Source organism: Hippoglossus stenolepis, chromosome 16 (assembly GCF_022539355.2).
Source record: "Hippoglossus stenolepis isolate QCI-W04-F060 chromosome 16, HSTE1.2, whole genome shotgun sequence".
NCBI classification, from domain to species: Eukaryota; Metazoa; Chordata; class Actinopteri; order Pleuronectiformes; family Pleuronectidae; genus Hippoglossus; species Hippoglossus stenolepis.
Genome location: NC_061498.1, coordinates 16,701,050 through 16,839,629, shown reverse-complemented (window position 1 = coordinate 16,839,629; position 138,580 = coordinate 16,701,050). Strand labels below are relative to the sequence as shown.

The window sequence follows — 138,580 nt, the reverse complement described above, 5'->3', positions numbered from 1 at the left end:
TTTACAGTATAGCGTCCAGGAGACGGGAGGAGGAAGAGGAGGAGAAGAAGAGGACGTGCTGGATGTCGGGCAGTGGAGAGATGGAACGGAGGGGCCAATTTTGTTTGGAGCTCATCCAAAAAAGGACATGGATCTTGGCCTGTTTGTATGTGTGTGTGTGTGTGTGTGCGTGTGTGTGTGTGTGTGTGTGTGTGTGTGTGTGTGTGTGTGTGTGTGTGTGTGTGTGTGCGTGTGCGTGTGTGCGTGTTTGTGTGTGTGTGTGTGTGCACCATGGAAACCTGGATGAGAAATGCAGTAGAGGTATACAGAGGCCATGATCTAGTTAGAATGAGACAGTCTTATTGGAGTCATGATTAGATTATGATATTCCTGCAGGCCTCATATAAGTAGAGAGGAGGCACATAAAAATGTTTCTCTAGTTTATGGTAACATCACCAGTGGGAGAACGATGACCCTCCGTGGTCGGTCTGGAATAGATTTGGGTATTGTGTCAAAGTGCTTTTCTTTTAAGGTAATATAGTCAATACTGTTTTCACAAATATGAGATCAAAAATGTTTTTGTAGGACGACCCTCCCCTCGACGTTTGGGCTCCCTTCAAGGTGTCACCTATGAAGTCCCCTTCAACCAGAACCTTAACTGAATAAAGCTACCCTGTATATGGTAGACCCATCAAAAGGACAATCCAGCTAGCTAACTATAGACTGTATCTGAAGATGGACGACACCTCTCCACTTCCTCCCATTGTACAAAAATGGAGCCAAAATATCTAAGATACGGGCGCCGCCATCTGAGCCAGAGTCTGCAGAGTAGTGATCGTGATGTGGTGCCATAGTATCAAAGTCCCGTCAATATCCTGTCAATCATGACATTTCACCTAGTTTTGACATAATCTAGTTCTAATTACAACCAGACTTATAAGAAACTTGATCGAACATCGATGTGATAACCAGAACCTAAAATGATAGAAACCATTTTTGAGAAAGAAATTATTTGATGTGTACTTTGACTTTTTATTTTGGTCCACGTCCCTTCTGCTAACATGGAGGAGGCAGGGTTTAGGACCTACACTGCAGCCAGCCATCAGGAAGTGATCAAGAGGGTCTAGCTTCACTTTTGGAGAGCTGTTTTCCATCTGAATAGACAGTCTATGATAACATTGTTAGCCAAGCCCTGCCATGCTGTGTCTAGCCCAAAGACTGTAATAAAATAAGGTCTAGTTGCAGTATTTCTGGTTTTACAGTTTTATCCCATCGCATAAAAATTAGCGAGTCCACAGATTAAAGCCATTTTGCTTTGTAAACTTTGAAAGGGCCAATGGTCACAGGGATGTTTGGATCACAACACACACAGAGGGAATGTAAATCGATTCTTTGCTCAGGACCATTACCCCACCATATCTTTACATAGGAATTAGCCACTAGTAGCCATATTCATATTTAAAATATGGTGTCCCTTAGGGCTCCCTTTGGTGTCATTGTCCAAAAAAATGAGAAGAACTCAAATTCAGCCGCAGTTGAATTTGTACAGTAGATTGGGCAGTGAGAGGAGGTAATATGAATGTAGCTTTAATTTCCATATGTCAAATTAGGAATCACATCACAATCATCATCAAAAGAAAAAAAAAAAACATTAAATTTATCAGCCAAGAGAACCAGATGGTCTGTGGCCTAATGGGGGGTAATCCTTCGGGTTAATGAGTTAAAAACATATGTGAACCCTCAAATTAGTGTTTCTACTCTGCTTGGTGAGACAGTGCCAGCCTTAGCACGTATTTAAGGCAAGTGATCCCTCTGCCCCTGGAGATTCTCTGTTGCCATTATAAATTTACATAGTGAATAGTGTATGCTTTTGATTCTTGTTTTCCATGTGATGTATAGCTGATGTTTCCAGGATCACCAATCATTGTCGGCATTCCCTCATTTGTTACCGCGCTGCAGTTATTTCTCCTTGAAGCTAGTCCAGGTCCCGTTGTTTCGCTGCACAGAAAAATAAGTCGTTGGCCGTGTTTGTGGTAAGAACAGAAAGCTCGCGCATTATTCATTTTTAGCCAAACTGAAAAGTCCTCCAACTGTGAGTTTTGTTGTCAAGATAGAGGCATGCACTTTCATATTTAAAGACAGCTTACTGATGAATTAATCATTCCTCCAGACTGTGCCCAAAAAACCTAATGGGGCACACAACACAGAGAACATCCAGGCCTTATTAAAAATGCTGCTATGGTAATTTGACATGCATTTGGCTCAAAAACTATAATATAATCACATTAAAAAAAAATAGCTCTCAAACTGGGTTTTATTCATATAAATACATGCAACAGAATAAGGCACACTTTTTTGAATTAGCTTAAATATATCTAAATTAAAAGGAGAGAAATGAACATGAGAAAGATTTAGAAAAATGTTTGGAAACCATTGATGACATATCGGGAGAATTCAAGATCTTCCTACTTAGCTTTTATAGCGATCTACAGTAAAGTCTTTATCAGGCTGACAAAATAATAACAGGGCTCGCTTCTGATATCTAACAATTACCAAATGGACAATATTATATCTTGAGAATCCCTTAGTGAGATAATTTATTACATTGACCACATAATAATATATTCTCTGCCCCACTTTTCACACTGACAAAGATGATAATATCTTGTCCATCGCTGCATATTTCCCCCAAAGAATTAAGCAGGAATGGGTTGTGGCAGGATATTATTGTAAAATTGAAAAAAAAAAAAGGAAATGTACAAGTCCTTCGTAGCTCGATGAAGTAACGTCTCATAATTATGTGTCACCCTTTTTTGCCGTCAATGTGAAAACAGTGATGGCAAGGATGGAAAAAAGCTGTGTTTGGAACCCTGCAGCGAGCGATGATTGACTGATGAATGAGAGTAAACAGAGACCTCTGTTAGCTGTCACAGCAGGGCATAGAGGGAGGATGAGACGCACAACAGAGGTGGACAGGGGTGCGTGGAGAGGAGAGGGAGAGGAGAGGAGAGGAGAGGAGAGGAAAGGAAGGAAGGAAAATTAACCAGATGCGACCGAGAGAGGAGAAAGTAAAAGCTCGGCCGGGGGCAGCAGCTACTGTCAGCCCAGAAACCTTGTTTCCTCTAAAACAAGCTCCAGCATGACAATATCTCGCTTATATGGGGCAAACTATTTCCTCTGACAAGTGCACACAAAAGACACTTAGGCACTTGTTTTACACACACACACACACACACAGCAAAACACTGAGGGGAGATGCATCTAAACATCACAACACATGTGCCGATATATTAGAGGTAGTAGACCAAGCGATGCTGCAGGGGAGAAGAGCCCACAGAGAAAGATTAAGAGCTACTTAGACTTTTGTTGTTAACAGCAGAAGGCACAATGTTATTTTAATGTTGAAGTTGCAAAATGTATCAAAAGGTTATTTGCGCAACCCATTAAGGGGTTTCCAATGTCCCCCAATTATTTTTCACACTGACTACACATTATAATTTTATGAGATAACAAGAACCGCCAAACTGTTGTATGCCTCCACCAACCAACGCAGTATCAGTCTACATACATTTAATTTCCAGACCCATATGTGGTCACTGTGACCTTTGACCTGTGAAAGTGAATAAATTAATCTTTGAGTTCAAAGTGACTGGGTGTAATTCAAAGGAATTCCCTGAAGGCAGACTTGAGACATCAAGCTCAAGAGGCCGAAAACATGTTTCGTGAGGCCACCATGACCTTGACCTTTGACCTCAGTCAGTTTATCTGTGAGTCTTAGTGGACATTTGTGGAAAATGTTATCAGAATTTCTCGAAGCATTCTTAAGGTAACCTATTTACAAGGCAAAAAGGGTTTGTAAGGTTACTGTGACCTTGACCTTTGACCTCCAGATTCTAATCAGGTCATCCTAGAGTCCAAGGTTGTGTTCAAATAGTCCATTTTGATAGGGACCTTCCTAACCGAGTGAAATGACCTGGAGATATTTCAGCAGCCGCCATTTTAAGAGCTGTTTGAATTTATAGTTCACAACATCATCATCACAATACAAATATTAAAGTTATTTCAACCCCTTGACTGTGGAATGGACACAATCTTTTTTTTCTGCACTTATATAAGGTTTTCTCCTCACATTATTATATTATTTCAACATTTCAGTCCTTTTTGTTTAATTTTTAATTAAATCTCTTTTTTTGATATTTACCTGTGAGTAAGTGATGAATAAATGTTCCCTTTGTCTAAACTGAACTGCCATTCTATTTTGGACAGGAAACTTTATTATTACTGTCGGCACACAGCCTACAGCACAGAGTACTGCACATTTTGTGCATATCTTCTGATGTAAATAATAGTTGTTATTTTTAATTGCTTACAGCTTCTACTTCATATCTTTCCTTGACCCTGTGAGATATTCCATCGAGGTCATGGAATAGTAGTTAGGAATAGAGATTATTTTGACTTTTTGAACACACCCCAATTGAATTTTGAACATGAGGTCACCCTGACCTCTCAACTAGTTTGTTTATGGATGCTCATAACAAATTTAAATAAATTCCCTCAAGGTGTTTGAACTGTTATGTTCCCAAGACCAAAAATGTTTTTTATAAGGTCACAGCGACCTTAACCTTTGATCACCAAGTTCTTATCAATTCATCTTTGAGAAGGTCCCCCAGGTGTTCTTGTGTTCACAAGACACAAAATGTGTTTAGCAATAGCAAATGTGACCTTTGAACACCAAAATCTAATCAGTTCATAGGTTTAACAATCTCTGGTGAGAAATTATTTTAAATATTTAGCTGTACCTTAAATCCCAGTGAAGTGAGACATGAGGAGGACGCAGGGTCTCACTGGGCCTCATGTGTCCTGAACTTTACACTCCTTTAGCACAGAGCTGCAGGGGACCAAAACACACCAGGTTGCATATTAAGGTTAATGGTGGTACCAACATTTGTAAAACCCCAGCAGTTTGCTGTACTAAAGTTTTTTAAAGAGATGCCTCAGGAGAAATGTCATGAGAGGGGACTTCTCTTCCCTTCGTTTATCCTCAAGGCAGCACTTCTCCACAGGCCTGGTCTTCTTTAGGGTAATATTTCCTTCGGGGAGACAGACAGATCCTTTACTGCTCAATTTGACACCTGTTGTTACCTAAAGCAGTAAAAGTCAAATGAATAATGCATCCTCCCTGACAAAGGTTGAGATTAGCTTCCTCTGTGACACCAGCCCACAGACTCATTCCTGGTTATTGCCACATTACCTCACCTCAGCAGCTCAGTGGGGACAAGGCTCTGTCAGATGGCACTGCCAGCTTTTTTTCCTACGCAGCTCTTAGGACTTCTTTCTACTCGTCTTCTTCTCTTCCTAATTGCATTTGTATGATGGCACCTCAAAATATTAAAGCAGTTAAAGGGTAAAAGAAGAGAACTACTCGCACTGTAACAGATAACACGTTAGATTCTGCACAAGGATCCAGAATAACCAAATGTATAACCGTGGAATAAAAACAGAGAGGGATTTATTTCATATGAGCTCCAGGGGTCTAGATATAGGTACTTCATGATTTCTCCATGATCTTCTTATTTTAAAGGTTGAGCACAAGCATGATTCAGGATCTGTGCTTTTATACTTAATAGTTAAAGGAGACATATTATTCTCATTCAGGTTGATAATTAGCCCCTGTCTCTTTAAGGCCCCCTTAACTTGAGGAACTTTACACAAAACACCTATACAGCACAATAGAGGAAAGAAACACAGAAAAATAATCATATGTCTGCTATAATACAAACTTCCTGCAGTTTGATTTCTGACTTTTACAGTCAACTAGCAACACCTTCATACTCTTCTTTGAGTGTGGTGAGATTGAAGGCCCCAGAATTGTCATCTGTGGTAATCCTCTAGAGCTGCTAAAGTTTACCACCATAGACGTATTGAGGCTGACTGCAGGACAATCATCCCACACAACCAGTACTTTTTCTGCGGTGTTTGTTCTTACCTTTATCAGCCGTGTTCCCTAACTTGATACTATGACTGTCACCAGAAGAAGGGGGCGGGGGGTGTCCCTCTTGGCAAAGCAAGAAAAAGGAGAGAGACACAGACACCTCTTTCAGATCAGTGTGTATGCTCTGTCTTGTCTCGCCAAAGGGGACAGACAGTCGAGTTACCCATAGCTCACCAAGTTTTACTCTCTCAGCAGCACCAAAAAAACAAAACATCGGTTGCATTTAACTTCTGTCAGACCGATTCCTGTGGTCAAACAATAGAACCGGCTGCTGTTCCTCAAATAGTAATTATAAGACTTAGAAACATCTCAAAATTAGGTCCAAAATAATGTTTTGAATATAACAGGATGAAAACTTGAGACTTGGCTGGTAAGAATTAACAGTGAATTTAATAATATATAATAAAAGAAAGCTTACAGGCATTGTTGGAGGCAGACGGGCCGGGAAACAGATAGGCTGTGGTTTCAACACTACTCAGGTAAACAGGCCAAACTCAGGAACCACAGAGAGAATAGGGAACATCAGGGAACTGAGCAGACAAACCGAAAAGAGAGAACAAGGAGCACCGGACTAAATACACAGGGGAGGTAGAGATGACTGAACACAGGAGAAACACGTCAGGATGGAGCAGACAATCACAGAGGAGGGAAACAAGGGACACGTTCAATCTCAAAACATTTTGCTCCGTTTTTCCACAGTTTGTGGGTCTAACAACAGGTTCTCTTGAACCAATGTTCAACAGGCTTCAAGGTACATTTTCTACCGTTTGGTGGGTGTGTCAAATAATTCCTAGATCTGCCCCCTGATCCGGAACCACAGCCAAATTTGAATGGGTTGTTTCCTGAGCCATACCCTATCCTTTCACCTTCCAAGTGTCATGGTAATCTGTCCAATCGTTATTGCGTAATCCTGCAAACAAACAGTCAAAAATGAAACAAGACGAAAACATGACCTCCTTGACAGAGATACAAATCCAAATCAAAGACCAAATACAAGGAAGAAACAATTCCAACGCCCAAAGTTCTGAAAAGCAAATGTCTCTACTGTTCCCAGCGACTCCCTCTCCTTTCTCGGGTTCATGTGTTTGCTCATTAAGTATAACTAGTTATAACAAGTTAAGTGGGGATTAGGCAGTTATTGGTGGTGTCCAAATTGCAGTTGCATAGGGAATTAAAAAAAGGCTAGTTTAATGAGTCAAGATTTACGTTTGCCAAATATGGACAAATTGCACTGCAACAATTTGAAGTCAAGTGAGTGGACTGGGCCTCTAAGATCAGGCGTGACACTGCTCACACTGTAGACACTGTATGCTGCATGATATATCTGACTGCTAATGCAGCCACACACATCAGCAATAAATGAGCACAAACAAGCCACTTAATTTGAGAGTTTATTCGATTTACTCCAGCTTAATCCGATAAATTAAGTGCTTGTTTGTTTCATATAAAGTTTGAAACTTAAGTGCAAAATTAAAACGAGATTCTGTCACACGCAGCCCACTCTGACCTATCGCAGTGTTACGCTGTATTGGCATTTCCTGTCTCGTGTGATTACATGTCGTCTGTATGTATTTGCACTTTCTTTTCCAAAAGTCTTCTCTGATCATCCTCAAGCTCATCATGATGACTTGTTACCATGACAACTCTCTCATAGGAGCAATCGCCCACCTCTCTCTCTTCCTCTCTCTCTCTCTCTCTCTCTCTCCCTCACGCTCTCCTTCTTTCTCGTCATCACTCACCATCCCTCTCTCTTTCCTCTATTGCTCTCCATTGTCTCTGTCGTGACACCCCCTCACCCATGAGCCGCTGCCATCCCCCACTTTAATTTCTCATCAGAGGATTCAGTGCTTTCAAGATTATATTCTTTCTTTCTTTCTCTCTTTCTTTCTTTCTTTCTTTCTTTCTTTCTTTCTTTCTTTCTTTCTTTCTTTCTTTCTTTCACAGCCGCTGGCAAAGAACCCTCCAGCAGTCTCAGTGAGTCCAGCCTCTCAGCCGGGCTCTTCGAGGAGTGGGGGATTCTTAGCCTGCAGCAGTGTGGACAGGCCCTGCACGTGGTGTGTTTGAGGGTCAACCTCAAAGTCCTCTGGTGAACCCCAGTGGCCAGAGCCAGTGGTTGACGTCTTAAGTAGAGTCTCACAGAAGCTGCTCATGCTGAGGTCAAGAGTACACAGGGCTGTAGAGTGTGAAGAAGGCGACATGGAGCTTATACCACCTGGCATGGCTGCCACTGGGGCGGCATGCTGTTTCTGTTGCCAGTGTATTTTCATGATGTGAGTTTTGAGCGCTGTATGTCCTGAGTGTTGTAGAGTGTGCAGAGGTAGGCTTGCATCGTAGAATTTTGAATCCAAATTTGCCCTTCACAAGAAGAACATTTGGTGAGACAGCACTGAGTTTCAGATAGCATACAGATGTGGGCCACTAAAGGCAATGATGTGGCACTTCTGGCCTTCTTGTAGCCCCGACAAAATGGATGTGAACCCAAAGCGGCCCACTTGTAAAATAACAAATGTGGACCTGATATCCCAAAACAAATGTAAAATATTGTCTCCTTCAGGGCCTTTCTTGGCAAACATGCAAGTGTAATTGTGATGTGAACATTAAGTGGCCCATGTCAGAAATGGGGACTACGGCCCAAATATAATCAAAAATAACTCGGGCTCTCTGGCACTTTTGGTTGACATGCGCCTAAGTGTCATAATTCCGCAAGGTTACTTGGCTGGATGACAGTGTGGGCCAAATCTGGGCCAAATCATTTTGTCATGTGGGTTGGAAGTAGCTTTTTTTCAACAAGATTACACAAACATGACGGAACGGATTTCCACAAAACTTGGCGGAAAGATGGGACATGGACCAAGGGGTTGATCCAGGAAATGTTTTATTACAATCGTAACAAACATTGAGAGATACGCCATTTTTCAACATTCATGGATCTTGACAACAAAAAAAAATCTTAATCATCACATTAAGAGAACTGATATCTATGGGTGTGAGCACGTTGGTTGCAGCAGGACTGAGTGCCGTTGTAGTTTGTTGATTTGTTTACAATATAACTCGTATTTTGTTTCCATTTGTTCAGAATTTCCATATCTCATAGTAATTTACTTTTAGCAGCTACAGTCAATACATGCATTTGTATGAAAAAGGGATAGTATTAGTTAGTAATAGGCAGTAACTAGCATTGACAACCTCATAAAGAATCATCATCAACTTTACAGTTCCCCTCACCTGGAGATTTATAGTAACTTTCAGATCATTATCAAAGGACTGAAAAGCTACTAGCTGGTGCATTTAGCATCGTAAGAGCCAGATGTTTCCCTCAGGATTTAGGGACCGGAAACAGAGCTAACCGCTGTTTGGTGCTGAACAGGTCCAGTTGGATTTTTATGAGCTTTTTACCTTCAAAACGGTGGAAAACGGCAGCATGAATGGGGTGAGTTTGATTTAAAACAGTAAAGTTTATGGGCCAGGCGACTATAAAACTCCTCAACACTGAGGGTAGCAGCAGATTCAGGTGATAACTCTGCAGGGTCATTACTATGGCGACCCCTTTTACATTGTCGAATCATTTTCACATTGTCATTCAACACATTGTTATTATTATCAGTTTTAAAAATATCTGTGCCATCGAGTTTACTTATTTGTTGAACTCGCATTTACTTGTAAGTCACTTGAACTGTCCTGAATTTAACAAACATCCTCTCGTACTTCATTTGATTGATGATAGTTGAGTGGCGCTGCAGATCTCCGCGCCCTCTGACTGGACGATGTATATTTTGTGTCAGTCAATGATTTGAGCTCTTTTATGAATATTTTGAAGGCTGCAAACATTAGTTTATAAGGTGGGAGAAAAAGTTCGGACTCACTGAAGCCTACGTTGGGTTGATTTTACAGCTATTTTGATATGTACAGTGTTTCATTTCTTATCGTTTCACTGTTCTTTCATTTCTTGTGTTGTCTCTCCAACATTATTAATGTCTCATCCCGTCCTGTCCCTTTGCGCTACAGAAGCCACAGAGCCAAGAGACTAATCTAATCATTTAGGGCTGGCTCTTGAGTAGTAAATAATTTTCTTGGCATATCACAACGTTTGCCGGTGTGTGTCTGTGTATGTGTACTATTGTGAGTATTGTGTATTCCTCCTCACTCTTTCTCGTTTCTCACCACAGCGCTCCACACACCCCGAGGACAGCAGCAGCCCCAGACCAATTTTTTTAACTTTTTGTCCTCCCTTGTTCGACGGTGACACTCTATAGTCTATATTTCATGTCACTCCGACTAAACTGCCCTGCTGTTGAGATGTCCACTTTAAAGCTTGATGCACTCCTTGTGTATGGATTTGACTGCCATGCCAGCAAAGCACTTTGCCTTGAGAGAGGAATTAAACCCCCAAGGTTTTTCTATGATGGATTAAATAGGGAGGGGAGCCTAGAGGGCCAGGCTCCTGGGAGGGGCATTACCCAAATATAGAGAACCTGCCAAATGCCAACAGGGTGTGGGCGAGGAGGCTGGCCTCTCTGATGTGTGTCTGTACATGTGGGTGGGTGCTTGCATGCAGCATGAGGATTTCTACAATGTGTGTGAAGGAATACATATGCCTGGTCTTGTGTCCGTGTGCATTAGCTTGTGTGCATATTATCTACAGTATGTGCAGAATCAGGGGGTAAAAAGGAAGTAAATGTGATTAAAAAGTAAAAAGCTACAATAAAATAATAAAAAATAATAATAGTACTAGATTTGCAGAAAATGAATTGAAAAATGTAACAAAGCAAATGTGCAATAATGAATGTCAAAGGTAGAATCGCAGGAGCTTAACAGTTATTTAACAGTGAATCATTATCATTAATCATTATATTCTATAGTGAACTAAATGATGTGTAAATTTGGTCAGTAGTAAATAACAGTAGTTTAACAGCAGTGTAATGATGGAGCTGTGCATGAGTAAAATGATTTACATTTACTAACTCTGATGTAACTGGATCCAATGAATTTGAATGTGGTTTCATAAGGAGACTGTTAGGCCTTGGCAGAGGTACGCACATTCTAGTTTAATCATGAGTGTTAGCAAACAGCCCAAAATGGATGATTTGTTAAGTTTCAAATTCACAATATTACAATTGTGCATCAAACTTACTCATCTGTGTCTTTCAGATGTTCAGTTCAGGGTGAGTGAAGCGACAAACAGCAGGTATTGCGCTCACTGCCGCTATGAGGCAGGGACGGGGAATGACACCGGAATGGGAATTCCAAAGACTCAGAGCAGAGCCGAGCGAGAGCCAGAGGAAGGTTTTTGTTTGCTACGTCTCACATGTTTTGTTACTCAGGCTAATGAGCAGCAATTAGACAGCAGCCAATTAACTGTGGCCACCAGACTGAGACCGAGGGAAATGAAAAGAGGAGGAAGGAGGAAGTGAGCGAAGAGAGATAGAGAGATAGAGAGAGCGGGGAGCTGAGGAAAGAAAGGAGGGTGATATATGGGTAAATGACCTAGGAATCACGAGCGCTGATATCTGTCAGAGATGTGTGTGTTTGTATGCAATTGAGAAATGAGTGTGTGTGTGTGTGTGTGTGTGTGTGTGTGTGTGTGTGTGTGTGTGTGTGTGTGTGTGTGTGTGTGTGTGTGTGTGTGTGTGTGTGTGTGTGTGTGTGTGTGAAAGAACCATCTGAGGTCCTAAGAGTCAAATTGGAATAAAACGTAATACATCCAATATAAAACTGATTTCTACTCGCTAAATCTTTTTTAGCGAATTTTTTTCTAATGTTGAGAGAAAAATGTGGATTTGGCTCTTTTGGTTCTTGTTTTACTCACAGGTCACCAGAGGTTGCCCTGGGCCGCCCTGGGCCTCCCTGTCTCAGAGGCCATCGATATGTGGGGTCTTGGCTGTGTACTACTTTTCCTCTACCTTGCCAAACACCCTTTTTCGGTCAACTGCGAGTACCAGGAAGTAAGTATTCAAATATGTTTTCGATTTAAATGCAAAGACTATTACATTCTGCCACAAAAACATGTCCAAATCCAATAGGAGACTTGATGTTGGATGTTGTCTGATGTGATTCTTTATATTCTCTCTCCAGATGAGAAATATTGTAGACATGCTGGGTCAGCCAGCTGACCACCTCCTCAAGGCTGGAATATACACCCCCCACTTCTTTACGGAGGACGAGCACTGGTGCGAACCAGGGTTGTGGATGAAGGTATATTAACTAGTTTTTAAATGTTTTTCTCCCACTAAGACTGTAGCTCTTTTTAAAATGTTGAACACATTATAAAGTATCTGCCAACATCCTGTAGACCCCAAGTGAGTACAAAAGTTGGACTGGCAACGAGGCCGAGGAATGGACGAGTGATATTAGAAGCCTGGATGACCTGATCACAGTAAGTCGTCCGTATCATTACTAAAGAAAGAAGTTTCTCTGTTGTTGAGAGACAGGAAGAAGTTGAACTGTTACCTACTTTGTTTTAAATCCAGCTTTACCCAGTGCTGAATGGGTCCAGTGGGCTCCAGGACAGGAGAGCATTCGCCAGTCTCTTCAAAGGCCTCCTACAGACTGACCCAAAGAGGAGGCTCCCACCAGAGAGGGGTCTCTCACACCCCTTTCTTACAATGGTCCACCTGATGGATAACATGGAAAGCCCATAGTAAGTAACTGGTTTCAGTCATAGTTGTATTAATGGAATGAGTTGTTGATTGATTGTTCAGCTGATTTCAGTTTTTTTCAGTTTAATGGATTGTCTGGACAAAATAGAGGTCTTAGATTTGGACGACGACAATGATGAGAACTTTTGCTCCGATAGTGTGGCTGAGGAAGAGCCCAGGGTGGAGGAGGCTTCAGCTCTACCACATTCAGATGACACAGGCTCAGCCGCTCTTCACTCCTGTGACAGTGTTGAAGACCTGGATCACCCATGTGATGGGACTGCAGCTGCTGACATTGATGACACAGGCTCAGCTGCAGAGGAATCAGCTGAGAGCCACCACGAACCAGATTCAGCTCAGGAGACACAGCTCTGTGAAGAGACTCGTCCTGTCAAAGTCAGCAGTCTGAAGAAGATGAGGATGTTTTTGGGCAGGGTTGTAAAGAGTGTAAAGAGAGTGTTCAGACACAAATGAACCTAGATGACGGACAAGTGTAAATAGTGTAAATAGTGCAAATGAAGTGTGAAGTAACATTGTCATGTTGTTTTGTTTAACCAATTATTTTGAAAACCTTTAGATACACATTTTATAATATTGAAAAAAGAGGACAACTAAAATATCTTAATACAGTTACCTTCCGATGTGATTATTTCTAAGTAAATGTCTATTTGAAGAAAGGAAAAAGGATACATTTAAATATTTTCTATCTTGATTCCAGTCACCCCAACATTTAATCTGTTATCACAGCTACAACAACAGGTATAAAACAAGTTCATACAGTCAAAGAAAATCAGTGAAACAATCATGGCTCTCTGTTAAGTTTCTGAACAATCCATTAATTCCATACCACTGATGAACAGAATAATGAGGGGTAGACAGGGGCATCCTAACATAAGAGCAAATGTCGTCAAAGCAAAATGGCTTTAAATTAAAGAAACATCTGAGGTCCTAAAGGTCAAAATGGAATAAAATGGAATAATTACAGTAAAAACCTAATTTCTACTCCCTAAATATTTTTATCTAATGTTGAGAGAAAAAGCCTAAGAACACACCCTCTCCCCACTTAAATGTGGCCACATGAAAAAGGAACAAACTTCAATAATCTATGTGGTCCATTCAAATCGTCACATAACAAAGAACCTGGTGGGATGGCTGGCTGTAATCCTTGATGCACCCCCAACCTGCTCCAAAGTCTGGTTAACTGAGTTCTCCTTGGTCCCACCTTCTTACTGGCTGCGTTCTTTTTTCTATTTTGAACAATGTTCATTGTTTCACAGTTTCTTTATGTAGAAATTCCAAAGAGTTGTGTCGCCCTGCCTTCATAAACACATGCCGCTGCAAACACATAGATTCACTTGGGGAGCTGTGTAGGCTCATGTCACATAAGTGCTCTACATGACCATCTGGCTCTCACTGTCAGACTGGATGCTGAACTTACGGTTAACTCTCTCGCTGCCAGCATCCCCCCTCACATCCTCACAACACACACATGGATACATGCCACACTGCTGTCACTGTGGACAGCTGAAGACAAAGGCATCCTTGGCCAGTGCAAACTGAATAAATGTACACTTCAGGCCACAGAATCAGAAATATAAATGATTAATGATGCATTGACGGAGACGCTGTGTGATTCTGTATCTCCTCTGGCAGACACTTCGCTGACCAGATTGTGTATCTGCTCCAGGCTGCTGATAAGAGAGCAAATGGTTAATTTCTCATTCTGACTGCTGATGCTGTGTTCCAGCTGAACCCCTTGGAGAGTCGCTCTCTCTCTCTCTCTCACACACACACGCACCTATAAAAATACACTGCATTGTAGTGCTTGCCGAGTAGTCCGCTGCCCTCTCTTTAATTAGGCTAATTGAAATGCGAGAATAACCATTTTCTTGATTGCTCATTATTTTGGGGCAGTTTGAGATGAGAAGCATCCTACACATGCAGACGCCAAGAGAGGCGGACTCTCCTCTCTCCTCAGATTACCCCGCGGTCTCCTGCAGATGAATGTGGCCAATGCAGGCCAGGGCCTAAAGTCTCCTTGCTCGCCCTGCCCTGCTCTGCTCTGCTCTTGTGACTCCCTGCACCTTTGGCCTTCTAGCTGCAGCTATACCTCTGTGTGTCCCCACCCACACACACACACACACACACACCTCTGGCCTTAGTGTTGTTTAAGCAAGAGATTCAAGTAGGATTTCCAGATGTCCTCGAGACAAGTGGTAAGAGACCGTTTGTGCTTAAGTGCTCTTGGCAGGTCTACAGGTGGTTGGGTGGCTTCGCCTATGGTCCTGCTTACTCTCTAAACCCCCGAGCAGGCCCACTGGTGGCCCTTGGCCGTGGCAAGAGCTTCCCTCGGGTACCTTATGGGGAGCAAGGGGGAACCAGAGAGAAATAAAGAGAAATGGCGAGAGAGTATTTAAAGGAGAAAGTAGGAAACATTAAAGCACATCTGGAGCAAGGAGCTGGGGGAGTGTTTGTGTGTGTGACTGTGTATGACAGCCTGAGAAAATGTTCATATGTTTTGTGTCTCCCTGACAAGGAGGTGAGTCATCCCCAGAACACACTCAGACACACACACACACACACACACACACACACACACACAGTATATAGTCTCATATACACTCACGCATCCACATCCAGTTCTCGACCAGTCTGCACGGGGGCAGATCACATGCTCATCATTAGCTCTGCAGAAGCGGGTGCAGCAGTGTGCAGTAATATTCGCCTCATGATGTTACTTCAAACATTCATCACATGTACACATTATACACACACGGAGTCATTTGCCTTCGAGGAGCTATGTGATTTCCTCATTAACTTCTCCAAACGTAATGAGTCATTGAACCGAGTTCTGTGGCTCTGTTAATTATGGCCCCGCTCAGCAGCACTCTCCATGGCAACCTAAAGTTCTGCCTGTCACTGCATGAGAGATGAGGGAATAAAGACGTTTTCCCATTACGCTGTCACCCCAGTGCGCACAAATGTATTTCTCCTCCACAGGCCCGCCGAGGGCTGCGCTGCTGATCTTTTAGCTCCATCTGCTGGAGGAGAATAACACGGAGCTGGTCGTCCTCAGCATCGGGATGCAGAACATGTCAACATGACCTCAGCAGCACGGCGACTGATGATGGAGCCACATCAGCATAAACAGCAACATGTTTCTGGCTTCATGAACAGTAGGAAAGTGATTAAAGCTGAGTATGAGGGTGGGAGTGAGTTTCCACATGTTGAGGTCAGAGGTCAGTGGCATCGAAGTGACTATCGTGAGATCATTAACATGCAAATTAGCTGTGTACAGTCATATATATATATATATGTGTGTGTGTGTGTGTGAGTGTGTGTGAGTGTGTGTGTGTGTGAGTGTGTGTGAGTGTATATTTTGCAACGACAGTAAAAAGTGAAGTTTCGTGAGGGACAGCCAATGACAGTAAATAAAGATGGTCCCAAAAGGGAAGCCAAAGCAACTTGATTGCCCCCTGGTGGTTGGCTGCAGTGTAGGTTTGGATCACCATCTCCATGTTAGCAAATGGGATATGGACCACACAAACAAAAAAATCGTGCAAGTTCAAGTTAAATCGATTTTTCTCAAAGATGGTTGCCGTCCTTTTAGGTTGCTCTTATCTCATTGATGTTTGTTTAGTTCATGTTTCTGATTAGTTTGGTTATTTGTCATTTGTCATTTGATGGTATCAGATTCAGGTGAAGGTTCGATTGGTTGACAGCTGGGATCTCATTATTCCATCCCGATCCCTACTGCACAGGCTCTGGCTCCAAATGAGCAAGATGGCTGCGTTTGTACTTGGGACATCGTAGCTTCTTTTCTGTATAGTGAAAGGAAGTGGAGACGTCAATGTTTATATCCAGACTATGCTTCAAATTTTTATTAAGTTATTTGATGCAATAAAAATGTCATTGACAGCTGAGACTGACTCACGATTGGTTGAGCGTGCATATCAGCAAAACACTAGAAATTATTTGTTCCTTATCTTGCATTATTTTTAATTGTTTTTTATATTTGTAGATTAAAAACAAGGGTCAGTTTTGTTCTGCAAGGCTCCACTTCCAAACACTAAGTGTGATGGCTCTGGGTGGCAGCGTACTTCCTGGTAATAATCTTTTCCTTTAAAGGGTTCTGTGGACCAGAGCCAAGACATAATACAGTCTACACCTTAACAAACCTGGCAGAACACTTCATTGCGGGAAACAAGCACTCAGGTCGTGGACTCGGTTTGTCATTCCCCATAAATGTACTCGTCTGCTTGTTGAAAACAAGATGAAGGATGACTCTTGACAAAGTGACTTTTTTCCCCACTTGCCAGTCGGCCGCCGCCTGTGGCCTTTGTGCCACTTCTCCCGCTAAAGTGCAGTTTAAGGTGTCACGAGGGCTTTATTCATCGGTGAGAGTCGGTTTGATGGATTGTCGTGGGTGAATCTGCCTCTGCGTTTCTCACAGTGTGCAACTATCACTGAGTGTAGCCGGTGAATGTAAAAGTCAAATGATCCTGAGGGGACGTGGTGTCTGTTCTTCTCTTATAGTTGATAAACTGACAAAAGGTTGACAGCAACTGAAATATTGTCAATTTCCCCAACATTTTTTAGCAACTTTTATTTCATTTGACAAATTAAAGTCTGTTGACAGTATATCAGGTTGTTTTGCTCATTATATTGACTTGTGCAAATCAAAAGGCAGCTCATTTATTCCTTCAATTCCATTTTCTCTTTTCTTTACCTTCACCACACTCAAACACAGTGTGTAGAAAAGTATTGATGTGGTCACACTTTCCCTTGACAAACTACTGAAGGTTTGATAAAGTTTTTTTTTAAACAAATAAGGAAATATTAAATGTCAAATTAATAAATATATATTGACTTTTGCTGGGAAGATACGATCACAAGAAAAAGGACTTGCGAGGATGTTGCTAGTTTATTTAACCATCTTTTACAGCTGGGGAAACAAACTCAACTTAACAAAAGCAGAATTCTCCATGTTTAAAACTATGTATTTGACTCAATATAAATTAGTGTGGCAGTAAGAATAGAACAAAACCAATTCTCTACAATAACTGTTTATTTTTCACACTTCATTGTATAGTACAGGTTATAAAGAAATACATTATAATCAATACACAATACCATCAGTATCAAAAAAACAATTGTGGACAGTGACAATGTCAAAAGGTGTGAACCTATAAGCAGAGTTTTAGTTCTTCATTCAACTGTTCAGAAAATGACTTTGCTGTACAGATTCAGGTTTTAGTGGAGAAGCTATGGAAAATACGACACACTCCCTGTTCACATGCGAACCACTGAACACAGTAAAGCAAATTTAGCCACAGGGTAAAATCCCTAGCTCCCTATTGGACAGAAATAGGATTTGTTTGCATCAAAATGCTTGATAAAAACAGATTAAATCACTTTGTGCAATCTGTGTTCTCCATCTTGTGAAGGATTTCCTGTATTTTGTAAGAAATAGCTGCATCACAGGGCAAAGCGTCAGCCGAGTACGTCTTTGTGATTGCAGATAAGTCTCTGTCTGCTGCAAGCAAGAAAACTGTCATCAGGTGAGGAAATTCCTTCCAGGTTGACATCATTATCTCCCTTGCTGCTGTGGAAACATATTCCTACATGCCCCTGTCAGCTTGTATTTACAACAAAAAGGGGCCTGGGTGCGTAGAGTAGAAAGTGAATATACCAAGATTTAACATTGCTCTCACGCACTGGTATAAGGCCTTGTGCTTGGCTGATGGCCATGTGCTGATATCAGGCTGCATATGACTCTGTGGTGGCATCATTGAGATAAAGAGCAGCATTTGACCTGGGCATAGTTCCCTTGACACAGACACAAGGCTTAAGTGACTGTGTGTGTGTGTGTGTGTGTGTGTGTGTGTGTGTGTGTGTGTGTGTGTGTGTGTGTGTGTGTGTGTGTGTGTGTGTGTGTGTGTGTGTGTGTGTGTGTGTGTGTGTGTAATAACATCCACAGGCAGAACTCTAGGACGGGACAGACGATGATGGCATGGTGATTCAACAACTCCCCCTTTGTCTCATTCAAACAAACGCACACAATTTCATTCTTTCTACCACAGGTTCAAAAACACTTCTGCTTGTGTAACAGTTGAAAATTTTATTTCCAAAACAAGACAGTTTGCAAAAAGAAAGTGTTCTTGGGGAATATACATGACAGATAGGCACAGCACATACAAGGATACAGAAGAAGGCTATAAGGACAAGGGCAAGGCAAACCCTGAATTTTATTTTTGGTAAAGCAACGTATGATTAGATATTACACACAGACAGGAGAACTATTTGTTCCCCTTAACGCATCTTAAAAAGGAACAGTCTGACATGCTCAGAAATAGAATTGTTTGGCGTCTGCTGAAGAAGAGTGACCAGTTTCCTCTGGAAATATCCTGGCCAGAGATTACTTTAACAACATTTTTAGAGCAATTGGTCTAAAAATCTTTTCCTTTTTTAGCTCCAATTTATGTGTGGGTTTTTTTGGGGGGAGGGGGGTTGAAGCTGAGACTGTATATAAAGCCGGACAACGTCTCTCCACTTCCTTCCACTTTTTGGTCCGTCCTTCATCCATTAACATGGAGGCGGGATTAATGACCTATACTGCAGCCAGCCACCAGGGTGTGATTGAGAGGCTGCCCCTTCTGGGAGCTGTCACATAGTTCATCTTTATTTATGGTTTTAATTTGAAGCATATTTCCTTTATATTTTTGTTTTTGCTTTTTGTCCTGAGGGGCCAACGTATGTTCACACCTCCAACAGACATGGAGCCTATTTGGAGTTATGTTCCTGGATCTCTGATAATTGTAAGTTTATTTATTTCTTTAAATCCTGTTTTTGCTCTGCACTCTCTGGGGAAACGTCTCGGCTCTCAAGCTGCTAAATGCTCCTTTTTTGTTCACCAGGTAGTTTCTTACTGTGCCAGACTGCTTTTTGTTCCTGAGAATATAGTGTACTGGGGCATTTTTATAGCTTTCTTGATGAAATCGGCTGCTTGCTGCAGATGAAATCGAGGTCATGAGAGCAGTGGGAGTGAACCAAAACAATAGCCCCAAGGCAGGAAACCAAATCATCCAATAAAGCTCCACAGAGCTGAAAGGAGCTGCAGCGTTGGGTGATAATTCTTTGGGTTTGCAACAAGGATCGGGCTTTCACCCCTTCCACATAAAAGTATTCACTGACAAATTGTTAAAGTAATATAACATGAGTAAAATATTGATTATAACAAACTATAAACTAAGAAAGAGAGTTCCTGGAATGTGGTGATGCCGTTACCCAAGGCTGCAGTTATTCTCTGTACTTGGGATGAAATGGACATCCTTTTATATCTACAGCTGCTTTCAGACATGCCTGAACTACAGATAATCTGACAGTCTCCGGAGGGCTGTACGTGAGAATGCAAATGTCCAAGTAAGAGAATCTGGACTTTCTCCAGAGTTTCTCCAGCCAGCCCCCCTGAGGAAGAATTCTGCAAAATGCCTGAATGAGCCAATGTGAGAACACAGCAGAGGATCCTCAGGAGGATTCACCGCAAGTGAGCGTGATGACGTTTCTAACGAGAGGCCGACGCAAACATGGAAAAAAAGCAAAACAAATAGTCTATCTGAGGATTAAAAAGTGGTGCCACGGACGTATAAGACAGAGACCAAGATGTGAAGAAACCTTTGGTGAAAAGAGCCGACGCTGGTGTTGATGTAAACAAACACACGTGATCTCCGCAGTGGAATTAATACGTTACATCTTGCCTCTGCCTGCTGCACCGCCCCGAAATAGACAATCTCCAGCTGGGTCTTTCATATGTGAAAGGAAAACTGAAGAAAGTCCAGATCCAATTGTGCGGACATCCTCCAGAGTTCATGTCTGAACATGGCTCGACTTAGGGCGAAACAACAGACAACCACCTTCCTCAACATTTCAGCCTGTTCCTTTAAAAACACAGAAACGCAGGTGTCACAGCTGACTGACTCCACTCGTACAGCTGCTTCCGATTCATTATAAATCACAGTATTAGCACCACGTTCTTCATATGTCGTGAGGCTTTGTGAGCCCTTAATAGCAATGTGTTGAGGTGCAAGCAAATGTAACAGCTCAAAGAAAATAGCACTCCTGTAATGCAGTTTCAGCACCAGATATTTTATATATATATAAAGTACCTTTGGACTCCAGCATATTTATCTTTTTCTACATTAAAGCATCGCTTATCATATGGCTTCAATACAAGGGGTGTATGCACACTGTATATATTAAAATATTTGTCAAAATCCTTCAAGAGATTACACTTTAAAAACCTCGACATGCTAAACTATCCACCACCCTGTCGTCACAGACCACATCTTTGGCTAACAGCTGCTCAGTGTTGTTCTTTAACCAGGCTGCGACTACCACAGTGACATGAAGCACGTGACCCAACAGGACCTTTCATTCTCAGACGACACGCCAGAGCTACACCACCACCTCCACGTAGTTGGCGGGGTAAAGCCCCTCCCCCCCGTCGTCCTTCATCCCCCGACACCAGCCCTGATCGTCCTCATCCTCGATCTTCAAAAACTCCTCACCTGCAGCGAGAAACAGACCTTTTAATCCTCTTATAATAATCAAGGTTGCAACAAAAATGACTACAATAAAATGTACCAGTCTCCAAAATGTGAATTTTACCAGAGCAGCAGTCAAGAACTAACCAAAAACTCAAAGATATTCATTCCATTATCGATGACTACCTTTACATGGAAACCAATAATCTGACTATTGACCTGATTATTATTAATGTTACATTAATGTGTTAATCAGAATAGTGGTTATGTAAATGTGATCAGTGACAAAACCAGAAAATAAATTGCTGGCACTTCTTTAAAACTCAAATTTACAGCAAATGAATTTAAAATAAAGCGTTGCAGGTTAAACCTTACTAGTCAACTAATCAAGCTTAGGAAACAGACAATAATTACACAATTTAAATGTGAATAAAGTGAATTCTAAATGACAGTAATTTCATCCAATGTACACAGTGCTGCTCCATACTGTGTCAGGTCCTTGGGATACACAGTAGTGATGAAGTTGTGTTTACCTGCTTTAAAGGACAGCTCATCCGTCTCCTGTCCAACATAATCATACAGAGCTCTGACTCTCACTCCTCCAATCATCACACTGGAGGAAATGAAAGTGACAAAGACAAAAAGATCAGACAAACGTTTTATCAACAAAAAAAAACACAACTACACTGCATCACAACACTGACCTCCGCATAACAACTTGCTTTGGGTTAATTCTACAGTCTCACCTCTTTTCTATTGTTCCTTTCTTTTCTACATCTTTCTTCCCCTTCTTGGCTTTCTTTGCAGGTGTCCATTCCTGAAAGTCATGGAAATAAAAAAAAAAATGACTCATGTTTAACTGCACGTGAATAAACATACAGTTAAGGATGAAGCGTCACATAAACTTGAGTTAAAGAAAAAGGAAAAACAAACAATAAGAACCTGGAAGTGAGGCCAGTCGGTGGGCATGCCAGGCCCGTAGGTGTTTTTCCACCAGCGAAGGTCCTCTTGCTCATCGATGGCCATCAGTGTGTTGTGGAGCTCGTTGTACACGGCTCTCACACTAAACGCATAAGAGAACTCAAACTGAGATTTTAATCATCATTTAGGAATGAATGTCACTCTTAATGCAATTCAAGTATTTGTGTAGCAAAACATACATCCTCTCAAGGCACCTTACATAGTAAAGTGGAGACCTTACAATGACAGAAAAAAACCCAACAGTTTCCACAGAGAGCAAACACTTTGCAACAGTGGAGAGAAGTGGAATCCCCACCCTGTACAGTTGTATGCCTCCACTGACCAGTGCAGTTTCAGTCTACGGACATTTTGTGTGCAGACTCATGAGGTCACTGGGACCTTTGGTCCCTGAGAACTAACCAGTTAATCTTTGAGTCCAAGTGACAACTGGTCAAAATATGAAGAAATTCCCTAAAGGCAGACTTGAGATATGTTCACAAGGCCAAACCCATGATTTGTGAAGCCACTGACCTTTGACATCCAAAATCTAAACAGTTATAACCATGAGTCAGAGTGAACATTTGTGCCAAATTTGAAGACAATTCTCTCGAGGCACAGTGGCCTTTGACAACCAAATTCTAATCAGGTCATCCTTGAGTCCATATATCCAAGTATATGATAAACATAATGCTTCCGGCCACTAACTGTCACCAGCACAGAGGCAAAAAAAACAAACTATAAAGAGATTGAAACAAAGCTCTTTTGCTAGTAAGAAACTTCCAAATAATACTAAAAAATACTAAAATGCCAAAAGAGTAGGTGAAATATTAAGTAAATCAGCAACTAATTGAATAAATAAAGGATTTATGAGTAAAACAGTGTCAGATGTAGAGACAGAAAAATAAATGAAATACATACAATTCAGTTAAAAGCCTGACCAAAAGGGTTACAATGCATCACAGTGGGCATAATATAATAACACAATGAGCAGGAATGTTGTTCATGTAATGTGAAGCTTGATTTAATGGTCTTCATCCTAACTAACGGTTTCTCTGAACACTGTAATAAAAGCTTATCCAATTGCTGCCATCCAGAGCTTTTTGAATGTATATTGAGTGTTACCTAAAAATTAAGCAGATTAATATAATGTGAGTATGAGTATATAATGTCTCTCATCCACCAAACATCCCCCCCAGTGTTTCCTGCAGATTATATAAAATAATTAGGTTGTTGTCTTGGCTTTGGTTTTCTTTATTAGAGTAGAAGTGAGTCAGTGAGACACACTCATGTGCTAATCTGTAGTGGAACAGCTTTTAATTAAGGCAAAATTAAGTGAATTTATTGATTTTTTTAACCCACTTAGCCTTAAATACACAGCCAAGGATACCACAAATAAAAAAAAAAAGAAAATCTGTTCTACCTGTTTAAGCAGACACATTGATCATCATCTCATCAGCAGACTGTGACCGTGGCTCACCTCTCATTGGTGGTGATATCCAGATGTTTGTTGATGGAGAGGAAGGCCTGTTTGAGGAAGACGATCCTCTTCCGCTCCTCGTCCTGCGACTGGTCGAAGACGGATTCCATCTCCTCCATGTAGCGGGGGGCGTAGCGGTTCACCTCCTCCAGGACTTTCTCGTAGCGAGCGCGAACCTGTAAACAACATGAACGCAGTCATATTTTGACTCACTACTCATATACGCTGACATTAATACTCACAAACATATTAAAGGTTTCCGGTAGATCCCAAACCCCAACTCTGAGGGTTCAAATGAGACTAGAATGACAAAGGTTCAAAATCTTTAGACTCAGTGGCCACTTTATTAGGTACACCAGTGCAATACAGCCCCTACCTTTATAAAAATAAGGTTTGTTTTTTGGAGCCTAAAATTATCTATACTGCTCATCTTTTGAGGCCATGCAGCATTTGGTTTTTTTTGCATTGTAGACATCCTTAACTAGACTTCATTGTAGAACAGCATTAGACAGCAGAGGGGGACACAATAATATAAGTATATGTCATAGCTAGAACAAAAATAAAACGAAACATTTTTCACACAGTTTTTATTGTTCTTATTTTGATGTAGTTCTCAGTGTGGTGTCCCACGTTCTCTTCCCCTCATTCAGACATGAATTACATATTCAACACAAAAACTACAATTTCCTTCCACTGCACTTAATTCAAGAACAAAGACTTTAACTACTTTTCATCTGACGACACTCAGAAGCCAATTTTCACAGTATTGTTGAAACCTGCATGGTTTACAGATGTGTGCTAGTTAGTGTTGTTGTTGTTCTGTGGGTTGTATTGGCGCCAACAACAGAGGAAAAGTATTTGCACAGGATACATATTCAAGCCCACACACACCCACACCCACACACAATAACAAAGCTTCATCACACTACTCCCCAATCAGACAATTTCCAGTGAGGCCAGTGAAACAGATTTGAACCAATCCATGCTTTCAGTCAAAAAGCTAAACGATATCTGAAAGAGAAAACAAGTGCATTTCGTACCTTATCAGCATCCTGCTGAGCCAACTCTCTCTCCTCCTGGATCTTCTTCTGTTTGTCGATGGCCACATCCGGGTTCCCCTGAGCGTGTGTCTCCCGCTCTCTGGCTATCTGCTCCTTACGGCTCACCTTGTGGTACGCCCTCCTGGCTTTATCCAGCTGTGGACCAACCAAAGCATGCATCTTGTAAATGTACACAGTGATGGCTATAATAGGCGCGATTCTGGACAAGCAGTTTGCAAAGGAAGCACTTTACATGACACCATCAGCTTCACCCTTGTGACGACCGTTTCCACAGCCACACAATCAAAATCAATGGTAAAATAAACTCGTTACAAGGATTCAATTTGAGTTTCACACTCACATCATCACAGGTTGTTATTTCCTCTGCACTCACATTAGTTAATAAACACAACCAGTCTTTTTATTGTTTTTTATCTTGTTTATTGCAACATTTGCTAACATCTCCTAATTTAGATGCACATTTAGTTTACACTGGTTTTCCTTAATAGTTGTATTAATATATTTTTCTCTGTCTTTGTGTTACCTTGTCTGCTGCATCAGGGCCCCGTCACACATTCTAGCATTGCTGCAGCGAACCCTAAGGCAATTTTCCGCGTGGCTTCGCGTGGTTAACTTGGACCTGCGATAGTTGCTCCATACTTGCATATGTGTGACAAGGCCCGAAGTCCTCCTTCCTGGTTTGGCTAAGGGTGGAGCCTGATTAAATAGAGGTCCAGTAAATGGACCAGACCAAGTGCTGCATCAACATGCGGGGAAATGGGGTTTCTTTGTCTGAAGTTTCAGTTGTTGTCTATTTTGTTTCCCCCTATCATTTCCAAATGGTTAGATCAGCCAGTTTAAATGTCTGCCTCTGTGTTAACGTACTGCTTGGGTAGCAGTATTTTAGTAGTAGAGTTCTGTTTGGTTGACCTTTTTTAATGCCTTTTATTCCTTCGTATTTTTATATTTTTAGGTTGTTGTTGTTGAAATAAATAAAATCTCTTGAAAACTAATCCTGTGCTCATGTTTTTCCTTGATTGCTCGGCCCCCGATACCCCTCCACTCCGAAGCACTTCAACCTAAATTGAATTTGGAAAAATTGAGATGCAGCTGCCTTTGAAAAGCATCTTACTGATATCAGGAATAAACTCCTTCCTAAATAGTGATGAATTAAGTCCCTGTGGTCTCAATATAGACCTCGAATAGAGGCCATTACTTGATGAGTAGCCGTTTGTGATTTCAAAGTCACTGTTAGTAGTTGCTTCGAGTATTGATTTCCTAAAGTGCTTGTGTATGTTTTTGATGCAGATATGTAATTCTGCTTTGACGGATGTCCTCTTGTCCTTCGCTGCTCTAGAATCAAAGTGAAGCACAGATTCAAGTGGCTTTTTGCTTTTGAATGCACAAGAGAAACTCTTGAGGCATCTTGATTGTATCCGGTTTAATCCTCAGTGCAAAACAAGAAACCATCATTTGAAGGAGATGCTTCCGAGTAGAAAACTAGAGGCTGACCTTTTTAAGTCGTTTGGCCCACGGCTTCTGAGCACGTGCAAATCCTGTATCGGTGTCCTGAGACTCCTTGAAGCCTCCGAATAACTTCTTGTGGAAGGTGTCCTTCTGCCAGGTCCGGACCTGGTCTCCGTCCTCCGACACCAGGGAGCGACAGATGGAGGCGTGTAGGGAGGCTAGCCGGTCAGCGGAGGACAAGAAACACTGCCAGGCCTTCATAAGGGATCCATATAGAGGACCTGAGGGAGGAGGAGGAGGAGGGCCACGGGAAAACACATTTATTTAGTTTTCTTCATAATTCTGATGAGCAGCTTCAAACTTAGATGCAAATCAAATAATAGGTTGCACAACATCATCTCATCATCTCTCATCATTTACATGTTTATCAGATGAAATTAGCTGGTGTGGCAGTGACTGTACTTACTGGCGTCCACTACTGGCTTCCACTTGTTGCTCCATTCACTGAGCTGCTGGGCGTACTGTCTCTCCACCCGAGCTCTCTCTTGGAAACACACCACGATGTCATTACAGGCCTGGAACGCATCTTCTGTTCGCTTCACAGTGCGCTGATAGTTCCCAGGCTGCCAGGACACAGAGAGAGAGGAAGACCTACTGTTCACACCAGATAAACAGAGGCTGAGTGGACTTTGTGCTTTGAACCCTCGATCTAATACACAATAAACATTTGTTTTTTGTATTGAAAAAGCAGAAAGTGGGCAATACCTTATATATACAATAAGTTTTTACTTCTTTTTAGTTTTACCAGTGCAAAGACAGCCAATACAAAATGGTACATCTGCTCACAGTTAATTCCTGGCAGAGTGGAAACAGCATGTGGACCATAAATAAAATTAGACAACTAATGTAGAAATTGAAACTGAACATGAACCAGCACAGCTTTTCTTTGTGATACTACTTCTTCTTATACGGTTATCATTCATTTTACTGCTGTTTCTGTGAATCCGTTATCTGTACTGTTTATCCTTTGAGGGTCAAGGGGGAGCTGGAGCCAAGCTGACATTGGGTGCATATATTGAACTCTTAAAGCAGACAGGACTCTGTCTTCTGTTTCAAATAACTTTATTATCCCCAGTGCAGCATATATTTAAAAAAAAGGTTTTCTCTGGAAGCAGCTGGGACTAACAGCACCAATACTCACACACCAACAATCACATTACTCTGCCGTATCCCTGCGCACAGACTGATTGAATCACAAGCTGCTATAACCAAACAGAGACTCCTTCCATGTAAACAACAATGGGTCCGAACAATAACAACATGCTACAGTAATGTACTGGAAAAGCTCTCTTCTGTTATTCTATAATGTCCTGCCAAAACTGAAATTCTCCCTATTTGTTCATAGTCACAACACAACAGTACAACCACCACTTGTCTTTTTTATTACTACGTATACTATGTTCAGCCCTCCTGCTCATTCCAGGAACATAACTTTATTTATGCAGCACTTTTCAAAATAAAAAGTGTGCTTTAGAAAGAGCCACAAAAAGAGAAAGAAATGTAGAAAAACATTGTACCAAGTGCCACTGAAAATACGTGACTGCAACTAACAGATAGATAGATGTACTTTATTGATCCTAATTTGGGAAATGAGTGTATCACAGCAGCATGTCAAGGGCAATTTCACATAGAGCAAAGAACAAAAGGCAAAATACAAAAGACGACAAAAGAGACAACCGTGCAAAATTGCAGTAGTTTTTGAACATAAATAAATAAATATGACTATAACATGTGCAGTAAAAATGAATATGAATATAATATGTGCAATTAAATAAATTCACAGTTATTGCAGGAGAATCCGAGAGTTCTGGTGTGGACAGAAACTATAGGGCTCATGGTTTAGAAGGTTCTGCTTTTGACGGAGGTGAAGCTGTACAGTCCTATTGCTGTGGGCAGGAAAGATTTCCTGTATCTGCCCTTGCGGCACCGCTGTCTGTCCACTAGGTGGTGGAGAGGGAGCTCGTGATTGTCAATGATTGATTACAGTCGGTTCAAAGCCCTCCTCTCCACCACCACTTCAAAAGAGCCAATGACGGAGCCAGAACTTCTTAATGAGTTTGTTAAGTCTGTTGGTGTCACCGGCTCCAATGCTGCTCCCCCGACAGACCACAGCAAAGTACAGTACACTGGCTACAACCGACTGATAGAAGATTTCCAACATCTTGCTGCACACGTTGAAAGATCTCAGCGTCCTCAGGAAATAGAGTCTGCTCATCCCGTCTTGTAAACAGTTTGGGTTTTCCACTTCAGTCCGTCAGTCGATCTGGACGCCCAAGTACTTGTAATCCTCCACTGTGCCAACATCCTCTCGCAGAATACGCAGTGGAAATACTAATACTACTAATAAACCTTTCTAACAGTATAGTGTGGAAAGCAGTTGGACTATGAACTACATATTTACCATTGAGGTAGTGAAGATGTGTATCCCCCAAAATGTTGACTTATTCCTTTAACAAATGCCCTGCTCCATGTGCCCCGTTAACAAGCGCGCACAAAACTGAACTGAAACAGCAAATGCCAAATGGGTTTTTGATATCATATGAATATCTATTATTAGGATACTGTGACAACTATAAGGACAGCGCATGCAGTGACTGCAGGTCTGTATCACATTCTATGCTCAGTTCCAGCCCTCATCTCCTTTCACAGCTGTGACAGTGGCGCAGCCGCCTTAAGGTCAACCCGGTCGTGCCACAAGTGACACTCTACTGGCGTTGAGCTCCCTGTGGTAAACGCTGATGCCTGCAGCAGCGTGGGGTGTGGTCGGCGGACACGAGGACGAGGCCTGGCCATAAAACGAGGCCAGACACATGCAGGAGGACGAGAGGGCAGCAGAGGCAACGGCCTTGAGTGTAATAGCATATCTGAAGCAAGTGTGTTGTTTGTGGATGTGGAATCTGGAAATCTCTCTGCAATTTTCCTGGCAGCCGCCATCAGCTCCTACTCAGCTCTCACTCCTACTCTCTTATTCACTTTCTGTCAGACTCACGTCGGTTTGTCGGTGACACGTTTAGACAGCTGCTCCAAAGTATCTGGACTCGATGTATGTTGTCATGCTGCGTTAAATCATCAGAGGCAATGCACTTATTGTAAACACCATAAAATTACAAAATAGGGCAGGACTTACTCATGGCTGACATTTCACTTGTCAAACACATCAGCCATGGAGCTCCAGTTTCTGGTGTTGTTGCACGCTGGCTCACTGACACTGGTTTACTCTTACAGCTAAACGCCATCCTTAATGTTATTTGTTACAACCGCACCAGCATCCATTATGAGTATAAATATGCATTATCGCCGATGCTATGACCGTCTGCATGCTTTTCATATGAGCTTAATACATCTCACAGTCCCCAGTGCACAGCTTTCCCCTGGTTTCTGGATGCCTTTGGATTTTGGACGCTACAATGCTTTTACTTAACTTTTTTTTTTCTTTGCCAGATTCTCTGCAAGATAAAGTTTCATTCCCCAGAGTAGCAACAACTGCTCAGTCTCATGTGCAGTTCTCCACAATGACTCTCTGTTTGTCAGACTGTTCTACCAACGACCTGAATCTTCGTATTTTACCTCTAATTGAAAGCTCTTCGATCCTGTTCTCTTAATTAGTGCTTCATTAAATGTAAGTGCATTGGAAAGGTCAGTCAGTCAGTCACGGCTTTATATGTTGAAACAAGTTGGTGTTGCTAGCAGCCATTATCAAACACATTTGCATGTTTTCTGCCACAGAATATAATCGTATGCGTAATTCCCTTGTTCTTTTCTTACTTTTCAAGTTTTGTACATTCACCTATTTTATGTTTTTAAGCATTGTTTAAGGTATATGACAAACATATATGCCATATGAATAATTTTCTCTGTTCCTTTGTTTTCACCCTTGTAAGGACATATATTGTTTTCCACACCACACACACATAAGTGTCACATATTTTAAGGTGGTTAAAAATAGATGATGTACAAAAACAACCCCCAAATTGTTAAAATGATTTACAGCTTTCAAAGACAGCAGTTAGAGAACTCAATGTGAATTCAGGTACATTTTTTGCGACTTTGACATCTGTGACTTATTCCGATATCTGTTTTATACATTAGATCAACATATAATACCCTTCTGTAATCATTAGGGTGTTTTCTAACCACAACAGAAGAAAGACTGGAGATATCATAGGAGACATGGCACAGCTAATAGTGTTTTTTTTGCCAAAAAATAACATTCTGCCTGAATTTGATAATCTGGTACAGGTCACTTTGTAATCTGGGACACTTGTGTTGGGCTTTAAAAAAATAAAAACTAAATCACCTTTCTTTATGAATGTCAAGCTCAATATTACCAATTTAAAAAAAAGAAAAGCATTATGAAAAAAGGACAGAAAGCTGAATAAGAAAATGTATATTATTCATATAAATCTCATTAATTCATATTGACATACATAAATAAAATAATATTAATTTAAAACGTTATTTTAAAGGTGTACCACATTTTATTAAATCTATTAAAATTAAACATCCCAGAGAGCAAACTGATTATGTGCTAGTTCTCAGTTTAAACAGACAGGGAGAGACTGTATTTAACTCCTGTCTGACAACTGCAGACATTAATCTCTGTAGTTCATCTTTTAGTTTTTTACTTCAGTCCCTAAATGCATATTTCCCCCATTTAAAGAACTCAAATGACTTTCCCAGATTACCCAAAGCTGGCTGTCCCACATTATCAATCATAGATGATAAAGTGGGACAACTTAAAGATGTTAAAGAACTTAAACCTAAAACACATTTTAAACAACTCAATGCATATGTTGTTGCTTGAATACATCACAAACAAATAACAATGAGGAACATTGTCTTATTTACGACACATTCATATCATTAACATTAATCTTGTCAGAATGTGATTGTGATCTGAGTCACATGATGCCCATGCTAACCTATTGTAAAAGTCCTGTTGACTAGATATTGCTAGAACAGGAAATAAACAGACTGGAGTTTAGGTGTCCCACAATGTCCCAGGTTACTCAAATTCACAACACTTTGGTTTCCTTTAGCCTTAATCAGACTCTACTGGGGGTACTTCTCATCAGTGCTCCCCCCCATGTTTCTCCCTCTCTCCTCCTCTCTTTCCTTTCTTTCATTATTTCTTTCTGCCTCTGTTGTGGTTTTCTCTGAATCCCCTCACTCGTCTGAGAGTTAAACAGAAACAGCTGAGGAATCCAGTCTGTGGCCAGAAGCAACGCTGCAAAGACTCACTCGGCCAATCTCTGAGGCAGATGCAAATCCGCTAGTAGAGGATCTGTCCAAGCAACCAAATGCAGTGTCAAAAGAAATGAGGCCACGGCCCTCAGCTGAAAAATCCCATTTCACAAGTATTACTGACTATAAAGCGTGTCAGTGCACACAAAACGTGCCGAGAACCACAAGCAGAGGGTCGCTTCTTCTGTCTCTCGTGCCATTAAACTGTTTACATCTCAGGATTAGTCAGCCAATGATGTCACTGATGCACAATGTTAAGATAAGATAAGATAGGAAAGATAAGATAAGATCAACTTTATTGATCCCACGCCACAGAAATTCAGTTGTTGCGGCAGCAGATAGTCAAGGAAGTTGTATGTGTCTTATCCTGTTGTGAGACAGTTGAAGTTACAGTAAAAGAACTGCTGTTTCTTCTCCGTGCACTTGTAGGTTAATGTGGCTAAAGTAAGAATAGTATCTTAGCGATAGTTTAAGACATGTGGCAGCAGTCATGTGTTTTAAATGAATTTCCCTCCTGAGAGCTTTTAACGAAACATGTCCATTTTATGAGGCACTGCACAGCACTCCACAACAGATCAAGAGAACGCCTGACAGAAGAGTTTGTGTTTATAAAATACAGAGACTAAGTCTGTACAGTCAAACAGCTACAATACCTGCTGCAGATTAACAACACAATCCTATTTTGTTTTATATCTATAACTGTATAAAATGAAAACATGTCCACAGGCGAGGGAGGAGCGTGACGATGCAGATTGGCCACAAATAGACGATGGAGTCTAAAGCGTCACAGCCACGTGTATGTTTCTATTAGAATGAATGGCCCACTTGTATACTCTACAGAATCCATTGTGATTGCTCACCTCTTGTCTGACTTTGCAAATACAAAACAGAGGAGCTTAACTTTACAGTATAATGACAGACACCCCTTGATTGTGGCGGCAGGATGACACAGTCAGGAAAAGGCCTGGAAACGCACGCAGCACAGCGGGAAGCTGCCAAAATTACAGGAGGGGAGAGATGAAAGTGGGGCGGCCCATCGAGGCCAACGGGAGACAAAGCCAATATTAAAGCTGCAGCACACGGCAAATTAGACGGTCAGCAACTTTGAATGTTGGACGTGTTTTCAGCTTTCAAACACGGTGGCTGAACAGGGCTGTGCCTCGTAAACGGAGCGCACGGCGGCTCACAAAGCGTTGGAGTCCAACAGGATGATGTCTGTCACATGCTGCTGAATGGGGACATTTAAAACAGGACAGTCACAAGGAATAAAATAAAAAAGTCACATAAGATTCATGTGAAAAAGGAAACTGAATCTTTTTATCTGCTGCTGCAAGTGTGAATTATTCTCGATGAGATGATACAGTGTGACGTGGGCTTGCCATTAATTAAGCGATATACATAAATGGATTGTTTTAGTAACTACGTCATTTATTGGATATTGATTTATTTTTCTTTATATCTTTGTTCTTTATTCTATCTATGTTAAAGCCATGGACTAGATCCCCATCATCTTTTTTGTTAATAGAATCCTGTAAATAAAGTATTGCATTCACTGAGTGATTGTGGTCCTGGTTTTTCATGTAATGCAACTTAATGGTTGAGATTTATTTTAAAGGGACAGATCGACGTTTTGGGAAAGCCGCCTGTTAGCTTAGCACACAAAACTGCAAATGAAGAAACAGCTAGTCGGGCTCTGGTAACAACATAGCTCCTCTGACGCTCACTGAAGCTGCTTTCAGTCCTGAACTCCAAGCTGACATCTTTATGGCTCCTCTTTTTCATCCTGAGATGTTTGTATTCTTCCAGTTTCATTCCAATTTTCCTGCTGTATTGCCTCCCTCTGATATTTTCTGGACATTTTGTTGGGGGGGGGGCTGGCAGGAATAGTTCCCGAGAAACTGACTCAGACATCTGCGTTCTCACAAACAGCCCCTCCAGAACCTTTCAGGGAAATATCCAGACCTTGGTGCATGTCTGAAAGCAGCTTAAAGAGCGCTGGACTCAAGAAATGAATTGTTCACCGTGTAGTCTTCCCATTAAAGGCTCATCAACAAAGAGTATTTTCTAAAATGGTACAACTAATTCATTTTGAACAAATCCATCTGCCAAACATGTGGAATGTTTTAAAAATGTAAAATGTCTTTGGACAGTAGCTGAATACTTTCCCTTATCCAGCAGAGGACACCAGTAATAAAAATAAACCAAGCCATACAATGGTAGCAGATGAATGAAGTTGCCGAGAGCACTGTAAATGGAGAAAACACGTCCCAGATCCCCAGAGACGTGACCCCCTACCAGACATCTTTGTCAAGCAAGAGCAGACAATCAAATACCTAATGAGCCGATAACAACCTTCCCTGAGCGCAGCTCACCCCAAGCAAGGCAGTTCACCGTGTACAATGTTCACTGTTCACTTTTAAAAATGAAAACACAGCCTTGTTTAGACTGAAGCGTAGCCTGAACGTCAAAACTGTCACGTCTGTTTTGACTGGAAGGTCACAGAGACTGGAGAGAGGGAGGGAGGCAAATGCTATCTCGTGTAAATCCTCGTCCCAAAAGAATTCAAACACAGACACACACACATACACGCAGAGTACATTATTCTTACCATCCAGAAGCTGTGACTGTTGGCATCTTCAGGGTTGGTGTCTGATGGCAGCGTCGACATCCTGTTTTCTGAGAGAGTAAACAATAAATGATTAGTTTCACTCTGCCTGTTAATCTGCACACTGACCTTTCTGTTACCGGCTTCCACACGTAGGTGATGAGGGTTTTGGGCCTTTAGAAAGTGTAAGAACTACACTGATAACAGTCTGTATTCTCACATGATTATCTCTCCAACATTGTGGACAATCTTCAAATTCAGAACTCAACCACAACCGACTAGAATCTCACTCAGTAGAACGAATATATCCGCCAAGGCCTGACCGTCCCCTAGCCAAAAACACATTTAAAATCACTAGATCCAGATTTACATTTGGATCTGCACCCAAATACACACACTTGAAATCAGTCCCCTTAACCTGTCTGATTTTTCTCATCAAGATCCATGAATTATTGTCGAATACAAAAACGTTGTTCTTCCCTGACCCATAGAACATCCTTTCACCAACCTTCATGGTAATCCATCGAGGTGTTTTCGTTTAATTTTGCTGACTAACAAACAAATAAATGCTGAAGTAAACATAACCTCCTTTGGCGGAGGTAAAAATGTGATTGCATAGGATTTAGTGAAGATGTCACGTCTATTAAGAAGTATATGTCAGACATATCCCACAGGCCTGTCTCCATCGACTAACTCATAGAATAATGGGTATGAAAGTGGATGGTACGTGGGCTTACATAGGCTTGAACAGCGAATGTTCAGGTACGTTTTAAACATTTCAATCATCTATTATCATCTCTTCTGTTCAGTAAACTATTTCAACAATGTATTCAATACTTCTGGCTCGTTATTGAAACGATACTTTTAGTCTTATTTTACTCTTATTCACAGTCGGTTGTGTTCAGGTGTTACAGCTGACTTTATATATAAGTGAGCTGTTGATCAGTCTTTCCACGTACAAATACCTCTGCTGTGTAACATAGACTGTATAATGATGGACGCCCTGACAGCTCTCGAAAAGTGAAGCCAAATCATCTGGATTGCACCCTAGGGGCTGGGAGTAGTATAGATCGTAAACCCTGACTCCTCCGTGTTCGTGGATGAGACATGCACCAAAATCACAGTACATTTCAAATACATTTTTTTCTTAAAGATGTTTTCTGTGATTTTCTGTTGTTTGAATTAGTGATTTAATGCAATGGCCAGGCGATGATCACTACTGCACAGATGTCAAAATTGACCTCAAAAGAGCATAATGGTACCTCAAATATATTTTGGCCTCAGTTGTGCTCTACAGAAGAAAGCCGAGACGTGTCATCCATTTTTATTTACAGTCTGTGGTTTATAATCACTGCTCTAATGTTTATCTATTTGCGGGCGTATTATACGAAAGCATGAAGTCAGCTGAGATCGGTGCAGCCTTGTCAGTACTGTGATATAGAGCAGATGTAACACGTGTCAGGAGGCTCTGTAAATCCATCAAAGGTGGAAGTCAATTTGAATCCGGAGCCGTGCAGTGTCTCAGGAGCAATGACAACATCTCACAGCGTTTCCAGCTTGGAAACATGAGCCATCCTAAAATAAACAGGGGCTACAGGTCAACACACACATATCACTTTAATTCCCAATGCTGACCGCCCTGTCTGTTCTTTTATTATTGCATCAAAACACCTGCAGACCTCAAATGCTCTCAAAGCAGACACAAGCTCACATGGACACTGAAGCGCTGAAGTTCTGTCTCACTCAAAATAAATGTCCTCTACATGCTCACGCTCATTCAGTTCCCTTTCTGAAAAAGAACCTTTACCAGTTTAATATTTAAGCGCACAGCAGCGTTTTGCCTGCTGGCGTCTTCACACCCTTGAAACATGCGCACACTGAACACGGAGCCTTCGTCCCTGTGCTCCCTCCCGGCAGCCATGTCCCCTCACACTCCTCTTAGAAGCACAATTAGATTCAATGATTTTCCTCCACATCCTGCTGTTCACAGGGCATCACATGCTCCACTGAGAGCATAATGCCATGTCTCTCTCCCTGTCTGGGTCTTCCTCAGCTTACATCTGTTGTATCTCTGAGAAACCTCGAAGAATTACCGAACCCTGGGATCCGCAGGAGGTCACAAAAAGAATGAATCACCCCCCTCTCTCTTCCTTTTAACCCCTTGACCTGGACTTCCTGTCCCATCGCTGAGTGGCTGTCCTCCGGGTATATGACTGACTTTTCAGAGCAGCGTGGGGGCTGGGGGGAGATCTGCTAATATCAATTAATGTGGTGCATTCCTGCAAGTTTTACTGCATGCTCTCTGACGTTTAATGAGTTTTACTTGTGTGTGTGTGTGTGTGTGTGTGTGTGTGTGTGTGTGTGTGTGTGTGTGTGTGTGTGTGTGTGTGTGTGTGTGTGTGTGTGTGTGTGTGTGTGTGTGTGTGTGTGTGTGTGTGCAGTGAAAGCTTTGCTGTGATCCGCTGGTGCACTTCTCAAATATGATTTCATACAATCATTCTTTGCATTAAGAATCACTTTGCCACATGGGCCTTTCAAATAGGATTTCATATCTTTATATTCAATTCAAATGTGCTCTAAATGGTCTGGATGGTCCAAGTCAAGTCTGACGTCTTAAACGATATAAATCAAACAGATTGTGGTCGGTTGCTGTGTCCTCTCAGTTGATCTCCATATTCCTAACTTACTCATTGAGCAACAGAAGTTGACAGTAAGTGGTAAAAAGTGTATAACTTTGCATCCGACTCCATTTTCCTATAAGTACAACAGAGAGAATACTTTATGACTCACCACCTACAAGCCCAGATCTGATTCCACCATGGATCCTTCAGACGTTTTATGATCTCCTGCTGGGTCAGACAGGAAATTTGTTCCCACGAGCTTTCAAAAGTCTCCCAGTGATCCAGTAGCTTTGCGTGGGTCCAGACTTTCCAGATTGACAGTTAAAATAACCAGCTAAAGCTCACCAGGGTTGTAAGAGCCCATCTGGAGCTTCCACCCAACCAAACTCTTTCACCCCAGTATTCTGAACGCACCCTGGCACACTCACTCACTCCTCCCCCTGTCCCCGTTTCATCTGTCACACATAACTCAACACACACATATGGCACGGGGGAAATATTTAGTAACAGATGAACACACGGAGCAGAAATAGGAGCTCAATCACTCCATCAGATCTCTCTGAAATGCAGTCGTTCAGCTCTGGCAGGAGTTCCTTACCTCTCTCTGAATGTTGGGGCCCTCTCTGCTTTAACCCCCTTTTTTTCCTCCTTTGTTTGTGCCGGTTAAAACTTTCTTTTCTCCCTCTTCTCTCCAATCTGTGTGCAGACTCTCAGGCTCCTCTCCCTCCTGACTCCACTTCTTTTGCCCTTCACCCGCTCCAACTTTGATTTTTCCACTCGTTCTGGACACTGCCGCTCCTGCTCTTCCCCTTTCTTTGGCTGTTTGTGTCAGATGAGTTGGCTTCTTTTTTTTCCCTCTCTCTCTCCCTTCTCCTCCCTCACCCCCTCCCTCCCTCCTACTCTCTCTCTCTCTCTCTCTGTCTCTCTGTCTTTCTTTCTCCTCCTCTATCTCTCTCCAACAGCTGCATGAAACTTACTCTCTTGTTCTTTGTATTTCACCACTTGCCGGAGATCATCTCTCGATTCTTTACTTTCATTCACTCGCTTCACCTCCCTCAGAGTGGTGTTAATAAATCAGGCCATATTGTTTTTTTTCTTCTTTTTTTGGGTGATTGTGTGTGTGTGTGTGTGTGTGTGTGTGTGTGTGTGTGTGTGTGTGTGTGTGTGTGTGCATGTGTAGGTGAGTCACCCAACCAGAGTCTGCCTAGGGGTGTGTGATTGTTAATTGGCCGATTATGTTTTATTATTTTACAAAATGCACAAAGCAGCATGACCAGATAAGGGAAACTTCATCCCTCTGTTGCTTGTCTTCAAACCCCCTTTTTCCTCCCCACAACATTCCCTCGGGATAGTTTGTTAGGCCTGCCTCCACAGCTGGAGCACACGTCCGGTGTGTGTGTGTGTGTGTGTGTGTGTGTGTGTGTGTGTGTGTGTGTGTGTGTGTGTGTGTGTGTGTGTGTGTGTGTGTGTGTGTGTGTGTTACTGCTTTGAAGAGTCAGAGGCCCCCGAGGAAGGGAATTGTTCCAACTCACTCACTGTATACCGCTCTCTGTGACATAACGCTCCACGCTATGCTGAACTTGTGAAATTCTGTCATGCCACAACATGCCATGCACATAACAGCTGTTATACGTTGCACTGCTTACGCCCAACTGCAGCCTGCTCTTAGGGAACAATAATCCTACGTTAGTGATCCTGTAATCAGATCCTAAAGGACGGCAGACAGATATCATGACAACACTTTGAGAGCCTGTCATTAAAAATGATAATAGCTATAGGAGACAGGAAACGTCAACAAGTGGAATAAGGTCCATATTACGTGATGTTAAAAATAACTCTGGAATAAATGTGCCACAAACGTTTTCGCTGAGGTTGGCACAAGTTTACTTCTGTTCAAATCTATTGATGAATGTGTATCTTTCTCAGCACAAAGGAATGTTGTTGCTTTAATAAATGAATCATTAACTGAACAGTTAAAATCAGTGTGATTTTTGAAAAGGCTTATCTTAGGCCACCAATAATTTGGAGAGACAAGAACCAAACCATCTGCTTCTGAAAGTGAAACAGTTTAATTATGATTTCACTAATATCAAAATTGCAAAATAATAGAAATTAGAGGCCAAAGATTTTGTAAAACACGTGGTTCAAGATACAATTCCTTCATGATGATGGATTATTAATTATCGCTTTTTGTTGTGACGTCTACTAAAACTAAACCCTATATTGATTAACTTGAAAAAATAAAACACATATAATCAATTCTTGATTTCAAATTATGTCTTAAAACAATAGGTTGACGCAGGGTTAATTCACGAGACAAGGTCAGATAATAAGCTAATAATAATAAAGCATTTTGCTTTAGTGGAGCCCTTGGCTGCTTTACCCAGATCAACAGCTCATCTCCTGAGCCACAACCCCCGGACAAAATATTTACATTCTATACTTTTGGCCATTATCAACAATATAAGTAATTTTCCATTGGAAACTATTGGAAATTGAATGAAACATTTTTTGTCAAGCAAACAGGATATAAAATTCCACTCCAACCCACTAGATGGCGATAATACACTAAATATATACAGGCTGCCAGCCGCTGATAGCGGAAAGACGAAGAAGACGCGGCAGAGCTCAGTCGGTCGCTGTCTTCCTCGATGGTGACACTGGAGATTTGAATGGTGAGTTAACATCATGTATTTAGCTAATGTCGGATTTAACTTCATCATGAGACAGATTTAAATGAGTAGAGTTGTAAGAAGTGATTCTAGTGAATCTGCTGCTTCTCTGTCCAGCGCGTGAACAACTCATCTCTGCTGCTGATGTTTTATCACCAGAATAAACGTCAGAGTGAAATATGCTGAGTAGACGACAGCAGAATCACATATCCTGATATTAATGTGGAAGATGAGTGGATTATATCACATTACGTGTGGATCTGTTGGTTGTGGTGTTTGCCGAAGTTAACACAGCGACGTGGGGCTGCGACTTAAAGCACGTGGTCACCCACACAACTCGTGTTGTCTCCATTTGGAATATGGCGACTTTAAAACGACACATTTCCACAATGGGGTTTGGTTTTTACCTTTTTGATTAGTTTGTCCAAGTTCACATTAGCTGCTGTTTCACTTAGAAGCCGGAAGACAGGGCCTGTCCCCACGTGCTGAGCCTGGCTGTTAGCATGTTAGCTAACAGTGATGATCCACAGACAGTCATTGTAAGCTAAGGGACAGAAGACAGTATTATAATATGTAATCAGTGACTCAAATGTAATGTTCAAGTATATACATAATATGATGCATATCAAGAAAACTAACTAAGGTTATCAGTGAAAGTAAAGCGCTCAATAGTCAATCGATCTTTAGCTGTAATGTCCAACAGTACGTGGATTTGAAGTGTCTCTCCCCTGATGACTTGCACTGGGCTCTGAGTCTCAATGCAGACAACGTGCATCTTTGGCCCTGACAAGCCAGAGTTTCTGAGGAGACAAGTCTTTATCAACTACTGAAGTTACTTTCAAGACAACACATCAAGTAACACGTCATTTGTTTTGTCCTTTCAGGTCCCTTCGAACACCACGTCCCGTTTGGCCCTGATTCCACAGAGGTAAGTCTGGAGCCTCGTGTTCTTCTAAGTGTTCTCAGCTCTGCAAACTGTGAAGGCAGCCACAGTTTGAAATATTCTGCTGAACCAAGGTGCTGTAATGGAGTTTGACCACTGGAGGGCGGTGCACCCCTTAAATCAAAGTCACAACTGTGCATTGACACTTCAGTAGATCACAAACCAAAATCAAGTTAACATTTCACACTAAGAGCGTTTTTAAATGAGTCCAGTGTTGTGACTCTAGGATCAGGGATGTTGCACTCGACACAGATTTAAAGAACTTATTTATCGTTTGTGCCAAAGCGAAGCATCAATACGTCCTGTTAGAAAACTTCATTGGATGTCGATACTGTGTCAAGTTTTCTACTTCAAGTGCAACATCAGTATACAGGGGGAAAGATGGCATCACTCTTCTTGTGACCTGAAAGGGAAGTTTATTGTTTTGATAAGATTTCTAGCAGTAGAATACTTTTTCCCTCAAGCTGATTGGGTTTGATTCTATGTGGATTTAAACCGTTTCTCTCCCCTGATGACCTGCACTGGGCTCTGACTCTGAATGGAGATGAAGTGCATCTTTGGCCCTGACAAGCCAGAGTTTCTGAGGAGACACTAAACCAGTGATGGTCAAGCGCTAAGAGTTATTACAACACATTAACACTTTGTTTTGTCCTTTTTCAGGTCTTCAAACCAGTGACATCGCTCCTCGTCTGGACTTGAATAAGGTTCGTGTCTTAACTCTGTGTCTAGCAGACGCTCTCAACGCTTGTCTGAAGTGATGTTTAGCACTGGGCTCTGAAAATCAATGGTGACAGAAGTGCAACGCTGCCCTTGACAAGGCAGAATCTGAGCAGATGATGGTTCAAACATTTGAGGATTGTGATGTTGCTGTTGAGTTGTTGGTGACGGTTGTTTTACTCTTTTTCAGGTACTGACTCTCAGACACGGACAATCATCTGCCTGTTTTGTAATGTCTGTTTTTCGTTTGTGTATAAGTTTTAAAGAATTATCTTGTCTTTGCTCTGACTTTCAAATAAAACTTTGAATTTTGAATGTTTAGTTTCTGCACTTTTCTACAAACATCACACTAGAGTATGGAACAGTATATTATTGAAATGTGAACCACTTAGTGGGTTTATTGGGTGTAAATTAAATGACAAATCTCAGTCATCAACAGGTTTGAGAAAGTAACTTTAAACACTTTACCAATTTTTAGGGTTGGTCACACCCTAAAGAATTCTGTATATTGGGTCAATACAATTTGCAATATTTGTGCCAAAAATTAGTAAGTGGCTGGGAACCACCATCGTGTTATGAGGACGTGGAAATAAACTGGTAATATTAACTGAATACTTTATAATTGCTGGATACAGAATATATGTTAAGAGTATCATGGTGTTAATGTCGCAATGAAAGATGTATTTTATAACATCTTAACTTTGAAAATAATAAACATGGGATACTCAATGATTAAACACTGGGGTAAAGTGCTGTACTACTTTGAATCCATTGTGCTCTGATTCATTTGACAGTCAAATTAATGTTATGGAATGATCAAACATACTTTTTACTGACAGTAAAAGCAACCACTTAAGTTATGTAAAGTCACGTCTTAATGACATGTTTTTACTTGCTTATCAAAGATGAGCGAATCCAAATTGTTATAGAGACTTAATATTAAAAGCATATCCGTAGCAAGACATTTAGCTGTTAAAATGGATGACAAACTAACTTGGAAACCACAAATTGAAAATCTAAAGAGGAAAGTGAGCAGAAGTGTTGCAATACTGTACAAAACAAAGGGCACTTGAGACACTTCATATTTTGTATTTTTCACTTATTCCATATTTTGGAGATGCAGGGCAACACATACAAAACTAATATTAAACCCTTGTATGTTTTACAGAAAAGAGCAATGAGAAAAACAATGTAAGAAAACATGTTGAAACTTCACTATTTGATTTAAAAACATTACTGGTTATGATTTTTCTGGACATGTAATATTTGTATGAAATCTTCTTTCTCCTTTGTTAATTAAATGTGCATAAGCTTATTGTTGAAAAGTGAAATTAACTTAACTCATTTTAGATACATACAGATTATTGCAGAGCTCTCAGCCCATAGGGTAAAATGCAGTTTGTGGAAACTCGTAGTGGTGTTTACTGCATTTCTAATTTAAAACAGATTTGATATCAACTCTATAATCTATGATGTCACTAACTTATGTAAAACAGTACAGTTGAAGACCGTTGTCAAATTCAAACCATTTGCTGCGGTTCGGACATATTTGTGGCCTATTAAGCAGAAAAGTTGGAGAAAGTGTTGTTTCACTCAAGACAAATCACAGAACATAAATTAGAACTTTGTTTCTGTATCTTTATTATAATTCTAACAATTTATTATCTCTTAAAACATTTGAAATTCATATATGGTTATATGAATGTGTGTATATGCATATCACATATACATATATATTCTGTAAGTTACCTTTCATCAGCTCATATTCTCATTTTTTAAAAAGATCTCTTAAAGGAAAAGAAACACTTTCTACGGAGTCGGACCGATTCCTGCATCTGAAACTTTTCTCCTGACAGCAGCAACGAGCCGTCACTCTTCATCACAACCAGTGCACGCGGCAATGGAATGATCAAAAACACCAGCCACTGAACAACAGAACATCACTGTATCAGCAAGAGATATTTTCAAAAAGTTCTTATCCAAAGTTATTTATCGGCCCTATTTACACCAGCGACCTGTTTTAGATACCTGATAGAAAAACAAGCAGAATCTTGGCTGTAGATTGACTTCGGCCACATTCTGCTCATTTTACCTTTTCAGAAAGATCCCCCTTTGTTTCAAGCTGACATTTCAAAACCTCTAAAAGGGAAAATGCAAAAAAGTCACAGTTGCTAATGGAAATAGGGTCATTGCATAATATGCTGGTAATAAATGAAGAGCTGAGAGCACACTGGCACATGTCAGCGACTGCAGAAGGTTCATGTTCAGACAAGAAGATGCAAATGATGAGCGGAGACAGAGTGGAGCTCCTCGTGATGCTGTCAGGTGTGTAACAGTGGAAGGGGGCGGATGTAGAGAACAGGTCCAACTGTATAGAACGCAGAACAGTTAAACAAATACATCTTTACCTTTTCATGTTAAACATTATTTGGAAGACAGAGATTCTTTAGAACTTTTGAGACTTCTTTTTATATCTTAAACCATAATTAGATGACCATTATTTTCATCGTCCTTATTGCTATTTCTCTTGCATTCAAATATAATCTTCCTTCAACCACCGGCACGGAGAAATCACATGAATGAATCCCTTTCACTGACCTCGTTCACATTTACAGCCTGTGTGTGTGTGTGTGTGTGTGTGTGCACGTGATCTATGAAAACCCATGTATCTTCTTATCCCCCCCCCCCGATGTAAAATGCACGATATGTGTTCGAGGACTCGGAAGCAGCAGGAGAGGTGAAGTGTTGTTCAAGGTAGAGAGGTCATGAGAGAGCCCTTATATTTGATCTCAGCAACAGTGAGAAAAGCAGGACTGAGGTTGTGATGGGATGGAGATGTGCTGTGAAGCGGATGAGGAAACGATAAAAAGGTTGAAATGTGTGATCGATGGCGAGCAGGGGAAGCTTTTATCCAGAACTATTAGGAAAAAAAAGAATCATTCATTAGGAAGTGTTTGAATAAAGTGATCAAGCACTTTTGTGAATGTTGGGCATCCCATCATTAACAGTTGCTACACCTTTAGCATCTGCATAATAATATTAAAGTGGCAACTAAGTTTTAAAAAGGGAGAAAATTCACGTTTTGAGGCCTTAGAAGTCAACGGGTCATTTTAAATAAAGCTTCACAACAGGAAGGAAGGAAAGATGTTGAAAATGTGCTTCACATTTAAGTTGCAATGCTTCTTGTCACATAGAAGCAATGTTAAGGGAACAGTGCACGGAATAGTATGAATCTTTCAGTTAAAAAATACCTACATATACATATATATATATATATTTAAATATATAACCAATGCGATTATCTTCACCACAGTCAGAAAAAGCACTGGCTGCACAAGAGCGCCACCTCAGCCTCCGAAGGCAAGAACCAGGAACTCTCTGCAGCTGCAATAACAGTAAGGACGATGATAGTAATGATAAATAGTAACAATAAATCTCTTCATATCGGTATTCCAGTATTTTCATTTAAAGTTTAAAAATTGTAAGAACAATCATAGTATTAAAATTCGATATAAGCGGTTCTCTCAGATATCCGTTGGGCCAGGGTTTCCTCCTGGATTTAGTCGAGAGAGAGAGAGAGAGAGAGAGGGGGCCACTCCTGGAAGGAGCAGGGGGGATTGGATGGGAAAGAGCAAGAAAATGGCAGTTTGTCCTCTTCCCCTCCCCTCTCCTTTCCAGCCTCCCCCGGGCAGAAGGTCTGACTGGGTGCACAACAGTTGCCCGGACGCTGAGGAAGTCTGTTCCTGGTAGATAAAATCCTCTGGGAGATTTTCCTCTTCACATTGTCACGCGTGTCCCCGTCTAACAGTTGAACAGTCTGTCTCCTCTTTGTACATCTCCGATCCAAATGTATATTGTGTCTATATATAAGGTGTCCCATAAATTCTAACACAAGCCCAGGTAGGGGCTTGTGTGTATGTGTGTGTCTACATGTTGGTGTATGCATGCAGGCAGGTTATAGTAGTAACTCGGGTGCCTGTGTGTGCATATCGGTGTATTTCTTTCTTTTATTTTTTCCATGTAGTTGGTCTGGGCACTTATTTTTGCTACAAATTTGTGATACAGTGACCAGTCTGTATATATGTCATTATAAGACTTAAGATGATAAAGAGCTATAGAGGAACACACACGATCCTGACGACAGGAGCTGCAGTGAGGACAGAGCCCTACCGGTGGTGAGGTAAAAAACAAGACCAATCACAGCCACACAGAGCGAGGACGCAACATAACCTCGTCCCCTCCAGGAGACGTGGAAGCCGCCACGATATTCCGCTCTGCATCGTCCTACATTTACCTACAAATGGACACAGCCTCGTTCCTGCAGACACTCACGCTCATTCACCCTCAAATACTCATAATCCTCTGTTATCTACAGACACATTTAAAATATAAATCTAGCATCCACTCACGCAGGGAGGGGTTGTGATTGATTGCACTCCAAATATTCTTGGTGGGTTTCACTCTTGAGCTCGAGCAGATTCAACCAGCGGGCCGAGGCGTAACAGGACGCCTCAACCAAGACGGCTGCACAATGAGGGACCACCTATATCTGAAAGCAAGCTGCTCAACCCTTCTGTTTTAAAAATCGATCTGGCGTTTCATTGTTCCTCTCAAGATCACTGTTCTTCACTCTGCTGCAGCCACAGTGTCTTCGTATGCATTTTGGATGGGAGGGTGTTTGTAGTGTTAGTTGATTGGTGTGACCGTGCGTGCATGTGGGGAGTGTACGGGTGTAAATCAGCCTGCCACATCCGGGGAGCGCCAGCCGGTGTCTTTATGGATCGTCAGCCCTTTTTCCGTCCCTGTGTTTCCATCTCCCTTTGGGACTCGACTCCCTCGTTCTGTCGCTCTCTATGTGAAATCTGTTCCCCCCTCATTTGTTGTGTGAATCCACCATGAACAGCAGCAGTTGTGTCTTCCTCCCTCATTGACTCCAACCCCTCCTTCCTTCCTTCCATCCTTCCTCTTTCTTTTCATCTCTGCACTTCCACACTCAGCTCCGACTCCCGTCGTCCCTCCTCCTCTCAGTCTGTCCTTCCCGAGGGGAGAGAACAGAAATGGGGAAGGGGCTGCTGGACAGCCTGAGGACAGGAGAACAAACGTGACGTTTAGTGCCTTTTGTTTGATGATAATGAATGATGTTTTGTGATTCCTGCTTTTTAAAAAGGAGAGAATTATTTGTTCAATTGGAAACCATGGCAGCTCGTGTGCTGTGGATTCTAATCAGACTGAGAAAACTTAGGTCATCACTAGGAGTCAGATCCAAGTTAATGAAATACCAAAAGATAAGAATATACACGTCATGCACCATGGCAAACAAATTCCTTATCGAATCTTTGAGAAAAAATATAAAGCAATAAATCTATACCACTATTGTTACAGGGGGAATAACCTATGCTTTATTTAAATAAGTACAAATAAGTACACTATGTGTTAAAGTCAGAACTAAGAAGTTGTCAATGTTTTTAGAACATAATAAAATGAGTGATGAAGACCTCTTATTGGTCATAAAATAGTGTTTTGTTTGCAGTAGTACAGTTAAGATATGACAAGAGAAACGTTTGAAAGGTTTTAGCAAGTGAACTCAGAGAGAAATGTATGTAGTCAACTGTAAATATGATGTGATATGATGCAAGGACATGTTTGAGTATCATCTGTGCTGACTATCTGTTGGCGCAGTCATACCTGTCCATTATAGTCCTCAGGGCCCGTTCTATATTCATGCGATGGCCAACGCGTGTCACGCCCAAGTCCAGAAAATCATCCTTGGTTAGCGACGGCAGGTGGGTGCCGTCAATCTCATTGTCCAGGAAACGCTCTCTGTGCTCACCCAGGTTCAGGTATCCCAGCCAGTCTGCAACGTCATACTTGGTCCAGTAGGGCAGCGGCTTGGAGGCAAACGGCTTGGTAGGGGACGGGGGCGGTAGATGGGGGTAACTCAGGCAGGTAGGTGGAGGGATAGGATGCAGCGGGGGAGATGAGGTCCCAGACAGGAAATGTGTTGGAGAGAGGGATCGTGAAACAAGTAAAGCGGAGTTTGGAGGAGGAGGGGCTCCAGAGGGGGCAAAAAGGGGAGGAGAAGGCGAGAAGTAAGGATCACCGAGAGGGTTTCCAGGCGATGGTGGGGTAATTGAACCTCGGAGGTCGTACATGGCGCTGTATAGGGGTGTGGTGGGGAGAAGTGGAAGGGAGGATGGACGAGGTGGGCCCAGCTTCGGCCTCTCTGAAGGGGAGATGAGGGGGCTCGGTGCTCGCCTGCGCTGGAGTATGTGTGATTCTGCTTTACGGGACTCGCGACTTGGGATGAACTGGAATTCGAGGGCTTTGGTCCGGTAGACAGGTCTGTGTTTGGGGGAGGTGGGGTAAGGGGAATAAGATGTCGGGGACAGCGGAGAATGAGAACGCGGAGGCTGAGAGGCGGCTGGAGGCTGAGGAGACGGGGATCGCCCCCAGTTGTGGTACTGGGAGGCAGCCGTGGGGGACGGGGACAATGATGGCTGTGACATCGAGACTGGAGACGGGGACTGGGATCGGGCTGAGGGGGGGCTCAGGGCTGAGGCTGAGTCTTCTGAAAATCTGTGGACAGAGACAGAGAATTTGTTAGAGAGGAAATGCATGAGAGGAACCAGAAACAATGAGTGAAACATTATCCCGCTATTGAGATTGGTTAGTTAACATGGTTTCCTCTCCCTTGTTATGGCATCATATCAGGTTGTAAATCAAGCAGATGTTAAAGTAAAATGTTCTTCCAGAAAGAAAAGTGTTGTGGAAGGGGCTCCTTTACCTGTTTCTGCTTCTGAGAGAAACACATGGAAAAAGCCAGAGAAATAAAAGAGATTTACACAGTATAGACACAGACACAGGACACAAACTCACAATACACAGAAGGCTTTGACATCAATCATGGGAGGTGAAGAGGTCACACGGATGTATGCATGGAGATGAGACATGGATAAAATGACAAAGTATGAAAAAGTCTATGATGTGATAAATATGAGACTAAAGGTGTCTGATGTGTACCTGTGTCTGCTCAATGTTCTCTGGCTGCTCCAGCTCTCCCTGGTTCGATGCTGCAGTTTGCTGCTCAGCTCATTGATGATGCTGGGCTTCATACTGGATGCAGGTGGGTAAATCCTCTTCCCCTCTAAAAGTGTCCCGGACTGGCTGCTGCCATCACCGGTCACTTGCCCCTCGCCCCAGAGAGGCTTCATCTCAGGCGTGCGTGGTCGATCAAAGTACGGTGAAGTGGGACGTCCCATGGTCTGCATGTCCCTCACCCTGTACCCATCCGGGCCACGTTCGTCCTCTACCACTCCCTCCTCGACCTCGTCGTCTTCCTGCTCGTCTCGTCGTCGGTGGGAGTGGAAGGATGCAGGAACAGTACTGGTCTGTCTGTGCAGATCCCCAACGCGACCTCCCTCTCTGAACCTGTTAGCTTTTGGGTATGTGGAAGCTACTGCTGTGGCGTTCTGCATCTCAAAAGTCTGTCCGTCCAAGTAGCTCATGTAGGACTCCAGGAAATCTCCTCCCCTCTCTGACTCCCCTGCCCCGCCTCCCCCCAAACGTCCTCCAACTCCCCTCTCCCCTCGGTCCAGCCTGTCACCACGGACACCGGCTCCACTTAGAGAGAGGATGGTGTCCAGGTGGTGGTCACTGCTGCTGCGGCTGTCAAGCTCTTCAATCCCAGAGTCCACCACTGTCTCCTGGGACTCTCCTTTCTTGGTAGCAGGAGGAGTGCGGTGGTGCTCCCCGGTCCTTCGACTGCCTGTGATAGCGGCGGAGGATGTTGTATGTGTTCGCTCCTGGTAGAGCTGAGTGGAGGTGCTTGTTGTGGTGGCAGCAGTGGTGGTTATAGCGGCACAGCTAGCGGTCGTGGCATGGGAGGCAGTGCCCCTAAGTGGAGCAGAGGTGGCAGCAGTGGAGGACGGTGCTGGGTGTCCACGGTAGGACGGGGGAGGTGCAACTGTGTGCAGGGGAGGCGTGGGAGAAGAGCGCCCAGGAGCATGAGTGCTGTTGTAAAGGTGGTGGGGGTGTGACATAGAGAAGGGTCTGTGGTAGGATCCAGGAGGAAGCGGTGGTGAGACTGACGGGGGAGGGGGAGGTCCTGCTGTTGAGGTGGGGCACAGGGTAGAGGGTGAGGAAGGCGGCAGAGGGTTGGGTGATGTTTGGGAGGGTGAGTGAGCAGACTGAGTCAGGTTAGCCACCTCACTGTCATAAGATGTGAGGCTGGAGGCGGTGGAGTCCCCTGCTTGAGGTGAGGGCAGGGGCGTATGAGCAGGAAACCCACTTGCAAATGTTTCTTTTTGGGGGGGTGGAGGTGGTGGCGGTGGGGGAGGAGGGGGAGGAGGGGGTGGTACCTGCTGTCTGCGGGAGGTCAGGCTGTTTGGGAGCATCCCGTGTTTTGCGTATGCTGACATCCCCCCTATTCCCCTGTCGAAGCTGTTAGCAAACTCTAACGGAGGTGGGAGGGGATCGGCGTAGACAAACCCATCGTCCGCATCAACTGAGAGGGCGGGGGGAGGGAGGACCATCAGACCAGTCCCAGTGCTCCCAGTAGTCTTCGCTGTCTGCTGAGAACTGGTATGTGGGGGAGAGGGAGGGGTGAGGGACAAGATATAGGCATCAGATTGACTTTCCATCCTGAGAAAAGATGGCCTCTGTGGCTGCTGAGACTGAGACCCCTGCTGGGCGGAGCTCTCAGCAGCCGCTGCATTGGCGGCAGCCTGCTCTGCCCTCCTCATGTAACCCTCTCTCTCTTTGTCTCTCTCTCTTTCTCTTGACAGCTCCCTGTCCCGTTCCCTTGACCTCTCCCGCTCCCTCTCCTTGTAGGTGGGTTGATACGGCTGAGACTGGTAGTGGTGCGTGTGGACCGTTTTGTCCTCAGAGAACCGAACTCGTAGCCCCTCGCGAGCCCCTCCTCCTTCCCGCTCCCTCTCTCCTCCGCTGCCCTCCTCACCCCACATACTCCCAACTCCTCTGAGGATTCTGGGTGACGGCGGGCGGCCAACGGTGGGTGTAGTGGCAGCCAGAGAAGACGAAGTGACAAGGTAGGAGGTGCTGGAGGACTGAGCGACAGATGACACCGGCTGAGAGGTGACAGCAGATGAAGGATACACCACACTCGACATCTGGCGGCTGAAGTGGTGCTCTGTTCCCCGCCTGTACCTGCTGTCATCTCTCAGAGCACGCTCTCTGGCAGCGAGGGCTAGGCCTAATGGCGATGTGGGGTCAAGAGCCTTGCCTGTTAGTGGGTGAATAAAGGTGGTGGTTGCGGAGGGGGCTGACTGCCGGCCTGCTGCTGTGTACAAGTCAGTAGGCACAGATTTAGGCTGATAATCCAGGGCAGAAGAGGAGTATTCAGGTAGACCAAAGGCCGGAGGCATACTGCGGGTGTGATGGATAAAGGTGTCCCCAGAGAACATGCCCTCATCAATAGACTTGGACGGGCGCAGCCGTGTGGATGTACTTTCAGCCTGTGTGCTAAGCTGTTGCTGTGACACCTGAGTCCTTGCTCCTATTCCATCACTCACTCCTCCAAGACTCACGTCCTCCTCAGCAGACATAAACAAGGAGGCACTCTTTCTGCGGGCTTCGTGAAATCGTTCTCTGTCTCGGCGAGCTGCGCCAACAATGGCAGCCCCAAACTGGCTGGTAAAGTCCAGGTTTTCTTGGGCGCGGATAGAAGGCAAAGATGGAGGCGGCGGAGCTGGAATGGAAGGCGGAGCAGGGGGTTGGGGAGCAGGAGTGGAGGGTGGTGGACCGTGGGGTGTTTTGCTTTCATCCGTCTCCCCTGGTGCTGGAGCATCAGCCTCCACACTGCTGCCCTGGCTGCTGCGTCCACTGCTGCTGGTTGAAGGAGCCTTGACAATAATGGTGGGGATGGGGATGGAACTTTTCTCCACCGAGCCTTTTCCCCCCAGTGTACCTTGGCCCGCACGCAGGTCATCTACCTTGGATTGCTTCACCAGGGGGCCCTTACCTCTCCGGGCTCCGCCTTTAGGACCCCCTGCTCCAGCTGCACTGCGGTCTACTCGCTGGGGGTGACTCTGGGTAGTCTGTTGTTGCTGGGGCATTACAGTGGCAATGCTGGATGGGGGGACAGCGCTGCTGTAGCCTCTCCTAAGACCCCCCGCCTTTGCCCCTCCACCAGCTCCAATGCCAGCTCCAACAGGCTCCCCAGTATAGGCAACCTTCCGCGAAGCAGTCCTGCTTTGAGACGTGTGGGCAGCAGCATTTGAATATGAGGTTGTGTGGTCGACCGCTCCTCCAATGGGGCCGGTGGGGGGAGCACCTGCCCTCTCCCTGCCACTTTGGGTGAAGTGCACTGACTGGGAGAAGGGCTGGTAGTGCGCAGAGGTGGATGTGGACTGGGACACGGAGACAGAGGGCTGCTGAGAAGACTTGGCTCTCCAGCCTAGTGGTGGAGCAGAGGAGAAGGGAGGCTCTGGTGGAGCAGTGGTAGGAGGAGGGGGGATGTCATCTGGGCCAGGCACCGAAAGACTGCGTGCAAACTTCACGTTTGGAGGATGCAGGAACTTCCTCTCCTCCTCAGGCACCCCTGTAGTACAGCATTCAGAAACAGAGAAAAAAAACCACATGGGGATGAAACACGGCTGCGCCCGTTCAAGTAGAGAAGGTACAGATGGAGAAGTGTGAGAATAAGAGGCTGATGAAAGAGAGGAAATGGAGCCAGAAAAAAAGGAAAGCTGAAGGTAACCAATGAGAGTGTCTGTCTAAATCTGCCTGCCCATCTACCTGTCAGCGAGTCGGTCCTCAACTCTTATCTGTTAGTATGTACATTAGTTAGTGTTATTATATTCCACAAACAAGTAGCAAGTGGACAGAATTACAAAGCAGCATTTTTACCGGTCACCAGAGAGCACAAAACTATACTATCAAAGGGAGAGTAAGCAAATCCTTAGTAAGCAACACACCAGAAAATAAGCCATTAGAATAAAATCTGATTATTGGCACTTTTCGATAAAACAAATAGTAGTAGTGTGAGTATAAAACAAACAGACATCTTATTTCTTACAGTACAGGTATAAGACACGTACAATCATCTACAGATAAAGTACAAATTGCGCACATTTTGGCCACAGACGAACATTGTCGGCCACAGACAAACAGTGTTGACCTCTACTGGTCCAGAGGGCAGACAGACAGGCGGACAGAGGGGCAGACGGAAAAAACAGACAGCCTCACCGATGGATTTCTGCCGTCTCATACCGTGCGGTGGGCCGTGACCTGAGGCATACTGTCCACGGTCGTAGCCGAGGCCCAAGCCTGATGACATCATCCCCATCCCGGACTGGTCCCCGTAATTTTGCTGAAATAGAAAAAAAGAAAAAGAAAAGCAGGTGAAAGAGGGTAAAGCAAAGACTCAGTTATACACGTGTGCGTAGGGATGAGTTTTGGTCAGATGTTCTATTTGAGATCCTGTTCAAGATTTGTTAAGCTCTGCAGCCAATGATTAATCGATTCATATTCTCTGTTTAATGTGTCTCCTCTGACACTACAAGCATCAGCAATAAAATAGACAATTTAAGCCCAACAAATATATGTTTGAGTTTAAATATTCCAAACATTTGCATTGAGAAAAACACATTCCTCATTCCCCTTCAGACAATGTAAAGTGATACAATTAGGGAATGTCAAGGATTAAGATCCGATGAGCTGATTCCCAACTGTATTCAAAATAAGCTATTGAACCCCATCCCTCCGTGTGCATCACAGAACTGGAATAATAGATCAAAAAGGCAAATAATTAAAAGTTGTCAAGTTGAAGTTTACTGGTAATTATTCTCGATTCCATGCTTATGCCAAAAATACCAGTCGATGCAGGTTAAAACCAGTCAAAAATAAAAGACTTAAAATATGGGCTTTGTTGCATTTGTGCAGAGCAGCTCTTCACTTTGTAAACCATTGAAAGTAAACAAAAAATGTAATACAATTTGTTGCAATAAGCAACAACTTTGAACTCCATATTTTGCTTTCCCATCTCACATCATTCCAACTCTGACGGAACATCTATCTCGGGCAATTTCGGGTTAGGGTCTTGACCAAGGACACTTCATCATGCAGACTGGAGGAGCCGGGGATCAAACCCCCCACCTTAAGGTAGTGGAGGACCCTGATCTCCCTCCAGTTTCTTTTTTAATTTTTTTCACATCTACCTCCACCTAGGCAGTTATGTTTTCATATCTGTCATCACAGGAACACACACATCGTATCTAAGAGCACATGTAGATTCATATGCAGTGTGTTTCACCATACACACCTCATTGCCATAGAAGCTTCGCCCTCTGTCTCTTTTTGGCCCCTGTCCCCGTGTCCCAGGCGCTTCATTGGTGCTGATTGTCTGCTGGGCTGCTGCAAGAATTTCATCGAGTTTATCTGAGAGAAGAAAAACAAACAGGAGAGAAAAAGACAGAGAGAGAGAAGGACATAGGACAATGAAACAGAAACAGAAACAGCAACATGAAGGAAACTGTGTGGAAAGGGACACTCGATGAAGGTGGATAAGGAAGAGAGGAAGACACTCAGGGAAACATCCACTGACAAACATGAGCTGCCTTACTCAAAGCCATCTGATAGACTGTCCTCTTCTTCTCTGTAACTTGGGAGGATTCGAATTCTGAAAGAAGAGAAACAGAGAATGAGCTCAGTAAGGGGCGGAGCGGTGAGCGCCAAGTCATTCTGGACAGACGTACAGTAAATACAACGCCTCAGGCGCCGATGTACCAGAGCGTACCTGATTTTTTTTTCCAAGGGGTAGCAGCTGGAAGGAGGACAAAAGGAGACTTAAGTTTTGGCAGGAGTGAAAGTGCGACAGCATCGTTACACTGAATACTAATCATATTCCCTGGAGCCTGACAAACTGAGTCACCTCACAAGGCTTTTCGATCGTCCATGTAAGAGAACGTAAATCATGCCCGGGCTCTAAAGATAGCTGAAGCGTGCACACTTATGATACAGTAAATATGCTGCACACATACACAGTTACGCTGACTGACACACTCGAAAACACACACACATAAATGAGGAATTAGTCTGAAGCGGGCTCCCACCTCGCTCCACTGTAAAATGGTTAAGATCCCGTCGGCGGTGAAGTGTGGACAAAGGAGACAAAGAAAAGACGGAGTTAGTGGTTAAACCAGTGAACAGTAAAAGGACAACTCCATTAGGGAGTAAAGAACTGAAGGTGACCCTTTAGTGTTTGCATCCACTGGTGTGAGTGAGTGAGTGAGTGAGAGAGTGTGTGTGTGTGTGTGTGTGTGTGTGTGTGTGTGTGTGTGTGTGTGTGTTGTGTGTGTGTGCGTGCGTACTGAGCAGGATACTGTTATCTGCCACATTCATACTGATTATTTGAAGTTTAATGAGCTAAATTGCGGCGAAGTAAACTTTTAATGTCTGATGGTTCAACGAAGGCTGGACGGGTTTCGAGCTTGTATTTATTTCATATAATTAAAAATAAATTAGAGTTTTGTAGAAAGGGTTTGTGAAAACAATGGACTAAAGTGCACTGCACCATCCATTCCATTTGAATGCCCTTGTTATCTTGCAGCATGACTTCTAGGTGAACTGGGACACTGCACCAATCACAGAGGTGAGATAGTTTAATAGGCGTCACAGCTAAATGAATTCTAATGCATTTGAATAAGCATATGGCAGCGGCTGACATGGCTTCGTCACACATTGTGCTCCTCTCACCTTGATCCAGAAGGAGGCACAAGCAAAGTTATAAAAGGCGCTCTGACTGCAAATGAAGCCGCCACATCTCAAGGAACCTCGGTTATTTACTGCACTTTATATTGAGTCAAACAGACACTTTCTAAAAAATATATGCTATCGGCCAATTTTTATCTAAACACAATTTAACAAGCAGTACGAATATGGATTGATTGGATTGTTGGACTAACTTTACATTCGAAAGATCAATTTGTCGGAGCTCTGTTTCTAAATGACCTTAGACCTTGTTTTTGTGTTTTACGACTGCATTTTCTTACGTTACTTATCGGCCGACATATAAACAGATATATCAGCAAAAAGCTAATACATTAACAGTTTTACAACCGTTTATCACTGTTCACTTGTTTTCATTACACATGAGAGCCAGTTTAAAGGAGACGTAAGATGCTTTTTCATTGTTTTTTTCCCTCTAGTGTGTTATATAGTTTCTTTGTGTATGTAAAAGTTCTGGAAAGTTAAAAAGCCCAAAGTGTGTGGTAAAGGAAGCTCCTCTTCAAACACAGAAGCTCCTGAAGCTCATTATTCTGGACCACACCTCCGCCCCATTGTGATGTCAGGTGACACAAACACAAAGCCCTACATTTGCATAATGCACATCTAAGGGCTGATTCATGCTTCTGTGTCGAAGCTACGCCATAGGTATGCACGTAGCCTCCGCACAGGGCCGAGCGTTGATAGCTGTGCGTAGGTGTGTGTGAGTCACGCTGCTATAACACCGCCGAAACGCTGGAGTTTCTATGCTGTTGTTGAGTGTCTTCCGGGTTCAGGTCCGCTTATTTACAACTTCTCTGGCGTCTGTTTACTGCAGAACAATGGCGAGTGTTACTAAGCGGATCGTGTTGGAGCTGATAGATATTGAAGAGCAATTATCTTTTCTTAGAGAACAACAACGACGAAAAGAAAGATAAACTGGGATTTTATCAGGAGGGAGACAATACCTCAGTGTTTTAGACAGAGGCTGAAAAGAGGAGCTGCAGCAAATGGACACAATGAGAGAAGTGATGTGCTTTAAAATAATCAACCTAAATATGAGCATAATATGTCTCCTTCAAGCAATAAAATAATTGCGACTTCCTTTTTCTACATTTTGCTGGAAGAGCAAATGGTAAAATATAAGTGATAACATTTGTTCTCTGCATCTGTTTACATGTCTCAAACATGAATGTGGACCTTCTGGCCGATGTTTATTACCTTCAGCACCTTTAAGTTTGTATTGGGACACAGATTGGCCTGTGCAGCATCACTGCATACATACTGTGCTAGCAGGGAGATCACAGAGTATGTGGTGAGCACTGGTAGATGTGTTTCAATGTGGAGGTGGGTTCAGGGTTCAGGAAACAGGTACCTGTGTGTCAGACTGAGTGCTCATGCTTTGTGCTGGTCAGGTGAGGGCACACCACAGAGATAAGGCAGGTGAGGGGAGGAGACTGGGGATAGGGGTGAAGCAAAGGGCCGATCTCTGCCCTTCAGGATTTACTGTTGTCAGATCCCGACTTACAGCTGCTGCTGTTAACAGGGATGTGCGGTTGTCTAACATTGTTTGTAAGAGAAAAGGCCCGAAACCAGCCCTGCAGATTCTTTTTCGGCAGCTCCACATGTCATCGGTGCTCAGACATCATCAACTGCTCACTGGGCATGCTCAGATCCACACAGCAGCGACGGCGAGCATCACAAATGTCTCGAAGATGAGAACCCAATTACCAATAAAACGCTGGCCAACGTTCTGATCTGCAAATGGGGGCGTTGACCCTCACCATGCACTCTCCTCCCACTATTTTGCCTCAAATAGAGATGGCATAAGCATAACCACACATAGTGCTGTTGCCATAACGACATACTCAGAACAAAGTTGTTTTTTTCTCTGAAAAATTACTCATCTCAATAATTGTCACGCTGGGTGAGATTTCTTCTGAGCAAAACAAAAATATTTTAAACAGGAGATATAAACAAAAGACGAACATGTTTTAAAACTTAAGACATTAAAACCCCTTTGCAGTGATGATCGTGGCCCCCGGAAACTCCTCTCATTCCCCTGCAGTGTTACCTTGGCAACAAATAGTGTCAGTGTTTGTGTGTCCTGTGTGTGTTGAGCAGAGGTAGGCTGCTCCGTGGACGCTGGGGTGAAAGCGGAGGGTGGGGCCAGGGAGCGGTGGTGGGGTTCAGGGGGGTAAGAGAGGTAAGAGAGGCGGGCAGTGAGAGGGGGGGATCACAGGGTGGATGGCGACACTTTTTCTGGGTGGGGTTACCTGTAGTGGGGGTGCTGGTAGTGACAGTGTGGAACCTCTGAAAGAACAGTGAAATGCATGGAGAGCGTCATCCACGGCGGTGGCCAATCTTCTTCTTTCTTTTCCTTTGGTCACTGAGTAAGAAAACTATCTCCCTCTCTACTTTCTTGTCGTCTAAATTAAGCTTTGCCCCCCCCCCCACGTTCAGCATCCTTAACCACCCCCAACACTCTGGTTTCACACTGTTTCCACAAGTCTTCATCTGCTCAATCTATTTCTACCCACTAACTTATTTTCTCCTCTTCAGCTCTAAAGCACTCCCCTTCTTTTTCTACTTCTCCCTATAAAACTGCTCCTTCATTCTTTGCCATCCACCCTGCCCCTAAAAGACAGTTTATCTATAAACCCGTTTCTTACCCATCTCCTCCAGCTCGGAGGTCATGGATTTGGATCGCAGGGCGATGGCGGGAGTGCTCAGCCTCTTACTCTGCTGGGGAACTGGAGAGGAGCAAACAGGAAAAGCAGGGATGAGTCAGGCTGCTGAAGACCAAGGCTCAGTCACCAGCATTCACCAACACCACCACCCTTAGGGGCAGTAGATATACTTACTTTTCTTCCTCGAACCTTCCTCCATGTCTGGGTTGCGGGTTACCATGACAACCTTGACCATGAGGCTGTTGCCACCTTGCCGGATCATGTTGACGACCTGCCGGTGTCCAACTTTAACCACATTCTGACCATTGACCTGGGACAGAGATGCAAGGAGGTACAGAAAAAAGGGTGACTGAGTTCATTTACAGAATATGAATCTAACATTTCTGTCAGCAAAATGGCATGTTGTTAAAAAGACACAGGTTTAACATTTTATTTAACAAAAACATAACACAATACACAGAATACAGAAATGTGGGTGTACAACTTTATATTAAATGTGCTTCACTTACTTTTTATACAATAGCTTTTACATGCTGGTAGCTGTGTTTCCATCTTTAGCTTTATCCATAGCTGGTTTTTACTAGGTATATGTATTTTTAGTTTTTAGTAAAAAATGTATTGAATAATGTATATTTTTTAAATCACTTAAACACTGAGGAAAATAATACCAACACTATCTGCAATATTGCTTTGTTTTTATGTGCAATGTTACTATGTTTAGCATCATATTATGTTCAATATCATGTGCAATATTCCATAGTACTTACTAATCATATTATCAATACTACTTTCTATTGCAACTTAGTTTACTGTCTCACGTAACTTTTTATTTCTGTTGTTATTTCTATTAGGCACTGGTTCTGCATTTACTCCATATACACTTTATATTTATATTTTTGTATTTATTTTCACTTGTATTATTGACTTAATACTCTGTTTTATTCTATTGTATATTGTACTGTTTCTGTAATCTTGGAGCAAGCTGGCACAAGAATTTCCTTCGTTCTATCTTGTAAGTTTGATGGCTGCTTACAAACCAAATTTTCTTCAGAATAATACTACATTTTAAGTTAAATGTCAAAGGCTTCTTTTGTAATTTGCAATGTTTTATAGACCTGGGGAATATATTGAGTGAAATCCAGAGAAAAGTGAGGCCATAAGGATTTTTATTCGGATTTGGATCCAGCTGCATTGTCAACATTTCCCACATTTGACATTTGGAAATGTGGTTACTTCCTCGTGTAGAAACCTCCACATGAAACCTTACAGTGCTTTCAATTTCATCCTGATGATGCATCGGTGAATCACGGCCGTACCTCGATCAGGAAATCCCCCATCCTCAGACCAGCTCTCCAGGCCACTCCTCCCTCGTCCACTGACTCCAGGTACTGCAGGGCGGGGAAGGCTGGGGTTGGAGTGAACTCCTCGATAGGAGTCTGAGCTGGAGACACACCATTACAAAATATTGCGGGAGATGAAGCGTTAACAATGCACATAGTTAAACATTTAATATATGATGTAAATCGACGAGCATGACTGCTGGGCAGGATGTTTTATTTCATATTTTCTTACCTTTGGCTCCTCTCAGCACAAAGCCGAAGCCTTCGCTGTCTTTTTTCTGCAGAAGCACCGACTTTTCCTTGATTATGTAGTCACTGGCAGAGAGGAGACAGAGGAGAGACAAACTTAGAGTGTGAAATGACAGAAAAAGATACAAATGAAGGACAGGAGACGAGGAGGACATGTACAGTGCGTCCTTGCATGTCTGTATTCACCTTCATAGGGGATGACTTGAAAGTCGAGTTTTAAAACAAACAGATGCTCACATTTATCTTGCTGGTTTCCTTCCTGTACACTGCACATGTCTGATGTCAGCTCCCTACTTACTGTGTCTCTCTCTGATGAAATACCCACCAATATGAGGCAGAAAGATAATTATAACTTACTTATTATTATCTAATAAGATTAAGCCTAGGAGCTTAATGTGTGCATACATATATCAAATTTTTTACAATACCTAGACTGTGAATACTTTATCTTTAAATGACGACAAATTGTCTCATCCTGTTTTTTTCTGTCTATGTTTGACAGCAGATTGCTGTAAAGTTATCCTTCCATTTGTTTTCATTTATTCGTTGTTCTAATCTGTTGCACCTGATTTTACATGTCCCACATTTTTCAAGCTATTTTCCTTAAACATGAGGTGGGACTTTGCTGTAAATCACTGGGATATTTCCAAGAAAGACCTCCGCTAATTCTTTACTATTTATAATGCTAATGGAGGAAGTGTTAATTGCTGCAGTTGTTAAGCACTTGCACGGTATTTTTGAGAGAAAAATGATGAACAGAAGAAACTGTAAAAAATAAAGCAGTACGCATTTGTTTTTGTATTTTTTGTAAAAAAAAAATGTAGATAAAATACAGAACATTGAGATGATGCAGTTTGACTTTAGAACATGGAACATTTTTGATTTGGAGACAATAAATACTTCACAGTTGCCAAACGCTAGAAATGCAGCTTCCATTCAAAACCACCATAAAAGTGTAATATACCCCTTCACAGCAGTGGTGACATAAAACAACATTTTGCTTCTGTATGTTGTGTGTTTTCCACAGCGAGGCCAGAGCCAGTTTCTACCAGAACCTCAGTGAGAAATGCTATATACAGCATGATGCCGCTGCTTGTTGCCTCAGCAACAGATCGAACTGGATGCAGGGAAACTTGCTCGGGAAGGTCCACACCAGAGCCAAGCCATGTAATGGTTCACCATTAGTCACTGACAGCAGAGAACAGGCGCTGTGTGCTCAGAGGTGAAACCCATATACTGTATTGTAGTATAATATCTGCTCTGTCCTGTGGCACAAACATCTGGCTTTTGTCTGCAATAGGAATGGATTCAATAGGCATTCACTCCCAGGACAAACTACTCTGCAGTAGACACAGGTTTTTACTGGGCATGACTCAATAAGCGATGAGGGAATCATGTCACCCAGGAGAACACACTCTGGGGAGAAGAGCGCGCCTCAGTTTTCTGTGCGTTCATGGCGTCGAACATGATGCTCAGGGGAAAAAAACAGAAATCCAAATTCCTCAACTGACAATAGGAAAGGAAGTAATTGTCTTTACATGGGTTAAAATAACAGTGTTTACTCGCTTATTTTGGTGTAAAAGAGGGATCGTAGATAAATGATCGAGCTGAAAACTTTCCCTAAACTTTCTTTTTGTTTCTATTCCCAGTTTTTTTCACATGAAAACATTTTGGAATGTGGCATGTGAACCATTCGAAAAATCAGTCTCTGCTTGAGGTCTCTTGTCACGTTTCAGCTGACTCCGACTTGCTGGCAGTTAAAGAGACAATTCCCCTCTAAACTTCTCCAGAAGGTTTTATTTAAGTAATGCTACGAGGCCCCACGGGAAGCGAACATTTCCAAAACTTCATGGAGGAGCAGGGATTAGAGAAAAGTCCCCAAAATGTGCACAATTTATATTAGCTGATTGTTTAAAAACCTTTTTCCCCATTAATCAGCTCACACCCTCTGTGATCCCTGTGACCTTTTGGAGGGGCCAGATCCTTAAGTTGCACATTTAACATGTGCCAGTTCTGTGGGCAAGATAATAATCTTCAATAAGATATGAGAGCTACATGTTGGATCGATTTGCCTAATGTCACACTCTCCCTACTAATTCTCCAAACGTCTGTCTGTTTTTCTGTCTGTGTGTGTAACACATATCTCGTGAACTGTTCCTCTTAACAGCTTCACACTTGGCATGTGTATTCTTAGTGGTCATAGGAAGTACAGTGCTGAATTTGGTGTTATTTGGACACAGTGATATATTCACTATTTTATAAACAAGCAACAAGTGCTCTGCAGCAGTCAGTGGACCGAGTTGAATCTTCTTCATCTTCCTCAGATAAAGTACATCAGCAACTAGAATCCTGCAGCCAATAATATCTAATTTTGATAATCTGATAATTTTTACTTCACCATATCAGACAGGGTATCACAGGTGCTGATCTTTGTCATGGAAGCAACATTCACAGAATCACTTCCTGTTTAGCAAGTTGTCTTCAAAGTAAAAGTACAATGTTCGTTTTGCTGCTTTATATCTTTATATAAATTGCAGAGCTTTAATTTGAAAAGATGTAAACTTGGGTCTGAAGATCGTGTGGATTGACCAGACCTCTGACATTGCCAATATTTTTTATATGTTTTCCAACCTCACTCTGCACCATTGACTGTTTATAAAAAGCTCTGCACACAATGTCCAGCAAACAATAACAAGTGAGGAGGACTCACTAATGACAAGGAATAATTCTGAAGGGGCTCCACAGAATCACCACAGGCCGAGAGAACAGCCCATTGCAACAAGGCAGAATTAGAAAGGGCACTTTACTATATTAAATACGGGTATATATATACGTATATAAAAACATATACATGACATGCCCAGTAGGTCCACTCAGTAATACATAATTCTACTAACATATGTGAGGTCGAACACGTCACAGACGTCAGGCCAAGTTCATTTTATTCACTTGAGTCCAGTAGAGGAACAGCACCTCGCAGGTATCAGAGTCTAGTTATGAATGGAAAGGCCGTCAGTCAGTCAGTCAGTCAGTCAGTCAGTCAGTGGGCGAGTCACATGTATATAAACCTTGTCAGTTGCGACATTCTGTAAATACATGCTGATAATCCCATCGTGCACCAAACTCGTCCCAGCCCACACCATCTGTTCCTCCTTCTCTCTCTCTCTCTTCACTGGCTCTCCTTCTTTTTCAGATTTCTATCCTCGTGGCCCCATCTCCTCCCCCTCTCCTCTGCTGTTCTCCAAACTTCTAATCATTCACTCGTTTTTTGATCTAATCACATTTCCCCCCTCCGTCATGATCTCTTCCATTCAGTCTTCTGAGTGCATCCCGCTCTCCACAGGCTGTGATGGCCCCTCAGTCTCTGCCAAGCCTCTATCTCTTTCTTATTCTTATTGTGTCCATTTCTGGTGCCCAGCTCACATCTCAAATGCACTGAAGTGCCAAGTGAATAAATGAACATACAGGACACTGTGCATGAAAACACATTCACACAAGGAGCGAGTGGTGGAATATAGATTACTGTTTTATGTCTCTGAGCCTCTCCTCTGATTGGCTCAGTGTTTTCTGAGCCTGGCCCATCACAGGTAAAACGGACTGTAGCCCTCAGCTGCAGCTTGGTAAAACTCATGTATGCAAACAGCAATAGTCAGTCAGAGCTGAAATGCTCTGATATTCACTGTATAGCCACTGGTATCTAATGTTGTGATCAGTCAGAAGGCTGTGAAAAGCTGTGCATTTTATATGTTGGCTTCCTGACATCCAACCATTCGGCAGCGTTTCCACAACATTTCTCTGTCTTGTAACTTGCTATCTCAGTGATCTAATGACCTCATGTTGGGTTGTTGATGAAGCTACTATATAAAAAAACTAGAGGAGCAATAATAGAGCTTGTATGTCCAGCACATTTAAATTCACTAGATGCAGATTTTTATTTGGATCTGCAGCAAATTGCAAACTCTCGTGAATATCATTCCCCTAAACATGACGGATTTTTTTTTAATCAAGATCCACGAATTGTTCTCTGTGAAATCACCCAAAATACAAATACAATACAATATATAAGTGAGGGGGTTCCTGGATCCACCCCCTGATTTGGATCAGCACCAAAATATAACAGATTCTATACTGAGCTATACAGCATCCTTCTACCAAGTTTCGTAATAATCTCTCAGGTAGTTTTTGCGTAATCCTTTTTAAAGACAAACACAGATTAAAAAAAACATTACAGTAAAGAGGTTGGATGTTGGATGCTGGATGAACAGTGCTGGGGGTGTAGATGAGGGTGGTGACTGTATAATTGCTGCCTGTTTACAGCAGTATGAATATGAGCTGTGTGCAGGGTCAAATAACACGAAAACACTGCAGACAGACTAAAGCACTGAAAAGACGTAGAACCACAGGAGTCAATATCAAAAATGAATTGTAGGAAATAAAACGCATGTATGTCAAAAGCAATGACATTGTTCTATGAAAACATTTCAGATTTTTACAAATGCCAGGAGAGGATAACAATCCCAATTACAGGATTATGGCTCATTCCTAATGTGCATGAAAGCCAAATTACTCTGGTCTGTTCTCCTCAAGGAAATTTTTTTCTGATGGTCGTGTGTTGTAGCTACTAGAATCAAGTATCAACAGACTGGATAAGTATTGAGGTAACTTGCCCCTCAAAGCTTTTGCAAAAGACCTGCTTTATAATCAGACAAAACATGGAAATCTCAACTTTTCTTATTACAACAGGGGGCTTTGAAACTACAGCTACTTTGCCTAAACCCTCCACTGACATATTGAGATCAGTTAAATCAGATACTGGTTAAATGCAGGCGCACACATCAAATTCCCCCTGCAGGCCTGCTCTGTCCCTGCAGGCAACACAAGCAACAGGTCACTGGAACTCATTCATTTACTGAACTGAACATCCATGAAAATGCAGCGTCAAGCAGCAGTTCGGGACACGCAGCACCAATAACCAATCAGATCTTTGCACTTTTTCTACTGACAGGGTTTATCGTCATTCAGCACACGCTGTGGCAAGTTTCTGCGTTTCATACAACTTTACACATGATGATGGGACTTAAAAATGACCCTTGAACTATTGCATCCATCCCCGGGGGTAATAATTAGCTCTGATGTAATGTACTTGATTTTTGTAGTATTTTAAACGAATGGCTCATTGTATCTGCCCGTTACTGCCAGAAAGGTGAGAGCAAAGCAGCAGAAAATAGCACAATTTGCAATATTAAGATTGCAGGAACAATGCGGAGATGCTCCCTGAACCATTTGACAACCAACAACTAAAGAAACAGAACAAAGCGACAAGCATCAAGTCTTTTGCAATGTGAACAAGTGCTAAATTGTAAATGCTCTGTATTTTCTGCTTTTCCAGTCTTGATGACCACTCACAGCTCTTTACAGTACAGTGACATCTATATGCACCACTTCGTCACACATGGCAGCACAGCAGTCAGGGGCAATTTTGGGGGTTCAGTATCTTGCTCAAGGACACTTCAGTACGCAGAATGGGGGAGCCTTGGATTGAACTGAACCTCTGGTCAGTGGACGGCCCGTTCTACCTCCTGAGCCACAGCCAGCCCAGTCTCTAAGAGTTAGTCACTGGAATATGTGTCAGAGCTGTCGTATGCGTATTCTGCTGCACATCCCATTTTTCATTCAGTGTCTGTTTACATGTGCTTTAGTGAGCGGCTGCATCCCATTAACACGACACCAACGACTAACTCAGGCTCTGCCGCCTTCAAGGATGTCATTGACATTAAGTGATACGCGCTGTGTTCCAGTTCAGAGGCTCGATCCTTTTAAGTCCAAGTTTCTACACAGAGTACATGGCTACAGGCGCCAAAAGGCCTGTCCCAGCTCCTCCACACGCAGCTGAGAAGAGAAGCTGCCTCCTTTTGATCCCAACCAGCGCATCACCCAAATCCGATGTGAGGGGGTTAGTTGTGTATTAGAGTGTTCATGAAATCGTCTTAAACATGTTAAATCAAAGAATATCACGTGACACGGTCATGAGCAGGTATTTGTATTCAGATGGGGGTAAACATACTGCATTAACTTGACTAAAGCCATTTTCAGACGTGAACTCCGGAGGATGTCTGCACAATTCAGTCCACACCGTCTCCAGAGTTTGCCTTTCACACATGGACGATGCAGCAGGAGATTCTCCACTCATGTTCACAACAACACAGAAATCTCTGGGGCGTTCAGGTGAGGGGGGGGTGCAGCATGCATGTATAACGTACAAATTCCGCTGCAGAGATCATATGTTTTTGATCAACACTGGCTTTGGCCCTTATCGCCAAAAGCTCTCAACATCTTCATCCTGTCCAGAGCCTCTTACTCGGATATTTGTGTTCTCAGATACAAGATACAAGTCTGGAGATTAGTCCAGTGCATGTCTGGGAGCAGTTTATAGGAATTTAGTGGAGGGTGAATCATGGAAGTTAGACATAAACACATATTATCATGTGCAGTAGGTTAAGACTGTTCCATAAATGCAACTGTGGTTATTATTACACTTAATCTAGTTTATAACTTTATAACCAAGTTTGAGGGCAATTTCCTGTGACAAACAAGTATTATTTAAGAGTAAGCAACTGTATACACCATTAGTGTTTGTCTCAACCATCAGAGGAAGAGCAGGTACGGGTCCACTTATGTGGACTGCATCCTTTAGGGGAGCCTCTGAACTGGAACCCAGTGATAACGTTGCTTCCTCAGTTTCCGCAGCACAGTGTTGTCATCACTATCTCAGATAGAAACGACTGAGCTGGACGATCCAGCACAACGTACAGTGTGTCTCACACTACACAGGTAAGAGGCCACAGCACTGACCAGGCTTGGTCAGGCGGGCTCACATCGACATGTCAGAAAGAATCTGTAACTTGTCATGCACGCTGCATCTTTAAAGCTCCCTCACCATGCACTGTTTCCATTCTGTCGACAGTCTATGTCACTCACACACACACACACACAGGTAAACATACAGAGACAGGGCACACATCACGTAGGACACAAGAACACATGCAAACAGCAGAGGAGGAGGAGAAATGCTACTATAGTACCTTTGTTTTGATTGACGATAGAAAACACACCATCCACACACACACACGCACACAGACACATAGGCATGCATGCACATAAACATGTAATCAATCTGCACAAAAAAACAAGCATCACTTCTGCTGCTGCAGCATTGCCGGTGGATATTTGTTCAGAGAGCGACTCAAAGCAGAAAGAAAGAAGATGCCACGCACACATGTTCCTACAGTTAAACACAGAACAGCTGCACTGCTCATACACTGTGCAGCAGCAGTAGCAGCAGCTCCCGTCCGTCTTCACACACACCACACACACAAACATGCACACGCACACGCACACACATACACACGCACACACATACAAACACACACTGAATCAAACTCATCCGTCTGCAAACGTGTGTTGCAACATCTGTCAATCTATCTCATCGATCCTGCCCTGCCATCCATGATGTCCACATGCATGCACCCCTCCCTCCACTCCCCCCCATCTCCCCTGGCAACTGGAGGGAGAGAGGGAAAGAAAGAGAGAGGGAGGAGAGGATGATGGGGGGGGGTGGTATAAAATGCCATGGCAGGTACCTGTAAATGAACCAGACGCTCCTATTCACAGGGCCGAGCGACGGCCAGGAAGAAGAGAGGGAGAGGGAGAGGGAGAGATCCTCTTCGTCGCATGCCCCCATCGCCATTTCCTCCCCTCCCTCTCCTCCTCCTCCTTCTCCTGCTCCTTCTCCTTCTCGTCTTCCAGCGAGACAGCAGCAAGCGCGAGCCGCGAGAGAGGAGGAGGAGGAGAGGAGGAAGAGGAGGAGAGAGAGATGGAGGAAGGGAAAGGGAGAGGGCCGAGCTCTCCCAGCCCCTTCATACTTAAGACAGAGAGAGGAGGAATGGTAGAGAGAGAGAGAGAGAGAGAGAGAGAGAGAGAGAGATTGAGATGGTTCGCTGTGACTGCGACACAGAAAGAGAGAGAGGGAGAGAAAGAAAGGGAGAGAGAAGAGGAGCAGGGAGAGAGGGAGGGGGGATAAGGTGACTTAAAAAAGGAGAGAAAGAGAAATGAGGTAATTTGTGGAGAGAGAGAGGGGTGATTGGGTTCCTTTGCAAGGGGCTTCACACACACACACAGACACATAACAGTCCAAACATTTGTGCGATCATGCACACAACCACCAAAACCACACACGCTTTCTTTTTTCTATCCTCCTCTCCAACTACATCCAATTTTCCTCACTCCCCCACTTCCCATAGATAATACTGTATGTATAGTATTCACTTTGTGAATCTGTCACTGTCATGATTCTCCATTCATAAAAATGGATGCGGCTGAGATAAATCTTTGCTATACAATACAGTCCTAACTGGAATAATTAATTCACAGGGGGAATGACAGGAGGCTTGTGAAGTTTGAAAGACTGAAGAGGTGTAATCACGTGAGATAACGATTAAAGACATGTATTATCATTATTATTATGTAATTACACAAAAAAGCTTACAAAAAGATTGGCTCTTATTTGTGCATAAATACGTCAGATCCCTCTGGAGCCTCTGCTGCTCCTGCTGTTATTGACCCCATGTGTCTTTAAATCACACCTGACTAACCTCACCCACCCACCCCCGTAACACACAAACACACACACACACACACACACACACACACACACACACACACACACACACACACACACACACACACACACACACACACACACGCTGGCATGCACACAAACACACTCCCTTCACACATTAACTGTAAACAAAGCATGAATGAGAGGGTAGAGCGCGCAAAAAAGGGGTGGAGGGGGGAGGAGGAGGAGACGCATCGACGCAGACAGGAAGAGGCGAGAGGACAGAGAAACAGCTGGTGGATGAGTGGCGGAAGGAGGAAGAGGAGGAGGAGGAAGAGGAGGACAGAGAAAGAGAGGGGAGAGGTACAGATTCTCTCGAATGGGCACTCACATCATCTCTGTCAAAGCCTTCTTCCATGTATGTCCAAGTTGTCCTCTGTCGACTGGCCCTACCTCCCTCTACCCCTTGTTCTCTCTCTCACCCTCTTGCCTCCCTCCTGTATACGAGAATGATCACAACTCTTGTCCTCTCTCCCCTCTCATCTCTGCCTCTTTGCCTGTCTGCCTGCATGTCAGGGTATACCGCTGTGATTCTGTGAGTACAGTGTGTGTGTGTGTGTGTGTGTGTGTGTGTGCGTGTGTGTGTGCGTGTGCGTGTACGTGTGTGCATGCATGCATGCATGCATGTGTGATGAGGGAGAGGGCATGAAAGAAAGAAAGAGAGATAGATAGATAGGAGATAGAGGGGTAAGGGGGCTGGAGAGGAAACATAAAGAAGGTCCACATGATTGGGTATTCAGTGTGTGTGTGTGTGCACACGTGTGAGCATCTGTGCATCCATTTTACTGAACACGCCCTCTTAGATGCTGTTTTCCGTCTCTGCGTCGAATAAGGTGAAGTCGTACAAGTTCTATATTAATGAAAAACCATGTCAGCCAACTCCTATTTCACATATGCACAAGCATGTGTCTTACAAGAAACAAGAAGCCGCAGCAGCAGCGTTTAGCAGGATGCTCTGCCATGCTCCTCCAAACTGTGTGCTCGCTCGTCCTCATTTGACCCACTGTTGGCCCAAATGTGGTCTCACGTGGGCAGCAGCATGTACAGATTGTGTGGACTTGCTCAGTGCATCTGTGGCAAGGACACAGATCAGATGAACTGTCACTTTATTGAGAAAAACAATGTTGGAAGAGTTTTACTTCTAGCAAATGCAGCTTATGATTTCTAAATGCTTCCTTAATGTTTTAAAGAGCGCTAGGGATTTTTTTGTCTTTGAATGTGTTTTTCTTCTGCTTCCACTTATCTGCCAGGGATCAAGTGGCTGTTGTTCAAAAAAATGTATGTTCTTCAACTGAGCTTTGTTTTTCTGTGACCTAAATACAGAAGGATTTTCTCCTATTAAAAGACGACCCTAGTTTGTGGAAGAAACTCTGCCCCCTCCACTGAGTCATTCAAAGCACAGGCTAGACCAACCTATTCCCTCTGGCATTTGACTAGTTAACAGGTCTTACATATTAGCTAATACATTGGTTATTTTAGTCAACTTTTGTTGTTTTAAATGTGCATAAATTGACTTGACTTGACTTAAAATAACACAGTGCTGGGAGAAACTCTCTAAATAAAAGATGTGTACATTAGCTAATGTTACGCTGACGACAATTTTAGCCAAAAAAGTAAATAAAGAAAATTGAATGTCTACATTCACACTATGAGCCACGTGAGGCTCTGCTTTAGCACCGTTTTGAGCACAATGCTAATGATGCTAACTTGCTGATCTGTAGTAGGAATTTTTACCATGTTCACCCAAAATCCGTGAATAAAGATGGACGACATGACAGATCCACAAAAGAGAAGTGTCTCACACACCACTTGGTGGCTGACTGCAGTATAGGTTATAAATCCTGCCTCCTCCATTTTAGTGGAAGGGACATGGACCAAACTAAAGTTTTTCCAAAAAGTTGATTTCTGTCATTTTAGGTGGTTCTTATCACACAGCTGTATGTTCAATTGTTTTTGATAAGTTTGGTTTTAATTAGCTATTTGATGTTATAAAAACAGGGTGAAACGTTATGATTGACAGCTGAGACTGACTCACAATTGGTCGAGCGTGTGTATCGGCGGGGCCTTGCTACCGCAACTCCACCCCATCACTACTGCACAGACTCTTGCTTCAAATGATGTCACCAGAACAAGATGGCACAGCCCACATGCTAATATTTCTGCTTATTTTTGTACAGTGGGAGGAAGTCGAGACGTGTCGTCCATCTTTGCTCACAGTCCAAATGTTCACCCCCTTAGCTTAGAATGTTAGCATGTTAGAATGCTTAGAGGTGGTAATGGGAAATAAACAAAAGAACGGCTGTGGTTGAATGTTTTTAGTTAAGAATCTATGTTTTTGCAGAAACAATTCTTTTTTCTGCTAACGCTAAATGAGAAGTCATCAATATGTCTGGGGGAACCACAACCAATCCATCAAATAATATTTACATATTTCAATCTGGACCAAAGTGGAGGATCAAACTGACATTGCGATCGATAATACCAAATAATCTGAATCCTTTGAGTCGTGGAAATTGATGTCAGCTGCTTTCGTCATCATAGACAAAATTATGTATATTACAACATGGCAGAGCTGCATCATCTTCTTTTTTTTCTTTCATGTTTGTGTCTCCTTATGGTTGCAGAGACAACACAAACGATACACGTGTCTCTTTTCACTGAAACATGGGACGCCTTTCTTCTTCCCCCCAAGCTCCTCAACGCTCCTCTGCCTTTAGAGTGCCCTTCGGTGTATGACCTCCAGATGGAGACACCACAGGGGAGAGAGGGTGATAGAAAGAAAATTTAAAAAAGTACAGGGGGGTTAGCAATACAGTGATGAATAGAAAGCGAGGGAGGGATGCAGAGATGGTCAAGAGATGCAGCCAAATATAGAGGGATGAAAAGAGGGATAGGTGAGATATTACATGAAAAGATAAAGGCTGCAAAAGTAGGCCCGTGTGAGGGCGGCTCTGAGTCAGCTGTGCCCGACTGCTCGGCCAAACAAACTGTCTCGGGCTCCTTCTATGCTGCGGTACACACAGCTTTAATTATCCATGATGTGTGTGCTCGCGTGTGTGCAAACATAGTATGTGAGTCTGCATGGCTGAGTGTGTCGCATGCATGAAAATGTCACTGTTGATCAGAAGCACGTTAATAATAAATGATACCATGTGTATGGCTGAGAGAGAGAAAGGCTGTTAAAGGGAAGGATGAAGAGGAAATAAAACATGAAAAGAAAATAATGCAGGCCTTACAAAGAGAGCAGAGGAATTATAAAGAATGATGATGGGTGATAAAAGAGGGAAAGAGAGAGGGAAAGAGAGAGACATTTCACATAAATGAATCATGTGATTGACAATGGCTTTATTTCTATGTAAATAATTCTCTCTCTTTGCTCAGCCCTGGAGCTGTCCTGGACACTGAAATGAGTTTGCTTAGGAGCGACACCACCCTTGCCGCGATGCAGATGCAAGGCATTAAAGGGAATGCCATTACATCAGTCTCACTAAATGAGGAGAAGTCACATGGCCACAGTCAATACAGGAGAGTTGTACGCACTTGTGAGTCAACAGATCACCTCCAGAGGGTCTCGAAAAAAATGTGGGTCGATGTTCAAAAAGCTGAATAAGAACATTTTCTAGCAATGCTCGACTGCAGTTCCACAGATATAGCAACTACATCCTAAGCAGGAATAAATGTGCAAGACTTGATCCTGGTTTTGCAGTTGGTGGATGAATATCTGTATCAGCAGCCGTGCAGCTTCATGGTTCTGTGGACTGGAGTCCTGTCGTCTGTCTATATCTGCTGCGGCTCAATTACCAACCAGCATTACCGCAGGACAAGCAAACAGCCCATTCCAAACAGGCAGGTCTACAACGGGCACTGCACTAGTTAATACGAAACGCATAATGACCTGCTGTTAAAAGTAAAAGCTCTCAGCTGCTGTTCTGAGATTTCTGTGATACATATGCATCAGTTCAAACAGGGTGGGCATCAAGGTCAGTTGTGGTCATCTGGTGATTTCATAACATTGATCAACACAAAGAAGTTTCCCACTTAGTCATCAGTGGTCTGAAAGAACCTTCGCCATCACTTCGTAGTTCAGCCCACCTAAAAACTGCAGCCTGGCAACACGGCTCTGCACCTCGGAGCCAAAAGGACAGACACACAGGGCAAGCAATTGACTCTAAAACCCAGATGTGACAAAAAAAATCTGCCTGTCTGCGCAGTTTAAATTCAGCAAAACCAACCAGTCAAAACTCAGCTGGTCAACCTCTGCCTCCAGGATGACTCCAGTGCCAGAGCAGGCGCATCGGCCTCTTGACCTGAGGCAGTGAATCCTTGCACATCGTCGTCCTGCCGCATGAATCAACAACACATCACACAAAGCAGTGGACACACTGGAACTTATGAATCACTGCATGAATCATCTTATCTGGCTAGATGTGTACAGTATGTTGGCATACAAGTAAATCCACTGTCAGCATCTGCTGTGTGTCTCAACAGTGGAGCAGTGAGGTCGCAATGAAAAGGTTGTCAGGTTGAGTTCCAGTATCCAGTCCATGCATCACACACTTTACTAAAACCATTGTCTCCTTATTAACCTACTGAGATACTCAGTGGACAAAAGTAGGAGGAGATCAGGTGAATAATATCTGAATATCTTTGACCCCTACCACTCAACATGTGTACATGCAAGTACATGACACTTACCTGGGAGCGTCAAAGCTGTCGTAGGATCCCACCGTGTAATGACGGAACAACCGTTTGGCTCTTTCTCCACGGCTCTCTGAAACCAGAAAAACAACAGGAACCGACATTTAATCGGATTACACAGCTACTGTTCACCGACTTAACGATCATTGGAAATATCCAGCATTGGAGCATCTCTCTTCCACACGTCGCCTTTGGGATCTGCAACCTACAGCTCTGACGACTATGTGCATTAGTACAGGGAGAAAAAGAACAATTTAATCACTTATAACTGACAAATATTTGTATGAATCAAATGTTTAAATGGAAAAAATCTAATTCCAGATTTGCGGTTTTCCTTTTATTTATGTCACTGTCACTCAAATTGGGTTTTCAAATGTTGGTTGGACAAAACAAGAAATGTGTATGTTACTTTGGGCTCAGAGGAGTTGCTAGCATCCTATATATAGAAAGAGATATATCTATATATCTTGATATATACTGTATATGCTTTTAGAATCTGGGGATGGTAACAATTACCTAATGAAATGTCAAAATCAGGTCATTTTAGAACATAGGACAAGATGGAGAATATCGCTTGTATGTTTAAGACGCGTTTAATACTTTTGTTTACTGTACCTTATTTTTGTATTTGGTGCTAACTGACATGTTAGCATGTGATCACATTAATACTTGATGGTGAACATGGTATCTACCCAATTTCAGCATATTCATTTTGTCAGTGAGCATTTTAGCCTCACATTTAATTAGTATTAAATATAATTACCTCGTTAACCTTGTTTAATTCTATAGTCAGCCAAAAATTGCCTCTGGGAATTCCTGATGAATCACCTTCACAGTACCTGAGGCCACTGTGACCTTGACCTTCGACCTTTGACCACCAAAATCAAAAAATCGTTCTGCCCAATTTGAAGGGATTCCCTCATGGTGTCCGTCCATCCATCCATCCCACTCTGGTGAGGAGGGATGGATAATGCAAGGGCATGATAATGGAGGGCGTAACAATACTATCAGTTGCAGACTAGATTTACTAGCAGCCTCTTGTCTTTGATGTGCATGGTCACATAGGGTCAAAACTAGCATCTTGACAGAGACTAAACCAGTTGAAAATTCACAATATTCAGATAAATGTGAAACTCTGTATTAAAAGGTGCATTTTTCCCACTGAAGTGATGCAGGGGGGTTTTCTTGATGACCCTGTTGTGTAGGCATTTGCGTGTATGTTTATCTGTGCGCGTGTGGCCGGCTGTGATCACCTGATCGGTTGTCTTGGCTCCGAAGCATCACTTCCTCCACACAGTCGGAGGGGAACCAGCCTGTGCGACCTCTGACCGTCCCCTCCCAGTAACCACCCTCGCCAACACTCAACACTAGAGGGACGGAGGGAGGGATGGAGGAAGGGGGGGGTGCAGGAAAGACCAGCGTGTCAGAGGAAAAAGGGCGACTTGTCTCTCACACACAGATAATAGTGAGAAATGAATAAACACGCACATAAAAAGACGACAACAACATTACACACACAGAAAAGAAATAATATGGATACACACACACGGACATGCAAACCTCCTACATACTCACCAAGACATACATACCTGGCGACACCTTAGACTCACTCACAAACACACACATATTCATACCTGCAGACATTGAATACAGACATATACAGAGACCTTACACTCATGTTAGGGAAATGACTTACAAACTCATCTGAAGACACTTCTCCTGGCCTGGATACTGATCTGTCTCCATGCACACTCACCATTTATATACCAGTGTCGAGGTTGATTCGTTTTGAGTATTTGAAGTAAGATTTTCGCATTAATTATCAAGAGATTTTATTATATTCAAAAGATGCTTGGTTGGTAAAATGCACATATGCACTTTCTAGCTCTGAGTGATAAAGACTTCTGTCTGTTAAAGGTAAAAAAACGTTTGCCTGGCTCTCTTCAAATGCAACCAAATCCCTCTACCGCCATTGTTAAATCCGTGCAACAGACGGAAAGATGTGAGTGTAATACTTAACTTCTTATCCCACACTCTCTGAAACAAAGCAAATTTCATAGATTGTCAAACGTCTGCATTTAGCTTCGTTAAATACGTTTTACTGGTATGAAGCTTTTTTAAAATCTCATCTGCTCTTTTGGTTTGCTGGTCTGAACGTTGCCCAAAAGGTTGAATCAGCTGCCTGCCCATTTAACATGTGGGAGGAAAACGCTCGAGAGTGATGAACAAAACGTCTGTGGGATGCTCATGTTGCATTCTTTGCCCTGTGTTTTATTCATGTTTGTATATATGTGCACGTTGACAAACCAGTGGTATAACTGAGCTGTGTTTGCTTTGGATGAAATTGTTAGCGATGGTGTTGTGGTCACCTGATATTTACCTAAAGGAGGTTATGTTTTCACCCCTGTCCGTTCGTTCGTTTGTGAATAAGATCACCCAATATCTACTGAACGGATTACCACAAAACTCAGTAGAAGGATGTGGTGTTGGTCAGGGAAGAATTCATTGAATTTTGGGGTGGAATTGGATCAGGGGACAGATCTAAGAATTGTTTTCCCACTTTCTGTAACACCGATTTTCATCTCGTCTCAGAGAATGATTCATAAATCTTGATTTAAAAAAAATCTGCCATGTTTAGGGGACTAATATTTATGAGTGTGAGCAATTTGGTGCAGATCCAAATAAAAATCCAGACCTACTGAATTTAAATGTGGTTACATAAGGTTGGCTGCCTTGGTGGAGAGATGCACTCCACTGAGTTCTTTCTGAAAACTGTTGACCCTCTACAGTCGGCAGTTTACTAATTATTAGGAACGATGTGGGGCTATGTTCTGAGCCCAAACAGAGACACTGCACTATGCGAGTTGCATATTTTCAAGGTAACATTGCTTTGCATGTGTGTGGCTATGAAAACTGCATGTCAGAGTCACGTAAACGTTTTTTTAATTGACACATTTTGTTGTTACAGAGCCTGTTTCCCCTTCCACACACCTCTGCAGGTGCTTTGACAGAGCAGAGGCTCACTGTGTTTCATGTCATGTTCGTACCAGGTTTTTTACAACAGCACAAACACTGAGTCCCAACCAGAAAGACACTTTCAGCTCACATGGAAGACAAAATGCAGTATTATGCTCCAGCACGCAGACATATGTACACACACACATACACAGATTGTCCTGATGTAAAAGAACGCGGACATACTCACCTTTGACCCTGTCCCCCTTACTGAAGCTGATTTCTCGCTCTCCCTGTGCAGAGTGCGCTCGAGTGGCGACAAAGACTCGTCCTGGGACGGCGCTGTACAGGCGTCGCCGCTGCCCTGCCGTTTGCGTGGGGGTGCTGGCAGGAGCAGGCCTAGGTGGGCAGGAGCAGAAGTATACGCAGCAGTTACAAACTATAAATCAACACAGACTTAAAGCACAAAACTGCAAGAAGTAGTTACATATGAAAAGGAGAATTTTGTATATTATTAAAACTGCTCGAGGTGAAGCTAGTCGGAACTTCTTTATATTGTGTTGGATGGTGTAATTTATATCAATGTATTATATTTAATTAACTTATTGAATACTAGTCACTATACATACCCCTATCGAATAGAAAGTACAAAAGCTCCTTTTGAAACATGATGGTAGCATAAACTCAATAATAAGCATCTCTAAATTTTACTTAAATAAAATAAAATAGGAGAGAGAAAGGGAATTTATTCTTCCAATCATAGATACTTTTTAGAATGAATGAAAGCTCATCTCAACATGAAAGATAACAAAGACATTGGCCCAGACAGGTTCTCTTTCCTGTTTGGGAGGGGAGGGTGAGGTGAGTGGTATTTAGCTGCAACATGCAACTTCACCACTAGATGTCACTAAATCCTACAAACCTTTAACCACTTTACAGCCCTTTGTGGCCTTGCTTTAGATTAGATCAATTTAAAATGTTTTTAAGACATTGAATAGAAACACCTCGGCCTCCTCCACTCACCCCTGCCTCCGACTCTGCCTGCTCCGGTCCTCCTTGTCACCGATCCTCCCTCTTGACGGGGAACGTGTCCTCGCTCCTCTGGGACTACTGGAGCTCCGCAGGGTACCAGTGTGTTTATAGCCCTGCAAGAGAGAGAGACAATTAAAGATATTTACATGTTATATTAACATTATTTTACTGCCATCTGCCCTATCAGAAATATTCTGGTTTACATCAATGCTGTTGAGGCTTTCAAATCAACAGCTAGACCAAATATTCAATGTATGACGAAAAATGTGTTTGGAAAAAGAAGAAAAAATTGTCATTGTATTTGCAATGTTGACACATTTTTGTAAATTCTTTTTACAACGATGTTTCAACATAAACATTATTTTTGTTCAGTCAGTTTTTTTTCTTTGTAATTTTCTAACGTAGTTTAAATTCACTTAATTTGATTATTATTAATTCTAACTTTAGTTTTTTTCTATTTGCCTATCAATTGATCTCACTATAATTTTTTTCTAACGATTAACCTTTATTACTCGAAATATAATTTATCAAAAAGCATATGTCACCAATAGGTGGACCGCGGTCCGACTCAGGACACAGACGCTGTTCTATATGGACCCATATAAAACCTGTGCAGCTTTTTCTGTCTTTATGGTAGTAAATCCTGGCAGCATCATAGACTGTACATAAAGATGGCCGTTGTGTCCGTGACGTCACCCGTTGGTTTCTGAAGAGGGAAAATGAGGCTCTCAGTGGGCTGATCGCAGTCATCACAACAAACTTAACGAGAGGTAAGTTACCCTGAAATTATACAACAACAAAACCTATTGATTTATCTATGATCATAATCATACCACATGTGTCAAGTGGTTTTTAATATGTAATTGTGGTAATTAACCAATGACTCAACACGTCTAATCAACAGATTGAAGCAAGTTTACTACCTCAGTCTAAGTTTTCTCATCACTTTAGTAGAGAGTTGTGTGTTTAGTTGTCACTTGATTGTAATTATAGGTTAATATTAATAAGCTACACGTGTAGGTTGCATGTGATAGCAACTATGTTTCAGAAATGTTCTAAAACAGGCTTGTATAACCACCATTACTATTATCACCTGGTTTATTTAGCCTGTTATGGAATTTACAGTGAATTAGACTCAGTGCAGATGTGTAATGACAGTTTAGATGTGATTATAATCTCCACACACTGCAGTTGTAAACACTTCTCATATTTATTATATATGTATCTGTTTTCACACTGAGAGAAGTCGAGGGACTTGATCTGGGCTGTTATCAACAGCACTGTCACAACCCGGCTCAAAGCTGGACAAAGTAGGGAAGACCACACACGAGCTTAACCTAAAAAGAAGTTTATTTAAGGAAAGGTAAATGTAGAAATCAATATACAACCAAAACCAAATGCTGTGGAAGCCATGGGGGAGACACAGACTTGCTGAATGTCACCAGTTTATATACTGTTGACTGCAGCACCTGATGTCCTCAGCATCCGCCGTGGCAGCAGCAACATGGTGGAGATCAATGCACAAGCTTTCGTCTGCACAACACTTCATGTGTGGCAGTCATTGTGTCATGGATAATATTGAGTCAATTTCTATATTCATAATGGTTGGTAATAAAAAAAGAACATTGTTATTACAACAATGTTCATCTTTTACTTTCTGATTTGATACACTTGAGATAAAAAAACTGTTTTGTTATTTTTCTTCTTTGCACGGTCAGCACAGCTGTGTCCTTCAGGCTCGTCCGTCCCTAATAAAATGACAGGAAACATAAAAGTATGGCATTATTGCAGAGGAAGTTTTTGGCCTTATATTCTGTGGATATTCAACTATGTGTATGAATATAGTTTTGGATTAAACAGTGTACTACCAAGACAATGAATATGCAGGATGGAGTTCTTCCACATTCAAACTATTGCATATATAATGTAATGCATTGTGTATTATGTGCGATACTTTGCTTTGATTGTTACTAAGTTATGAAAACAGGTCTGTACCTGGAGTCAGTGCTGGAGTGATGACTCTCAGTGTTCAGTCTGGTTGGATTCCAGTTCTGTCTCCTCATGTTGGACATCCATGTCTGCAGGCTGTCTGAGTCACCTAGAGGAAAACTTTACACGAAAACACAGATATGTAAAGTCATATGTGTGCCAGGTTAACTCCTTTATAGACTAACATGAAAAAAATTAAAGTTTATTACTTCAAAGTTCATCAGATCATAATCACTTCACTTCAGCTTAGGAAATAGGTGGACATCAGCCTCAGGTTCTCTCTGTTACTGTCTATTCTCTTAAAGTTACACTACCTATGATTTATTTATACGTGACAAACAAATACATTATTCTGCATGTTCACTTATTTAACACACCAATGACAGATTCAGTAAAGTCTTAAAAGGAACTTAGTCTCCAAACACACACAGTCGCCTTCAGTTTAAAAGTTGTATCACCACAAACTCTTCTCTCTGCCGTGTGGACCGGTTCATGTCGGTGTAATAACTCCAGTACGGTCCCGTTAGCATCGTCATTACTTCTGTTTTCTTGCCTGGAGGCTAGCTGAGCTAAGCTAACAAGCCAGGTACAGAGACACCGATACCTGCTCATCACCACTAACACATAAATAAAATACTATATTTTACTTACCACAGAAACTGGACCACACACGTCTTCGACTTCTCCGTCGGGACAAGCAGCCGAACGACAAACTATATTATTCATCCGATATGTGAGTGAAAACTTCTCCACAGACTCGGGTCGTGTTCAGTTACGGAGATTAGCCTGTTAGCTCAGGTGAAGCCGAGCAGGCAACAGGCTAGAAGCCTAATCATTCTATTATTAGAGTCCACTTCAGTTCAGTGTGACAATTAATAATACTATTGAATTGTACTTACATTATTTTATTTGACAGTCAGTCTTTGACATTGATACAACCACTAGGTTACTTCAAGATTGTTTTTTGATATACTGCTAAACTTGAATTTACACAGTGTTTTGATATTCCTAAAGGTACTTGAATTCTACTTTGGTTTTCATTAATTTTGTTGTTGGACAGCTTTATGCAGATTGATATATTCCTTTTACTTGAATGGAACAAGCTCTTGCACCAATTTTATTTTGGAGAGATATGGGACTGTAAAAGGCAGATTAGCAGTTCACAGTTTTGTTGTGGAATAATGCCATGCAGTGCATACTTAGTTTTTTGTCAGATTTGTTTGTATTTAAGAGAAGAGAAATAAATATAAATGACACCATTTTTTACATTTTATTTTGGATAAATTCATTATTATATTAATCGAGTAAAAAAACATTATCATTATAAAAGATTATTATTAGATTAATCAAAAATTCTTCATTAGATTAATTGATGAATCGGAAAAAGAATCGTGAATTAATTGAATTTAAACTGACTCATGTCCACCTGTCATTGTGTTTCTGTCGTTGTGTTTCTGTCATTGTGATACAGAAACAGTATAAAAACACCTCCTACAACGTTTCACATATTGACTTTATATAACTTTCTGTAAACTGCACAACCTTTTTTCACCTTCCCACAGAGTGAACTGCAGCTGAAACCTTTCATTCGTCTGAGACACAGCACCTTCCAGTGTTTAAAGCTCAGTACTACATCAAAGTGTTGGCACAGAGTGGTTTGACTTTGCAGTGAGATAAAAATGGACGCAAAGTAAAATGTTAGAAATGATGGTTGTTCAACAATCTGAGTTATGAACGTATGTTTACTTGATCAAAATGTCACCCCCTGGAAAACTCTTTCTCAAATTTTGACAACTGAAACATCTAGTTTGATTTTCTGCATCAAATACTCGCAGTGATACACAGATCATACTTATATATTCATATACAAATAGTGTCTGTTGATGCTGACGGTAAAAGCATAAAACTAGAATGTCACTCATTGAAGCTCATACCTCCACCAAGACCAAACAGTCTCCTTAAATTCCATCAAGCTGCACCGAATTACACACACTCATAAGGATCTGTTCCCTAAATGTGCCGGATCTTTGTTTTGATCAAATCCATGAATTATACAATGAAAATGTAAAAAAAAAAAATAGAGAGCCTTATCTTGTAAAGTGATAAAAAATTGTTTATATTTTCATGGTCATGAACCGGTAGCTTTTGTGCCAACGGACAGGGGTGAAAACATAACCTCCTTGGTGGAGGTAAATTATATAGAAACATAAGTTACTTATAGAATGCATTTGTAAAGCGTGTATGTGTATGTATCAGAAGTAATTTAAAACGAAATGGACACACGCACACACAGGGGCACACCTGCACGGAGACGATGTTGGTCGACGGAGCGTTGGGCACTGCCATCCAGTCCGGCAGGTTCATGCTGCTGTCGCTGTTGGCCCGCAGGAAGGGATGAGGGTGGGGTATCGTCAGCGTGCGGGCGCTCTCTCGCCTCTGGGGGGCGTACTTTGGAGACTCCACAAAGGGAACTGTGGGGCGAGGAGAAATGGTACAGAGAGGGTCAATCCTTTTCCTGCAGGATTTCACCTATATTTCTTTATATTCTTTATCCAGACTTTTTCCAATGTGCTGCTATAGTTTTATATCCTTTTTTATTTGCTGGTTCTTTTTGTAAACTCCCCTCATGAAGATCATATTTGTCTTTTTCGATCAAATATCTAAACTGGAACATTTGACTGAACATGACAAGATCAGACCCCAGCTACTTACCCACATCTGTATCCCGGTGGTTTTTAATTATTTCTCCCAGTTCAAAATGGCCGGACATGACAGCCACCTAATATAAAAAACAAAAATAAAAATGCTATTTTTTGGGATATAGTCTCAGAGGTGGCAGAAACAGGTTCACAGATATACATTATTTTGTAGGCACTGGTGGCTGTGGCCTGTTTAGATTATTATTAACACAAACCTACAGATCATCCCCTTGATACATCCAACTTAATATCTTTGGAGATTATAGAATATCTAGATGTACAGTCAAAGACAAATGAGATTTCCTAGTTTCTTGATAAAGAATAATAGTGTGCGAACACTTGAAAACTTATTTAAGCATTCTTTCCCTCACTGAATAAATGCTTAAAAATGAAAAAAATTATGCAGGTCAGGGCACAATATAGTAGACTTTAATGCTTTCTCCCTTTCGCGTTCCCTCTCTTTTATATACACACACACACACACACACACACACTCACACACACACACACACACTCGACAGGATAGTCTCAGCTGGCTTTTTCTGCACTGACAGAGTTCATTTATCCAGATTAAGGGGTCACACTCTCTCCTGCCACCTGGGACCTGCGTGTGCATCGCAGCACAATAATGCTTTAAAGTGAAATTAGGCCCCGGCACTTTCTGCTACATTAACTTAATAAAACACTGAACCATACATCCACCGACACACGTAATAAACCAGCCACGCACTCGGCCATTACCTGAAACGGGGTCTGCCCACTGTTGTTCTTGGTGTCTTTATTTGCTCCCCGGTAGAGCAGAATTCGTGCACAGCTTTCCTGCAACAGACACTGTAAATTAATGCACAGGTTTTGTCCTAAAATATGAAATCTTTAATTACTGCTTAGCGTAGGAAGGTACGTCATTTATAAGAGTTTAAGCATTGGCTTCAGAGAGCATGGTATCCTATTCCTTCTTTTGACTTATTTTCCAGGTCAAATGTGTTTTTTATAACATATTTAGGTGGAAATTAAGGAAAGTCATATTTAAGTTCAAAAGGCATAAGCATCCGGTTTCTCAGATTATGTAGCTTTTTCAATTATTTATCATAAGTGAGTCATCTCACCAGGTCAACACTTTTTCACACGGCTCCCCTCTGGAGGGTGCTACAGGTCCTTACAAACTCCCTCTTGCAGACTCTTAACAGGCGTTTGTCCAAGTGCATTTAAAAAACTTAACCAAGTTCCATAATATAATAATTAACTGTGCAATATTATTTCTATTTTAACTATGGGCATCATATACTCATCTGCTTTAATACCCTGTGTTTTATACTTTTTATGTTTATTTATTAGATTGTACTGTATCTATTTTTCTGTGAGTTATATTACTGTTACTTTGTGCAACTTGGACACTTAGATTAATTGTACACTGTGCAATGACAATAAAAGCATTAAAATACTTGAGCTTCAGGTAGATTCAGGTGATGTTTCAGGTAAATATTCTTCAGGATAGATGGTGTTTTAAGCTTTTAAGCATTGAACCGACAAATATTAAGAACTTATTCAGCATGGTAAACAGCATCTGTCTGGCTGGTGAAGCGGCTGGGGTCGGTGCTGTTGTTATACAGTATGTGGCTTTTTGTGACTTTTACCTTCTTATTCTGTTTGTTCAAAGACATAACATTTATGTTCTCGTCTATCTTCTATTGAAGCCACAATGAAAAAGATGAGTACCTTGTTGTATAAAGCACAGATGTGCAAGGCAGTGTTTCCAGAGGCATTCTGGGAGGAGGAATCGGCCCCATAGAAGAGGAGGTGCTCCAAATGCTGCGAGTTGCCATGCTGACAGGCCTGATGATCAGAGGGCCAGAAAACAGCGAGAGAAGAACTGAGAGCCAATTATTACATCATATTCAAATATTTTTAATTCTCGTTTGGACACACACCTACATCACACATAAAGTACAGGCTTTGGTGAACCAAAATACCAAAGTATCAATGTTAAATGTATGAGTCAAATCCCAGTGAACACACAGGAAGTATAAGATGGAGGATATGAGTGGCTAGGAGAGCTGAAGAGACGGATGCTGATGAAGTGATGTGTGGGTGATCACACTAAGATGAAGAGGCTGATACCTTTATTATATATTTTTTTCCCCCTGGCCTCAACAATCCACTTCACCGCTGCGAGTCATGAGGCCACGGGAGCAGGATGGGTGGGGTGAGGGGTGAGAGGTGTCTGAGATAAAGGATGAGAGGTGCAGTGTTGGAATGGGTTTTGATGTGGGGGCAGATGCAGACACTGGAACACAGAATACACTTGTACATTACAAAAAGGATGCACACACAGGATACAAACAACATAAACTAAACAACCAATTACCATGAGGCAGGTGCTTTCACGTCACAACCCACAAATAAATAAAAAATAGGCCACTGACCCAATTAGATTTTAATTATTTAGCCTCTAACATGAGGTTTTACGTTGTTATTTTATGTTGAATTAACTGTACACGGCGCACATGGCAGATAATGAAAAGTTAATTTCTCATGAATTGTAGTTATTTACAGCAATATTGAAAGAAAAATCCCTGTAAAGACCCTCTAAGGATGCCCTGCAGGTCTAAAGGGAATGACATCACACACTCAAAGACACACTGGTGTACCTGGTGTGTCTCGTCCCAGCCGTTCTCATCCCTGATGCCCAGCTTGGTGTGGTGGTAAAGCAGTGTTTCGCAGCAGGAGGTGTCGCCCCCTGTCAGCACAGTGTGGTAGAGCGGCGTTAGCCCTCGTCGGTCCTTATAGTCCGGAGACGCTCCCAGAGACAGGAGGACCTGCAGGAAGCCACAGCGAAAGAGATAAACCTCATGTACAGGTCGTGAAAAAGTGATGATGACATGTGGGGAATTTGAGAAATTATGCAGCTATTACGCTGTTATGAATTCATGAAAAAGAACAATAATAGAAACACAGGAAGGAGCAAAATACCTTAAGGTGGGTTCAAGGAGTCGTGGATTTAAAATAAAGATGGAAACTCATAGGTAGGGGTTCAGAGGGGGTCATGCAACACCCCAGACTGGAGAGAATTAGGTTTCCAGTCAGTCTACTGTAAACCTTTCTGCAGTATAGCAGCTGATTCTTTCCTTAGTGCTGACGTAACACATTATTCCCCCCTGAATGAGTTTCCCGTCCACTGGTGCCTGCATTCTTGGTGATTTGGGAGCTGAATTTTAAAAAGATTTTCACTCTGGCTGAATAGAAGAATAGTTTTTCTGTTCCTGTGCATTTTGTGTGTGGGCTGGTGTGGATTGCTGAGTGGGAGAGTCTGTTGATTCTGTCTTCAGCTTGTTTACTTATAAGGAAACAAATGAGGATGGCAGTGTCAGATTCATGGCACGTATCCATCCTGCAGAATAGTCGGCTGCTTCTTTCTCAGTCACTTGTTATGGTGAGATAAGAGCTGCCCTTTCTGCTGTTGTGATGTGTGAGTGTTTACCAGCAGGGCTGTATGGCGGTGGCCTCGAACAGCCTTGTGTAGCGGTGTGAGTCCATCTTTGGCACGGAAGTCAATATGAGCCCCTCCCTCGGCGAGGACGCGGATGGACTCACCTCCACCTGGCTCACACTGCACAGCCAGGGACAGAGGAGTCTCTGGGGGACACACACAGATTCACATTCAGTTATTTATGGTTGGAGGGATTATTCTCGAGAATGAAAGTCAAACCCACAGCTGCGTTTCTTTGCTCTGTTTAGATTCAGAGAGAACACCAACCTTGCCCTTGAATATGAGACAGATATCAGTCATATTAGACTCTACACATATTATACATTGTTCATCTCTCTTGTTGTTTTAGGATTAAAATGTCGGTGTCTAGTACAAAAATAATGCAAAATACTCTATTATGAGAAAGTCTTAGAACTAACGGAAAGGTATGAAACAGTAATCAGGAAAATATTACATCGTTAGCTTTTTTTAAATATTGATACACGTAAAAGCTGCATTTTACTGTTGCAGTTGGTGGAGGAGGAGCTAATCTTTTTATTATGTCATACTATTATGATGTTTTGATAATATTGGCAGTCATCACAATTACCTGCAGTGTCACATTCACACTGCTTCATGGTTTTGTCTGACTCACAGTTCACACCTCAACAATTTAAATGTTATCAATTTAAAAATCACATTTGGGAAGCTGATCTTGGTATTTTATCAAATTAATTGAATCTACAGATATTTACCTCTTCTTGTATATTTGTTGGGTTGTTTTTATTCATAACCAAGCACCATATTTGTGCTTGAGTAAATGTACCTAATTACATAGTGTTACTGGTGATCAATAAATTAATTTCTATGTAACAAAACTCCAGCTGTGTTGTCAGTCAGGTCAATGGTTTATTGACTGCAATTATACACAGTGGGGCTTGAAGCTAAATGCTAGTATAAACCTGCTGCTGTTAAAATCAGTAGGCGGATGAAACAATTAGTAAACTAATTAAGAAATTAAGGGAATTAAGAAAAAGTCAGGGCATCGCTAAAGTGTTTACACCGTATCCCGGGGAGAACACAAACATCTGCAATGTATTTCATGACGATGCGTCCAGTCGTTGATGATGCATTTCACCAAAAACTACAAACATCGACCTCATGGAGGCGCTACAGGAAAAGTCAGGGGATCACCACCTCAAATGTCATGAGACATTATCCTCCGAGTCTGCAGCTTTATTGAAAAACTGGACTGAAAAAATGTATTTGACCAAATTCTTTGCAGCCGGTTCAACAGATCCACAGCATGTGTGTGGTCCTATGGAACTGTCCTGAGGGCCAACTCCAGCCCCAGGGTTGGAGACCCTCCTGACTCTAATCTAGGTGTAAAAATTTAATTATTAGGGACCGTTTCTACATTCACTGTTTTGAGGCAGTTTAAAGAAGAGTCACTCCATGGAACAGACATCAGTCCTAAATCCCACCATCCCCTTCTCAGTTTTATTCCCAGGTTACTCAGCAGCACAACTTAATCTCTGCGAGAGTGTCGAATAAATATCCAAAATGCTTCTCTGGTGATTAACCATATTTAAATGGCTTCATCCTGCAGGCGGGAACGTTTTCTACTGAGTAAATGCAGTTTGGATCCTATGGACTCAAACCTGGGGCCCCTGCAGAGGCCTCAAGTCTGATCGCCCCCCAAAAAAGCATCATTCTAAAGGCCTTTAATCGCGTCTTCGCTCTGCCTGCACAGCCCTAATGCTGCATTTATCATGGAATAAATGTCAGGACACCGTAACAAAACCTCATAGTCAAAAAAGAGGAGGAAACCATTTGTGGACATATCTACATCACAAATAAAACTAAGAAAGCACACAAAGCTAACAAGTTCATAATCTGTCTGAAAATTATGAAGTGTTCTTCAGTATCAGTGTACGCCAGTGACTGTCTGTACATCCATTGAAATGCTATGAAAAGAAACTGGTAATTCAGCTTACTTCTAATTGTGCCAATCTGCCAAGATACAAGTACATATAATCTAAAACATCTCCCTAAGCATTAGAGTAAAGCATTAAGCATAAGATTTTTGCATATCAAGAATAAATCAAAATTTCAAGATATAAGCTATCTGAAGACAGATATAAACTACTAACATTAGCGCCTCTACAGAATACCTTGAGTGGATGATAATGGTGAAAATGACTTTAAGAATCACTTTTAGTAACAAAGAAATCCTTTGTCTTTTAGTAAAAACACAGTGAGGTGATCAGTGTGAGGACTTTGGAGAGATTATGCACACAAGCTTAGAGAGACGGAACACTGGCAGCTTGAATAGCTGTAAGTCACTCAACATTTCTACTTTATTCTAAACATTTGGCTTTATCATCAGAAAGGGAATAAAACGTTCTCCTCCTCACACGCAGAGTGTGATTATACACCAGACAGTATTAAGACAAAGAACTAACAGCCCGGAATATGTTGACTTTTCATATTGCACCATGAATATTAGTCTGAGGTTGTGATTGTGCCGTGACATGAGCTGATGGTGGGGTTGGGGAGACGTCATTTCTGAGGAGGTATGACGAGCCCGGGGGTTCCCCCTCCGCCCTGATGCTGTGCAGTGGACGTGTGTTTCACACCCATGATGACAGGCTGTGTTTATGTTTTGACACTTGCTCCCAGAGTGGCTGAAGTGTCACCGAGCAGCACACGCACACTGCAAATGAGCCATCTGCTGCCCCCCACCCACCCCCACCCCACCACCCCACCCACCCCACCACCCCCAGGCACTAACAAGACCTGAGAAAAGCCACCAAATTGTGAACAGCGCTGGCTCCGATCCTTGACAGAGAGTGTGAGGCCGACACGCTGCAGAGCCGAGGGCAGAGAACGGAGCGGGAGAGTTGTTGCTTGCAAAGAGTTTAAAGGTCGAGTTTATACGGCAGAGCCACAGGTCACAGAAACTGCTGTGTTCTAATAGTCCATTCCTAACTTAGTGAAATGACCCAGAAAGTATTTCAGCGGCCGTCATGATAAGAGCTTGTTTGTGTTAGAATTCTCTAAATGATAAGCACCACCTGAAGCATTGCAACATCGTAGTTGCACCTGGATAGACCCACGTAGATATAAAACAAACGAACAGCTGTTTTCTCCTCCTGACACAATCCAGAACTCGTGTGAATCCTCACATGATCGTCTGAGCTACCGATTTCTTCTCTGTCACATCTGTCCAGTGAACAACAAGCATGCTCAGATTGTAGTTCACAAAACGATCATCATCAGAACTAAATATAAATATATAAGAACTAAAATGTGTTGAATCTCCAACACACATTTATACAGAATGTTTATTGCAACAGTGCGACTCATCTGAGATTATACACCGTGGACAGACATGACACATAGATGAACTGACAGAGATGAAGGACTTGTAAAAGTGTGTACATGTATGTAGAGTAAACTGTGTATGGAAGGATGGAGTTTAAATTTACTGTTACATAATTGGTTTATGTAAATCACTTGACTTCTGTCAAAGACTTAATATTTCTTAGAGGCTTTAAACCTTTTATCGTTTGGTTTATTAGTCGGTAGGATTTTCCGCACCATGATTCGAAAACTACAGAACAGATTTCCACGGAAATTGGTGGATGTATGTGGTATGGGTCAGGATTTTTTTTTTTCACTTTAGTTTTTTCACATTTTCAACAAATTCCTATTATATAATTTATGCATCTTAATAGAAACAAAACAGGCATATTTAGAGGACTGATATCAAGGGTGTGCAAAATTTGGTGCAGCTTGATTGAATTTGAGGAGACTCTTGAAGGTATGTGCTGCACTGAGTGACTCTCTGGTTTCAGTAACAAACAATCAGATTTTCCTTTTAATAAACAAGTAAATAAAACTATGTTGTCCTGAATCCTTTTGTCAAACAGACACTATATAGCATATTGAAATTTCCATCAACATGGCTGCTCTTGTTTGACGCAAAACTATTATAGCTTTCAAGCTACTTTCACGTGAATGCGGCGATTTTGACATTTTGCTTTAAACTGCTAATTTAAACTACAATATCTGCGGGACTGTGTAGGAGTTGAGGTAAATCGAAAAACATCTGTGACACTTCCCGTTTCAGGGGCCCTCCTTACCGCCGGTGTCCCCGTCCTGGAAGTTGGGGTCGAGGCCCTTGTCTAAGAACTTGACCATCTTGTCCACAGCAGTGGTTTGGATATAATCCATGAACTTTTTCAGGCTGGCCTACATGTAGAGAGAAGAAAGCAACAGAACAAACTCAGACATATGGTATCATGAAATTGTGAACATGATTTTAGTTATTTCTCTTGATTTTGTTGTTTGTACTGAAAAGAGACACGATCCCTATTCCTTCTGTTTTGGGAAAACTGTACCTAGCACAGTACAGAGCAGCACACCACATTGCAACAGTACACAAGTATAGCACAGTATAATACACTGCAGTGCAGTCAAGGCCAGTACGTGTGAATGGAAACCATGCAAAGTGAAATCATGCAGACACCTACACAAACATAACTGTTATGTACTGACTTTCATTCATTCACAGTGTGCCATGTAACATGCAGCTCACATATCAGGTAAAGAAGATCTCCAGACCTTAGTGTGCAGTTTGGCCAGCTGCTTCTCATCCAGATTGGTCTGTTTGTACACCCTGGTCTTGTATCGAAACTAAGACAGAAAGAAAGTGTGGAAACGGAAGAGTTAATCCTAACGGAGGGCGCCTTTGTCCTCAATTCTCCTTTGGCCTAGATCCACAAACTGGGGCCTGCAGATTTATTTCACAGAGAAGCTTTATCTGGTTTGCTGAACAAACCTGATCTTCTACTTCACTGACGACAAGAAATGTAGAAAAAAAGTGACCTGGTTTTAAAGCAGTTAGTTAAAGATGGTTAGGAGCCTCCACTGAGACATTATGTAGCATGAAAATAAGGTGCGAGAATGGACTGGGGAAGTTAGCAGGTGTAGAATATAGAGAGGTTCCTCCAAGAAGTGTGTGAGAAACTTCATTGATCTAACTTGAATAATTCATAAATAATAGACACCATCATCCTCCCTGCAGGACAAACAGTTTAAAACATCAATATTAGACTTTTGCGATGACCCTTAAAACACACTCAAACTTTCAAGGAGGAGGGATCATGCGAGAGCCTGTTTAAACCGGTGCATGTACGAATAAAACCTCTTGAGGAAATCCAGGTCACATCGCTTCTGTCTTACAACTGTGTCAAAGAAAGTCGCAAATAGCACCTCCAAATATGGCACCCCTTTCTCAAAGGACTGTGGGTACTCTTTGAGCAGCCTCTCCTCCTCCAAGAACTTGGCGTCATGGCCGTCGGTGGCCGGTTGGAACAGACCGTAGTTCAGGACGTCCCGCAACGACTCGGTGAGGGAGCACAGCACCTGCTGCTTTGCCTTCCACACGGTGGCATCTGGGTTGAACCGCAAACATTTCTGCAGTGGATACAGGGAGAAAAAAGGCATGAGCTCAGCTTTCAGTTCACAAAGAAATGATTATTGGCACAATGAGAAACTCTAAATGTCAACGAATTAAATGTGACCTTTGCATAAATAATACACAGTTGGTGGTTTTCAGACATAAATTGAAATCATAGGGAAAGCAGCGGTAACACGAGAATCAAGAACTGATGTTAAAAATGATGCAACTGGACGGAATTCATTGTACGCATTGATCTTCTAATAGAAGCCGTAATGGAAGAAAACATCTCTTTTGTTAAATCTATAGACTAAGAATTAACTAGACGGGATGCTGGGATTTATCAAAATCTTTAAAACAGCTACAGGGAGTTCTTTGATTTCCTAAATGCATAAATTGTGAAAATAATATTAGAATCGATTTGTTAACTTTTAAACAGTACACTGCCTCAGAACACAAACATCTCAAGTATTTCCACATTTCAGAAGAAAATGTTAATCTTTACTCCATTTAATTTACAGCTGTAATCAATATTTACTTTTCACAAAAATATTCTACCTAAAACACATAGATTAAGTGAATAGAATACACCACATTGTTAAAATTTAGACCAGTTTAAGGTGAAACATTTTCGGGTTGTGGCACCTCACAACAAAGCAGATATTATGTTTATAACGTGTTATTAGTGCCACTAAAGCCTTAGACGGTTTCATATCTATGCTTGTTCAAATCCTGAAAAAGTTAAATTATTCAATATTTTACAAAAAAAAGAAAAGACAAAAAGCACATGTGTGCGTGCGACCACCTTTATTGACCACACACACGTTTGTTTTTCTTTCTCTCCCAATAATCATTGTACAGATTTATTCCAGGACCCTTTGGAGGGGCCGAGGTCCCAGTTTTAAAAAAACACTGGATTAATATACTTAGAAACTGAATCTCACTTGAACAGCCACATCTTTAAAGTGCTGTTTATCCATCAATGCGTCAGTATTAACAATGAAATAATGTTGATTATATTCACCGGAACATTTTTTTCTATTTTCACTGCAGGACATTTGGAGTATTCATACATTGTAGTATTTGGTTTTTCACATCAGTACTGACAGTAGATCATATATTCAAAGTCCTACGCTGATTAATCATCCTGTATCCTCTACACTTTATCTTACGACCTCTCTGTGTGACTACAGTCCTGTGGCAGTGGAGGCTCTCAGCGGACTGACTGCAGCACACTGAGGCCGTCGCCCTCTTGAGCCAGCAGGGGGAGACAGCTGCAGAGTTAAAAAAAAAAGGGGGGGGTGATTCCCGGTGGCCTCGGTTTGCAGCCAGGATATTAATGGCAGTTTGGTGCAGCTTTAAGTGCGTCCGCTGGGGTCACGAATGGCCAAATGCATATCAGCTCAGAGGCCCAGTCAGCAAAGTGGAGCACAACTCACCACACAGATGGCTGACATAAGGTGTTTGGCACTGCTTCTTTCCCTCTCCCTCTCTCCCTCTCCCTGCCCAAAGTGGAGTTGGGATGTTCTCTGACCTTGAGGCAGCAGCAGGACGAGCAGCCCATGCAGAGAACAGCCAGCTGCAGACACCCCTGCCTCACGTTGCATTACTGCAGGCACTCGTCTCTGGCCAACACTTGTAACCCACAATGTTGGCTCAGTCATGTCATTCATCTTCATCTCTTTACACACACACACACACACACACACACACACACACACACACACACACACACACACACACACACACACACACACACACACACACACACACACACACACACACACACACACACACACACACAAACACACACATGTGTCTCTGTGCATTTGTGTCCTACAGAGAAAAGAGGTAAAAACCCTGCAGAGAACTAACACAACATTTTCTCTATCTATTTTATTCAGTGTTCGCGCACAGCCAAACCGGTCGCCACGGCAACCGGGTTCATTAGTGGAGCAAGCTGCTTGTTGCCATAGAGACATCCCTGTGTTCCCTTGGAGATGGGGTACTGGGAGGGTGTGCATGTGCTTGTGTGTGAGGGTGTGCATGGTTCTTTTTTTTTTTTTTCAATTGTGCATGCGTGCGGTGTGAGAGAGCAGAGTAAGAGGGAGGGAACGTCTAAGATTATGAGTATGGGATTGAAAGAGGATGAACAGGTGTGTCTGTTTTTATTAGATTAGGTTTCTACACACACACACACACACACACACACACACACACACACACACACACACACACACACACACACACACACACACACACACACACACACACACACACACACACACACACACTTCAAAGGCTACAAGAAAATTATCATAAACTAACGGAGCTTCAGTTTGTGTTATAACTTTGCTTACAGCCTGAGAAGCTTTACAGAGTTGGAGATTTTACTGAGGCGGCCATCATGCAGCTTATGGATCCATTCACCTCCGGGAATATGACTGATCCTACAGCCTCCAACCAGCCAGCCAATTAGAGCTCATCACGGATTCATCATCCTCATCAGGTTCTTCGAAATAAATGCACCCAGGTTCTGTGAGCAGATGGTTTTTCCCACCGACTCAACTCATATTACTCACAGTTTTGTACTGTTCTGAATTCATTGGTGCAGATTGGAGACTGGGCTTTTTTTCTAACATCAGACAGCCTTGCAACTTAGCCTCCAGTGGAGCTGCTGTGTGTCGGAATAGTTGAGGCTGAATGCAAACTGTTAATGTCCAATGACAGTATTGTTTCTGTGCCAGAACATAAAGATATAAATGCCAAGATGTTTTTTTGTTTTTTTTCTGTCTTGATTAAAGCTTGTCCCTACGAGAAGACTGACTGATCATTACTCACTGGGTAAATTACACAAAGCACTTAAACCGCTTAGTGCCAGGATCTAGAAGTAGTACTCGGATAGTTTGAAAATGGCAGTGTAACAGTGTAAAAAATACTCAATTACTACATTCAAATACCTACTTATAAGCACATAAATATTAGCACCTTCATACTTGAAATTGCTGGGAGGTCATTGATCAGTGAAAAACATTCTTCTGCTCATTTATCTCTGTACTTTTGATTCAAAGTATTGGATGGTGGGATTTCTTTGAGCCTGGAACTGTTATTTGAATAAAACCATCAAAGATATCTAGAAGGGAAATCTTTCTTTTGATGGAAACATGACAAAAAGGGCTCATCTGACGCACTGCTATTTGTAAGCAGTAACAAGCCTACAGGTTAGAGGCCACTGCTTTAATCTTTAGCAATGCAACTTTTGATTTAGTGCTCTATCAGTCAGAAACATGGAGAGGAATATAAAGGACAATATTTCCTGAGATGAAGTGGGAGAAATGTAAATGCTCAAGTACATCATCGTTAGACTTGAATATATTTGCTTCCCACCAGTGAAATGAGACAAACCAGGATTAACACTTACACTCAGCCAAAGTATCTCTCCTTCTTACAGTTTGCTACTGGAAATCACACTGTCTAAATTATTCACGAGATAACAGCCAGGTAGAGGTGGGAGAGAGGATCACCCACTGCTGTTCGTCTTTTGTTTTTTAACTTTCCTGAGAGCATGGTAACAACTGATTAAGCGAGATAACACAAGAACAACGGAACAGATTTCAGGGGTATCAGGTGAAATGATGCAGTACGGGTTAGGAAAGAACCCATCAAATTTTGCTGTGGATCCAGGATGTTTTTTGTATTACTTTCTTTTAAGATTGTGTGATGGGGAACAGATATCAATGTGTGTGTGTGTGTGTGTGTATGTGTGTTATCATACCCGTGTTCCGACAGGCTAGGCAAAGCAGGCAATTGCCTGGGGCTCCGAGCTGAGGGGGCCCCCAAATATGGCTGATTGCAGTCTACAGCAATGACAGTTTTGTAAGGGTTCGGTTAGCTCTTGGGCCCCCCAGGTCCTTTTTGCCTGGGGCCCCAATGTCCCTTGAAACACTTCTGGTCACGATTCTATGTCACTGCATTTCATAAGCAAATACATTTGAAATATAATGCATTGTATGTTTCTAATAGAGTCCTTTAAGTCTTATTTTCCTTCGAGGAAATGTAAACACAAAAATCTGACAGCGTAATAACACTATTTTAAACACAAATCGCTTTGTTTCAAGTGTTTTCTCAACACAGATTCATTTTTCATGGTCCTGGTGCAGCAAACTGCCTCATTATTTCTTGTTTCAAGCTTAAGCCGTCACTTCCAGAACATTTTTAAACAAACTGATTTGAAGTCAAATATTCTTACTGAAAAATGGTCGAAATAATTTACAGAAATAACGTCGAGATTGAAGGTTTTGCAGATCAGTACGCCAAACAGTTACATTCAGTAACAGGCCACTTATACATGAATGCAACACTAATAATGATAATATACAAATGAATTAGGCTTTTTCTGCATGAGAACTTTCACATACAGTATTTTTACACTGTACTTGTGCACATAATTAGGTACTAGTATGTAAATGTAGTCAGTGCCACAGCTGACTTTCAGTTGTAGATGAAATTCTTAAGTCCTTCTGTTTCTCTTTAGGATGCAGACCAAAAATTCTGTCTTGCCTCCCGAAGCCGTGATCACACTTTCCCACTCACACACGCCCACTCACTCTGTCCATCCTGCTCTTTATCTTCTGCTGCATATCTCTGCCTTCGTTCTCCCTCCTCCTTCCTGCTCTCCCTCCATCTTTCTGCAACAGCTCTGCCATCTTTCTATGCAGGAATAAGACTCTCTCTCTCTCTCTCGCTCTCTTTCCTCTCTCCATCTCTGTCCTTTTTCTGCAGGCCAAGCGCACAGGGACTAGAAGCCTTTAATGAGATCTGTAGGGAAATAACCCCCCACCAAAGACACACACACACACACACACACGCCAGCCATGTCACCATTTAAGTCAACTTCTCTCCATACCTCACTCTCTTTCTGTCGCTCCTCTCTTAACCACTCCAGCCACCCCCTTCCTCTCCACTGCAGTTTGTACAAAGAGCAAATTAATTTCTTTGAAGTGTCCCTGTCATCCCCTCTTTGCCTTGTGCTCTCTCTCTCTCTGTTTCTGTCGTCTTTCTCTCTCTCTCTCTCTCTCTGATGCAGCCCTCCCTTCTCTTCTCCTTCCATACTTACCTCCCTATTATCTCACCCCCTCTGTTCACCTTTGGGGCTCACCCTTTCACTGACATGCAACCTTTACACTGCTGCAGAGGCACTGTGGAGTGTCTGAGTCTTGCAGTCTGAGTAGTTCACATAGCCTGTCTGACTAGGCACTGGAATATGAGAGTGTGAGTCCTTGCGTGCATGCGTGTCTCTGTATTTCAGCATGCAAAGTGTTTACTAGGCCAAATCCTGCCTCAGGGGCTTCTGATCGTACTTCGTAGTTTGCACAACTTCAGCTCAAGTAAGACCGTGGAGGAAAAAACTCATTTGTTTCACACTGCTTAATGCACTTGGAAGGAAAATGCCAACTCGTCCATGTGTGCAGTCTGACAATATAATAAACCTGCAAACAAAATGGCCTTGACCTCCTGCTGCGAGAGGATGGTTTCAACAGCTTCTGATACACTGTCACTGCTGAGTTAATGGACCTGTACATATTTCATTAGACACCAGTGTTAGAGGCAGGATCAAGGTCCACAACCATAATAAGCCCAATCATCAGTATGCAGATGCTTTAAGGACAAATGGAAATAATATAGTAAGTTAAAGTTATGAATTCAAAATCTCACAAGATAAAAAGCAGTAAAAATACGTGTAATATATTATATGTGTAATGTATTATATGATGGGATTTATTAAATCTGAATGAATAAAGTAACATAGAATGGAAATAATGAATTAAAATAACTTGAAACCGAGTATTTGACTGAATGCACTTAGTTACTTTGCACTGTGACGCCTACACTCAAATCAAGTGTCCACCCGGCGTGACATCACCCATTGGTTTGTGAACTGCCATTGTGAAGCATCAAGTTTGGTTCAAGTTTTTTGAAAACAGAAGTCACACCCACCCACACCTGCGACCTGCACCCACTGGACAGTACTAGCTGTCAATCACACGGTATCCACACACAAATACATATGGTGCTTTATACAGTAAATGGCACGATAATTTACTAAATGAACATCATGCTGTATTGAAGAAGCCATAAAACTAGAGATTGAGACCATAAACTTCTTAGGAAAATGTTTACTGACGTCATAAATCAAGAAACAGACTGATTTAAAACCCAGTGGAATCGCCCTCTTCTGGTCTTTTAAGGGAATACAAGTGTCATACAGGTCTTGGCATTACTTTGAGGACCCAATAGTTTAATCTGAAATTTGGTCGCTACAGTAATTGATTCATTCTAATGTTGAAACAACAGCATTAACATGACAAGGTCAAACCTTAGTGTATGGTGGTACTGTGGAAGGTCAATGTGCAGACTGTGGAGTTAAAATCCGCCATGGAACCACAATACACCATTTGAAGTGTATCATTGCATCATATTTGCTTGCATCAATTTTCGAACTAGTGTCGGTTTTAGCCTTTCAATCTTTTTCTCTCCTCCTACTCTCTGTGCTCACATATGCAGAATTTTAATACAGTCCAATTCCCAATAAAGCTGTTCTCATTTACACGTTTTGTTTTGCTCATTCTGTTAACAAACAAGGACAAATATGAAATAGAGATGAAATCTCTGCCACATTCATATTAAACGTAAATCAGCAGTCACTTCCAAACTGTTTCCAAGCTGATGTTTTTTGCAGCAGCCCTGTTCCTGCACATCTGACCTGCAAATCCCAACAGTGATGCTCGGTTAGCAAACAGCGGGCTGTATAAGAAGCCTTCTGCAACACAGGCTCGGTTTGCCAGAAGTGCCTTAACCTTCAGCACATATAATGGGATAAGACATCAATTCTTACGCTGCAAAAATGTGTTTTTTTTACAGAGAACCTTCATCTGTCCCTCTCTCTCCAGCATGAAGTGATGGAAATAAAGCCAACTCAACTTCTCCTTGACCTGTAACAGCAACCAACTGAAGCCCAGATTTTGTCTGCGTGCAGTAATGGTCTAAACCCCCTCCTGACCACGGACTGATAGAGCCCACAGACCTCTCCCTCTGTCTGTCAGATCTGTGCATCAGCAGTTAGTCTTCATCGACAGCGACTCGTGAGCGATCTCCCCAGTTGGTTTGTGCTGCTCTACTGAGAGATTGTAAAGCGGCAAAGGTAAATGCCACCGAGGGGGTGGTGGTTGCAGAATCATCAACACAACTATTTCCCTGAGTGCTCTGTGGAAACGTTACAACAGAAATTAACTAACACTGACCACTGGATAAAGGTCTGAGGGAATTAGCAACTGCCACATTACAAAATACACAAAATAGCAGTCATGGTTACAGAAAAATGAGTCCAGCTCTTCAAAAAGGGCACAAATAAAAGGTAATGGCACAAAGAACATAGATTGTATATAAACAACGCATCGCCATCTCCTCCCACTGTCCAGAAATGATATGATAGAAAGTTTGTAATTTTGCTCCAGTAACGTCATTTGGAGCAAGATTCTGCACAGTAGCAATCGAGGGAACAAGCCCTGGTTTCGAGGACGTGCTGATACACAACCAACTGAGCTGTCAATCATTTTTAAAGCATCAAATTACTAATTAACACCAGATAGATAAGATGAGAACTTATGTGATCGGAACTACCTAAAATGATAGACACCATCTTAGAGAAAAATATATTAAATGTGTACTTTGACTCATTGTTTTAGTCCATCTCCCATCTACAAACATGGAAGAGGTGGAGTTTATGACCTATACTGCAGCCAGCCAGTAGGGGGTGATCAAGATGCTTTGGCTTAACTTTAAGGGAGCTGTCATGGCAGCCATCTTTACATACAGTCTATGGCTTGAATTTAATGTGTGTGACAATCCAAAGCTCTACACTTCAATGCATTATTCTGTTTTCTAAATTCACGTTAATATTTGTCTTGCTTTTCTGCATTCAGTGTCTCCCCTTCTTAAGAGTCGTCTGAGTCAGACAAATTATATTTTACAATGTTACGGCCTCTTTACAGTCTGTTATTTCCCTGTTCTTGTTACTGTTCAGCTGCAGCAAAGAAACTCTGTCCTGGGAAAAACAAAGAGAATGTTACACTGAAAAAGGCAAAGCACTTGATTCCTGATTCTATTTTCTCTGATTTCTGAAGCCTAATACAGTTCTGCCCAAATAAGAGGTCTGCAGATTTAGTCCCCCATCATTTAAATTGAATGTGCATCCAGAAGTAGTCTTTTGATGTCCAGTAAGTGGAACTGCCGACCTTTCTTGGAGGTGAATTAATCCACATCTTGGCCCTTTTTCATGTTGTCAAGCCATTCTAGTGAATATAGTTCAGAAAAGCAGTTTATTTTATGCAAAAACTGCGGTAGTTGTTTTTGTAATTCAGCAGCAGGGGGCTGCCATCTTGAATCTCGCACCGTTTGAATGAAAAGGAAGAATAATTACAGCAAGAAAAACACATTTCATTGTTCATACAGGAGCCTGAATGTTGGTTCAAGAGATACAGAAACATTAGAATCAATCCTTTATGTAGCTTGTGTTTGAGGCTTGAAAATGTGGTTATTCACAAAGATTTGACATCAGATTTGTTTTCAAATATTGGTACCAGCACTAAAAGATATATTTCAGGCTTTAATCACCAGGAGCCGTTTACTGCCTCAGGATTTAATGTAGCCACATGTTTGAGACCCACTGGAAACATTATGTAAGTTGATGTATCAAAGTAAATTGGTGAAGGCAAGTCTGTAATCAGTCGACATCTCAGAGATGCTCAACACTGACTGATGAAAATCCCACATCACAGAGCTACATAACATGTCTATTAAAACAGAACAACAATAATTACCCGTTTATGTGTGTGTGTGTGTGTGTGTGTGTGTGTGTGTGTGTGTGTGTGTGTGTGTGTGTGTGTGTGTGTGTGTGTGTATTCTCCACATGTGGGTGCTCTTTCGTCACGACAAAACCCTCCATCCTCAATTCCTAACATTTGCATTTGCGTGATACAGTCACTCCCTCATCTCATTACAACGCAATTAACGAGCAATTAGAGTTTATTGAGGGTGAATTAGCTGACACGTGGAACAGACCTAATGTACTGGGAGAGCTAAGGGATATTACCCGAGCCCGTGATCAGGAGGTTGAGGAGATACGAAGCAGAAAAAAGAAGGAAAAAAAGGAACATCTGAGTGCACTTTAATCTGAAAGAGCAGGGTGTGAAAGAGAAGGAAGGGAGAAAATGGCCTGAAGAGGTTGAGTCAGGGCAGGATGACGGAGAGAGAGCAAATGCCAGAGTGATGTCGGGTTTTAACTCTCATGACTTTGAAAAAGCAATATGTGACAATGTGTACAGAGTCAGTACATCTTGGGAGGAAGTCTAAAGGGCGTGTTTAAGCTTCTATTGCTAATGTTTGTCTGAGTGTGAGAGTTTAAAAAAAGGAAACCATCAGAGATTAAAAGGGATAAGAAGAAGCACAATTTGACTCATAACTGATAATTACCTCCACCAGTGTTTTCATTGCTTTCCATTTGTCTGCAGGATTACAAAAAAAAAACTACTGAACCAATTTCAATGACATTTTAATGGAGGGGTAGGTCTTTTGACATTTCTGTAAATGTCTCTCTTCTATCAAGGCCCAACAGTGAACCTACATTTACATTTACTAGATCTGGATTCTTATTTGGATCTGTACCAAATTCCACACACTCAGAAATATCACTTGCCTAAACATAGCTGATTCTTTTGATCATAATCCATAAATTATCAAGGAAAATTTTAAAAAACATAAAAATGTTGGTACCTGGCCCATCTTTGTTTAAAAAAAAACACAAACCAATAAACAAACGGACGGGGGGGAAACATAACCGTGTTGGTGGAGAAGAAGAATATAGTAAATAAATATTGGCACCCAAGTCAAAAACATCAGCACTTAACTACTTAAAAGTGTGAACACCTTGCCTGTTAAAGGACTCAGATTAGGTGCATTTGTGCGTTTTTTGAAGGCCTTTTTATTTTGGTGTTAAAGATATAGTTTTTGTGACTAGAATGAATTAGACACTATTGATTTTTAAAGAGGTGATGGTGAATTTCTTGAATTCATTCCAATTAATTTTGTTTCACAGTGTAAATGCTGTTTTGTGGGATTTTTCACACAAGCAATGATGACGTTTATATTTTAAAAAGCAGTATTTACAATGCTCAGATCCAAAGATACAGTATAAGAGAAGTTACAGGAAGCTTAAAAAGACAACATAGGGCTTTCTGTGCTTAAATCACTTTCCATATTTATTTATTTCTTGCTTACTTTATCCCTCTGCATCTATCTCTAACTCTGTCATCCTCCATCTACCTTTATCTTTCTCAGCTACCTTCCATCTTCTTTGATCCATTTCTATTTCAGTCTTCCTTTATTTATCTCAGTCACTATTTTTCCCCATCTCTCTCTCCACCCATATGTGCCACATGTATGTTTTATGGGACTACCGAGAAATTCCTGAGGTTTTAACCCCAATCGCCTCTTTCTACAATTAAACTTTGACGTCGATTTGTTCGAATAAATAGGCAACGGTGAATTATTTATGGTTGGATTTAAAAACACTGAATCAAGCGCACTTGTGCATCCACACACACACACACACACACACACACACACACACACACTGCTGAAAACACCCATGCACAGATCAATAATAAATCACACGGCAGCAAGAGGGAGGAAGAAGCGTTGAGCGAGGCATTTATAGTGCACTGGGATGGCAAATATAAAATATGGACATTCGTTTCCACAGCCACATACAAATACATTTATTTCATTTGCGGCTTTATACTGGCTGGTGATTTATCAAAGCGGCACATCACAGAGGCCTCGATCACTTATTAGAGAGGAGAAAAGAGGAGAGACAGCAAATGTCTGAGAAGCCCTCTGATTGTCAAATACAAAGAGTCTCGTTTTCAGCAAATGCGGCAATGAACAAAGACGCACACTCCTTTCCTCTGCCTTTTCCCGGTTTTGTCTGTCCTGCTCCAAAACATACAAATTGGATGCAGCCTCTTTCTAATATGGGCTTAATTATTTGTTCTTCCTCGCTCTTCAGTTACTAGTCTGTGAGTAACAGCTATAAAAAATAGACGCAGACTGCGGGTTCAGAAAGTGAAGCCAATGTGGAAGTGCCTGGAACCTGTACTCTCTCGAATGACCTGCAAAGGACGACTCCACTGGCTGCAAAAAGAAGACTTTATGGACGTTTAAGAGAAAATTAATACTTCTCACTTGATTTATAACATCAGTAAACATTAACCAAAAGGAGTTCATGATCTCAATCAAAAGTTTGCAATAGTCAAATAGACGATAAAGCTCGGTATACATTAGAGTGTGGATATACTGTTGATTGACAGCTAGAACCATCCAATCAGGTGCAGGTCACAGGTGTGGGTGGGCATGCAGCGTCCTCCAGCTCTCAGTTCTCAGTTCTCAGCTCCAACTCCTTCAAATACGCTTACGTCTGGTTTCAAAAAACCAAGATGGCGCTCGACAAAATATCAAACTCAAAGCTTCAAAACGGCAGCTTACAAACCAATGGGTGACGTCTCAGTGGGATGCCACTTGATTATTCTCTTTGACATATCGCTCAGCAGGAGAGCACAAACAGGAAAAAAGAGAGAAACTATGTGCCAAGCGACTGGCAACTAACAAAAGATTTCCATTGGAAGGGGGTTATCAAGCCCATATGGTGTTTTAAATGTGGATCACAGATGAGAAAAAGAAGCAGTCAGCACTTTGGCTGCACGAGTATTTGCGTGTACAAACTTGCTGTACATAGTCCATCAAAGAATTCAAGCGGGTTGTCGCAAAATTGTTGTTGCTGTTGACTAACGTGATCAGCCTTTCTGGGGGGGGGCTCAAGGCCCCAGGATATTGCCTACTCTGCCTTCTCTGCTGCAAATTTGTCATAAGCAACCAATTTGCTCTTCTTGATCCTCAAAGTCGTGACGCCTGAATTTCTCTTCTAAAACCACTGTGTAGCTCCCAATACTCTCACAAACCAACAAAAGAGCCAAGGTTCATGTGTTGAAAGAGCAGATCCCGAGCTGCAGGCGAGCAGCTGAAGGGAAGCTGGAGACAGACATGGTGCTAAATTTTTTACTCATCACAGATCAGCAAATAGTAAATAAGGCAAAATGTAGCGTTAGAGCGAAGATTTCTTACAGGCATGAAGGGAAAAACCTCTTAATATAGTTTTGGGGAGCAGAGGTGAGTTTCTAAGGGTTTTTATCATTGCCAGGAATGTGGGAGAGTGGCTTCAGTAAATGGAGGCAGCTGCATCTCCAGCCTCTGCAGCCAATTTCGACACGCTTTGCAGGCTTTCGTAAGATCCGCAAATGGAGAGCGATGGCGGCTTGTTCTATCACGATTCTGGACAGCACGCTTAAAACCAGTCACTCCGAAAAGGGCTTTTCGTGGCGTGCTTTATCACACCAGTTTTAAAAGCTCTATTGCAACACAAAGCCAGAGGCGGCACTTCCCCCTCTTCTCCTCACTTCAACTTCGCTCCCTCTAAATCCTTTCTTGCTCCTTGTGTGTTTTAAAATCTAATTCTTGCCCATATATTCTCATTGTGATCTTGTGTGCAATTTGGCACGGTCTCTCGCCGTCACTCCGTTTCCCTCGGTCACCTTGGAAGTCTCCCTCGGCCTCACAGAACAATCACTTTGCTGATGAGTATTTCTGCTCCTCTCAGCTTTCCGCCAGTGATGTAGAGAAAAAAAACTGAGAATCTATTTGACATAATAAGTCAAATCCTCTGTGATTTGCAGTGTTTCTGGAGCACAGAACGGTTTTGACTAAACTGACAACATATACTGTCATGCGCTCACAGACAGATAATGAGACTACGGACAGGCCCCTGGGCACAGACGGCAAACATGGCTACCGCTCACCTAACATCCGTCTTCAGGCTCCTAAGGCTCACACAATATTGTGTCAGTGCGGAGGCTTAAGTGTTCTACAGAAAACCTGAAGGGACAAACGCTTCTTTTGAAGGTGTCATAATGGCTTTGTTGTTGTGACATAAGTGAAGGTTAAAGCCTCTTCTTCTGAGCTTTTTACTCTCTAATCCACCAACTCATTTAATGCACCCACTTATCAAAACAATGATCTGAGTGTACATGAACTGTTTGTATATATCAAAAGGACTGTATGAAATGTTATACCCAAGAGTTAGATAAAGGGGTAAACCTAGAGCCTTGCTATTTAGAAATAGTCCAGCATATTATTCCATTTATTTGAATTGTTTATTTTTGGAGGGACATACACATAATTAAAAGTAATCCCTCTAGAGTTGCTCATTTGCATCTGTCATCCCTGGGCAGGTAAACAAAAAAGTAAATAAATGAAGTAACTCATTAGATCAAATAACCCACTTTAACCCACAAGATATCACTTGTTAATTAGTGTGCAGGTGGATTTTGTTACCTGCAGACAGAGCCAAGGAAGCTGTTTCCCCCGTTTTCAGCTTTTATGCCAGAAATAATAAAGCATTGAATAAAATGTCAAACATCTATGTAAAGAAAAAACAGTAGTTGAGGCAAGTTATATTTTAAATGCAGATCTTCGTAGAAAAGACCAGCTTTTTTCAGGGATGCAAGAAAATGAAGCACAAAGAAGATTAAATGGTGAAAATAATGAAAAATGTGTGAGCAGAAATGCTAAGATGGTCAAAATAATGGGGTACGAGCTCGGTGGGACGGAGGCTCTTTGTGTTTGTGAACTTTCAGGGTTTTGTTGTTACTCTCTGTGGGTGTGTGCAGAGACAGAACTCACCGTTTGCTTAATGTCTGGGATCCCAATGCGAAACACCATCATGGCGATGTGGGTGTCCTCAGATGGCACCGAGCCGGTGCTGCGCTCCTTCAGCCTCCTCGGCTGCTGCTGCTGTATCTGATTGGCTGGCTGTTGGTGTGTGGGTCCAGGGTTGGATGAATAGGGGTTAGCGGTGTGCCCAGGGTTCCCTGGCCGGATCTGTCTGTCCCCACCGGGCCGTGCAGCCAGTTTCCCTGCCTGCCTGTGTCCATCACTTCTGCCCCCCCTCGACAGGCCTCCCCGCCTGACCTCCTCCACCATCTCCTCCTCGTCATCTTCCTCCTCCCCCTCCAGCTCGCCATTCTCCTCCTCCTCCCCGTCCTCATCGCGCTCATCCTCTTCCATTTCCTCCTCCTCTTCTTCCTCCTCCTCTTCCTCGTCCTCTGCCCCTGGATAGAGATGTCGATTGTTTCCCAGCATTCTTTGTTGCTCCTCGTCGCTGGACAGGGGGCTGAATGGCATCGTCATGGCGACAGGGAGGGGGGCACCAGTGTCAACACCATCATTCCCAGTGAGACACTGCATGGGGAGAGAAAGGTGGAGAAGACATGATTAAAACAGATATAGAAAAGTTTCTTGCCAAACTGCAGAAATACAGTACTTCCAAACCTCCATGTATGATGACATATACTCCACACAGCTCATGCGTATATTAGGTAAAAGTGCTTTTCATTTTCACACTTCCATGATTTCCATGCACATGACTGAACCTTCAGACACATGAAACATATCAGTATTTGACTCAAAAATAGCTCTACGGCTGATGGCGTGATACCATATTGGAATATGCTCCGACTGAAAGCGCTACTGTGACACGTATGACTTCAGAGGACAGTGCTACACAACGTTATATATTTGCAATGATTATGCATTCATGTGGTGTCGGATAATAATCCGAAAAAAGAGTTCCCTATACTGGGAACATTCATGTGGACGCCATACAAGTCAGAAAGTCTGACATGAAATGGAAACGTGAAACACTTTTGGTACAAGATGCTGAAATAATCACACAAGTTTTAAATAGTAGCTTCTGATGTGAACTTGATGTCCATCTCTCACTTAACACCAGACCTTTCAGCCAACACAGACGTTTTTATGATTGACATGGGCCTGTCTCACATGATCCTTTTTCTTTGCTCTTGGTTGTAATGCAAATACTGGGGGGGGGGGGGAACTACCTAAACACTCTGGATCCCAAATACAAAACATTATATTTACAGCATCCACATACCCAACAGTCTGACTTCACAGCACATGAGCACACAGAAGTCAGGACGACCTTCTGAGGAGCAAATGACTGAGGCCTTTAAAAAGGGGGAAATGTTCCTCTGTAGATTTTTTTGAAGACAACAGATCTTTCTGTCCGTCTGCAACAATATGTTCAAAATTTTGGAAACCCCTGATAAAGTTAGTTTGACACCTTTTACACAGGAAATGTTAAAACCTTCTGGGAATGTTAGACTAAAGTAAGAGACGAGGACTCGACTGAGTGACTGAATAAACAGTCTCTAATCAGACTTACAAGGCCCGGGACACAGGTGTGGAATGAGGAAACTTGGTGGTATCCAAAAACACAATTTAAAAAAACTAAACTGGGTGAAACACACACAAAGAGTTAACACTGAGAAATAAACTCACAGAGAAGGGAGGGAAACACACCGACAGCTTCAAACACACAAAGGTGAAGCACATCTAAGATACTCACAAAGGGCGGGAAGGCAGACAAAGACAGGAAGTGAAGTGCTCCAAAACAAGAGACGATGGCGAGTACAGAATAAAACAGGAAATAACAAAAAAAAAGTACACAAAACAGAAAAACAGAAAATGAACCAAGGCAGAAACGTGACAGGGAAAAGATTTACATGAACTACACTGCACACATTCATTCCCCAGGGGAAAATAAACTATTTCCATTTTGAAAACTTTGGAAATATTATAGTGGCACTCAATAGAGTACACAGTCTCCTCAGGAAACCATATTTAAGTTCAAACAAAAAAAGATATCATTTTATTATCCAAGAAATCAACATCATGAATCATGAAAATGTTTAAAAATATACTGGTACTCAAGTGACCTTAAATCCGTTCCATGTCTTTTGTCAGGACAGCTTGTACCTCGTAAATTGGATTAAGTAGAAACTACAGAACAGAATTCAATGAAACTTTTTGAAAGGATACCCATTGAATTTTGGTGTGGACCCAGGATTTTTTTTCCCTTTCTTTAAAATTGCGTAATAAGACGTTTTTCAAAATGGATCTTCATTAAAAAAATTCACATATGTCTAAGGAACTGATATCCATGAGTGTGTGAAATTTGGTGCAGCTTGATTGAATTTAAAGGGCCTTGGCAGAGGGATGCCAGCTACTGAGTGCCTTTCTAGTTTTATATGTGCAACACTTCCATGTTGTCGGTTATAAAAAATAAGGTTGCCTCAAGGCACCGCTACCAAGACCGAGAGTTGAAGTCTTTCTTTGCTAAAGCTGCAGCGAACTGGTCTTGAATCAATATCCTCGAACCATTTAAAGGTAACAGTTTTCTGAACTAAAATAAAATCAATCGAAATACATGTTCAGAAAAAAAATGTTTCCACTACGGTTTCTTGAGGCAGGATAAAATGAAATGTCAGTTTTTACTAATTCAGTCCCTTGAAGCCAAACAATGACTTCTGTGAACTCAGAGTCTGCACAGCAGCAGATTATTTATCACTGCACATCTGCAACACAGACACTCTGAGTGGATAACAGCTCTTCATATGATAAACTGCACTCTTTTGCTCTTGCCATCACCCTTGAGGAAGCCAAGTGAAGCCACTTCAGAGCGCCAGTGACGCAGCGCTGCATTCAAGTAACGAGCTGAGCAAGATAACAGATCAGCCCCTGGCGGCACCCGATCGGCTTTGTTTGCTGTTTCGGGATTTTCAGCACCACTACACTCTGGACAGCTCTGCACAAAATAAATGGCGAGAGGGACGACGCTCAACTTCACAGGAGGACTGAGTTCACCTGACGAGCTTTCCTCCACTACATTGTCCACTGCCATTCTGTCTGCTCTTGATTAAAGGGGCAGCGGTCATTGAGTGATCACAAGGATACCCGGTTTGATTCCCTGACTCCTGCACAGTGTGTCGAAGTTTGACCCTCAAACTGCTTGTTTATGTGAACATGTGAGTGAGACAAGCATTTACACACTAGGAGAGTCCTACATAAATGCAGTCCATGTACCCTCATGTAAATGTAGCCTCTCCCTCCACCTCAAAGCCTTTTGTATCACAGAGAGCACTGCTCTTCATCACCGTGGATAAACTCCTCACTCCTCATTTCCAGAGGTGGGGTTAACCTCCTTAACTGACCATAAGGCTCTACTGCAAAACTGACCACAATCCCTCCACTCTTTGTCTGTACAAAAACAGCTCTTACAATATCATGTCATGGTATATTCAAACATTATCTGTAAAACATGCTCTAATCCCTACAAACAGAACAAGCTGTAGAAAACCTGGAAACTGAAATCTCTCATTTCACTCAAGGATTTTAAAGACTATTGTCAAGTCATTGCAAAATCACTTGTAACTTATTTATGTGAATTGGCTGTGTCCGTACACTGAAAAGTAAAGCTCACCCCACCACTTTCATGTGAGTAGATGGGACATGGAACAAACAAAATGATTAGAAGTACACGTTAAATCATCTTTTCACAAAGATGGTTACTGACATACCTAAGTATGATTGTTCAGTTAGTCTGTTATACTTGTACTCCACTACATTTCAGACAGAAGATACTATTATTTCACTGTGTTTCTTTTAAACAACTTGTTACTTTGCATATTCTTTCATACGGATCTTAATGTCTCTTGCACCACTGACGTGAAGACAAAACTGTACAAAACTGAACTACGCATTCCAGAAAAAAAATCAGTATCACGATGCTGTTTGTTTTCATTTCACTTCATATGAATTTCAAGTGCAAGAATAATGAGGCCACTTTAAATTGTAAATTGACTTGGCGCAGTTGGCGGTGTGTGAATGTTTGTGTGGTGTGCGTCTGCTGAGGCAACTGGGAGACATAAAGGAATGAGAGCTCTGTTGAGAGGGAGAAAATATGCTTCAGACCTATCAAGGCTTTCCTCGGGGGACACTGAGCAAGAGCTAAAACTATCAGTTGTCCAGTACGCCAAGAAAAGAGATGGGAGAATAAAAAATGAAAAAGAGTCACGAGAAAGTTAGGGTGAAAGACAGGACATAGCAATTTGGGGGAAAACTGCATTGAAGCACGTCATTTAGACTGGAGTTCAAGATGATTCTTTCCTCTAGTGTGCTATTCAGGTTTTTTGTAAATGTAAAAGTTCTACAAACTTAAAAAGCATAAAGTCTGTGGTAAAGGGAGCTCCTCCCCTCCAGAGAAAACACTGAAGCTCCTGCACCACCTTGTCAGTAGTACGGACCACACTGCACCATTGTGATGTCATGTGAGATCACGATGCCCCATATTTGCATAAAGCAGGTTTAGTGGCTAACGAAGCCAGGTAAAGTGAGCGCAGAGGTCTACATTTCCTACACACACACGAAGCGGTTGACCAATCACAACAGAGTGGGCCAGCTGGCCAATCAGAGCAGACTGGGCTTTATCGAGATGGGGCCCCAAACAGACAGGAGCTAAAACCAAGTGTTTCAGACAGAGGCTGAAACGGACAGCATGAGGAAAGTTCCTGTTTGAACATCATATGTCAGTCTTGTCTCTCTTTCGATGACACCTCACTTTTCACACAAACAAACTCACTGAGTGCAGGACTGGTTGTGACAAACACTGACTCTGTGGCAGGCTTTCTGCTTTCCAACTTTTCCAAAGCCAATTAGCAGGCAAACGTCTGTTCACAGTAACGAAGAAAGGCGGCGATGGCGCAGAAGTGTGCAGCAAACTGTAGAAGTTTAACGGGCACAACATCCAGACTGCATCACCCATGTTGACGAGAAGCTTTGACTTGTAACACTTGATGCACAGCGACAAATGGAAGATTAATCACTATTATAACCTTTTACTTCCTCATCATCACTGCATGAATGTGCGTTTTAGATATGGACATTTGAAAGTCTCCACATCCATATACCATATTTAATGTTCTCATTGTTGTGCATTTAAATCTTTATGTCTACAGTAGTAAATAGTAACAATACAGCCATTAAATAAATGCAGTGCAGCAAATAGTGCAGAACCAAGTATAAAGTTGCATTAAACAAAAGAACCTTAATCACTTGAGTTAATGCAAACATAAATGAGAATTAACTGGGCACTCGTTGTTAAGTTTCTCCAGTTGTTGCATTTTTAGAGCCTTGGAAAAGGTTAAAAATGTAAATGAGAATTAATGAGGCCTCTAACAAAAAGCTGTTTCTGACAATTTAGAGAAGTGCTGGAGGACTGAAAGAAAACCAATGAAATTAGAGCGAGCCTGTGAGACAGTGAGAGACCGCGAGAGAGACAGCGGATGACAGGGGAGGAGGAGGAGGAGGAGGAGGAGGCTGGAAACCAAATAGTCTGAGGGGATTGATGAGCACAAGGGCACAGGGAGAAAGAAGGGGGGGAGAACATCAGCATTGTCTGACCAATCAGAAGGCGGCACCTACACAAGATATGATAATAAATGGAAGTGAGCAATCCATATTTTTGCATTTAGTGCTGAGTAATCAAAGATAGAGGAAGCTCGAAAGGAGGGGGAGGGAAGAGGAACAAAGGAGGAGGCAGTAAGGTAAGAGCAATGCGATTGGCTCTGTTAGGCTGGAATCAGGCCAAGTGGGCCCGGGAACTAAATGCAAACACATCTGAAGGCCAATTCATTTCGCACACAAAGTCTGTGTGATGTAAGATTTGTCATCTGTGTCCACAAAGGTCTGCCAAAATATGTTGGCACCGGAAAGTGGAAATTTGTTTGAGCTCGAGGACACTGGACACCCAACTACACCTGAAACCTGCACCCATTGGGCAGTACTAACTGTCAATCACACAGTATCATCGCCTGCCGAGATTATAATTTACAAAATGAACATCCTGCTGTAATGAAGAAAACTTGAAACTAGGGATTGAGACAATAAACTTCTCAGGAAAACGTTTACTGACAATATGAATTTCTCATAGACTTTTATAGAAATAGAAATATAGAAATTGACTGCTCTTTACAACCAGCCACACTCTAGTGGTCATTTTCAAGAATATGGAGTTCAGGCCCACAGTCCATTTCTATATACATTCTATGGTCATAACTCCAAAAATCAGACACATTTCTGGTGCTGAAGTTACAGTACTATAATTCATTAGGGAGACAATACAAAATTCTACAACAACCCATTGCAACATTTTACTGCTAACTCTGAAATGCTAATACTAGCATTGAAGGAATTGAAAGGATGATAAGAGCCACTAAAATAAAGGGATCCTCTGGGAAATTTGGATGTCTGTAAAAATTTTTGTGTGACTCCATCACAAGTGAAATATTCTACCTGCTGGGAGAAGTACAGGAAGAGGCAGGGGATCACCAGAGTCATTCAAGCTGCTTTCAGACGTGAACTGAAGTCCAGACATTTTCCTGAAATTGTCCAAAGAGGATGTATGTAAGAATGCAGATTCGAGTAAATTGATAGGGACATTTTTCCAAAACTTATCCTGCCAGACCCTGAGTATAATGTCTGCAAAAACATCAGAGTGGGAATACAGGAGGAAAATTCTGGAATATTCACAGTGAGCATGTGGCCGTGTTTCCTACACATGACAGGCGCAAAACTGGCTGAATACAAATATCTCAGGATGAAAAAGAGGAGCCATACACTTAGAAGATGTGCATGAAGAAAGACAACTTGGAAAGACAATGAGGTTTGAGAGCTTTTAGCGTTAAGGGCCTCTGTCAGTGTTAATGTGCTGTAAACAAAAAAATGTTTGGTTTCCACAGCAGAGCTTATATGTAACATCCTTGTTTATATGTCACATGTTTTGTGTTGTTGCCTGTTGTTTTGAACATGTCTCACCCATACAAATTCCTGCTGCATTTGTTTTATCTGAAAAAAACATTTTCTCGAGTTCAAGTCTGAAAATAGATTAAGATTGTCTTGGAACCTTGAACGTCTAGGTACCAAATGTTGTGTAACTTCATCACAAACATTTTAATTGCAGGGAAAAGTGATTCCGTTTTATTGTGTGAGCGCCGTAGATATCTGTATCAAAATATAATAGTAATAAAGCCAATGGTTTGGAGAAAAATCATTGGAATTCATCCTCTGTGGATCATAATTGTGTGCACAAATTTCCACGACAATGCATCTGATGACTGCTGAGAAACTTCATTCTGGAGTAAAGTGGTAAACCAACAAACCTAATGTACAAATAGAGGGTTTTAGCCAAGGGGTGGGAGACTATCACGAAACAAGAGACAACAAGAACACATGGGTGGAAAAGAGAAGAAGAGTGAGAGAACAGAGAGGCAGGATTCAAATGGGAGAGATAGAGCGAGGACAGGAGTCGAATGTGAGAGGTGGCTGTGAAATCAGAGGCGTGAACCCACAGAGATGGATGTTTGAGAGCAGAGAGGAGCGTAGGGCGGAGAGGATGAAGCCAAGGTTTGAACCATTATACCAATGCCAACAATTTCTGGTGGATGTTGCCAAAAACAAGCGAATACTGATATTCATTATATTTGAATATGGTCTTTTTTTTTCAAAAAAAATGTTGCCCCAAAAACTGTCATTTTGGAAAAGGCTTTGAAATGGAATTTGAGCCTCGTTGGACACAAAAACGCTTCAGTTAAAATCCAGAATCAACAGTATTTTATGTTGAGTAGCTCCTTAAAGCTGAGGCTGGTTTTTACAGACTGACACCTTGAAGCCTTTTAGCAGAATCCACCCACACCACACAGTGATCACCAGCCTACTGAAATAATGATGATCTGAAAGTGGAGGTCGTGACAGTTTGTTACGCATTCTTGTGAATTCATATTTTTTATGATCCTGGAAGGGCGGAGCAGAGATAAGGACGGAGGAGTTGAAAAGGTTGAATCACAACTTTTGAATCGCTCACCGTCAATTAAGCCGGAACAGGTCAGGACAGAGGGAAAATTATGAGATACAAAGTGATAATCATTTCCTGAGAGAAATGTCATGACTCACACATAACAGACCTTCATTATGAAGGCTCCGTGTGCGTGTGAGCTTATTTGTGTCTCTCTGTGAGTGAGGATGAAGAGGGCGATGGAGCGATTAGATATTGCCCAATGCAAACAAGTGATAATCATCTCCTCCGCTTCATATCTCGCCGTCATAAATCTTGATCTCTCACTGTTCTCCTTGGAGAGCTGTTTCAGTTTCAGGTCATGTCATTGACACTTTCAGTGAGCTCAGAAACTTTAAACTATATAACCCTGCTAACCCTCACCTCATTGTGCGATCAGAGATGTAGCAGATGTAAGACGACCCTGCAGTGTGAATGGCCAGTAAACCCAAACCAGTCGATTTTTAAATTAAAATGTAGATGATGCACAAAGGAAGGGCAGAGTGCTACACCTCATTGAGATTCCTCTGTGATATTCTGCTCTGATTAAGTGTTGCAGTTATTTTAGTGGAGCAATTTCCTCTAAATCTACTTCAGTTATTTTATAATTCCTTCAGAAAAGTGAAGGGATGAGACATTGCATAATTCATTGTGGGCTATAAATACAAATTGCTGCAGCTGCAGTTTCTATTATTACGGCAGTGTTGGGATCATAATGTATGGACTACATAAAAGCTCTCCAAAAGTGAAGCCAAAGTGTTTTGGTTGGTCGCCCCCTGGTGGCGCAAATACCCGGTCTCCTCCATGTTAGTGGGCGGGTCCATCACAGGTTGATCTTATCTCTCACACACACAGATCTGCTAGTTTGGTTTTAATTAGTAATTTGAAGCTATAGAAACGGTTTGAACATGTCATGTCATGATTGACAGCTGGTACTGACTTGCGATTGGTCGAGCGCCAGTATCAGGAGGGACCTTGCTACCGCACCTCCATCCCCCCATCGCTACTTTGCACTGAATTTATGCTACTGCTGGCAGTGTTGTGTTTGATTGCGTGCCCGTGCCTTGGCATTTTATCTGTAGAATAATTTGTACGCTTGCAAACATCTGACAGCTTTCATATTTATCTGCTCCGTCGGCAGTGTCACTCTCCATCGTGTTTGTTGTTGACTCTCAGATTTAAGACACAGCAGTGTGTTTGTTACACACACTGTCTATGTCATCCTTGCTTAAGATGTGTTGTGCATATGGTTGTGTTATTTCTCAGTTTTAATCACCTACTGGTAGCATTTTACAATATGTGAAACAGCAGTTTGGTTTTTCCTCGCTGCTCTGAAAGCACACTGCAAAAAATATATATGATGCACGTGGCTCTCATGGGTTCGTTTGATGTGACACCCAATGATCCATTCAGTTAGTCACACTCCATGCTATTGGATGGGAGATGTGCCAAACCAATGAATGAACATAATCCTTTAATACATTTTTCACATAGACGGTTTCTGGCATTTTTTCATTCTGTCAAACTGTCAAACGTTCGGCGTTGAGGGCGTATCGGTGGAACCTCGATATCATGGCTCCACTCTACGATACTGCGCAGACTCTTTTACAGTACGTGATCCCTACATATTAGTCCCAAATGGGAGTCTTAATAAACTGGGTAAAACATAATATTAAAAAAAAAACTGAACATAATGTCCCCACCAAAATCTGTTACTGATGATGAATCTTAACTGGACATACCTCAGTCAGACATCATTAAATTCACATTTGGACATCTGCAGGAATGAGACGAGAACATACCCAGATGGGAGAGACCCAGCCATCCCTTGCTGGTATTTGTCTTCCCTGTCACGTGCACTGAGCGTGCTCGTATTGTAATCATCATTAAAAACCTGAATTGCAGGTGTAAATTTACCCTCCAGCTCAAATGAATAAATGAGACAGTTGGCTAGCAGCTCAGGTAGAAACACACTTGTCACAAAATGAAATGTGAAGGTAACCACGGATGGGGAACAAATGAGATGAGCTTTTTAACATCAGTTTTTAAAGATGCTCACAGGAGCAACTGGCATGTTTGGCAAATCTGTGTTTTGGCATGGGAGAGGCTGGTTTGATCTCTTTCTGTTGACTCACGACACAGTTGCCAGGTGTGAACATAATCCAACTAAATCCTGCTTCATAGACATAACCACGCGGTCGTGCCGCACTTTAAAACGACAAACGGAGGCAAATGGGGTAATGAGGCTGCATTTCTGAGTCTACTTTAGGGGTTTCTATTTGATAGAAGTGAGAGGAGGAAATCAGGTAACCTTGCTGGGTGAATTCCTGGAGTCTTGACCTGGTTCTACCAAGGTTCAATTTATCAGTTGTTTGAGTGACGGCATCAAAAGACTGATATCCCACCAGCAGGGTGACATTTAACCTCCATCGCTCTTTTTATCTCTCCTACACTCCAACACTCATATCCACATGTGCTCTCTCTCTCTCTCTCTCTTTCTCTCTGTCTGATTCACCCTCTCTTTTATGTAGGACAAAACGTGTATATAGATAGATATTTTCAGTGTCTTGGTCCCCAGGAAATTTCACTGGGAAACTTCCAAAGAACAGATCGGCCCACTTTCCTGCCACTAAACTGGAACGGCCAATTTCCCTCCCTCCTCGTTTGACATCTACTCACAGAATGGTACACTGATGCGCACAAATGGACCTGAATGCCCCGCACAGTGAGTTTGTTTCTGGGTCTCTCTACAATAACGAGGGCCTACACACGTCCATTGCCGCAATGCACTGTGAAGCTTTGGATGGAGACAGATAAAGGCTAATAATGTGTGTCAACCCTGACCCTCTGGTCAATTGAGCACACGTGTAATCATCCTCCAGCGCCAAAGCGTCCGCATGGGAGCTGTACGTCACACACAATGCCAATCTGAACCGCAAGGACCCAGGGGAGCTCGAGCGAAGGAGAATGAAGCCACATGTTCTACTCTCTATGATCCACAATCTGATGTAACCGTCCCTTGTGTTATAAAACTAGGGTGAGCGCCGGTGGAGGAATGGTTTGAGTCGGAGCGAAAAGGGCGGAGTGTACAACTGCATCATTTGTGTTCTCATCATGGACATTTTGTAAAATTGGGCCCTGGATACCTCGGAAAAAAGAACCCCAGCACATTTGGTGTCCTAGAATCTCTCTTTCTACAGTCACTCATCTCAGCACATCTATACTTAGCGTGCCAACAGGAAGACTGAAGGGAACTTTAAACCTTCCTCTGAGCTGCAGGTCACAGGGTCAGATAGGTTTGGGTTCTACGTCCAATAGTAACTCTAACTTTCTCAAACCGAAGATCAAATGTTCACAAAGTCATTGGGAGAGATGAGGATTTGAGTTCTCTGTTTAGCGAGTGCAAAACTATAAGTGCCTTCCTGGGGAGACCTTCACTTTTAACTCCTTCTTCCAGCATGGACATTTGGAACAACTAATAAACACGTTTTGATTTCCTGAATGGTCAAGACAAAATGTTTTATGAACGTGGTTAGGAAGTATCACTAACCTGTTTTAACTGTTCATGCAGCTCAACTACAACTACTACAAGACTGCTAGCCGAGCATGGCTGCAATCATGAGCAATACTTTCGTCATCGACGTTTGGATTTTTCAGCTGATACAGGATGATAATGGCACTAGATGAAAAGTCAGGGCAACAGGGGAATGTGGGCAGCTGTGGCTCCGGAATTACGGCAGGTTTTCCATTAACCAGAAGGTCATTGGTTCAACCCCCAGCTCCTTGGTCAAGACGCTGAACTCCCAAATTAACCCTTACAACTGTTCTGTCAGTGGGTTGCATAAAAGCAAAAGCTGCATAAAGAAGCATTGCTGGAATGTGTGTGTGAATAGGTGAATGTGATTTGTAGTGTAAAGCGCTTAGAGTGGTCGATACGACTAAAAAGCACTTAACAAATGCAGTCCATTTAACACCAAAGTTATTTCCAAACCTCCTGAAGGACATGAATGGATCCAATTTCAGATGATCACCAAACTCATTTATATTCATCTCCTGGGCGCCATAAATGTCCGAACAAAATGTTGTGTTAAGTAAGGTAAAAATTGAGATATAGTATACTTCAGTCTGGACCATAACAACCAACAGACAAATGTTCTGGAGCTCCACCTCAAACGTGATTCAAAATCATAATTAAGTTAAACCACGGACTTTTCTACTTTGAAAACGAAGTACTCTGATACTATAGCTGCTTTGACCCGTCATGTAATGAGAAACAAGGCACAACAGAAGCCAAGGCACAGAAGCCAAGACATGTATGCTTACAAGAAAACAAAAACCTTTTAAGACAATAAGCCCAGACACATCTAACCAATTCTGCCTCTCTGATTTTTGAGCATCAAAAGAAGCAGCGCTGTAGAACAGGAAAAGGAGTCAGAGACATGTTGGGGTAAAGCAATAAAACCAACCCCAAGAGGGATCGCTATATATAGACAACAGTGGTTTATAGTAAAGATGTGAGTGGGTGTATGAGACTACATAAGGAAACGAAATAAACGTGTGAGCTCTTCCTGAGGGGTGAGAGTGACCTCGTAGCCCATTTTCCTATGGTTCAAAACGGTGTTTACCTCAGGCAAACAAACCCAGCCTCTTAAAACACAGACTTTTAAGGTATTTTTCATTAAAAATCTTGTTTTCCAGACTATGAAGCTCGATGTAATAAATAGTCGCTGGAAGCAGAGCCGTCCAAATCAGAGACAAACATAACCGGCAGCCTATTCTATAAAGATTTCTCTTCCCTGTTCTCCACAGGTCGGTTGTGATATCATTTTCTATACAAATATTATCAGGTTGTATCAAGGGTGCTGATGTCCTCTGAGAACACGTTTGTTCATTCGCTAACCTATTGATCAAAGAGAGGCTGGGTTGTTTACACGATTTTGTGGCAATCTTGAAGGCTAATGAATGTCAGAACCACACAGAGAGCAGCTCCCTGACTGACTGAGCAACACGCTGAGACTCCTGTTTGAAAAAAACAATAGTCACTGCATTGATAGTACAGTGTAAAGGCTGCTTTTCATCCATCCATCATGTATACTGCTTATCCTTTGAGGGTGGCAGTGAGAGGAAGCGGGAGTACCCTGAGACAATCCACGCAGAGATGGAGAGACAGGCCCCGGCCGAACAAGGATTTAAACACACTGTATGTGAGGCGATCGAGCTAACCGCTGCACCGTACCATTCCCTGTTTAAGGTTTGTTCGTTACCACCACCAAGGAGGCCATGTTCTCACCTCTGTCTGTTGGTTTGTGAGCAAGATAATACAAAAACAACCGAACAGCTTTCCATGAGACTAGGTGTAAGAGACATAGGCCAAGAAAGAACCCATACAATGTTGGTGAAGATCCACATCAGGGTTTGATCGTAGAAATTTGTGAGATAGAGGGTGTTTTTCAAAATGTTCATTGATTTGAGGAAAATTCATGGATCATGATTAAAATATGTATTTAGATATTATGAGTGTATGCAAGTTGGATCTGGATCCAGTGAATTTAAAAGTGGTTTGCTAAGAACTGTTAGGCTAAGTTACGTCTAGTTGTAAAAATGGCATTGATTGAATCAGAAATGAGACCCAATCCTGAAATATGCGGTGAATCAAATACTAGTGGGTCTTCGCTGTATCTCCCTGAGATCACTCATCAGATTCTCCAACATCTTCTGACAACTTTTCTCTTGAGTCGGCTCTCGCTCTATTGTCTGTTGAGTCATCATGACTCTTTAATCCAAGCATGCTGAAATGGAAACACTTAATTTCACTGAGAGATTTTTCACACGACAAAACTAATGTTTGCATGTGAAATGTGAGTGAATAGGTTAAATCGAATGATACATTAGTTTGTGCAGGTGCATGTATGTGAAAATGTCACAGGATGTTACAGACACGCAACTGACAAAACGAATCATTGCACAGATTCCAACTCGAAATCTAAACATGCGAGCCACAAGATTTCACATTAAATCTCCTGTTGGATGCAAATATTGATATTAAAGTGTACAAGTTAGATGCTGTAACAGTGATGAATGGCAACACATTTTGGCAAATAATGTATATTTATGATTATAAGAAGGCACATTCTCATCGAACAATCATTAAATAATTGGACCTTTAAAATGTCAGAAAATAGTCCTCATCTGTAGAATTGGCTACGTAGTTTACCCAGACTTTTCCTTTCACACATGCACAATGCAGTAGGAGGTTTTCTGCACAGAAGCGTTCACAACAGTAACAAATCCTCCGCATCATTCAGGCGAGAGGTGGAGCAGCCGGGTGCAGCAGACAGAGGCAGGAAGTGACATATTAACTCCACTGTGGAGACACTGTGCTTTTCTTTAAAGCACACAGACACCGGTGTCGGCTCTTATCACCACAAACTCTCTTGACATCTTCGTCGGTGTCTTCTACTAGATATTTGTTTGTTTATTGTTGTTTTTTTCATTTTTGTGTCTGTCGCGTGTTTTAATCGTCAACAACCCCTACACTTGCTCGCAGTAAATCCATGCGGGGATCCCCTGCTGTGTTCTCACATCAGATTCTCCTGGAGTTCTAAGGACATTATACTAGGAGGCCAGGCAGGAAGAGTCCACAGAGACTGCGGAGCGTCTCACTCAGACATTTGCATCCACACATGCCCCTCCAGAGAAAAAAAATGGTTTCATAAAGCAATCTTGTACAAGCAAAAACAGTCATGTATGTGAGGGGGAACAGTGTTTGTTAAAGCTTCTCTACTCTCCACAGGAGATGAAGACAGTCGATCAGCCTGGGAGCCAGAGAGCTGAGATCACATTCAAATAGCCTGGTAATTAATTAGCTTTATTCGTCATTGGCGGTGAATCTCTGTGGGACTGCACAGACTCAGTGCTCCATCTCTGGTCGAAGCTATGCGCCGTTTGCCGTATGTTTCAGAGAGCTGAGTAATAGACCCATCGTAAATCACGCAGACTCGTCTCTCTCGTCTGGCTGAGGAGCTGAAGTGGTGGCTCGGCTCAGAGCGGCAGGACCCACTTGCTGTTATCTAGGGCCTCACTGAGGGCCCTGTTGGGGCTATTAGTTGGCAGCACACTGGGAGTTCATGAATAAATGAGCGACAATGGGAGCAGCCGTAGGGGCGGAGACTGCCTGAACATATGAGGGGCCGTGAAATATTAAAGGTGGATGCTGCTCCCCGGCTTCAGGCGCCAATCGGAGCCTGGCCATGTGGCAACCTCCGGGTCATCCCTTTTTGTTTTCTACAGGCCAACAGAAAGCAAATCAGCCGTCCAACTCCACTCGTCTCACCGTGGGTCACTTTCACACAAGACTGCTTGATTTCTGCTCTGCCTCCCTCTTCAGAACAACATCCCTTTGAAGCCCTGTCAGAAAGTGCAAGCCGTCAGCAGAGTGAGTGCAGCCATGGGAGTTTTCGATCTCGACCCGCTGGGAGAGTCGACCAAAGCTGGGGTTGTGATGAGCGCGCAGCTCTGACGAGACTAAAAAGTTTTATGAGGTGGTTGGAATTAAGCACCTTCAACGAGGACACATCGTGAGAGCTGTGATACACACTCACTAACACTGATGCAGAAATGAGTAGAAGGGCTAAATAGCTGGACAAAGCTGTCAGTGGGTGAGAAAGACTCTTTTGACCAAGTGGAGAGAGAGATCCCTGTGGTGCAGCAAAGGCTGAGTCAGCAGTTCTTCCAGGAGGGTCTGTGGTTTCATGTTTCAAGGCTTTTGAATGGAAAATCTATCCCCTCCGACGGATACAGCATCCCGAACAGGCGCATTATTAAACACATCTCTCACCACATACTGAGCAGCTCTGTGCTGTGGGATTCTTCGCACACAGAAGAACCAAATCCATCTCAATTATTAACACAGGCTAATAACAACGATTTTATATCAACTGAGAGTTCGCATAACTTTGCTGCACATGTCAACTCATAGTGGAGCATAGACTATAAATAAAGATGGACGACCTGTCTCCAATTCCTCTCAATATACAAAAATGAAGAAAACACATTTTTAAAATAACAACTTGACACAGTTGAGCATAGAATTCTGACATATTATTCATTTGTTTTGAGGTTTTGCGGAGAGATTATATGAAGACATGTCCAACAGTTTATCAGTATGGGAGTTGTATAGTTGCTCAAACAACCTAAGAAGTCATAATCAAGGAATATACATGTATAATACAATACAATCAAAGAAGCTATTTTCTGCATAATAAATCATTTTGCTTTTGATTTTTAAGGAATATTTTGGTCATAACATTTCTGTACATTTACTAAAGTTTACTTGAGTACTGTACTTGTACTTAGCTTTAGTTTTAGCATTTATGCAACGTTCTACTTCTACTCACCTTCATCTCATAAGAAAATATTGTACCTTTTACTCTATGTGTTAGACAGATCTAGTTACTTTTCAGATGGTAGTGTAAACCATGTATGTCCAGATGTGTTGATATTGAATGTTTGCGATAAACTGAAGGAATGTTGTGTCCCTTTATGTGTTGAGGAGAGTCTAAATCAACCCTTTAAAAAAGCCACTGGATGAGCAGGAAAATGCATCATCACAAAGCAGAAATCAAGATGATTTCTGAGCTCATTAAAAGTTACGACCTGAGAGAAACATGGTTCTCAAAGACATATGAGGATCTTGTAGGAGAGGATGCATTGCTGTAGATTAAACGACAGTATATGAAGTTGTTCAAATGAACTCAATGAAACACAGACATTAATGCAGCAATATTAATCTAAAATATAAGATAGAACAGTCAAACATTTTACTGCAATATAAGAACTTCTACTTTTCATACTTAAAGTACATTTTGCTTAAATAAGGTTTTGAATGCAGGATTTGTAGTTGAGTATTGTAAAGTGTGTAATGTGTCCTTTTAGCTCTCTCTCCTCTGTCCCATTCACATCAGCTGATCTTTAAATCATTGTCATGGGGCTTCACTGTTGTTGTCGACATCACTGTCCTTTCTTTCCTAACATCCAAGTTGTCTTGTACAAACACAGGCTAACCTCCTTGTCCTTCACTTCCATAATCCCCTGGGATTCGCTGGTTTCTGTGTCATCTTTGTTTCTCGTTATCTCACTCGAAAAAGTGACAGATAAGCTAGAAAAGAAGATGAGGAGCCGAACGACTTTGAGCCAAAGATTGAATCAGACTTTAGAAACTGCAGCGACAGAGGAGGGAAATCCAGCACATGTTAGCTGTTTTCATCGAAGCTATGTAGGCCAATCAATATGGCTTCCCATCAAACAAATCCGATATCTCCTTTCTTTCTATCCATGTGTTCCTCCCTCTTTTTTCACCTCTCCTCTGACTGTTCCACTCGTTTTCAGGCTATAGCGAGGACTGAAACTCTCAACAACGCTGGGGTCATAATGCACTTGAACTAAAGCCCCCACCTCTTTTTTTCGGCCAATTTCACATCCAGCACTGCCTACCGCCGCGAGGAAGCTCCGGTATCCAGGCAGAGCTGGCAGGATGTACGGTATCTCATATATCACCCCCCCCATTGATACTGCCATGGCCCAATTCCACTGTTACTATAAATACAGCCAGCGGTGCCTCCATTATTAATGCAGCAAGATGCCCAAACCTCCGCTGGCCCCCGAACATTGCCGATTCATCATCTCCCATAAACTTTAAAACACCCACTGCTGCCTACTGCTGGTTCAAAGTGATACACATAAACAAGCAGATGAGGTGCATGCACACACACCGACACACACACTTCTCTCCATGGCAAGTTCATTGGTGGAGGAGGGAGGCAGAGAGAGAGAGAATAAGCATGAAAACCGAAAATAACCCATGGCAACTTGATGACAGACCAGTTACTGTTTTGAAAAAGATGTAATTGCAACACGAAGACAGAGGACCCCAGCTGAGGGGAGGCCTGCTGTCTCTTGCTTATCCACGGTAACAAACTGAGACTGTCATTTAAAGGGGTTGCAGAGAGAGAGAGGAAATAATCATATTTTACTGCACTGGAAAACATTGAGTCAAAAGCACGACTGCATTCTGCATAAGCTGCAGCTGTTTCCCCGCATGTTTACACTATGACAAATACAAGGCTATAGGCTGCTCGACACATTTCAATCACGAGCAGCAAACCTGACACCAACAGGAGTCTGCACAAAGCAGCGAGTCACACTCAGTGACAGCAGCGTCAGCTGACGTCTCAACATCACCACAAAGGTCCAGGTCTGAACTGACAAGGTAGTTGACATTTACTCGAAAACATGGACGACCTCATGCTGCTGACTGAAACATCCAAACACAATTAAAGAAAAACAACATTCACTCTGTGACATGCAGTGATACGCACTGACAATCAAGATTACCTATATGGACTCAGTGTCGTTTACAGCTCACACAGATCTTACACATTTCAGTGTTTGGCTGAATCAAATGAGCCCAGAGAAATAGGTACATCAAGCACTCGCTTTGGTTGGTTACTCAGAACACAGCTCACGATCCCATCAGCCTGTAGTGCTGCACTCAAGACTTTAGGGAATAACTGTGAGAACAAATTTAGGATTTCCAGCAAACAACATTGAAGTGTTAGTGCATTTGAACTCAATTCAGGTTAAAAGGGTTTTTTTTCCCCCTCAAATTCTCTGATCCACAATAGAATTTTGCTGTTGACAAAGTAGAATTCATGTTTATGCAGCAAAAATGCAACTGGTATATAAATCTAAAAAATATAAATAAATAAAAGTGATAATCAGAGACTTCAGTCACTATCAGTTCACTAATGCACAATCATCCATTGTGCCTTTGGAAGTGAGAACAGCATCTAATAATTTACTGTATAGTCGGTGATGTCGGCAGTCCTTGGATTTGCAAGTCGTACACCACCTGAAAGCTGATTCACACTGTGAGAACTTCGTGTCTGCTGTCTTTCCCACAGGAGCTGAATGCAGCATTAGACCCTGCAGCTGATTCTTGCACTGCTGCCTTTCGTGCACAAACACACACACTAACACAAGTCATACCCCACCCTACACTCTAATCATCATACCGGGCCAGCACTGCTCCACCGCCACCATGCATCTGCTGCTGCTGCTAAAAATAGCATCCCCACTTTGATGATGCAGCGGTGACTGTTGGGAGAACTCATCCCCCCTCTCTGCCTCTCAATGGCGCAATTAGCCCTAATAAACTGGGAGTGCATTCATGATGCATGTAGGAGTCTGGCGAAAGCCCTCCAAACCCCCCACCACAGCACACCCGCCAACCATCCTCTCCTCTAATTGCGATGAATGGAGCCTTTGCAGTGGGACAGATGTGAAAACTCTGTTCATGAGGAAGGAGGCAGGAGGAAGTGAGAGAGAGCAACATAGGACGACGGAGATACGATAAAGATAAAGGATCCAGTGTGTGTGTGCGTGTGTGTAAGGGAGGATGGGGGTATCCTCTTGGCAACCAAAACCTGGCTGGGTCTTGTTTCCACAGAGAAGCACAACCAGAGCATCCTGGATTTGAACAACTAGAATTACCACCTCATGGTTGTCTGTCTTATAGATTGTATATTAGATGGATGCCTTGACAGCTGCCCCGAAAGTGCACCCAAATTCTCTTGATCGCCTCCTGGTGGCCAGCTGCAGTATAGGTCCTGCCTTCCTGCTTCATCCATCTTTAGATACAAATGGGAAATATTGTCACTATCTCCTCTTCTGTTCTGTTCCTATATATGGCACTAAATAATTTGACTTTTTAGACACAAAATACCATCAGCTTGCATGTAAATTCTTTAGCTATGGCAACAAATATATGTTTTGTGGTGTCATAATGACCTTGATATCTGACCACCAAAATCGAATCACTCCTTCCCTGAGTCCAAGTGAACATTTGTGCCAAATGTAATAAAATTCCTTCCTTCTTAATATTGCATTCACAAGTTTGGGACAGTCGGCTACAGCTACCGCCAACACGGAGGCATTAAAACAACACTAAGCTAACTAAGCTATATTTACTCCAAATCGCCTCTATCTAAGATCAGAGTGTTTCAGACAAACGAGAGACAAACCTCAATTTTCAGCCTCACACCATGTGCAGTGGGTAATGATGGTGCCTCTGTCTCCCAAACACCCTGACAGCCTATTTCCACCAGACAAAATCATCACTCTGCCATGATGAAACACATGCAGACAGAGAAATGAGTAATAAAGACTGAGACAGAGCATCTTTCCAAGAGAAAGGTGGACAGAGGTAAACGACAGGAGAAAAGGAATAAGGAGAGACAAGAGAGAGGACAACGCTGAAGTAGGACAGAGCGCAGGGGAGGCCTGTCCGTCCCAGATCAGTCGTTCACCGCCGGCAAGAGAGGGATGAGGAATGAGTGAGATAGGAAAAAGTGAGGAAGGAAGAGAGTAAACGAGATGGCTATATCTGGAGTTATGAACTACATCCCCTCTGAGCAGTGAGGAGGAGATCCTGACTTGAGCAAATAAACCAGGAAGAAAATACAGAGGCAAAACCTGAGAGAAAATGAGAATCTGACAATGGGACTTTGACAGCACAGCAGCAATCCTCAAGCAGAGAGGTGATCAGAGGAGGAGACACTGCATTCACTCCCTTTCTCTCCTTCCCACACCCTGTGGAAGAGGATTCCGAATAAACACCAAGCTTGAAATAATCCAATTAATTCCAATTAACCAACCTTTATCTCTGCTAAGGCCTGTGTTTCTCATTGAGTCAGGTAAGCTCTGCCTCAGTGCGCTGATAAACCCTCGTTTTGTCAAGCTTTGTTGAGCTAAATGAGTGGCGAGAAGAGATTCTGGTCGTCTGATCCCCAGAGAGGGATCTGCCCGGGTGGAAATGTCAACTGTGTGCTGTGTCCTCTGAGCCTGTAGTGAAGCTAAAGTGTAGCGTTCCATAACACTTCCCAACCAAGACGGAATGACCGGTATTTCCCTCGCTAACGTGGCCTGAATGTTAATTCATCATGGGTGTTCGCTGGATCACTCAACAGTAGCGGAATCAGCCGACTTCCAAATTAATTGAGCACTGTGGAAGTCAAACTAAACAGATCTGAACTGAGCTAAACTGGGCCAGATTTCACACTGACTGAACCCATTAGTCTGAGGCTATTTCTGTGTCTTCCCATCACTCAGAGGCAGCAAACTTTATATAAAGCTGGACAACGTGAGGAGGAGCGACACATACATGTTCAGTGTCAAGTTGGTTTAACAGTGAAGGAATGGTTTTCATTCACTGACATGATGCCTGTTGATGAGGTAAATAACAAGAAATAACAGCGTAAAGTTTCCCACTTTCTACCAGAATACAACAGTTTTTCAGGTCATAAATTAGAAATGCAAAATGAGTGAAGTGCAGCAAAATATTCTAAAACGAGGAATTCCCCTGCACTATATGAAAATAATTAAGACCTTAATTTGTGTTCTGTAGACCAAATTATGTTGTTTTTACCCAGTTTTTATCCGATGTGTTTGTGTGTGTGTGTGTGTGTGTGTGTGTGTGTGTGTGTGTGTGTGTCTGTGTCACCCATTTCAGAAAAGTATCCAAAAGTGTCCAAGTGCTAAAGACAGGTCAACTGGACTTGGTTGAGTTTCATTCTTCTTTCTCCTTCAAGAAACTCAACCAAGTCCAGTTGACCTGTTTTTAGCACTTACCATGACCTGGATGTCTGAGAATCTCCACAGACATACTGTCATTATGTGTGTGTGTGTGTCAGTGCAAGAGAGAGAAAGAGAAGAGTGAGCGAGCAGAGTGAGGACGGACTGAATTAATAAATACGTATTATATAATAAGTGTTGGTTCATAGGTTTATTGTTCATAGAGTTAAATTAATACTTGAAAAGACAGACAGTTATATTCGCAAAATCAAAACACAAAATCAAAACAAAACAATTACCCAAAAAACCAACCGACGATGGACTTAGACAATTGACCATATACTGTATATGTCCAGTCGCCCAACCCTTGTGAAAGGCGCCTTGGACAAAGGTCTGAACCACAGACCAAAATACAGCCAGACTAAAAGATGTTTGTCTGAATCAAACTCAACCAAAGTTCAGTTCGTTTACTTTTCGAAAATACATTTTCGGATATACTTCAGACTTTCAGACCAAATGCAGGAAGTTGAGACAGTATATTTAAACAATAGAAGAAAAAAGAAGCAGACACGGCTCACAGGACAGCCTGCAGTCTCTGCCTCTGATGATATAATGTCTGAAAAACAAGGACGTTCATTTTCCTGGTAGTAATACCATAATGATATTGTCTGTGGTAACAAAATTAATGACGTGTACCAGTTCATTAGTCTCCATTCTGACGGGAAGATTACTTCTTTTTTTTTTCTACTGGCAACACTCCAACGTCAGATGCACACGCGGCTACAAACCAATCACTGTCAAGTACAGATTATGTAGGTTATGACAGGACGTACGTATGTCATTCAATTTTTGGGGTGAAATCCATAAATTACATGTGAAACCAAAACTAACCAGATCAAATGCAAACAATGTAAAAAAAAACAACATAAAACTTGGCTCAGACATTCTGGTCTCTCTCTACAGTTATGTCATGTTGCTCGCTTCATAAGTTTAGATAATTAGACAGATTGTGTATTTCTTTTTTAAAGGATCTTATATCATTGTTGTGTTTCTAGTCTTTATGTTTTAGTGATCTTTTATGAACACCATTTCCAATAAGCCCCAGAACTTAATGGGCTATATTCAAAAGAATCAAAAGGAGCAGGACCAGATGTTACGTTTTTTTTGAATTTTCGAACAACTAGAAAGATGAAAATAAGAACAGAGAGCAGGTGAGTTTTCTGGACATGAATGAAACCAAGATATGACAAGTTGTTTGGTTGTAGTTTTTCAGTAGCCAGCCAGTGATTGGTTGGACATGCACACCTCCAGCCTCAATCACGAATAAATCTTAAAACTGCAGATTGTTGAAATAAACCTGATGCTGACTGAACTGCTTTGATCAGAGTCCAATGTGTCAGGGAGATTGAGATTTATTTCTCCTATGAGCGAGTGAAGCAACACTGAAACTGATCGGTGGAGAGCTTGCGGCGATGAGTTACTGGTAGCGACCGCTCGACATCAGCATGTCTGAACTCGGGGCACCACTCAAAGCAAAGACTGAGTCACGTCTGTTCACCAGCACTCAACGCCGCACATTGACAAAAGCACTTCACTTTCATACATCAATACAGACGGTACACTTCAACGAACCCACCACCCACCGACGGCATTCAAAGTTCTCATCGTTACAGATTCTGCTCGTGGCGTGTAATGTTGTCGCGCTGCCACAAATCACATACAGAGCATGGACGACGTGCGTGTGTGCGCGTGTGAGTTGCGATGACTGTGTGTGGGCGATATGCAACCGTCCATACCTCTGTCAAACCAATACGGAACACACAGCCACATGCCCGAACACCTCCAAAGAGCAAGTTTAAGTTCTGCTACATTTTGCTGAAATCCTCCTCGCCGCTCCGTGCGACATATATTGCAATTCAGAAGAAGCCTGTGTGTAATTATGTGTGGCCTGCCATCACCTTCCTGTGGGCTGTGTTCAATAGAAACAAAGGCATCTATAGAAAGACTATAGACTGAGGTGGGGAGATAATGACAGGGGCAGAACAGACACTTATTCCCTACTGGCTCAATGACCTGTTTCCTGTAGAGGCGGCCACTCAAGTGAGAGGACAGCAGTTTGAACGTCCGCGATCAAATCCATCTGCTGTTAAATGCCTGGCAAAGCATCCACTGTATCTCCTGAGTGACTCACAACACACCATTTAAATGCTGGGGTGCCTCTGCGTCCATGTTCACCCATGCACACGCCGCCTTCACACGCTAGAGTCAATATGTCCAAAGTGCGATTTACCGGGTGACTTAGTGCACTGGGTAGCCTTTTAACTGTGAACAGCTAGCTGCTCCATGCACCAGATCGTTTGCGGTCCTTGGCATTCATGCAAACGTACGTGGGAGGGATTATCAGTTTGACACAATGACAAATCAAAGAACTGACACATAGCATCTGTCATACATCTAGCTATTTATAGACGATGCCACAAAAATGTTGTGATTCCCTGTCTTGTCTTGTGTTTGCATGATCTACACATATGTGTTTCCACTAGTGCCACCTCTTCTTTTTATCCTCCCACTTCCTCTCATCTTCTGCCTCTCTGCAAAAGCTGGGATAATGCAATCATCTGCTGGTATCAAGGAGCAAACCACACCGCTGGCTCTGCCTTCCCCGTGTCCGTGCATCCCTCAGCAGATCCTCGCTGTTTGGCTTTTCTCATTTCATTTTATTTTCATTTTGGATGTCTTTTCCCAAAAAACGATGCATATCTTCATGTAAAACCAGGGTGTTGCGTGCACAGAAAGAAATGTGACAGAGGAATAAATGTTTCACATCAATGCAGTAAACTTGAACATGCAAACCCTCCCTTTCCATTCCCTGCTGCACACACACAGACATACACACACAAACACCCCTCTGACTCCACCACTACCCCTCCACAAACACAAAATCCTACTCCGCTCTGCTTTGCCATGCACCCCACCCCCAAAAGCTTTCCCTTCCCATCTCCATGCATGACAAAAGAGAAGAGCCGAAAGCAGAAAAGACAGAAAACATCCTTACTGTCTTCTACAATCCCTGATGAAATACAGAAATCCCTCCTCAGAAAAAAGGGGGACAGAAGTAAGAAAAGAGAGGAGGGGGAGAGCCCAGCGGTTGCCAGTTGCAGAGGGATAAGGAGTGAGGAGGGGCGAGCGGGAAGAGGATGAAGAAGACTGTGGCAAAAGAAGAAGAAAAAAAAAAGAAAAAGAAAAGAAAGGACAATCACTGCTGCAACAATGACAACCCTCCTCCTCCTCCACTGCCGCCTCCGCCGCCACGAGATATTACAAGGTGTCCAGCGTACCGCTGCACTCTGAGGGATGGAGCATTATCCTCGGCTCCCTGCCCGTCCTCCAGCAGCAGCAGCAGCTCTGTAGTAACACTTCTGTCGGCTCGGTCCGGCAATCTCCCCATCCCTCCCCTCACTCACTAGCTCGCTCGCTCGCTCGCTGTCCTCCCCACCTCCCTCCCTTCAGCATGTTCTCAGCGCCCCTCTCTCTCTTTTGCTCTCTCTTTTCTTGCACTGGTTGGTTGCTTTCTCTCCATCACCTCCTCCCCCCCATGCCTCTCTCTCAATCGCTCTCTTATTCGCTCTCCCTTTGCCCCCCCTCCCTCCTCCCTCCCTCCATCTCTCTCTCCTCCATCATTACCCAGATACAAGGCATAGCCCTCCCTGCATCCCTCCTGCTCACTCTCTCTCTCTCCCTCTCTCTCCCTCTCTTTCTATCTCTCTTTCTCTGTATCTTTGATGTTTTGGAGTTTGACTCTTAGCTGTGAAAAGAATCTCGTTTTTTCTTCTCCTTCTCGCAGAACTGAAGCATCACAGAACACAGTGGGATCCACCCCAAGAGCACACACGCACACACACGTTTACAAACACACACACACACACACACACACACACACACACACACACAAGATTATCCAGTAATTACTACACAATATCAAACAATAAAACCAAATACATCGATTAGAGCAAAATTTCACATTTTTATTGTATTCCTTGCATAATCCAACAATTAAATCCATATCAACTCTCTCTCTCTCACACACACACACACACACACACACAAACATGAATTAGGAATGAAAGAGATGTGTACAAAAGGATGAAGGGAGCCACTGCTGCAATGCTTATTACCATACATAGAGGTGGCTGAGGGAGGAGAGGACTGTGGGTGGAGAGGGAGCTTTCTACTCACGAGCTGAATTCAATAGCAAGTAGAAATCAACTACATTACAGCAATCAGTGGTGAGTGAAGCATGTCAAACTCGCCCCATGGGCACTGATGAGATGACACCCCTGTAATGGTCGGGAATGAGGGAGGAGGTCGGCTATGATGGTCGTGTATACGTATAATGACAATAATCACAGAGCAGCAGTCAGGTCTCTGTCTTGTTACTTGCGGTGATCAATACAAAACTGGAGCTGCTGGCTCCCTTGACACTTGATTCCAGCACCCAAGAGCTACAAAAAAAAAACAGCTGCTGGAGAAATGTCATAACGGAAAACTGTCTGGGTACGTTGACAAGAGCCAGGCGACATTTCACATGTTGACATAATCCAGTGATGAATCAAAGACGATAAACTCTCCTGTGTTACACTGCCACATCATGAAAAATGAGTATGAGATCATAAAAAGTGGTCGTTTCTCAGACCTAACAGGGGAGAATTGTCATCAGTTTCTCCTGTAAATTCAGCTTCATGTATCTGTACATATTAAACTGTTTGAGTTCTTCCTGGATTTTTCAGATTTTCATTCTCCTCAAAATTTGTAGCAGCTCTGTGCTCATCTATTTGATTTTACAGCTCGTCCTACAGCAGTGATATCATAGTAACACTTTTCCTGTTTGTGGATTCCTCTCGCTACTCGAGAAACAGTATTTCTGGGGAGATGCATATCTTCAAAATCTCACACTATGGTGCTGTTTTATTTGTTTTCGCCATTTGTTATATTATTTTTCCACTTTCCTGATAAAAATCCTGCCAGATTGAAACATAGTCTTTTAGTTCAAAAAACATACACAAGCTATAACTCAGCAACTGACTTACCTTATTCCAATTATAATCAATATATCTGACAATTGTTTTCTTTTAATTACTCGTCTGGCCCTATGAAACTGCTAAAAAAATAGAAAAAAAATTGAAAACTGGAAAATGTCTGAGGTGTTAAATTGAAATAAAATGTACTAATTTATTCTAATCAATTATTAAGATAGTTGCAAATTATTGGTGGGGCTAATTTCATTAGGGCTGCAACTGACTCATTGTGTATTTATTATTACTTTTATTATCAAGTAATCTGACAACTGTTTACTCCATCTATCATTTGGCCCATAGAATGTATATAAACATGGATATGACTGCTCCCCAAAAAAGAAGCCAAAGTATCTCAATTGCCCCCTGGTGGCTGACTGTAGCACAGGTCACAAACCCCACCTCCTTTACATTAGCAGATAGGAAATAGAGTAAACCAGGTGGACAGATGGCTTTTTTTTTTGCAGTGTAGAGATTAGTTTTATTAATGCATGTAGAGAAAACACTGTATGGACGGATAGCATTTTTTCTTTTTTTAACTTTTTACCGTTCCTACAGTTGACATTATTTGGCATCTTTATCTAGTGTTTTACAATGAAGTGTGTTGTTTTAGTAGAAGTATCACAATGAAGATGCTGGAATTATCAACTATTTTAGCATTTTTGTTAATCGTTTGTGAAGAAAAGCGACACATTATTTGTTTGATTGATGAACTGACTATACTCTTTGCAGCATTAGACATCATCTGCCTCGTTATTTAAACTGAATTAACCATCATGCATCTGGACAACATTTACCTCATTACATTTTACAAATGCCATACCGCATGTCCACATTAGTGCAGCTAATTCCATGTCAGGGCATCTAATTCAGGATCAATGAGGCAGTTGAATTAATTGTTCCGTTGACAGGAAAACCCTGACGTCTCAGATCTCCAGGGTAATGACTATAAATATCACGTCATTCATTGTGTGTTTTTTTTCTCATTAACATAACATCCATTAGCTCCAACCTGGGCATTTAGGATTGAATGTGAATGAAACCCACCCTCACACAGCAGGAGCCTGTCCACCTCTTCACTCAGCCAGTGACTCATGCGGAGGCAACTTTCTGACACAATATTAAAAGTATTACACCGATCTGCTCTATCGGGTTCCTTGAACGAGGTTTGCATTGATTGGTCGGCCTGCATGTGCCAGCACCGCTCCTCTGAATGACTTGAGTCTACATGTAGCAGAGGAGGGTGCGTTTAAATTGTTTTGCTTTGTTCACCAGGCTCAAGCTGAACCCATAGTAATAATTGTTTGAGCAGTGGCAGCAAGTAAAAAATAAATAAATAAAAAGGATTGCTGTGCTTCATCAAAACAAGGCGTGCGACTGCAGCTCGTACAAGGAGACGGGGGAAGTGGGCTTAATAGCAGAGTCAGACTTAATCAAGAAAGATGGCCATAATAATGATAAGAGCAATATCCCTGACATGTTTATTCAGCCCCCTCTGTCAGACACACAGGGTTTGGTTACGGTCATAATTTACACTAATGCACTGACATCTCAGCCAGTGGCCAGTCATTAGGAGCCTCTGCCACCTGACACCTGGGAAATAATCCACAACTCCATGACACCTTTCTAAAGCTCTCTCCTCTCTCTTCCTCCTTCTAAGCTTTGTTTCTCAGAGCTGCAGATGCTTCGGCTTCCTCGCTGCTTCAACACTGCTGACGGCGATGGTGGTTCAAGCACTCTACACTCGCAACAGCCATTTCACAAGGCTGCACCGTTGCCGTGCAACACTTCTATCCCATGACGGATTATAATCCCTGGAGTGCAGAACATGGGGGAACACGGAGTCATGTGGCCACAAACATGCATGTGGTTACGTGGTTTAATGGTATTATGATGTACACAAGAGCAAGATGAAGAGTGGGTGCGGTGACATGGAAATAAATAATTAAAACATAGAGACCTATGAGCATTAAAATGGTAGGAAAAGAATTTCATGTGGCACAAACTGGAATGTCACTGCATTTTGTATGACACTGTCCTGCACAGAGGAGTGAATATTAAAAGATTCAAGTAGATTTACTCAAAAGGTTTACATATATAGTATTTTGAGGTACTTAAACTTAAATAATACCATTCTATGTTACTTTATACTTCTGCTCTTTCATACCTCAGAGGGATATATAGTAATTTTTAAGTTTCCAGCAGGTTTCCACAAGTTAAATTGTAAACTTCTTACGACCATAATGAATGAAATTTAAGTACAACAGATATGAAGGAATATCAGAGTTGCACAATTACTTAGAAAAACATTTCTCTTGGAAAACATGAATTAAGTAGAACGTGAACAAGATTAGGACCTACCTAAACTGGTGCATATTATCTTAAATCATTGTTATAATAAGATCACAGATAATAGTAAAACAGTCACAGGGACTTTATATGTAAAAAATATCTGCTTCAAACAAACTGGAATCACTGTCAATGAGTGCATATTAAACTGGAATATCTTTATGTACTTTGGTGTAAATATTAATTATCCCCAACCCCCTTTATTTCCTGCCCCTTTAACTGAACCATGTCCGAAACACCCAGTCCCTTACTGCTATAACGGATCATCTCTCCATCCGTCTCTTTCCGTCCTCATTATGAGGAAACTGTTATACTTGGCATCAGAATTAACTGCTCGGCTGCTCCTGAGAGCTAAAAAGAAAAGCAGAAGTGGGTCATGTGCTAGAGGAAGGGAGAGGATCGAGGTGAAAAGCAGAAGGTGATCAACAAATGCTGGTTGAGCTGGATGAAAACACAGGTTGTTAAGAGAAAGGAGGTAAAGGTCGAGCAATGAACCAGGAAGATGAACGTTTGGTTTCAAAATAACCAGTTGAATGTGTGAGAGCAGGAGGAGACTGAAGCAAAACCAAAACTTAGAGAGGAAATGATGCTGCAAAAACAAGAACTTAACCTGTGCACTTGACTCCAGCTCAGAAGAATGTATTCTGCTGATTTACTGCGGTGGACACAGCTCACACAAAAACAGCGGAAACATTTCGCCATGCAACTTTTTTTACCTTAAAACAGCAGATTGATTAAAATTACTTTGAATGTTCACTGACTTGGAATAGGGAGAATATTTCCTCTTTCATTCCTGAATGTCTGTTTTGCTCTATGTAACTTTGGTGAGTGGGTAAGATCTCCCGAGGGAAGTGTGGAACTGACTTGATAGTTTCGATTTTCAGAATCCACTGCAGTGAATCGGCAGTCCACGTGGTCTTCACTTCTTACTCACCTGGTTCTCACCTTCTTGCTCTCTGTCTCGGCCGACTCCATCCTGCCTTCTCTCCCTCCTCCTCTCTCCCACTTTGTGCTGCCAACCAAAGAGGGCATTTATAATCTAATAAGAGGAATAAACTGATCAATATCGAGTGATATTCTAGTTTTTAAATTGTTTTATAAACTAAATTCAGGTGAATTTACAGGGGGAAATTTGCACAAATAAAAAAAAAAGCCATATATACTAAAAGGATTCAGCATCTTGATTTGATGAATCTGAATCTGGATTATTACCAGAAACATGATCATTTATTTTGATAAGTGATTAGTCATTTTTCAACATTTTCTGATTCCATATTCTCTATCATTTCAAACAGAAAATACATACTTCTTAAGTGTATGTATGTATAATATTGTGAAATTGCTGAAATATTGTTAACGGTTAGGATTTTTTTCTCAATTAACTATTAGAAAACATTTTTTAAGAGTCAAAGAGAAAATACAAAAAAGAATTAAGTGTCTTTAATGATATAGGCTACATTTGTACATTTCTACAGCAGACTTTCAGTAAGACTAACTGCCTATTAGAAAAGAGGACAGACGAAGTTTAACCTGTAACAACCGACAAAAACTGGATGTCAAAGGCTGTGAAATTAAATAGTCAATGTAAATAATTAGTTCAGTATTTTGTCCCATTAAATAATAAAAACATTTACATCTTCCAACAATCAATGTGAAATATAAATTACTTTAAAGCACCATTTCAAGAATGAGGATATTAAAATAAATAATTGGCCTTTCCGTATCAAGACAGTACATTTTTATGGTAGTAATGTGAGGATATGCAGTCACACTGAGCACTCCTACCAAACAGGGGTTCAACATACAGAGCATCATAACATGAGGGTAATGCTCACGTGACTTCCACAATCAACTGAAAATAACTATGGTTACAATATAAACATCTATGAATGTGTAGCTCCATCATGTGTCACTGTATTAGATGTCGCACGACTAATTCTTCCGTTCTTTCCCCGGGTAAAAAAAGGACCAAATAAATGAAAAAAGTGAGATATTCTGTGAGAAGATTGTCACTTTTTGTGTTGTAAAATGTTCGTAAATATTTGCCTTAAATTTCCAAATTGAAGAACTTGTGTTGTACTATCCCTCCATCCATTAACCTGAAAAACATTTCCTACTCACTTGTCTGCATGAGTACTCAAGAGAGCAGCTGTAAAAAGTTTTGTCACGCATCTTCACCCAGACGTCTAGATATACAGTTTCAGGTATGGGAATCTTTACTTATTTTTTTTACACTGTTCATGCACAAACCTTTCATCTATGCGCTAATGACTAATGGTCTTTCTTACATCTGGCAGAGCAACAGTAACGTTATCAGGGACGACTACACACCTCACTTTGATCCCTCAAGACCTGCCTGCTAAATGCATGCGCACACACAAAGTGAGAGAAGAGCTTACTGTGAGTATAAAAACCGAGGGCGGACTGTTTCAACGGGTACTTCAAAAAGTCACAAGAACATATCAAAGACTGAGGCACAAAGCTGCCTTTTTAAAACCCACCAATACAAGTACCAGCCACCACATCTCTCGTCTCTACTGCCATACATGGCATAGAAAGATTCATACAACTATGTTACAGTATAGTACGAGGGCATTCAGTGTTTACAGGGCCTCTAGGTTCAAACTCCTACTCACAAATATATTTAATACTTTGTTTTCTTAAATTAGGTATTCTCAACAAATCTATCATGACAGGGTCTTTTTTTTTAAACTCATACAGTAGCTAAAACACACTGATGATAGGTCAACTTTACATAAAACCCTGTACAAGTCATTCAAACAATCCATCAAAACAATGATTTAGAAAAATGTCAGTCAGTGGGCTTTAATAGCGGGTAGACTATGAATTACCATGATTACCAAAACATTTTGTGGGAGACACTATAATCCCCTTTGAACAAAACATCTGAATATTTGCAGTAAATCAGTCCGAGTACTGGAGATCTAAGTCTACTGTGCCGTCTGTCACCACTAACCTCACCCGCTTGGGTTTTGTGGGACCCATGGAGTGAGATGTTGCAACAGGTCCGAAGTGGGGTGCGCCCTGGTGTTCCCCAGGTGGGCACTGTTGCTGCATGTCTTTCCTGCAGTGTTCGTCCTGACCTTTGAGTCCTGAAAATCCACCCAAGGAAAAAGATGCTTGGCTTGAAAGCTGGGGCCCACAGGGCTCAAGAACTAGCCGCCCTTGTGTGCCCGAAGGTTCCATCAGGCAATGGTAGGTGTAGTTTGTTGAGCCGAGTCCTGGGTAACCGTCAGCCCCATCCCGGAGACCCAGGGTCAATGAATGATCTCCACTGAAATTGAGTACATAGGGAGGACCTTGACAGCCATAGGGGAAAGAGGCTGAGGAGGTCGAGGACTGGCTCTTGTGTGCTGCTGCTGGCGTACCAGGTTGCGTACTGTGGATCACTTGGGGGCTGTTGTGCTGAGTCATGGGTGAAAGAGAGGAGCTGAAGCTGAAGTCAAAGGGGTCTTGCTGGGTGTAACATGGCTGGTGTTTGTCTGAAGTCGACAGGGTGGGTCTATCATGTTTCCAACTCTTATCTTGTGGTAATGAATGACTATGTGTTACTTTGCTAGGAAAGAAGAAGGGTCTTGGCAGGGCAGAAAAGTTTTTGTATGTCATGTTGGTTTCTGCACTTTCATGTTTATCAGATGACATCTTGCTTTTACAAAAAGACTGAGGAAAAGAGGTGCTGGATTGGTTGAAATGAGGGGTGGACCTGTTGGGGGTGTTGGGCGAAACAAGGTGGCTAAAATCTTTTCCAAACCCTTGAGCAGACATGACCCCTTTGCCGTCCATACTAAAACCAAGTTTCTGACTCTGCTGGGGTTTCTCAAAAGCACCTGATTTTGTACCGAGTGTTCTGGACGGGATGGTCGGGCTGCCAGCAGCCATGGTGTCTTTACAAGGAGCACTGTACAAGTTCTGACTCTGGTTCCCCCCTTGAAACTTGAGCACCCTGTGAATAACCGTTGAGGTTTTCTCATGGAAGTTGAACGGATTGTCTGGAGGATTGGGATTTTTCACAGTGAAGAGCTGTGGAGATAAGAGTTTGTTAGACATCTGAGGTGATGTAAAAGACTTTGTCAAACAACTGTGGGACACTCCTCTGACTGGGTTTGGCTGACTACTACTTGAAAAAGACTGAGTTTTACTCGGCATGGCCATACGATGGAAGGGGGCCGGGGTTTTATGGTAAGTCTGGCCTTTTGGCTGGCTTGTACTCGGCTTGACGTAGATGGACGGCTGTGTTATAGTAACAGGATGTTGAGACGTAACAGATGAAGACGTTGCACCAAATGACCGAGGCTTGCCAACTACAGGCAAGTACTGAGTTCTGAGGTCTTCTTTGGACAGCCTCATTGCTGGATTTCTACTCATACCTCGATCCTTCGCAGTAAAGTCAGAGTTGCTAAGAGCTGAGAAACTGAAACTGGGATTGGGGGGATTTCTGTAATTTGAGGTATCCTTCACTTCACATTCCAGGGGAACAGAGTCACTTTTGGAAGAAATTAGACTTGGAAAAAACTGCAGATCCTCACTGGTGAAGTTATTTCCTGGACTGGGAGGGCCAAGGTACGGCGTCTCGGTCGTCCATGTATCAGACGGGCTGTGAGAGAGGGGACTGCTGAAAGGATCTGTGGGTGGATCCAGTGAACAGAGATCTGATGGAGAAGATGGAAGGATGTTCTGTGGCTGGTAATAACCCTCAAAGTTGAGACACTGAAAGTCCAGGATATCATCGCAGCAGTTTGTGAAGCTGGGCTCACCAGAGAGCATGTTATCTGTTGTTGTGAATAGAGGAAACTGGGATGGGGGCTGGATGACAGAGCTAGAAGCGTTGGAAATGGCTGTCGGCTTTTCGAGAGTCTGAGACGAACACAAGCCTTCGGAGAGCCTGGAGAGACTGTTGTCAATTTGTTGGAGAGTGTGACTAAGACAAGTGGTGGGTGTTTCTACAGGCCCACACTTGCGAGTTCTCTCCATTTTGTGCCTCTGTTTCCTTCCACCACTGTTGATCTCTGGCCTATCACTGATTCTATCTGCAGCAAAGCACATCATTTCAGTTTTATTGTCATTAAGCGGGGAAGACAGGGACAGTGGTGACAATGACAAGGAAAACGGTGGCTGTTCCGTTTTCATCAGGGCAAGGTGGTTGTTCAGTCTCTGAGAGGATGGGAACTCTTCTTTGAGCTTAGTAAACTCAAGACATTCTTTTCCTAAAGGGTGACCCTTCATCTCTTTCTTAACTATGGGCTCTACTTTAAGCTGAGTGTGCAAGAGCTCCTCTTTGCTGTCCACCTCCCAAATATCCTCCATCTTTCTACGTAGTTTAATTACTGGTAGCGAAAGACCATTAAAATCAAATTCTGGCTCCTGTTTCTGTTGTGACGCAGTTTCAAACAAGCAGCAATTCTTTTTAAAGCGATCTTCTATTTTCGTTTCAAGTAAAGTCGGCAAAGATGGCATGTCATTTTTTTGACACTCCATTTTTTCAGGCAGCTGCTCGACTCCAGCCAAAAGCTCCCCATCACGCTTCTCTCTGAGTTCTACTTTGTCACCAGGAGTTTCACGTACAATTTCAACATTGTCTATGACTCCGTCTTTGTCTAATTTTGCTTCTGTGGAGACATTTACTTCTTGCCTTTCACACAACCTCTTGCCTCTTT

The 138,580-nt window shown here is 42.2% G+C and overlaps 3 protein-coding genes, 1 long non-coding RNA gene and 3 other non-coding genes across 17 annotated transcripts in view; 4 read left to right on the top strand and 3 right to left on the bottom strand.

The window, feature by feature from the left end:
• Nucleotides 1-17,656: 17,656 nt before the first annotated feature.
• Nucleotides 17,657-37,470, bottom strand: si:ch211-51c14.1 (protein kinase C and casein kinase substrate in neurons protein 3). 7 transcript variants are annotated; one of them, XM_035179825.2, is made up of 10 exons: nt 37,222-37,470; nt 34,006-34,073; nt 26,560-26,747; nt 26,139-26,374; nt 24,627-24,782; nt 23,587-23,762; nt 22,092-22,212; nt 21,896-21,966; nt 21,683-21,762; nt 17,657-21,173 (listed from the first exon to the last, which is right to left on the bottom strand). In XM_035179825.2, exons 2-10 carry the CDS (start codon nt 34,029-34,031, stop codon nt 21,061-21,063), a joined length of 1,167 nt encoding a protein of 388 aa, XP_035035716.1. In that variant the 5' UTR covers nt 34,032-34,073; nt 37,222-37,470; the 3' UTR covers nt 17,657-21,060. The 7 variants fall into 7 exon arrangements, with proteins under 7 accessions (XP_035035716.1, XP_035035713.1, XP_035035715.1 ...); XM_035179822.2 differs by having other exon boundaries at nt 26,560-26,716; nt 37,222-37,469; XM_035179824.2 differs by lacking the exon at nt 37,222-37,470 and adding an exon at nt 36,793-37,047.
• A 611-nt stretch (nt 37,471-38,081) lies between these two features.
• LOC118124085 lies at nt 38,082-41,270 on the top strand. The gene is made up of 4 exons (XR_004698662.2): nt 38,082-39,298; nt 40,180-40,223; nt 40,899-40,942; nt 41,146-41,270. It is a non-coding gene; the product is annotated as an uncharacterized LOC118124085 (long non-coding RNA).
• Nucleotides 40,016-40,106, top strand: LOC118124140. Its single transcript, XR_004698701.1, has one exon. It is a non-coding gene; the product is annotated as a small nucleolar RNA SNORD88 (small nucleolar RNA).
• On the top strand, nt 40,739-40,829 carry LOC118124141. The gene has a single exon (XR_004698702.2). It is a non-coding gene; the product is annotated as a small nucleolar RNA SNORD88 (small nucleolar RNA).
• LOC118124142 lies at nt 40,985-41,074 on the top strand. Its single transcript, XR_004698703.1, has one exon. It is a non-coding gene; the product is annotated as a small nucleolar RNA SNORD88 (small nucleolar RNA).
• A 1,309-nt stretch (nt 41,271-42,579) lies between the features above and the next one.
• shank1 (SH3 and multiple ankyrin repeat domains 1) lies at nt 42,580-128,999 on the bottom strand. 3 transcript variants are annotated; one of them, XM_035180400.2, is made up of 28 exons: nt 128,823-128,999; nt 103,791-104,348; nt 89,753-89,956; nt 89,102-89,173; nt 88,621-88,729; nt 84,485-84,639; nt 83,655-83,822; nt 82,723-82,839; nt 81,748-81,825; nt 81,020-81,086; nt 80,609-80,778; nt 76,310-76,431; nt 75,537-75,685; nt 73,585-73,698; nt 72,329-72,404; nt 58,940-59,022; nt 58,684-58,808; nt 57,542-57,677; nt 57,350-57,430; nt 54,026-54,034; nt 53,710-53,736; nt 53,536-53,592; nt 53,236-53,351; nt 52,161-52,284; nt 47,976-51,513; nt 47,740-47,751; nt 46,641-47,531; nt 42,580-46,036 (listed from the first exon to the last, which is right to left on the bottom strand). In XM_035180400.2, exons 2-28 carry the CDS (start codon nt 104,295-104,297, stop codon nt 45,949-45,951), a joined length of 7,395 nt encoding a protein of 2,464 aa, XP_035036291.2. In that variant the 5' UTR covers nt 104,298-104,348; nt 128,823-128,999; the 3' UTR covers nt 42,580-45,948. The 3 variants fall into 3 exon arrangements, with proteins under 3 accessions (XP_035036291.2, XP_035036290.2, XP_047199926.1); XM_035180399.2 differs by lacking the exon at nt 128,823-128,999 and adding an exon at nt 128,540-128,812; XM_047343970.1 differs by lacking the exon at nt 128,823-128,999 and adding an exon at nt 105,468-105,557.
• Nucleotides 129,000-134,330: 5,331 nt separating this feature from the next.
• The window catches only part of kmt5c (lysine methyltransferase 5C), a 12,190-nt gene continuing 7,940 nt past the window's right edge, over nt 134,331-138,580 (bottom strand). For 2 of the 3 annotated variants that reach the window (XM_035180403.2, XM_035180404.2), the window contains exon 9: nt 134,331-138,580. This exon is cut by the window's right edge and continues 2,628 nt beyond it. In XM_035180403.2, the coding sequence (XP_035036294.2) occupies nt 135,831-138,580 (2,750 nt within the window). In that variant the 3' untranslated portion in view covers nt 134,331-135,830. The other variant, XM_035180405.1, reaches the window with a different exon arrangement.

Coding starts and splice junctions, on each gene's coding strand:
- si:ch211-51c14.1 (XM_035179822.2), bottom strand. CDS start 34,065: ATGTCGACGCTGCCATCAGACACCAACCCTGAAGATGCCAACAGTCAC. Junction 21,967..22,091: donor CCGACTGGCCTCACTTCCAG/GTTCTTATTGTT, acceptor CATGACTTTCAG/GAATGGACACCTGCAAAGAA. Junction 21,174..21,682: donor TGAGCTGTCCTTTAAAGCAG/GTAAACACAACT, acceptor TTCTCGCTGCAG/GTGAGGAGTTTTTGAAGATC.
- shank1 (XM_047343970.1), bottom strand. CDS start 105,521: ATGTGCTTCACCTTTGTGTGTTTGAAGCTGTCGGTGTGTTTCCCTCCC. Junction 89,174..89,752: donor AAGGGGTGCCATATTTGGAG/GTGCTATTTGCG, acceptor TTTCTGTCTTAG/TTTCGATACAAGACCAGGGT. Junction 51,514..52,160: donor GAGACGGCAGAAATCCATCG/GTGAGGCTGTCT, acceptor GCTGTACTACAG/GGGTGCCTGAGGAGGAGAGG.